The 127,145-nt window shown below is 36.3% G+C and overlaps 4 protein-coding genes across 9 annotated transcripts; 3 read left to right on the top strand and 1 right to left on the bottom strand.

Annotated features, from left to right (window-relative positions):
• The first annotated feature begins 5,473 nt into the window (after positions 1–5,473).
• atp6v1ba (ATPase, H+ transporting, lysosomal, V1 subunit B, member a) lies at positions 5,474–33,978 on the top strand. Its single transcript, XM_026285726.1, has 14 exons — positions 5,474–5,711; positions 17,077–17,132; positions 17,600–17,698; positions 17,961–18,054; positions 18,161–18,238; positions 21,894–22,033; positions 25,895–25,996; positions 26,735–26,832; positions 26,929–27,052; positions 29,418–29,568; positions 30,830–30,912; positions 31,115–31,219; positions 31,308–31,437; positions 32,954–33,978. Exons 1-14 carry the CDS (start codon positions 5,603–5,605, stop codon positions 33,094–33,096), a joined length of 1,512 nt encoding a protein of 503 aa, XP_026141511.1. The 5' UTR covers positions 5,474–5,602; the 3' UTR covers positions 33,097–33,978.
• Positions 33,979–34,800: 822 nt separating this feature from the next.
• On the top strand, positions 34,801–63,196 carry shtn1 (shootin 1). 2 transcript variants are annotated; one of them, XM_026285725.1, is made up of 17 exons: positions 34,801–34,963; positions 36,524–36,576; positions 37,160–37,220; positions 45,647–45,741; positions 49,952–50,117; positions 50,701–50,798; positions 51,143–51,224; positions 52,512–52,606; positions 52,760–52,906; positions 53,809–53,962; positions 54,393–54,519; positions 54,639–54,724; positions 55,870–55,976; positions 56,507–56,551; positions 56,689–56,815; positions 56,905–57,031; positions 63,003–63,196. In XM_026285725.1, exons 1-16 carry the CDS (start codon positions 34,906–34,908, stop codon positions 57,024–57,026), a joined length of 1,623 nt encoding a protein of 540 aa, XP_026141510.1. In that variant the 5' UTR covers positions 34,801–34,905; the 3' UTR covers positions 57,027–57,031; positions 63,003–63,196. The 2 variants fall into 2 exon arrangements, with proteins under 2 accessions (XP_026141510.1, XP_026141509.1); XM_026285724.1 differs by having other exon boundaries at positions 34,808–34,963; positions 56,905–57,038.
• Positions 63,197–63,209: 13 nt separating this feature from the next.
• Positions 63,210–87,756, bottom strand: eno4 (enolase 4). 5 transcript variants are annotated; one of them, XM_026285722.1, is made up of 15 exons: positions 87,616–87,756; positions 87,410–87,468; positions 72,463–72,738; positions 72,089–72,217; positions 70,473–70,672; positions 70,219–70,367; positions 69,214–69,383; positions 67,135–67,263; positions 66,898–66,969; positions 64,993–65,151; positions 64,734–64,859; positions 64,449–64,641; positions 64,212–64,264; positions 63,579–63,696; positions 63,210–63,499 (listed from the first exon to the last, which is right to left on the bottom strand). In XM_026285722.1, exons 2-15 carry the CDS (start codon positions 87,425–87,427, stop codon positions 63,411–63,413), a joined length of 1,881 nt encoding a protein of 626 aa, XP_026141507.1. In that variant the 5' UTR covers positions 87,428–87,468; positions 87,616–87,756; the 3' UTR covers positions 63,210–63,410. The 5 variants fall into 5 exon arrangements, with proteins under 5 accessions (XP_026141507.1, XP_026141508.1, XP_026141504.1 ...); XM_026285723.1 differs by having other exon boundaries at positions 63,211–63,499; positions 64,212–64,258; positions 87,616–87,748; XM_026285719.1 differs by having other exon boundaries at positions 63,327–63,499; positions 66,898–66,978; positions 87,616–87,752.
• A 5,130-nt stretch (positions 87,757–92,886) lies between these two features.
• Positions 92,887–124,962, top strand: hspa12a (heat shock protein 12A). The gene is made up of 13 exons (XM_026285718.1): positions 92,887–93,256; positions 104,138–104,214; positions 104,428–104,555; positions 106,404–106,590; positions 107,028–107,132; positions 107,753–107,869; positions 109,940–110,111; positions 114,646–114,732; positions 116,222–116,326; positions 116,473–116,731; positions 119,124–119,227; positions 120,415–121,146; positions 121,312–124,962. The coding sequence occupies exons 1-12, from the start codon at positions 93,214–93,216 to the stop codon at positions 121,044–121,046; spliced, it is 2,016 nt and encodes a 671-aa protein (XP_026141503.1). The 5' UTR covers positions 92,887–93,213; the 3' UTR covers positions 121,047–121,146; positions 121,312–124,962.
• Positions 124,963–127,145: the final 2,183 nt, after the last annotated feature.

The raw sequence follows: 127,145 nt of genomic DNA, 5'->3' as shown, positions 1-127,145 counted from the left end.
AAACTGTTTGGTTTATGTAGTATGTATTATTCCCTTTTAATTTGGAAACAAGTTTCCTGTGGCTTTACAATTCAGTTTTAAATGAATATATGGCTGATCAGTGAGATACAATGAGTGATGTAAGATGAGGTAAATTAAACATTTTATTGAGGTGTGTTATGAAAGATAGACAACTGTTTTTTTTATTTTGTTTTTTTTTCAGAAAAGGATAAAAAAAATCTGTCCTTGTAATTGGATTACGATTTTATTGCACTGCACAGTTGCGTTTTTAAAAGAAAGAGACTATTGAAAATAAATTGGGAAAATCAGGGCACAGAGAGTAAAAAGATTTTTCTTTTTTATTTCATTAAATGTTTTTGAAAATTTATGTTTGAATGTTAGAGCAAAGTCTGAAGGTTGTGGAATGGCAATGAGAAGCCAAATTAAAGCAGAACTTTTTAGTGGAGTTTTGCAACGCTGAGTTCCTTCCTGAGCACCACATCCCAGCATTAATTTATATATTTTTTTAATAATCCGCAGTTTAGTTTTCCCTTCTTATAATTATTATTAATTATTATTATTATTTTTTTTATGGTTGTTAAATGTATAATTTAATTTTGTTATTTTAAGTATTACAACTTTCAATATGTGGTTCAAATGTCTGGAGTTCACGTTAAAAAACCTAAATTTAAAATATAAATTTGGTTAATATTATTTAATAGACTTTAAATACAGTTTTTCCAATTTTTATAAATCCTGCAGTTATTGTTTGTTTTTCTCAATTACTTTTAAATTCTGGTAATAAAGTTTGCAAAAAAATAAAATAAAATAATAATACATTTTTTTTTTTTTAAATGCATAAAAATCTTAGTGGTCTGGAAAAATGGGGTTCAAACCCTTGTCACAACCATTTAGAAATGTGGCCTACATTTTGTATTTGATTATATGCCGGTTTTGGCTTTAGGTTTGAACCATCACATGTTTGTGTGCCTGTTTATATGTATGCACTGATTGGAGGCTTCTTACTAAAGGCCTTTGTCACTTTTGGTACTCAAAGTATTTGAGCAGTCCCTGCCCTTGTGAGTCTTGGGAATCTTCCTTAAAAAAACAACGGTCTTGGCCTCCTCTCTCCCTCCCCCCTCGCTCTATCTCTCCTCCCTCACAGCCCAATTAGGCTGAAGGTCGAGCTGCATTGTGGTTGGGGGTGAGGGAACGGGTGGAGACGATGGGGGAGAGTGTGAAAGAGGGAAGGCGGGGGTTATTGAGTGAGACCACCAACACGTTCCCCGCGTCACATGACTAGCCCTTAAATCCCGGCCTACGGCGGGAGGAAATGCAGCATCCTGTGGGTGTTTTGTGCTCTTTGTGCGTCCCTCACTTCCTCTTTTATTTGTGCTTACATACGGTGATCAGAGCATAAACGGACGCTGTGAAAGAAGCTTGTATGAGCGTGGAGTGGATTCGTGACCCCGATGTTCCCGGGGAGTGCTAAATCCCATCGCGGCTCTCACTGTTTTTTCCTGAAGTGTCTTACATGCTGACAGGCTTTTCTAACTATCTGATCCAACAAACCATTCAGAGGTTTTCGAAAAGTGGAGCAGCTACACATCAGTAGCTTTGGCACTTGGACTTGCCAGTGCACTTACATTTTACGACACTCTATGCCAGCAGAAAATAAGGGTTACAAAATACAAAAAAGGCAACAATAACTACCCAATGACCAGAGAATCAGTTTATATCTAGATTGAAAAACTTTGATGTAAACACCTCAGTTGGTTCAATTAAGGTACAAAATTGTGCTTTTTAGTTTTTGTACCTTGCCTTCCCAGTGACAGCTTTGTATCTTTTTTCTGAGAGTGTAATTAGAGGCATTACATAAAGACTAATAAAAGTTTTGAACTGATTGGCTGCATACAGTATAACTGTTTATGACAGAAACCTGCTGACCAGGTGGCATAATACTAAGTCTATGACACATATGACACAGCAGACGTCAAGAAACAATAAATAGCGATGCCAATGGCAGCCCCTGCTGTGGTAGAATCAATACAGATGTTGTTATCAAATCACACAGGTTTCAAACAGCAATTATGCAGGTGGTATAAAGACCATTAATCGCCACATTAGAAGCAACAAGCATCTCATTGAGACACTGGAGAGCTGTATGGGTTTGGTTGGTCCGTATGAGAGGCACTACACCAAAATAGCCCATTTCATAATGTTTTCACATTGTTGTGTAATATTTTGCGCAATTAAAAATCATTTGATTTTTAACAATAGCATAATTCTCTAGTAGCAGAGGATTCATTTCCCACAGCGTCAGAGTTTCAGTCCTGCGTTTTGATTCAATTTGCGTTTACATGGAGCATGGTCGCTTCAAGCGAACAATAATAAATACATCAACACTCCAACCTCCCTCCGCCTGGACCAAACCGCGCCACACACCCCTGATGTTTTTTTTTGTTTTTTTTGTGGAAGGATTGTGAAACGGATGATGTATTTTAAGCGAGGGCATGACTCCAGTGGGTGGGTACTCTTCAGGGGCATTAATTTGCTATTTTTTGCATTCTTTCCGAAACATTTGGATTGACTCTCAAGAGACTTCACAAACGGCAGCATCACCACCGCAACACCCACCCACTCCAAACTCTAGTGCTTTTCCCGGCCAACATGTTTCACATTGGAGTGTGTGTATGTGTGTGAACTCATATGCATACAGTACGGGTGTGTTTGTGTCTCTGTGTGTGTGTGTGTGTGTGTGTGAGAGAGAGAGAGAGAGAGAGAGTTAGGTCAGAGGTTCAGATCTTCAAATCTCAAACATTAGATTTGAGTTTTGGACCTATTGTACCTGCTGCATATAAAGAGAGACGAATCTAGTGGGAGAATGAAAATCACAGATAAGTGTGTGAAGAGTGTGTTCAAACATCTGTAGCTGTCAGTTAGGTAGCGTGATAATGATAATTGAGTGGAAAGTTACACAGATGCAGATGCAAACAGATTTTACAAAAGATTAAACTTTCCTTGAATTGAATCTCATTTGGAATGACACGAGGATGAATAAATAATGATAGAAATTTGAACTCGTGAATTGGTGAACCGTCGCTTTAAGAAGATCACATATACAGCATCCCCAATGTTTTTACTCAAGGTTTAAGATTTTAGGATCAAAAAACTAACTACATTTCTCTATTACAAAATTATCCAGTGACCATAACTCTCTCTCTCATAACCTGCACCTGCAAATCTATTTTTAGTTCTTGACTGATAAAAAAAAAAAAAGAAAAGAAAAGTGAGCTCTTAAAGCCCGTATAGCTGGACAGGTTTTAGCTTTCCTGTCATATACTGCTGGAAAAAAAAGTCACCTCATTGAGGTCTTTTGTTGCTCTTAGGTGGTATTCTATCTGAAGCACTTTCAAGTAGTTTAAAACTGTGAAGCCTTAATGGAGCGACAGAGAATGATAGAAAGCGTTGGCAGCTGGATGTCTCTATGTCCCTGAAACTGACACTTAGAGAGAAACCCCATTCTTTGTGAGTTATCCTTCTGAAGATATACATGTTCTTAAAGGTAAATCTACCATTTGGAGAAACTTATAACCTTGAGCAAGTCCTCCAGGTAAGCTTTTATACAATTAGATGATTGATTTCAGTTATGAGTGAGTTTTCAGCTGTACAGAAAGAATTGTAACTGCAGACCAGATGATCAAATGTGCATAGAGTGAATGGGTGGCCGGAGAGGGATAAAGCTTTAAGGACGTTGTATATAAGGTTTTTCTAAATATACTTGTTTGCTTTGTATTTGCACATCAGGCCAAATTGATGATAGAGAATATAGTTTATATTTCCAAGTGTCTAATTTTTGTTTTAAAGGGTTTGTTTTGCACAGGCGAACATGCATTTAAAATTAGAATTTTCTGTGAAATAAATAAATAAACAAAACAATAAAAGTTTGTTGTTACATAGACCTTTTAATTGGATTTACTATTATCATGACTTGATGACCATTGGTTTTACTAGCCAGATATTGTTTTATGTGCTTCCAAAAAAAAAACTGAAAAGGTTTGTGATGAATGTGTGACAGAAGTCCTGTTTTCCACCAAGGCCACGCACCTTTGAGTCATTCTATGACAGGCAGATATTTTATGAATAATCTGTGTATTTCTGTAGTATTAGTGCCTTTTTCATAAAAAAAATATTAACTGTTTTATTAATTTTCTCGATATCAGCCAACTATGAGAAGAGTCACATTACAAATTTTGATTTAAAGAAAAATAAATATATATTTTTTTTAATTCTGACTTACAGTCATTTTATTGGTGGAGCTCTCTTAGGATGATGGGTATTGTAATAAAAAAAAAAAAATTATGCATTTAGCATACACTTACAATGCATTCAGGCTATACATTTTTACCTATCATGTGTTCCCAGTGAATCGAACCCCCACCCTTGCACTTGATGGCCCGATGCTCTACCAATTGAGCTACAGGAATACTAATAATTAATTTTTTAAATAATTTATTATAAAAATAATAATTTGTACTTATGAAGTGCTGTAGTTGCAATTTATATATTTATTGGGTGGAATAAAAAATAACCTTGTTGACTTTAAGAATTAAGAAGTTATCATGTGTTCAAAGTGTGTGTGTGTGTTCACTGTATACAATTTAAAGATGTATTTTTTATCTATGCAAGGAATCAAGAGATATGTTCAATAGTATACAAGCTTTAGTCTGTCATATAAACAACATGTAAATGAATGGTAATGCAAATTTCAAATTAGTTTAATATAAAAGTAAGAACCTTTTCAGTATTGTATGTCTTCTTTTCAATTTTGAAGCCTTAATTAACACTGTGTTGCTATTTCATAAGCAAGGCCCTCACCTCAGTAAAATAAGGTGATTCATTCAGTTACTATAAAAAATATTCACCTCATATAAATTGTATTGTTTTACCACACTGAAGAGGATTTAATTGGACTTTTTTGACACTGAACAACAGAATAGTATTCATTCATGTTAAAGTGATTTTTTTTTTCACAATAGTTTTTTTATTTATTATTTTTATTTTTTATTTTTTTTACAAATTTAATCTAAAACCATGACTGTACCAGTGAATCCCTATTAAATTAATTATTTTCATTTTATATTTGTAATTATATTAGATAATTATGAAAATGTATTTTCATAAAACGTTTTCATTATTTTTCATTAAAACGTCTTTTTACGGCAATGTTAAAAAGTCCACTGTGTTAAAAAATTATATTCTTATTAACTGGGACAGGCAAACCCCTAGAAATCTTACATTCTTACAACTAGCTACTTTTGGTGTTAAGTGATTTCATGTTAGATAATATTTTATCAGAGGGATTATCTAGTATTTCTCAGTTAGCACTTCTCGCAAGTCATGGAACACAAAAGTGTTAATTCGTGAAAACTGTAAATTCGTGAACACTTGCAGATTCATGCACGCGCTTGTTAGCGCTTACGCGCACGTTTTTGACGTGAGCATGCACGAGTGGTACTTCCTGACCACGGTTGTCATATGACTCCGTCTGTTCATCTGCTCTCAACGCAGATCTGTTTACACGTAGACAATTTAATTTAATAAAAAAATAATAATAGTAACAATGTCTACATTAGTGGCGAATCGGCCCGTGGATCTGAACGGCCCTGAAGCAGCGGCACGGCAGCACGCGCAAGCCGTGGTCAGAAACTACATCTCCCAGCCCAGACTGAGTGAGTGTCGCTAGACTTCATTCATACAGCTAACAGCAGCAACACATCTGGCTTTTCTCTCTAGTTTTAATCTCTTTACTGCTCCTTAATCTGCATTGTGCCTTTGCATCAGAGGCTGAACACCGCCAGGACAGAGCTGATCTATTATCGCTAGTGTTTATAAATGTCATGTTGGAGTCATAGTACAGCTGTCGTGCTAACACTAGATAGATAAGGCTCTTTGTAGTTCATCGATCAGCACTATTTGCCCCTTTTTTATTTTTTAATAATTTCTTGAACGATCATTGTGTAAATAAACCAAATAAGTGTGTCATTTAAACACATTTTAATAAGAAAGCAAAAAACCTTTGGTTTCTAAGCAAGTGTAAACATGCTAAATTAACTAGCTGAGCTGGTCTAAATTTCATTATTTATAACCAGATCGCATGCTCTGATGTGAAATAGTAATTCAAAACTACAGTAACAATATATTTTTGTTAAGATTTTCTTAAGGTTGGTCTTTATATATAACTTAGTATATGATTGTTTGAAGGCTTTGTTTGACTGGATCATTGACGTCCATCAGTTTAGTAGTGGTAATATGATAGTAATTATATTATATGTGCTGTTTAGGTCTGTATTTGGAGAACGGAATGGATGTTTTATGATTTTATTTAAATGTCCTCGTAATAACTAACATAGACACAGAGAGTGATGATCCCTCTCATGTGATGTAATCACGTGACTCCCAGCTGAGCTGGTGCATGATGTGCAATGAGGAACCTTCAGCTCCACAAAAATCATGTGACTAATTTGTAACTGTAAAAGTTACATGTTTTTGCTTTATGCTGACTTAAAGCCCTATTTGCATAAGCGTAATCATTTAAAAAAAAAAATCATAATCTTTTAATTTAAACTGCAATGAAAGTTGCATATTTTCCTCTGGAATAATGCAAATGTATTATATATTAGTATCTGCCAGGTCACAGAATAGTGTTTTTCATAATGATTTTGTTTGGAAGTTAATTAACAGTTATAAACCAGATTTTTTTTTTTTTGCCAGGCTCTAATTTTGCAGTGGTTTGTTTGTGAAATTATCACTGGTTCAGCTTCATCTTTGAATCTGCTCATGCTGTTTTAGTCTATCAGAAATATGGGCTACTGAAGAGTGCTTTTCATCCTTGTCCATCACGTCTTTTTAAATTGACTTATTGTGTTCAGCCTAGCTCTGTCTGACTCTTGTCATTTCCATTTCTTGTCAAGGGTTTTGTTGTCAAATTGTTTGCCTTGTCAGACTCAACCTAATAGCATACTGCAAATTGTTTAAAACCCCATGAAAAGCACAGTTTCTTTCCCGTGTGGACATATTTTCCATTAAGTTTGGAGGAGAATTTTTATAAGCTTTGGTTATGTTTTGTTATGTCTCAGCCACATGGCTTGTTACTTGTTATTCAGTTGTATGCCACATTAGGGGGAGGGACATTCTTGTTTTTGAGCATTTGATTGGACAAAGTGGTGTAGTGCAGAATGAGTCATCAAAATTTTGACGTGACTCCCGTTTTGTAAATTTTAAGACTGTATATATGCTTAAAGTGTATTTTGTCATTGTTTAGTGGCATATAGATGGCTAATCTGAAATTATTTTTGAGATCTGTAGTGCAGTGGACATTTAGACATTTGTTTGATCAGTTTGAAACTTGGCGTTAACAGTAATAAGGAAAACCCACTGAGATGCGATGGTTGCCTAAATGGAGGAAGTAGTCCCTATATTGCTGAAGAACACTTTTTTGATTTCCAGTTGCAAAATTTTGTATTTTTCTCCATGCGTTTGGTTTTACACCACCATTCAAAAGTACATTTATTTACTTGTTATTTGAACAAAGAAGCTTACTAAGGTTGCAATTATTTGATCAGAACTACTGAAAAACAGTACTGGAAGTATTATTACAACTCAAAATAACTGTTTTCTGTTTTAACATATTTTAAAATGTATTTTCAACAACCATTACTCCAGTCTTCAGTGTCTTCTTGATCCTTTAGAAATTATTTTAATATGCTGATTTGGTGCTTAAGTAACATTTCTGATTATTATCAGTCACTATCACTATACATTTTGATAATTTAATATGTCCTTGCTGAATAAACATGAATTTTTTTAGAACAATTTTTTTTTCGAGGGGGGGGGGGTGTCTCATGGTTTAGTCCTGCTTGAATATACAGAGGAAGTGCATATTTTATTTATGGGAAAGTAGGCATCCTGTGAGTCAAATACTCAGCCTGTTAAAAAGTACTATTATGATCAGTGAACGCTTTCCAATTTTTTTTTTCTTTTAGTTTTATGTGTGTAGATTTTTGTTCTGTAATAACCTATATTTTGTTCTCTCCATTTCTCACAAAACCTCCCATTATCCTGCATTCAACCTGATGCAACTTCAGATGACGCCACGCCGTCATAATGTTACCGGCGACATCTCTTCGATAACATAATTTGACTCTTGCGTATGATGTTTCAGCACTTGAGTAGTTAATTTTGTTTACCCCTTTAATGGAGAACCTCGCTAAAATTACAGCTTGTCTGGCATCTTTCTCTCATTTTTCCCCTTCACGTGTATTATTGATGTTATTCACTGTAAATCTCATTAATTTAGACCTCAAAACACACTGTCCCACCGAGAAGCACAGGTAGCTTGTTTCTCTTTTTTTCCTATGAGTGTCAAAGGAAAGCTCAGGCTAAAAGCCTCTTAGCAAACCAGGAAGAAAATAAATTACTTAATGGAAGAATTGAAGCCTTCCCTTCTGAAAGCCAAAGAAGCTGCATGCGTAAAGACCCCCGATTTGAAACGCCCCCCGGAATACTGTTAAAAAAAGCCCCTCTAATGTAGGCATGCCAGATAGCAGCACCATTTTGTGCCTCATCAGTGGCAGAGTGCATGCTGATAGTGGGCTGTGATTGAAGGCAATGAAGACTGATGGGAAGGCAAACACACAGATCTGTACCCATGAGTCCTTGCAGCACCTGATATGCCATCACAGTCGAGAGGCCGTGTCCGTCAGTGCAGGTCTGATTGGTCCCGTTTTGTCATTTAAAAAGGCTGGAAAAACACCCGAAAGGACCTTCAAGTTTAAAACTTTTTTCTTTCATCTTAAAATGAAAAGGGCACAGCGGAAGGAAAACATTTTTGCGTTTTGTTACGAAACGTTTGGTATGTAGTGAATTCAGATTTAAAGTATATCAAATATTTGCATTTCAGTCGCGCTATTTTTTTTCCACATATTTTTGTTTCACAACTTTGTCGTCGGCTGGTGTGTTTAAGCAATTTGTTAGCATGCTTGTGCCCAGTCAAATTTCCAAGATGCCTGAAGAAACAAACAAACAAAGTAAACGTACAGTGCATTCATCTTTTCTGTGGAAGCAGAGGCCTTTTTTGTCTTAATCACGTCATTGGCAACAAAAGCAATTAACCCAGACTGTCTGTTCGCTTTGTTTTAATGCTGAATAGACGTTTAAATGTGCTGAAAAGACATTCAGCACGGTAATGGTATTTCTGTGAAGAAACAATTACCCGTAATGACATGGTTATAAACAAATCTTTCAGATGTCACAGCCCTCCTTTATTTTATCCACTGTTTCCTGTTGCTAATCCTTTTGTCCGCCTGTAATTAATCAATTGTCGTGACAGTGAAAAAGAAAGCCCGCGGTGGGCGTTCGACTTCATCTTGCCATCAAAGAAAAGTAAATGAAAGACGAGTATAGAATAGTCGACTTTCAAAAATAGTATCCAAGTATATAAAATTATGGACTACTTAGATTGAAAAGAAGAAAAAAAAAGTTCTTATCCCATTATGCACGTCACATATGACACGCTGTTTTTAATGCTTTTTGATCTAGATGTTTTTGTCTTAAAAGAATATTGTATGTTTAAAAAAAAAAAAATCGTATGTGTTTCAATTTATTAGAAATCATAGGCGATAAAGCCAAAGGAAAAAAAAATCTGAAGATAGGTGAAGTTGGAGGAAAAAACCTGACAAAGGACATTACAGAATGTTCAAAATATTACTTATTTACTTATTATGTGTAATTCTTTACATATTATTATTATTATTATTATTTACATATTATCTAATTATTTTGTCATAATTATATTTTAAATTATGCTTAGAATTTAATTAGTTATTCAAAATATAAGATAAAGTTTACGTTAAGGATAGCAATTTATAATCTTATCCATCATAAAACGCCTGATAGAGAGTGTATGAATTGCCCCTCATTGTCTTGAGCATTAAAAACATAAATTAAACATAAAACAAAAAATACTTTTGTATTATTTTGCACTTTATTGCACAGTATACATAATAGGTGTTGAATGCACTTTTAATTCATTAACTGCTTTAAAGTTTTGTGTAGCAATTTTGTATATTATCAAACTTGATTTGAAATATTTTGTTGTTTCTGACATCAAAGTAACTTGAGCATGCCATCCGCATGTCCTCGAACATGATATATGACAAACAGTGTAAACTTCGCTTGTCATGGGGGCCCGCTTTGGACTTTTGTTAAGATCTGTTGCTAGGCAGCATACGGATGAAAACCCGCCTGTCCCTGTAAATCACTCTCAAACTGTTGCAGTAACATTACGGCTGTTTCGATCTATTGTAACTGCACCACTTTGCCACCTCTCCTCGAGAGGCAGCGGGGTTAACCAGCTGTCTCAGTTTAGCTGTCACCCCTTCAGTCTGCATCCCGCCAGGAAACACACACAGATTACAGCTCTTCCCACCGTTCCCCCCCGCATACACACACACACACATATGCAGTCGTCTGATTACACACGACCCAATCAGTGCATGCGTGTGGGGAGTCCTCCGTCACAGCCTTTGCCTCTACCTGTGGGGTTAAAAGCATTCCTGTTTGATGGGGGTGTCATCACTGTGGAGGTCTTTGTTAGGACAGATGAACAGCCACAATTGCGTGTGTGTGTGTGTGCATGTCTTTATAAGACTGTCTGTGTGTTGCTTGCAGGCCTTGCTTTTGTTTATTTTTTTAACTACTTTTTTTAGTAGTGTTGATAGCATGTCAAGTTATTTTTTTTCTCTCTCCTGCCATTTAATCTTGATGTCATGTTATTCTAAATGTCAGACGGACTCGATGCATCGTTGAAACATCTCTCGAAAAGCGCATTGCATTGTTTTCATTAACAGAGCATTGCCTGACCTGAATGATAAACATACATGGCAAATTATGATTAATCTTGCATTTTTGTAAATATAATTAAGTTGTTTGTTATTTTAGAAGTCAACAGTGAATTATTTGATACTTTGTATTTTACAATTTTTACGTAATTATCAAATTTCTTGCATTTTCTTTGTCAGTGCCTTCTCAGTTCATAATCGTACATTAAAACGTTCTGCTGGGGGATTGTTCGAATTGAATTAGCTAGCACTTTTTAGCTATACAAAGAGGCTATAGTCATCAGTTTGCATGTGAAATCATGAAGGCCTTTTAAACAGTATCTCCGGTTTGTCATTTTTATGCATTCAAAATGATCATCTTTCAACATAGATTTTGCTCAATTTATTTTGATACGTAGTCCACTAAATCCAAAACCTGCCCTTTTTGAGTGTGTAGCACATTGTGCTGTCCGTGCCATAATTGGATTCCCTCTGTTAGCATTGAAGTCCCAGAGAATACCATCAAGGTCCCCTGTGAGCTCTGATTCACTGTCTTTAATACGTCTATCTATTGGTCATCCAACGTTTCTCTTTTTTTCCAAAAAGCATTTTATTGTGTCCCCAAATTTGTACTTTTGTTCAGTGTTCAGCATGTTTCTGAATAGGTGTAACATTGAATTTAGAATCCAGCCGCTATTAAACTTATTTAAAGGACCGCAGCCCTAATTATTGCCACAAAAATATGTTTTATTTTCACAGAAATGTGCTAATGTGTGTTTAATAAAAAGCACAGTACTACGTTTTGTGCCATTTACGTTTGCGACAAAAGGTCGTTATTGAATATTGACCGTACTTGAAGAATAGCTGTGTAATTTCGTAGTGTTTTGGCAGGTGGTTCAGTAAATTTTGCCATTGAACATTGGCTCACTTATACAGCTTAAACAGTCTGTTCATTATTCTCTCAGTCAGAAAGTAGAGGTGTCATATCAAACCATGTGATTTCAGAGTCTCCAAATTATGACTGTGAGTTATGAAGCCATTGCGGTCATTCGATTTTGCTGCGAAATCCACAAAATTGGTATTTTGAGAAATGCACAAATGGCAATCTTTTCTTACAATTCCTTTAGGAAAAACAGTGGTACAATTAAACCCCAGTCTTCACTTTAAACCATGACTTTTCAGAGTGAGATTTCATTTCCCGTCCTTTTGCTTTAGTAGATTGTCCCTGGACGGATACGGACATCTGTCCCCCTCCGACAGGATCAGTCTTTTTCAGTTACGGTATCAAAGACGCCCAATGTCTCAGAATTCATTATCAAGTCTTAATATGTGGGTCTTGTGGGGTAAGTTTAGCGGGTGTCATGGCGGAATTGTGTGAGCCTTGTTTGTCTGTTTAATGACAGTTGCATTCGTGTCGATCTGATCCCAAACATGGGGCAATTAGCGATCTCTTTTATTACGTCTTATGGGAAACCACGGTGCGGATGCTCTGCAAAAAAAAAAAAGAAGAAACACAGGAGGATGTGCGTGAATGAGACAAGCCTGGCACCTTAGCCTGTGCTTTTGTATCGTTAATTCAGTTTCAGCGCAACGCTACCGGCCGGCCCCAAAAAAACGCCTGTCCCACCGTGCTCCCCCCTCGCCGTCAGCGCTTCTCTTTCACAGCAGAGATGGAAATGTGTTGGAATGCTCCATGCCTCTTTTCAGCGGCACTTGAATGGGCCCTTTAGTATTTCACACCAAGGTGTCCTTCAGGGCGCGGGGTCAGGCTACCAAAACAGCTTCTACCGCCGGATTAGAACCAATTAACATCTCGGCACACAAAAGGGCCTGGCAGCTCCACAGGCCTCACGTTGACCCGCGCTGGTGTTGCATGCCTAGCCCTCAGACCGGCGCACTCATACTCAAGTGTCCTGGGAGGGGTGGGGAAAGTTTTTCAAGGCTAATGGGAAATGTTGCTACTTCACACCATGTGAATGTATAGCCATTTTTTAATCTTTATTTTACAAGGCCTCTTATGAGGCACTGAGTCCTCTGTGTGTGGAGTTGAAGTGGGCCGCCATCTTCATCACAGATCTGGAAGGCGATTGGCTCATGGTTTGGCAGGGTCGTTTCATCGCCCTCGTTTAGATTTTTTTTAATAAGCAACTGTTTTGCAGGTTTTCTTACACTGTGTTCATACATGTACAGCTGTTCATTTGTTCTGCATATTTAGATTAGTGTTAATTTTCGCTTCCGTTGTTTGACAAAAAAACTAGCCGTGCGTGTCCTGCATTGGACGAGCCGATTAGCACCTGTGTGCCTTCATTTAGCGTTCGTCTAATGTTGTGCACAATATCAGAGCATGTCATGAGCTTTGTTTGAGTAAAGATTTCAGCTCCTCACTGTTTTCCATTAGCAGTTTGCGTTGCGTTTGAGAGACTTTTAAGGGGTTGATGTACAATTATATGGCCGCAATTTTCCAGCCTCATAATTATGATCACCTCTCAGTAAATAGACATATGTATCTCCTTTGAAACATATGGGCAATTTGTAGGGTAAGTGTAGCTATTAAATCCATTTTATAAGCACCTCCCTGTGAAGCACATACTGCAATTTGTCTGGGTTGAAGCAAAAAGGACGGAGGGAAGGAAAAGCCATAATGTCTTGAAAAATGATGGAATTTGCAGGAAGTGTGCGTTTTAGTGTGTTCGCAAATTTGCGGAACGCATCAGTTTTTGTGTGTTTTGAGAGAGAGGGAATATTCAGTGTTAGGGCGATTTGACTACTGTTTTTCTTTCACTGTAATAACGGCAATTATGAGACTAATCATTTATTTAGGGAAGACGTGTCGTTCAGGGAATCATCATAATGGGAGACGAGGTCTTTCACCTGCGCAGCTAATATCTTTTTTTGTGAGATTTCTTGTTTTATTAGACATATTTCTTTTTTTCCTCTGAACTTTACTTTAGTATGCCAAATAGAAGACCACATGTAATGTGCCTTTTTTGTTTATTACATTGTGCAATGTATACTACTGATGGTAAAAGAGGATACTGGAAAACAATACTTAAATGAACATTTTAATATCAGTTAAGTTTTTTTTAATTATGCTTTGTTGAAGATTATCCGGTTTCCATAGGTTTTATTTATGTATTTACTTTTTTAAGGAATTTTTTTATACCTCAAACGTTTGAAGGGGTGTGTGTGTGTGTGTGCGCGCGTGCATGTGTGTAAATTTAATCCTTGCAAGGCAGTATCTGAAATTGAGGCAGTTCTTCTTTTGTAGCCAGTGGACAGTTTTAATTAATCAAGGTACTCTTAGTTAATTTTAGACACATTTATCTCCATTCATTGGCAGAACTACAGGGCAGCCGCAGAGGAGAAACACAGCAGATGCCTGTCATTTAATAACTGTGATACTTCTCAGCTCGATAATAGATTGTCACAAGACCTTTAAATCTTTTTTTTCCACACAATATTCATAGAGGAATTTGTGAAAGCAGGGGGCCTCATGGGATTTTAGCACAGTTCTTCCATTGTTCCTCTGGCTTTATTTACGCAGAAACTAACCACAAACAACAAAAATACAAAAAAATAAGCCATAGATAAAGAAAAAATATCTGAAAAGGGGAAAAAACACAAAAGGATGGAACTTCGTTTCTCTCTTTCAACCTTCCTTTTCTCCTCATGCAGCCAGTAAGGAAAGTAAGGATGTGCAGGTGTGTGTGTGTGTGTGTGTGGGAAACTGCAATAGTGCATTGACAAATGATTCTGCTGTCTGAAGCCTAATTAGTGGCATAGTGTCTGCTTCCCGTGGGGCTGCTGTGCTGGGTGTTAGAGACAGTCCATTCTCATTTGCTACTGCCTTTGATATCAGACCACAGACTGACGGTGCACAAAAAACCGGCACACTGAGGCGTGATGGACGACCCAGAGCAGACAAAGCTGACTCTTCTCCATCTAGCGTGCATCGTCTTTCTCTTTCACACACGTATACACGCACGCTGAAACAAAGTGAAGGACACACACCAAATTGGCTCCTGTGACAGGACGGCTAATGTTTTCCCATGCAAAGTAAAAGGCCAAAGTATGAGACCACTCCCTCTGCTGCTAAAAACAGCCCACCCAGAGCATGCACCTGCAGTCTGGGCCAAAAAAATTAGCTGGCTTTTTATAAAAAATACTTCAGTGTTCATGAAAAAAGTGCTTTTTATATTGAGGAAATATAAAAATGTTTTGCTTTTGCATCATTCGACTGGACAGTAAAGAAGGTACTGCGATGTTGTAAATCAGATTCAAATCTTTCTCACATACAGTAGATGAGCATCACAGCCCGGTAAGACTGCTTTAAATTACAGTAGCAAGTAACATTGGGGGTTGACTGTTTTTAAGACACTAAAAGCAACATGAATATTTTTCAAGATGCTTAAATTCATTCATGAGATCTATGTTTCCTTATGTTTTATTATGTATTATATCTTTTCATGTTTTCCATAAACTACAATTACATTTTTTGGGAGAATTTGGAATATCTGGGAAAATGTTAGAATTTTTAGAATTTGGAATATTTGTTGGGGAAAAACATTTGAAACTTGACACTGACCAAAAATACTTGGTGTATTTTTAAAAGCACTTATTATATTAAGTAATTGGGGGGGAAATGAAGTTGATCTTTTTTTCTTGAATATTTTTACTAATAGTTTGGACAGGAAAGAAGGCATTTTGATATGTTGCAGGTCAGACTTGAACCTTATGTCCCAGATGAGCACCACAGCTCCAGTAATTAGCCATTTATTTTCGTTGTTATATTTTGGGCATACTATTCTTGCTCTGATTCATAGTTTAAGGACAGACTGTCTGTAGTGATTCAGGAATCACATGAGCCCCAGTCACAATAGAGGAAAAAAAGTGACTGATAGACAGCCCAAAAAAGAAAATGCTCATCTTCTACTCAGTGTCATGTTGTTCCAAACTTATATGTGTGACGTGACATAAAGCCAAGTATGGTGACCCATACTCAGAATTCATGCACGAACCCATCCAAAGTGCACACACACAGCAGTGAACACACACACACACACACACACACACACACACACACACACACACACACACACACTGTTAACACACCCGGAGCAGTGGGCAGCCATTTATGCTGCAGTGCCCAGGGAGCAGTTGGGGGTTCGGTGCCTTGCTCAAGGGCACCTAAGTCTTGGTATTGCCAGCTCGAGACGCGAACCTACAACCTTAGGTTTAGTAGTCAAACTCTCTAACCACTAGGCCACGACTTCCCACTTTGCATTTCATGCATTTCTATCTTATGCAGAACACAAAATAAAATGTTATAGAATGTTTGATAACCACAAAGTTTCAGTTCCCTTTGACTTCCATTGAATCTGTTGTCCATATACAATGTAAGTCAGTGGGAACCAAAACTGTTTAATTGTCAACATTCTTTAAAATATCTTCTTTAATGTTCCACAGAAGAAAGAAAGTCACAAAGGTTTGGGATGGCACGAGTTGAGCAAATAAATCATGACTTCTGGGTGGACTTTGTCTTTAAAGTGACATCTGTGCCCCATTCTCCCTGGCCTGTTCAACCCAAAGATAGCTCATCCTGTCACCCAAAAATTAGTGTTTTTGTTTATATAGGCTATATGAGACTTTTTTGGCACCTGGAACCATGAAAAATTACCAAAGTCTGAGCCAAGTAATTGTCCCTCATGGAACCGAGTGAAAGATGTCATCCCCCATCGTGACATCTGCTGAAAAGCCGCCTTGAATGTGCTAACGGTGTTCTTCTAGCCCTGACATTTGGACATGGAAATTTATGAAAGCCATTTAGAATACTCCAGTAAAGGTCACTGTGTACAATTAGATGCACAGGTGTCAAGAGAAAGAGTCCTCATTTCAATGTGATTGTAGGCTTTTGTAGCAAATTTCATGCACTTTATTGGTCACAGCTAGTGCTTGCAGTCGCTGTGTGTGTTTGTGTGAGTGTGTGTAAGTGTGTCTGTACTCATGCCTGTCAAAAAGCTGTGCGGCAACCTAGAATCAATAAAAGTTTGTCTGTTTAGTAATTGCATGTTTAGTACTCAAGGGCGTCTCAAATTATCAAATAAAAATGCAAATTGAAGGTGTAAATTTTAATATTAATTTTCTGGTCTTAGCTTTCTTTTGCAAGTCACAAAAAATGTTGTGTTTGTTTTAACATTTAACATTTTGTCATCCTCAGCCTACTCTACTGTGTCTGGTGTAAATGGGCCACTGGTTATTTTGGACAATGTCAAAGTAAGTCCTTTGTCTCTGTTGATTAAAACTAAACTATTTCAAAATATGAGCATTTTAAACTGACTTAAAAATTACAAAAAGTAAAGGAGGACTTTTTTATGTATAAATTTAATTTAAATCATTTTATAATTAAACTTCTGAACATTAAATTTTGGATAAAATGGTCATTTATGTTTAATAACATACTGTTCAAAATTTTGTTGTTGAAAAGATTTATAAATGGTTTTGAAAGACGGTTCTCATGCTCATCAGGATTGCATTGACTTGATCAAAAATAGCTGTGAAATTGTATAAAATTGAAAATGTTTTTTTTATATACTTTCAAATGTAATTTATTCCTGTTAAGGTACAGTTGTACGGAGTTTAAGTTAAATTCACAAATTGACTCTAAACAATAAATTGACTTTTAAATGGTTGTTTGCATATTGATACTTATCTTCATCTCTGACTTTGTCATGTTCCTCTAGTTTCCACGTTTTGCAGAGATTGTGCACCTTACCCTACCTGATGGGACCAAGAGGAGCGGGCAGGTTCTGGAGGTCATTGGCACCAAGGCTGTTGTTCAGGCAGGTTTTCATTTAAAATAGTCTAATTTATTGAGATAGTGAATTGGTGGGTTTTTGTTAAATGTGAGCCAAAATCCTCGCACTTAAAAGAACCAAAGACTTAAACTACTTCAGGTTGCGTGCATTGAATTTATTTAATACACAAGTTTCACAATTATAATATAACTATTTTCTATATATATTTGTTAGACATCAATATTTGCAGTATCTAAGGTTAATATCAGGTCATAACTGAAAAATATTTACATTTTGTTCACATCAGGTGTTTGAAGGCACCTCAGGCGTTGACGCTAAGAAGACCGCGTGTGAATTCACTGGTGACATCTTGCGCACACCTGTGTCTGAAGACATGCTTGGTAAGCATATATAACTGACGCTTTTGCAGCCTATGTCATCACTGTCTTTATGTGTCTTCTAACCAATACAGACAGACATCTTGAAAAACTTGCCATTTTTTCTCAGGACGTGTTTTCAACGGGTCAGGTAAACCAATTGACCGGGGTCCTATTGTTCTGGCTGAGGACTATTTGGACATCAATGGTAAGAGACTTTTTTCTTGAGTTTTCTCACATAGATAACTGAACAGTACTGTGATTTTATTAACTCTAGAGGTTTAGTATATTTGAGGTAAACCTTATTTTATGTTTTAGCTGCACATCTTTGCTGATTAGTCTGCCACCAGCCATGTTAAATGTCCTTTGTCTTTGCGTTTGTGTGGCATGCACACAGCTTAGTTTAGAGGCCAGCATGCCAGAATATGTTCATCAATGCTTTAAATTCCTCCTTGTTGGTATTTGAAATTTTTGAGAGGTTGAATGGGAATTTTTGTGTGCTTTTTAAGCCATTTACTGACCTCATGACCCTGATCTCTGCTAAGCTGAAATGGCAAAGGTGATCTTTTGAGCAATCAAAGGTATACAATGGTGATTCAGGGCAATGTTTGAATGAGCCGAACAGATAAGAGGGGGCGTAATAAAAGGTTGATCAGGCCTCAAGGTCACACCACTCCAGATTTAACGAGAAAACGGTTTTCTAAAATATAAGCCTTCATCATTTGTCATGGCCAATGTGGATAGTTTTGCCTTAAGAAAATCTTTTTTTTTCTCCTTTAGCCTTCTTTTCCTTCTTTAGAAACAGAAGTTGTACTTTGTAGACTCTTAAGTACCATATTTTTTCTTGCTCAGGTGAGATCACTGTGCTCTAGGGCTGCCCCCCAATAGTCGACCAGAAAAGGCTTGGTCGACCTACATTTTATTAGCCGCTTAGTTGCAGGAAAAAAAAATCCACTGGCAAAGTCACGCAGTCCTTGACTGAGAGATCATTAATGGCTGGTTTAATACAGTACATCGGGCAGGACATCCAAATGCTCGCCTATCATTCATTGACCTCAAATATAGCTTATTATCTAAAATATGTAAGTAGCAGCAACTTTACATGGCCACTCAATCTAATGTTAACATAGAAAAATTTGCACTGTTCAAGTGTCTGTGCGGAGTGGAAGCTGAACATAGTGAGCTCACTGCAGGACAGATGGAGGTGCCGATGCACTCACTTTTTCCTAAAATACTTGTCATTTTTGGCCAAACAGATATGAGTAATACACCTTTAAATCTGTAAAGACTCTACGTTTATTTTCATGCACTCACAATAATACAAACAAAACACGCTTTTTTTTTAAATAATGAAAGCAAACAATGATGCACTTTCTGCCATCTCGGTCTTTGTGAACTTGAGCACAAAACTCGGTGTAGCTTATATCTTTGCCTTACAGACATTAAAATATATCTATATAGAGTGAAATCTTTTCAAATGAATCAATTCAAATGAAAAAAACAAATATTCTCAGATTATACTAGTGATGGGTCATTCTTGAACAAATCGTTCATTTTGAACAAATCTTTAATGTTACTCGGGAAGAACGAGTTATATTGGGGAGTCATTCATTCATGCATTCGCAATATTCTATATGTTCTGTACTGGAATAAGTCTAGTTCACCTGTTTCAGTCAATGCAGTCTGAGCTGGAAAGAGAATTGATTAGTTCATCTCATGAGTCTTTCGGGTTTTCGAGTCGTTCCTTAAAGGGTTAGTTCATCGAAAAATCATAATTATGTAATTTATAACTCACCTTCATGTCGTTCCAAACCCGTGAGACCTCCGGTCATCTTTGGAACACTGTTTAAGATATTTTAGATTTAGACTGAGAGCACTTAGTCCCTCCTTTGAAACTGTGTGTACGTTATAATGTCCAGAAAGGTAAGAAAAACATAATCAAAATAGTCCATGTGACATCAGAGGGTCAGTTAGAATTTTTTGAAGCATCGAAAATAGCATTTTGGTAGCAAAAATAGCATTGTCTTCTCTTCCGTGTCTGTTGTGAGAGAGTTCAAAACAAAGCAGTTTGTTATATCCGGTTCACGAACGAAATAAACGGTTCGCGTCTCCAATAAGCATTAATCCACAAATGACTGAAACTGTTAACTTTTTTAATGTGGCTGACACTCCCTCTGAGTAGAAACAATCCAATATCCCAGAGTAATTCATTTACTCAAACAGTACACTGACTGAACTGCTGTGAAGAGAGAACTGAAGATGAACACCCAAGGTTAGTGATGGGTCTAGAATGATACCTAAGTTTATAACAGTAGCCGATGGAAAAATAGAAATAGCGTCAAATATTAAAATGTCTGTTTTACTCAAGTTCAGACTAAGAAAATTTGAATGTAGCCAATCCTTTAACTCACTGACACATGAAAGTGAAAGTCGTGACATTTGCCAAGTATGGTTACCAATACTCGGAATTGGTGCTCTGCATTTAACCCATCCAAGTGCACACACACAGCAGTGAGAAATGAACACACCGTGAACACACACCCGGAGCAGTGGGCAGCTATAGATCCAGCACCCTCTTCATCAAAAGTCCCACATAAAACATCCAACTTTCCCTGAAACTGGTGCAAAAAACACAAACACAAATCTTCAGATTCATGTTGGCTGATACTATGATTTTGTGCCTGGATTAGTTTGCTTACCATTCTAAATATGGCTTTAGGCCTATTATTAGCTTTGTTAATGATGCTGGAGAAATGAGAAGAGCGGGCTGCATTCAAGGCAGTTTTGTAGTTCTTGATGTAATCAAGATAAACAAGATAATGGACAGTTAAACCTGTTTTCCTAAAAAGACGTTCAAGTTGTCTGCTTTTTGCTTTCATAGCACGAAGCTCTTTATTAAACCAAGGACAGGAGTGGGACATGGGAACAGACCTGGTTCTAATTGGAGCATACTCATCCAGGATATTAGAAATAAGAGAATAGATCAGAGATAGGAATAGCCAGACAACTAACGGAGAAATTATTTAAACCAGATGTACAGACCAGATCAAGTGAATGACCGTGAGTGTGAGTTGGAAAGTTAATGCTCTGAATAAGATTGAAACCAGTACAGTCCAGTACAGTCAATAATTGAGCAGTATTAGAGCAGACAGTGTCGACATGGATGTAAAAATCACCAAGTAGGATAACCTGGGACTACACAGAACAGGCTAATGTTAGTAATTGACTGAGTTCTGACAAGAATTCAGTTTGCTGCTTGGGTGGTCTGTAAATCAGTATAACTGTAAGGGGATGTTTTAAACTAACTTTCATAACCATAAACTCAAATGTCGAAGTTTTATGAAAATCCAGTCGGGTAAGTTCTATGGAGTCACGATAAATGACTTCAAGACCACCCCCTTTGCCAGTTGTACGAGGTTTAGATAGATATTGATATCCGGTCGGGGTAAGCAAATTTAGATGCAAATAGTCATGTTGTGATTGCCAGGTCTCTGTAAGAAATAACATATCCAGGTTATTGTCAAGAATTATTTTTCTAATAATTAATCGGCCCATTGTCAATTATTCCTTACTTATATAATCCGTATGAAACATGCAAGCCATCCACTACTGTGGAGATGACGAGTCAGTGTCACTGTCTTCTTAAGCTGAGCACAAAGAAATTTGCACTGTGGTAAGCGTTATGCATGTTCTTGAACGCTTATTATGCTATGTAGGCAATTAAAGTCTCATAATAATGATTTAAATGCTTTAATAATAAATGTACAATTAGTCGACTAATGCTTAAAATTAATGATTACTAGTCGACCAGAAAAATCCTAAATTGAGGACAGCCCTACTGAACTCCCTTTGACTCTTCGTAGGTCAGCCCATCAACCCTCAGTGCCGAATCTACCCTGAGGAAATGATCCAGACGGGCATCTCTGCTATTGATGGTATGAACAGTATCGCTCGTGGACAGAAGATCCCCATCTTCAGTGCTGCTGGGCTACCACATAATGAGGTGTGTTTTAACAGCACTGCCAACATTATTTGGCTGATATAGGTGGCAGGTTGTTTCTGTTTTGAGTTAAGATTAAGATACTAGAAAATTATGAAATGAAATATTGTTCTGTCATGATTTTCTTCTTATATATATATATATATATATATATATATATATATATATATATATATATATATATATATATATATATATATACATATTGTACATACATACATACATACATACATACATACATACATACATACACACACACACACACACACCTACCAAGGCTGCATTTATTTGATCAAAAATATTGTATTGTCAAATATTATTACAATCTAAAATAACTTTATATATTTATTCATATATATTTTAAAATGCAAATGCAAGTTTCCTAATGTTTTCCTAATAAAAATTCCTGTAATTATCCATTTTTATCGGTGTTCAGAAATTAATAATGGTTATGATTAATGTTAACTGTTTTTCCTGCTTTTTGTGAACATTTTTCTTTTACAGAATTCTTTGATTTAATAAAAAGAACAGCACTTATTTGTAAAAGAAATATTTTACATCATGAATGTTTTTACTGTCACTTTTGGTCAATTTAACACGTCTTTGCTGAATAAAATAATTATTCATTTATTACTTTAGACTTTTGAATGGTGATGCATTTCCACAAAAATATTAAGCATTAAAAGAAAAGATTATTGATATTGGATAGTTATTTGGCCTGACCAGTATATTTCATTATCACTAGCACACATTTCCAGTACTTTTGTTTTTAACGCATGGCCACATTATTCACCTTGTCTTTGCATTCAACTAGCTAGATTTGAACTTCCTCTGAAATGCACTGCAGGAATGTGTCTTTCTACAGAACCCAATTCAGGAATCGATGATACAATACTGACCGTGCTGCTTGCCAGTGTGTTTTAATTATTTTAATTAAACCTAGAGGGATTTATTTAAATTCTCTCATTTGAAGTGTTGTGATCAAATTTAGCACTTTATTGTGCAGCAGTGAGGCAGCCTCAGCGCTTTTTTCTGTATTATGCTCGCCAGTGAGACAATTCAGTGTGATTAACGTTAATTCGAGAGGGATCTGTAATTGATTTCACCCTGTGGTGTTTCTGTGGAAACAGTGAGGTGGGTCAGAGTTTGTTTCATCACATTCTCCACTCGTGTGAATGCGGTAGGAAGCGGTATGATTTCGAGAGCTCTAGAGTAAGCAGACAAAACCAACCACTTAGTACTGATCAATACATTCAGTACATGCTTTAGGTCAGTTGGTTTGTTTAGTTCCAAGATGAGTATGATGTCCTTGCTGAACTGAATGATAAGAATCATAAATGATTCCTCAAACTTTCAGATGACATAGCAGAGGTCATAAACTATTTCTTTGCCACCAACTAAGTATTGCATGAACTGATGAGGGAAAATACACACAGAAACCTAACTTTCAAGGCTTTTAGTGAGGGATAACTAAGTATACAACTCCACATAGTTTATTATTATGTAGAGGCTGCTTAAGTTTAAGTAATTTCTGTCTCACAAATAGGCTCTTGTAGCTATGACTGTAAACTGCCAAACTCATCTGCCGTCATGCTGGAAAATGAATGCAATAACCCACGACATGAGCTGTTAAGGATATAAGTAGGCTGAGTAGGAATAGTAGGAAGTGTGGGAAGGTCAATGATTTCTATCATTTTGTATCATAGCTAGTTAACTAGTCCCTAGAGTCTATTTGACTCTCATAACTATAATTATTTTGTGTGAAGCATGTTTTGTGAACTAGTTTTTCGTAATTCAAGGTCAAATAATCTTTAAGCCTCACAGCCTCGTTTTAGCCTCAGTTGGAGTTATAAAATGACAGCACCCAACTTCAGTCAAGGCCTCAAACCTTCAAAGAAACGTACTTTACCAGAGTTTTAGAATCTCCTCAGTTCTGAACTCAAAAGAAGAACATGAATAATTCTCAAACCATTGACTCTATATTATCTCTATTATGTACGTTTTCAGTTGATTGTATATTTTGCACCATTTCAAAGGTTTTCTTTTTCTTCTGCTACATAATCAGGATGGTTAGTTACTGTGTATGTCCTCTCAGTTATTTAGATATAATATTGTATGTACAATATACATTCAATAGAAAAAAGCATATTTTCTTTTCTTGGGTCCAGTCGCAGATATGAGAGATCTTTATTAGATATGCCACTCTATTGCATATTTTCTTGGTAATTGGCAAATTAGGCTTTCTATACATCCTTTCTCTATACACATGTTGATGTTTTGTGATAAGTACTGGCTGGTTCACTCAACCCTGAGATTTTAACACCCAAGAGCTGTTTTCTCCAAACCATCAACCAGACCATTAACAGCCTTAAAGTCTTACAAACAAGCACTAATAATAAATCACAACACTTTTGGGCTTTTCACACCGGGTTTTTGTCCTTTTAAACCCTTTGTTAAGGCCCTGTAAAGATTGTGAATATAGTCTATTAAAACCAACACCAGACCAAGGTTAATTCTGCTTTTACGCTGCTTTTTGAAAAGTATACATTGTGAAATTGTTCTGCTAGAATGTTGAAGCGAGTTAATTCCATGCCTAAAGAAACCTGTACCAGGTCTGAAAGAGTGAATCGTCAACTATACACATGCAGGAAGGAAGAGTATTGAATTCTGTCATGGCAATGAGATGAATAGGACAATAGTTAATGAATCAGGTTAAACTGGGGGGAAAATGTACTGTTTTCAGTGCATAGGCTTTGAAAAGAGAATAGAGCTCTGGTGATTGTCAGTTATGAAGATATATGATCAAAAGCCAAGGTTGAATGGTGTGAACTTCCAACAGCCCAAGTGTAAAGAGGGTTTCAGTGTCTCGCTAATGAAGGCGCTGTGCTGTGATATAAAAGTTTCTCGTTTCATTAAACAGGAGTCGTGGGGTCACAGCCGGCTTTATCCCCTCAGAGAAACAGGTGTTCTGGGTCAGAGTTCAGACAGGGGTCAGGCTGGATTAGACATCCAGGACCATTACATTAAGTGATAAGCATGAAATTCCTCATGCTTGTGGTCTTAATCTCTTTGTTGCAAATACACACATATATTTATAGTCCATTATAGAAACTCACTCAAATTTGATGTTCATTTTAGCCCCATAGTATGTTAATGTTCAACATGCTAAACAGAATATAGTATCAGATATTTCATTTTTGTTTCTATAATTGAATTGTTTTTTTTTCTTATCGATCAAAATGAGGTTTAATATCAGAGATTCAAATAATATACTGTACACTACTGTTGAAACCTTTGCCATCAGTATGACTTTAATAAAAGAATGTATTATATTAATCAAAAGTGACAGTAAATACATTTATAATGTTGCAAAACATTTCCATTTTAAATGAATGCTGTTTTACTATCATGTTTCCGCAAAAATATTAAGGAGCACAATGTGTTTCAACATTGTTAATAATAAGAAATATTTCTTGAGCAACATATTAGAATGATTTCTGACACATCATGTGACACTGAAGACTGGAGTACTGACCGATGCCACCACAAAAATAAATTACATAAGTATACATGAATATAAATATATATATATATATATACACACACACACACACACACACACACACACACACACACATTACAATATGTTAAACTATAAAACTGTTATTTTAAATTATAACTACATTTCACAATAGTGTTTTTTACTGTATCTTTATCAAATAAATGCAGCCTTAGTGAGCATAATGACCACTTCTTTCAAAAACATTGAAACTTACCTGACCCCGTTTTAAATATATATGTTTTTTTTTTTTTATCAAATTGGACAATAGTAATTCTTTTTGTTCTGTGCTTTTTGATTGGTAGATTGCTGCCCAGATTTGTCGTCAGGCTGGTTTGGTGCAGAAATCGAAAGATGTGATGGACTACAGTTCAGAAAACTTCGCTATTGTCTTTGCTGCCATGGGGGTGAGATGTTTTCTGTCTTTATTTGTGCCAGTTTTCAACTGTGTTTTTTTTTTCTTATCATGGTTCCTTGCGTGTTCATTTTCTTTACAACAGTAAATCTTGTTTTACATCTAGGTCTCTATACATGGCTCAAGTGTTTGCATGTATTTCTGAACGCTTGTGTAAAATGATCCTCTCAGTGGACGGAATGTAAAACTGTGTCCATTTTGTGTGAGTGGGTGAATGTTGGTCCTCGTAGGTGTCTTAATCCTGGTTCTCAACACCACCTTAACCTTCCGCCCTCACCTGTCTGCTTCCTTCCCAAACCTTTGTTGTTGTCACCTGAGTGGCTACGGTCTGTCCTCTCAGACAGGAATTACCTGTGTCAGGTGTCAGCTTCACTTGTGTATTCAAGTGTGGAGGGCTTCCATTAACCCATGCTTGAAATGTCACTGACCCAGCCTTGTGTCCTGTGGCTGCTGGGCTCCCAGTGCAGACTCGTGTCTAATGCATTCACTTTTGACGCACTGTAACTCTATATCTTGCTTTTATGTGCAGGGTGGTCAAAAAGCCAAACCTTTTATAAAAGGAAAAGGATTTTCCTTTGCCAGGAAATGTACTTCAAGAGGTCATTTTGAACTGAATAGTGGAGATTTTGGTCGAACAATGAACAAGAAATTACCTGACATTGTCAGTTCGCTAGAGTCTGATAAAACAGGAAGTGAAGGTCTTAGTCTGGATTTTTTTTTTTAATCCTAGGTCAACATGGAGACTGCACGTTTCTTCAAGTCAGATTTTGAGGAGAACGGTTCTATGGACAATGTGTGCTTGTTCCTGAACCTGGCCAACGATCCTACGTGAGAATTCATTTAAATGACCTCTTTCCTCTTATGTAATGCATTTTAAATAACATGGATATTGACTCTTTGAATCTTTTGAATTGTTCTATGTAGCATTGAACGCATCATCACTCCGCGTCTGGCTTTGACCACAGCGGAGTATCTAGCTTATCAGTGTGAGAAGCATGTGTTGGTCATCCTCACAGACATGAGCTCCTACGCAGAGGCTCTGAGAGAGGTAAGGACGATATCATATCGATAAAATCATTTCCTATAATGAATGTCAGAATCAAGGGCCATTAACATGCAAGAGCCTCAGATTTTTGAGAAAAGTAGATTTTAATGTACTTGCATAAACATATACTTAAAATTGCTCAAACCTCATTTGCCTTTTCCCCCAGTGGAATAAAATAGTAAACGTGCACCTTTCCATATTACAAAAATGCATGGTGATCCCTGACTGTAGTATGGTTTTACACTTTAGTTCAAAAGTTTGGGATTGGTAAGGGATTACTTCATTAAAACATTTCTACAGCAAATACATTAAATTAATCACAAATGACAATAAAACTGTAAATATATATACAGTATATCTTGAGCAGCAAATCAGCATATTAGAATGATTTTAGAAGGATCATGTGACACTGAAGACTGGAGTGATGATACTGAAATTAAGCTTTAACATCATAGGGATACATTACATTTTAAAAATATATTAAAATACATACAGTCGGTTTAAATTGTAACAATATTTCACAATACATTTGAGTCGAATAAAGGCAGCTTTAGTGAGCTTAAAAGGCTTGGAATATATTTCAGTGGGTTTGTATTGGTAAACGGACAAGCTGTAAGAACATGCATTTTCTTAAGGATGTATGTCTTTATTTATTAAATCTTGTTATAGTGAATTCAGCCATTTCAACAGACATGGTTGAAGGTCTCCTTTACAGAGTCACAATGCACTTGAATCTCATATAAACAGTTCATATTGACATTTTATAGCTATAAAAGCATTCAAGGGAAAAGTAGGTTTTTCTATTAGATGCAAGGGCAGGCAAATCTGAAACACCTTCTGTGCTTTATGGTGATATTTCCAGTGCCCTGTATCATCATATGTCATGTTGTTCTCCGTTTGAATTTCATACCTGCTTAAACATAATTGACCTTGTTAAGTCTCTATATCATATTGTATTTTCCTAGCCATTGTACTGTGCACTACTTAGGCTAGATGCACAGCAAACACATTTATATTGTGTTATCATGTATCATATTAATAATGACCTTACTTAGCATCTCTCAACTCTACTAAGCAATACGAGTAATTGACATTGCATGTACAGGGCTATTTCCTTTATATCATATTCCAGCTGTTTTGCAGTGAACAAAAAGCAATGATGGCTATGAAAGAGCAAAATCTCATGTAACAAAAGCACAGTAACCTCCTCTTGACATTCGGAACAATATTGGAGGCTGGAGCAATGGCCAGCGTTACGGTTAGTATCGCGTTTCTTCTGTGGCTTATGTTGAAGAGCCACTGTGTCCAATTGTAATGAATAGATTTCAGCACCATCTGCCAAGGTGTAGAAATCGTGTTTTAAACAAAACCTGATGTTAAACCAACACATTGGCTTTGTTGGCATATTGATAGATCAAATCAAGTGTTATTGGTCACATGCATACACTGAAGCACAACATGCAGGGAAATGCTTTGTCCAACTCTCTGTACATCTTTGAATAGAATTAACATAAGTATTTACATACATTACATATAAAAAAATATATAAATAAGAAAAAAGAAATCAAGTTTAATGTTGGCTGTGATATATAATATTATTTATTTATTTATTTATTTATATATAATTTTTTGTGCCCTGGAAGAGTGAAGTGTGTTGCATTAAATATACTGAATTCCATAAAGTGGATATATACTTCACATAATAATCACAGTCATAGCACATAGCAGTGGGACGTTCTGACAGACAAACAGATTTGTGTATACTTCATGTTCCTCAGCCTTCTGAAGATGTTTTTTTCTGGCAGCATCTTCTTTCTTCCATCCTCTTGCCAATGATTATAATTTTTGTGCCAAAAACATGTTTGGATGTCTAGATGTGTCAAACGCATAATGCTCATTCTAAATAGTTTGCGTGCATGTGATAGGACCATTGCCTCCTGTTTTTTTATTTTTTTGCCTCTGTAACCTTGGGATACATTCAGCTCTATCAAAGCTGCCTGCTTTTCAAATAGCCGCGGGAGCGTTAACATTTAACTCCCTCTCCCATTCAGCCTGGTAAAGGTGAGGCTCAGAACAACGTCTACACTCGTTTTAACCTTGGGAGAAGATCGGAGTGTATTTTCTGCTTATAAAAATGCCTAGGTGTGCAGATGCAGCAAGTAGAAAACAGATTAACGTCATTTGACCGGCTTTGATCGGTTTGTGTGGAACAGATGTTGTGGTTTAGTTTCTTGTAACTCAAGAAATTGAAGATGCTCCTGTGTAACTTCACAGGAGACAATGAAAACTGTTATATACACAGCATACACAGAATCTTAATTGTCATGATGTAAAACTGCCCTTGTGTCTGTATGTGTTGTGGTTTTAGGTGTCTGCTGCCCGTGAAGAGGTGCCAGGTCGTCGTGGTTTTCCAGGTTACATGTACACTGATCTTGCTACGATCTACGAGCGTGCTGGAAGAGTGGAGGGCAGGAATGGATCAATCACACAGATCCCCATTCTAACCATGCCTAATGATGGTACATTCACGCATACATTTATTTTTAAATAACACCTAATTGTTAATGATGTAAAGATCTAAAGCCATTTCAACAAATATTAAACCTCAGCATGGAACACATCCTATTCTTTTTGAGCAGTTTGTTGAGAAGTGTGCTATTAATTTTTTCTATAAAACTTTTCAGAATTCAGCCTGGTGAAAACAATTCAAATGCAATAATTACGTTCGTTTTTTTTAGTTTACTTATTTTAATTATTTTTATTAAATCTATTTTTTAGTTCTAATTTAGTCTAGTATCTCATTTTGTTAGGTATTTAGTTTAGTAACTTGAATTAAATCTATATTTATTTATTTCGGTTTTTATTTAGTTATTTCAGTTTAGTTTTTTTATTATATATTATTTAGTAGTTGTAACTTTTTTCAGTTATTTTATTTATTTAGATATAAATGTTTTGTTATTTATTCAGTTATTTTATTTAGTTGTTTTATTTATTCATTTAGTTAGTATAGTTTAGTTTATTTGGATATTTATGTAATTATTTAGCTGTAGTTTAGTTATTTCGGTTATTTATTTCGTTTGTTATGGTTCATTTATTATTTATATTTGTTAGTTCATTTATTCTTTTTTTTTTTTCGAATGAGGACATCCTGTAATGGTTCTTAATAAAGGTTTTGCAAGTTTTAGATCACTTCTTAGCTTTGACTCTAAACTACGGCCAAGCACATATGCACATTCTTGTACACTTGATTGCTGGATTAAATGTATATGAATTTAATGAATTTTCATTAGTTTTCGTCAGTGTTGAAAGTGTCCTTCCATCTTTACAAAACTTGCTAGAATCAGAATGACTGTGGACAGTTAGTGCTATAAAATATGCACTTCTTTATTTTTGTGTTCAGGCCGGACACAGCAACTGCACCCAGTAACTAGCACTCTTGATGGCTTTGGTTACTATAGAAACATCCTTGTGAAGGACCTGTGTGTGTGTGTGTGTGTGTTTCTGAATGGGCGTTCCCTATTATAGCAGCACCAGAAAACCTCTATCTTTCTACTTTCTCATTTGCTTTGCCCTTCTATCTTAATAACTCACTGTTCCGTTCTGTCAAAAACACCACATTATTACTACTGTACCTGTCAGTGTCTTCAGACCGGGGCTGCAAATAAAATGGTTTACAAATGCCCTTAATAACAACATCAACATTATCTATGACTAGAAAAGCAGTTTTGGTTGCATAAAATTGTGTAAATCTGCCAATTTAATTTCCTGTACTGTTTACAGATATCACCCATCCGATCCCTGATCTGACGGGATACATCACGGAGGGACAAGTGTATGTTGACCGACAACTGCATAACAGACAGGTGAGAAGTTTGAGCAGCCATAAGAAGTGTGCAGAAGCTGCGAAAGTACACTAGGACTCATTAGTATGCTTCATATACATGCATTTATCATTAATATTTAATAATTAACCTTTAAAGTGAACGTTTCCAAAGTTTGAACACAGTTTTTCCTATTACTTCATAACCTTACTCTTCGTTGTTCTTTTTTTTCCTCCACTTAAAGATCTATCCTCCCATCAACGTATTGCCATCTCTCTCTCGTTTAATGAAGTCCGCTATTGGAGAAGGCATGACCCGCAAAGATCACTCTGATGTCTCTAACCAGCTGGTAATTTAGTTGTGGAAACTTCATACCACAGAGGCTTTTTTTTGTTTTTCAGGCTGATTCTGACTCTGTTTCTCTTTTAATCCCAAAGTATGCATGTTACGCTATTGGGAAAGATGTTCAGGCCATGAAGGCTGTGGTGGGTGAGGAAGCTTTGACCTCAGATGACCTGCTATACCTGGAGTTCCTGCAGAAGTTTGAAAAGAATTTCATTACTCAAGGTACAAACCCCTAGCGTGTGGTTTTCAGTACCACATTGGCTCATTCACTTTACATGGGTCTAAATTTGGCAGAAGTGTTAGAGCTGTACTCGCAATGACCCAATTAATTCTGAAGTCTTTCTCTGGTGAATGAAACTTTTGCTTTATTTTAAGCAGTTTTCGTCACACTAGACATTTTTTTTCCTAAATTCCAAGGTTCTTCCATCTGTGTGAGTGTGCACTATTATGCTGTTTTATGTTCTATATCGGAAACCACTAGACAGTATTTCTATCAGACACTGCTCTTGCTATGCTGCAAGCACTTTCACCTCAGTGAATGTTCTTCTCAATGCTGTCGCTCTTCAGCATTGCACAAGGTGCAAGGCCTCTGTCTCCGTCAAACCCTCCACTTCACTTAACAAAAATTAAGTATGTGGATATTTCATATTTATCACAGCTCTATTTAGGTGATGAAATCTATCCACCTCCTTTCTATGTGTCACACAGCTGCTGTGTCGTTACTGTCATTGGTAGAAAAATACATTGTTCCACCAACACATGTTGGACTCCAACAATCTCAGTTATTGCTTCTGTTTACAGAGATCAAAACATGCATTCACTCATCCTCCCAGCATTATCATGGAACAATATAGTGTTTCCTTCAAATGAAGCACTTTTCTGTTTAACTGAAATATGCCATTATAGATGCTATGTGTCAGTCAGCAGAACTGACCTTATAAGCAACACAAAGCTCAATACAAGGCTGTAAATCTAATTGGAAGGCTGAAGCATTAAAGCCCTGAGAAATAAACATCTGATTACAATGCTTTTTATATTATATTTTATGTTTCTATATCTGTCTGTATACACCTATCAAAAGTTGGAGTCTATTATATTTTTGAAAGAAATGTCTTATGCTCACCAAGGCTGAAATCATATTTAAAAATGCAGTAAAAGCAGTAATATTTTGAAGTTGTATTACCAGTTAAAATAACTGTTTTCTATTCATATGTATTTTATAATGTAATATCTTTCTGTGATGGTAAAGCAGAATTTTCTGCAGCCATTACTCCAGCCTTCAGAAATCATTCTAATATGCTTCTAATATCATTCTGTGTTATTATTATCAGTGTTGAAAACAGTTGTGCTGCTTAATATTTTACTGGTTACCGTGATACACTTTTTTCAGGTTACTTTGCTAAATAGACAATTCTAAAGATAAAAGGTGAATATTTTCAAAAATAATCTGAGATCTCCCTTAAGTCTCTGACAAATGTTTTTTTTTTTTCGGTGGGGTTTTTCAGGTCTTTAAAAAACCACTTTTTGTACCTCTTTAAGAAAACCAAGTCCAATCAGTTAGATATAGCATACGCAAGTCGAAAGGATCTGGTGCAAAATTTTCCACGATGGAAATTAATATACGTTTTGTTGGTCTTGGCTCATAGATTCCAATTGTATAAGTAACCTGAGTATTTGACCGTTGGTTCAAAAGTTATGATACATATGTCATGTGACTTGTATGTGTCTATTTCTCTAGGTCCCTATGACAACAGAACTGTGTTTGAGACGCTGGACATTGGTTGGCAGTTACTCCGAATCTTCCCCAAAGAAATGCTGAAGAGAATTCCTCAGAGCACGCTGGCCGAATTCTACCCGAGAGAGTCCGCTGCCCGTCACTGAGCCTCCTAAGACCACTACACCTTCTGGAGACTAAAGGTCACATGACCTGTCTCCCTCAGAAAACCTCACCCCTTGTGTCCACCTCTACTCTGACAAGTGTTGGTTAGAATTACAGGGCATATCTCTGGGTTAATACATATTTAATATGCATAAAATGGTTATATACTGTAAACATGCCTGTCATTATCCCATGTTTTATGACCACCAGAGATTATTCCATTTCTCCTTGTTGTTGTGTTATACATGTTTGTGTTTACTTTGTGGGGATAGAATATGTAATCATGATTTGCTTTTGTTTCACTGATTTATTTTGGAGATGCATAATGTCCTGTAGTTCATGTCTTTTTTTTCTTTCTTTTTTTGTGAGTTATTTCACGGTCCAAAGCCTAAAGAGAATATTAAAAACATTTCAGCTCAAAGGGAAAAATTCAGGGCTTACTTGCAAATTTATGCACTCTCTCACATACTAATAATGCCACACAAATAATGCCATATTTCCAATGCAAGTCATGAGAATATTTGATTTTCAAATTCATTTCCAGCCCTTCCTTTGAAAATATTTGCTTTTATTTATTTTAATGTCCAAAAAAACTAATTCGAATGAATGTTTGTGCACCAAACATAGTTTGTGTTATGCTGACAGTAAGGTAATTATAGGTGTTGAATGATCATGTACACTTTATGCTTGTCACTCACAGCTGTTATTTCCCTTTTAGAGGAAGGATAAAGATGGTTACAGCATCTGTGCTCTGAATTATGTGATGAGATGTAAGACTGATTAAGCATTCCCCTCTTGTATGTGTAAATGTGTTTTACCTGTGTTGATTGCTGTTAAACCTGTCAAACCTCTCAGATGAATTAAATTATATTGTTATTTCGTGATTGGCTGACTACTTCATTTATTTGTCCTAATATCAGTCATGTTAACTGAAGCGAATGAAAATGCCAGTGGGTTGTTTTCTGTGCCAAGGGATTATCCTTAAAAAACCTATCAATGTAATAGTTTCTGCAACAATATCAAAGTTCCTGTAGTTAGTGGGTGTTTCTTTAAATTCTGGCAATTTTATTGAAAGTAACTAGTTTCATTTTGTTCAATTATTTGTGCTATTTTTGTGTTAGAATTTATTGTTTTTCCTGTCTCAGACCTATACTGTTAAAAAAAAAAGTGTTGAGGTTTTTTTTTTTTTTTTAAGTTTGTTTGTTTTAGTGTATTTGTTTAGGAAGGAGAGGAAAAATAAGATGAGTGAGTAAAGAAAACAGGAACAATCTTGTAAACAGGCTATCAATTTGAACCTTTTTTATTTTTGAGTGTCATTTCCCATCTAGCAATAATTTTGTGTGATCAAGCAGAAAGTAACTTATAATTATTGTGTGTATTAGCATATATAAAATGCTGCTATTTAAAATGCTATTTTAATCTCAAAATGTTTAGACATCATTTCCGACCCTCTCGTTTCCTCTCTGTTAAACATTACAAAATGTAAGAAATTTAAATGACACTGGTTGAAATTTCCATGATTTAAACAAAAAAAAAAAAAGAAAGAAAAGAGGACTATGAGAATTTACTGAGAGTGTGAAATGAGATGTTTTAAAATAATTTATTTTCTAAACCTTTACGAAAATTAACCACACATTTACTACATGTAAAACACACACACAAACGGTAACCACAAATTAACCATGGTTTGCATGGTAGATTTTTACTTTATCAGAGCACGCGGGTGACCGTAGGTGTGACCAGGTGTCATTTCCTGTATCGCTCGCGCTGAGCTTAACCGGAGTGTTCATCGGTATTCACAGGACCTCTCAATGGCGTCAACGGGAGAGCAAAAAGAAGTGAAAATGATTTCAGACCTGTCCAACCAAGGTAAGAGTGACGGTGTCGAATGCATTTGGAGTGCTGGTGTGCCCTAACCAGTGTGCTTAGTAGTGTAAAGTGTACAGGCTGCTGAAACTGTGTAACAGTCAACACAGGTACTATAATAACAGGCCTACATGAAGTAACGTTAGTGGTTTTTTTTCTTTTCTTTTTCCCCCCGTAAGTTAAAACTCAACTAAACATTCTCAATGTCGACTTTGTTTACCTTTTCCCCTGAAAGAATAAGCCCATAATAGTTCGAGGAAACAATTTATCTATTTACAAACCAACAAATTCTGAAGTGGAACAAAGATTGTATTATTACATTCGCTGTACTTTCTAATCTCTTCTGCATCATGCAGCGGAAAATACTCCTTTAGAAATACTCCATAAATCCTTTGCTTTGAGAGGCTTGTTTGGACATGCACACACGTTTGGTTAACATCCTGGCATTTCTTTTGTTTTTATGTACAGATGAAACGTATATTGCAGCCTGTCTTGTCATAACTTTACCTATTTAATTATGTTTTTCCCCAGCTAAGTAACATGTATTTTATTCTTTGTATAACCAAATAGAACAAACTGTTTCTTTTTATAATTGTTATTGGGAACCAATTTCTCAGCTGATCTGTAAAACTTGATAGAATTTGTGGGGAAATTTGTGGTCGATTAACCAAGAACTAATGCATATTTACTCTGATATAATGTGCATTAGAACTATACATTTCAGTGTGTATAAAACAGTTTCAGAATTGGGTTCTGAGTTTTCTAATGGGCACAAATGTGACCACTGACATGTTGTGATAATTATTTATATGACTTAGACCTTTTGAATATTAATATGATAGCTGTGCCTGTATTACAAGTGTTTTTTAGAGCTTTGATGCAGATACCGTCTCTGAAAGATGTAGTTATATAACTTACAGTACCCATGTAAAACTGTTGAAATCAATACTGTCGAGACTGAAATCAAGTCACATGAACTCAAGACGGTCGTTACTTTCTTCAACTCTTGATTAAACGCATCAACTTTTTTTTTTTTACTTACAGATATTATTGTTGGAATGAAATGAGTAAATGTTCCTGACTGCTGTTTAATTTTCCTCTAGAATTAGGTTAGTAAATGGCACTCTGAAAGATGTCTTAAGGCAAGATTTGTTTTGCTCAAAGTGCCCTACTGAACTCATAAATAGAGAGAGATAACATTAAGATTATTCCCATTATTCTACCGAAGATTGGAACTTGGGAAAATTAAACTGAAGTTGCTGTCTGGTGTTTTCCATGGTAGTCTGTATCACTGTGACATGAATAAACCAGACACAGTGTGGTTTGTAAACCCTTTACAGATCATGTCTTCTGTTCTAAAATTGATGCATATTCAGAAAAACTGATGCTGATTCATACAACAGGCAGAATTAGCACTTGTTTCCATGAGCAGTCCTCACGCTGGAAATGAGTTTGCAGTAGAAGTTTCCCTCTGAGTTGATCTCCCACACAGTGTGTTGCAATACTGTGTAGTTCATGCAAAGTTGTGAAAGATGTTTAACTGGCGTCCTTGTATTTCTGCAGTACTTCTCCAGTATGAAATCCTCCAAAGAGAAAATGAAAAAATCAAAAAGGAGGTAAGATGGTTACTGTCATGCTTTGCTTTCTTTCACCCCTTATTTCTTTTTTCTTTGAACTTCTATACCATATCGGTGTGTGATCAAAATGGGGTGGAGGGGTAGATTAGAAAGATTTCTGAAGGAACATGTGATGTTAAAGACTGTAAGAATGGCTGCTCACAATTCAGCTTTTAAAATAGAAATGAGTTATGTTAAATTGGAATAATATGTGACAGTATAACTGCTAACGCTGTAAATAAATGTAGCCTTAGTGAATGTGACTTCTTTCAAAAACATTTTAAAAAATCTTCAAAATTTGTACATTCTGTACATTCTTGAAGGTGAGTTGGTGATGATAGAATTTTTCCTATCACTTTGACATTATATTTTTTGAGATGGTAAATAAATCATTTTAAATAAATGCAGATGTTCTGTTTCAAATAAAAAAAAAATATTTTTATGATAGAATCTGTGAATTGTATTAGTGCATACTATATTCAGGACACTGAACCAAACATACTGTATACATTATATAATATATTTGATGAAAACCATATATATGATATGATATAAATTTGATACCAGATTTATTTATTTTCAGAGTAAACAAATGCAAAAGGAGAGGGATGAGGCCTTACGGAAGCTGAAAGAATTTGAACAAGGTTGGTTTTTAAGATCTTAGATTCACTTCAAAGATCTTCAAATTTACATCAAACATCCTTCTGTGAAGTACATTAAAAGAAGTGTATTTTAAAACACATTGGTTTACAAAGACTACTTTCACTTCAGTTTCTGTAAGAAATCCAGGCTGTATGTGCTTTGCTCTTTTGGACTTTGATCCCAGAATATTGCAAGAACTATGACACCATTCTATATAGACATGCCCAGTTATTCCGTAATCATCATTTCCTTGTTTTACCTGTTTTCCAATCCTGTTTTAATATTATTCAAACTGCAAAATTACATGTGTGAACAAATTATGTATTTGAGTTTACATTCACTTTGCCCAGGTGGTTATGTAATTCTGGGTAGGATGTTTTGATGAATACATTAGGTACCAAATTGACATCCGAGATGTTCTTTTTGCAGACATTAGTGGAGCTATCGGATGCTTTCGCTCTCATAATCTGAAGTTTGGTATTGATATCAATCACACACCTAGGTGAAGGGGGAAAGCGACAGGTTTCAGTCTCAGTCAGTTTTTTCTGGGGTCCCTCCCAAACCAAATCGCCACACTTCACCTCTCTCGTGCTTCTATACAAATGTCACCTTCTTTTACTTCGCCAGGGGAACATGGAATTCAAATGTGAATTAAAAGGCGAAATTTTAAAAAGCACAACAAATGGCCGGTGGTGTTGGGGGGGAGGGAAAAAAATCCATTACATTCTCATTTTAATGCACGAAATAGGTCATTATTTGATAGAGAAGAGTGTGTGTTTTTGTGAATAATCTTGGCCTTTGCTCATGTTTCCTCCGCCATAAACACGTATTGTGTATGACTTCCACTTAAATAGTGGCTGCAGCTTCTAGCAGAGCAGCTGCATATTAGGAGCTATTACGTGATTTCATAGCTCTCTGAAAATTGCTTCTATTCAGCGCAAAGCGACTGAGGGGGAGGCTGGCTGGCTGGGGGGAGCTGGGGAGTGAGCGAGCGAGGAAAAAGCCCCCAACACACAATCATGTCTTTTCAATTGGAGATGGCAAGGTTGATGACAACATGACCATTGTGTTCTAATGATAAGACCACAAAGGCATCTGCCCCCTCATCAAGCTCGGCGCTGTAGAAACAGCATCAGAGGCTCTAATTCACTTCTCCAACACACAGGCCCGATAGCATTATACTCGGCGTTCTTGTGCACGTAATCACTGTCTGTCTCTGAGAAGACGCGTGTGTGAAGAGCCAGGGGGAAAACAGAGGAATGGTGCAAGAAGAAAGAGATTTGAAGATGTAACGTTGATGGCGAAGCCAAAACTTACAATTAAAGCTGCCAAGTCTGACGTGTGAAGTCTCCCCCTTGTCCCCCTCCTGCTCTGCAACTACCTCACACTTAGCCCGGTTTATGTGTAGCAGCTATTACAATTAACCTGTCACTTAGTGCTAGTACTACCAGTGAGAGAGAGAGATGAAAGATGGGGTGGAGGGGGACCAACTGGCAGCTAAGTACTGTTTAATGAGTGACAGCGAAAGGCTTACAGCGAGAACTTGGATATCGCAGACACAGGCGTTCATCAAGTTTTAATTAGGTGTTATTGGGAGGCAGCCGCTGGCCGTGATGGTGCTAATTCCTGTTTTTGCCTCTCAACCACAATGTGTAATTAGTTAAGAGGCTGTGAGCTGGTCCGTGGCCAGTCTCTGGTGATTACGGACACAAATAAGGTAAGAGCTCCAGGCATTAAGAGCATCTGCCTCTTCCATCTCGCCATCTTATGCTGGATACACACCACAAGATAATCGGGCTGATTTTGGCCGACTTCTCCCCTTCCTACAATCCTAGGTAATGTCCTGATTATCTTGGTGGTTCTAAATATTATCTTATCAGATTTTCCTGTGGTGTGAGGTGTTAAGAGTGACTGAATCTGCTTGGAAGAACGTCAGAGTTGCGATAACAAATCCTGATGCATGGGGGGAACCCCAAGGACACCACACACTATAAGGAGCAAAACGGTTAAATTTAGGATTTTTTGTCCCCATCTTATAAGATTTTTTATATCTTTTGTGTTTACCCAGCTTTACACCTCTTTGGAAGTTGATAGATTGCGGCTGCTCCTCAGGCTGTGACTGCATTTTGAATTTGAATGTTGTAAGTTTCGTCTTTTTTGAAGGAGGGAATTGTTGATCTAAAATCAGTCTTGTCCCCTTAAAATTCAATCACAGGGCCGAATACCAGTTGCCTTGTCAAAAATCTTTATTGACATATGTATCAGGCATAGGAGAGAAACTTGTTGTCTTTGCCAGCTGTATGTTCATTTCTCCATTTCTCCGTTTCTCAGTCTCTCAGTTTCTCAGTTTCTCTAAGGCTTTAACAGTGACCATAGCTTATATACCACTAACCAAGTTCCTTACAAGGTACAGAAACATGTGGTTTGTTTAAAATAGAATGTATACTTCATGCTAACATCAGTTGGTATATTTATACATACATACATTGGTGGAAAGAAGAAGCCACCCTATGCATCAGTGGAACATGTTACATACACATTTCTGGTATGGTCAAAATTAGCTCCTCTCCCTGTGTCTGGTCATATGATCCTACATGTTCATGCAGACTTTAACTCATGCAGTAAACTTCATCAGGCACTAAAACATATCTTCAGAATAGATATGTCATGGTCGGTAATGACCGACTTTGGAATCTCACTTGGAGAGACCAATCCACTTAGAGTGTCAACTAAACAACCCAATGCACATTGGCATGCGACGATTGCATCCAGCTGCCTCTGATCGCAGCATGAGTAACTAATAACTATTAGTTATTATAAAAACTAATAACGAATAACTAGGCAGCAGTTGCAGCACATACTCAGGTTTTCGCTAAGGAGCTGAGCATGTGACCTGGCCACTCAGTGGTGGTATAGCAGCTGTGGCGACAAGATGTGAAGTGTCCATTCCCTCCTTCAGGGAACGAGGGTTACATACATAACCGAGACGTTCCCTTTCAGTTGGTCACTCTCAACATCATGTGAGAAGAACACCACGCGATGAACAGGTTCCTTCAAGGCATAAGTGCTTGTAGACAGTGCTCTTGCCGAAGTGATGGTGTCTACTAGCTCTTGGGGTAGGTCACCTAGAACCTCTTGTCCCATCCAGGGACCAGATGTGAAGTTTACAGAGGTCTGAACGTGGGTGCGAAAGGGTGCCCCGCCCCGTCTCTAAGTCAGTAGACCTCAAAGGAATCTGCCAGAGATGGGGGGTCTGACACAAGGAACATTAGTTCCGGGAACCAGGTCCGAGTGGGCCAGTAGGGCGCCATAAGCAGGACCTGATCCTCCCCCTCTCTGATCTTGCACAGTGTCTGTGTGAGAAGGCTCACTGGGGGAAAGCATATAGGTGCCTCCAAAATGAAGTAATAGCCGTAAAACCCTGTCTACATATCGGCTGGAGGAACCGGCAGCAGATTTGCGATCTCCGGATGCAAGACTGGAACATCGGCCGCCTTCACTGATGTGAAGCAGATGGCACAGAACTTTGGGGAAACCAGGCGAACTGAATTACATAGCTGAGTCTGATGGTCTGCAGGAGCCAGCGAGACAATTTGGGTAGCCAGGCACCCATACACCATATAAGCTGGACCAGTGGGACCACCGACATACCTCCGGTGGGGCAGCGAGGTTGAGTGTGCAGTGCAACGCTTATCTGGTTCCACGGTTTGGTAGAGGGTGTGTTACTAGGGCTTTTGATGATGCTCCTGCTGCTGTCAGTGTTGGTCTGTCTGCCACTCTTCCTACCCTCTTGGGACCCAGAGACAGAGAAAACTGCTCTCTTATTGAGATTTTTGGAAACCAGATTCTCCACCCGGACCTGCTCCGGGGGAGGGAGAAGTGCATTCACCATCCCCCAAAGAGCAGTCCCTCTCTGGGTCACCCATACAGGGCCCTCTTGCTCTTCCGCTCATTGCCAGGTTTGATGGGGGCCTGGACAGGCGGGGTGGCACTCTGGATGGGTAGAGGCAACAGCTGCCCACTAGGGCAGGACATATTGGATTGCCTCAGTCTGCTCCTGTGCAGCCTAGAACTGCTGGGCCGTGTTCTCGATGTGTCACTGAAGAGGTCGGTCTGGATCACATGGACCTTGAGGAACTGAACTTGAGCATCCCTCATGTTGACCAGACACAGCCAAAGGTGATGCTCCTGGACCAAAAGTGTGGACATTGCATGACCCAGAGAACCCGCAGTGAACTTTTTTGCTCATAGCGTGAGGTCAGTTGGGGATCTGAGCTCTTTCAGAACTTTCGGATCGTGACCACCTTTGTGCAGGTCCCTCAGTGCTTTAGCCTGAATATACGAGGTCCCCCATATACTCCCTAGCTGCACCACCATCGAGAGTGGTGAGGGAGGAGGAATTAGCAAGTCAGTTTCCGGCCAAAAAAAGGTGCCTTTCATGACCTGGTAAGCTCCCTCATGCACCACTGGGATGAATGGCATCAAACTGGGTGCTGAAAACTAGTGCAGGCCACTCTGAAGAACCAGTCGTCAAGCCTTGAGGGCTCAGGACATGGTGGAGGACTCAACTGAAGCCCTACCCTACGGTGGCCCCGGAAAGCATAGCCGTCATTTCTGGATCAGATTCAGGCATTGCTACAGTCCTGGAGGGCAGCAGTGCAGCCAAATCTTCCTCTCTAGAAAGCTGCTGGTACGCTTCTTGTAAAGAGCCAAACACGTTCTTTTGGCAGCTCGACTAGTTGAAGAGTGCAAGAGGAGCATTGTTCCCCTGAGGGTTGGTTTCCTAAAGGGTTTGCCAACACTGTTACCCTCAGACTGACCGTTCTACTGCCTGAAGTAGCCCCCACCTAACAGCTGCCATGATGAGAACTAGATCGAGGCAATGGAGCTCCACCCCTTTTTTTGGATTCGAAGCAAAAAGCATATTTGTGTGCGCACACCCGAAGCAAGGAAACACATGCAAATATTAAGCTCTCGCTGAAGTATTGTGTTTAAGTGGTCAAATTTGCACAAACTTTTTCAAAATGCCCATCTTGGTAAGTATCCTGTAGCAAACATAGCTGACTGAACTGTATAAGTGCACTGGATCAGTGCATTCTTTTAAAGTAACAGCACTTTCTTAATTTTAATCGAACAGTAACAACACTGCTCTGTGTAATTGTGATTGATTGACTTGTGTAAGGTCCGCGCACTCGGTCCAAGGAAGGTATCCGATGCTGGCTGAAGGTTTCTTGTGCATTCTGTCTTTTCAGCACGCAAAGCTATTAAATTTAAGTTTAATTCTAATCTGACTCTATTTTAGTATCTAATCTGACTCCATTTTAATTTTACCTCGAATTTAGATTGTCATATGAATTGGTTGCTTGACCATTTCTAATTATTCTTATTCTGACAACTGATTATTCTATTTATTCTTTAATATTATTGTACTCGTTCTTTTGGGTGCTCATGTTCTTTATTTGCTTTTGCTTGTAGTTTTATTATTATTATTATTTTCTTAATTTTTATTTGACAGTATAGTTTTTCCCTAAACATACCACATACTGAACCATACCAAAACTGTTCTATCCCTATTCATTACTGACGTGACGTCGAGAGTGACTGACTGAAAGGCAACTCAATTAACCTAAACAATGAGCCTTGGCTAGACATGCCTGCACTGATCTCAGTCTCCCGTCCCTATAGGATCAATATGAGGGGCAGCACTGAACTAATACAAATAGATCTATAGAATAGACAACAGTTCTGTGAAGGTTGAGATAGAGAAGTTATTGTGTAGAAAAGAAAATCTGAAAGAAAGACAAATAAGAAGGACATTTTTACAGCATCAAGATGTTTGTGTTTATATTTAGTTTGGGGCCAGTTTTTAATCTTTTTGAAAGAAGTCTCATATACTCTTCGATGTTGCATTTATTTGAGCAGAAATGCAGTAAAAATATCTGTATTCTGTTTAGATTTATATTAAAATGTAATTTATTTCTGTGATTGGAAAACTGAATTTTCAGCAGCCATTACTCAGTGTCATATGATAAGCCTTCATAAATTTGTTTAATATGCTGATTGGTACTCAGGAAACGTATTATTATTATTATTATTATTATTATTATTATTATTATTATCAATGTTGAAAACAGTTATCCGGCTTAATCAATCAATCAATCACCTTTATTTATATAGTGCTTTAAACAAAATACATTGCGCCAAAGCACTGAACAACATTCATTTGGAAAACAGTGTCTCAATAATGCAAAATGATAGTTAAAGGCAGTTCATCATTGAATTCAGTTATGTCATCTCTGTTCAGTTGAAATAGTGTCTGTTTTAATTTGCAATCAAGTCAATGGTATATCACTGTGGATGAAGTGACCCCAACTAAGCAACCCAGAGGCGACAGCGGCAGGGAACCGAAACTCCATCGGTGACAGAATGGAGAAAAAAACCTTGGGAGAAACCAGGCTCAGTTGGGGGGCCAGTTCTCCTCTGACCAGACGAAACCAGTAGCTCAATTCCAGGCTGCAGCAAAGTCAGATTGTGCAGAAGAATCATCTGTTTCCTGTGGTCTTGTCCTGGTGCTCCTCTGAGACAAGGTCTTTACAGGGCATCTGTATCTGGGGCTCTAGTTGTCCTGGTCTCCGCTGTCTTTCAGGGCAGTAGAGGTCCTTTCTAGGTGCTGATCCACCATCATGTCTGGATACGTACTGGATCCGGGTGACTGCAGTGACCCTCTGATCTGGACACAGACTGGATCTGGTGGCCACGGTGACCTCGGAACAAGAGAGAAACAGACAAATATTAGCGTAGATGCCATTCTTCTAATGATGTAGAAAGTACGCTGTTATGTGAAGTGTTTCCGGTTCCGGTTTACCTAATTAATGCAGCCTAAAAATCCTTTAACGGATTTGGATATTAAAAGCATATTAGTATGTTATGTGTATGCCAGGTTAAAGAGATGGGTCTTTAATCTAGATTTAAACTGCAAGAGTGTGTCTGCCTCCCGAACAATGTTAGGTAGGTTATTCCAGAGTTTAGGCGCCAAATAGGAAAAGGATCTGCCGCCCGCAGTTGATTTTGATATTCTAGGTATTATCAAATTGCCTGAGTTTTGAGAACGTAGCGGACGTAGAGGAGTATAATGTAAAAGCTCATTCAAATACTGAGGTGCTAAACCATTCAGGGCTTTATAAGTAATAAGCAATATTTTAAAATCTATACGATGTTTGATAGGGAGCCAGTGCAGTGTGGACAGGACCGGGCTAATATGGTCATACTTCCTGGTTCTAGTAAGAACTCTTGCTGCTGCATTTTGGACTAGCTGTAGTTTGTTTACCAAGCGTGCAGAACAACCACCCAATAAAGCATTACAATAGTCTAACCTTGAAGTCATAAATGTATGGATTAACATTTCTGCATTTGACATTGAGAGCATAGGCCGTAATTTAGATATATTTTTGAGATGGAAAAATGCAGTTTTACAAATGCTAGAAACGTGGCTTTCCAAGGAAAGATTGCGATCAAGTAGCACACCTAGGTTCCTAACTGATGACGAAGAATTGACAGAGCAACCATCAAGTCTTAGACAGTGTTCTAGGTTATTACAAGTAGAGTTTTTAGGCCCTATGATTAACACCTCTGTTTTTTCTGAATTTAGCAGTAAGAAATTACTCGTCATCGACTATGCATTCCATTAGTTTTTGAAATTGGTGTGTTTCACCGGGCTGCGAGGAAATATAGAGCTATAGGGTTATACATTTATGAAGGGTTATAAATCATATATAAAGTGTTTTGAAAATCTAAAAATGCTAAACGTTTTCTGTGAGGAGTAGGTTTAGGTGTAGGGTTTTTGGGTAAGTGATAAAAAAATACAGATTGTACAGTATAAAAACTGTTCTGACCTGGAAAGTCCCAACGGGTTCAAATATGCATATAATGCTAGAAAACATATGAATCTTTAAATCACAACTCAGTAATAAAACATATATATAATATAGTATAATAATTATGCAAGAATTACAAAGATGTGGAGTAATTTTTGATGAAGAACAGCATGTCACACTACAGATTACTGCTAGGACTACTACAGCAACTATTCAAACACTGTTCAAATCCTTGCTTACATTGTGTTGCCATGTGTTATGTCCACCATATGGACTGTAGTTCCAGCTGTTTCACATCAAATGTCCCCAGCTTACTTGCTCGAAAGGAATCTGGAGAGCATGAGAGCTGATAAAGAGCTGTTCTCATTTTCAGTGCTCTGGACAGAGTAATTGTATGATGTTGTGACCTTGTCTGTGAACGTCATGATGTACTGTGCCGGCTGGTCTAGTGTGTGCATGACAGACAATTAGTTGTGTGCTTGCCTGTAGTGACAACTGTAGTGTGTTTGTTTTGAAGAAAACATAAAAATATTTGACGTATTACTTGTCTTCAGTGTCACACAGGGTGATCGAGGAGGTGAACAACATTCAGGAGAATCTAGAGATTGAGAAGACATGCAGAGAGAGTGTAGAAGCTTTGGCCTCAAAGGTGGGGTTTTACAATAAAGTTAAAAATCATCTTGTCTGTATTATTCTGTTTCATTTGATTCCCCTTGTGTCTGTTCTGTTTCAGTTGATTCTGTTGTGTTTTGGTTCAGTAGATTCTTGATTATTTTTTTATTTTTTTTTAAATCTCTTCCTTTCTATTTCATTTGATTCTCATCTGTTCTGTTTTTTTTGTTTATGTTCTGTGTCATTTTATTTTGTTATTTTTGATTAATTTTATTCTATTCTATTCGAACAGATTATGATGATTCTTTTGTTTTTCTGGTTCATTTGATTCTGTTTGGCTCGTTTTAATTCTGCTCTGTGTCAGTTGATTGTGTTGTTTTGTTTCATTAATTTCCGTTCTGATTCATTTGATTCTGTTTTGTTCTTATTTTTTTTATTCTGTTCTTTTTTAATTTTTTTATTGGTTTTGATTTAATCCTCATGTTCTCTGTTTCATATGATTCATCGGTTTTGATTTGATTAATTTGATTTAGTTATTTTCTGTTTCATTCAATTGTTCTTTGTTCTGTTTCATTTGATTCTCCTTTGTTCTGCTCTGACCAGTTTGATTCTTTATGTTCTTATTTCTTTGATTTTTTTTTTCTCTTCTGCTCTCCTTCATTTGATTCTCCTTTGTTGTAGTCTGATTCATTTGATTCTGTTCTTCATTTGATACTGTTTCTTTTGACTCTGTTCTTATCGGTTTAATTTGTTGTTTTTTTACTGTGTTCTGTTCTATTCTGATTCAGCTCCAGTGGGCGTTCAGTTCTGCTCTACTCTTCTCAGAAACAATACTTCCTGAATCATACACCTGTGTTTTTGCTTATGCTTTCACTGTAAATTGATTGGGATCCATCATGCCTCTACCATTCCAACCAACCTTCCATCCATTTATTTCCTCCTCCTTCCTGAGCAAAGTACACACAATTGTTCTTCATATGGGCAGTCAGTCCATTAAGTTCATGTTGGAGTTGGTAGACTATCTCCCTGCCGTATACCTGCTTCTTGGTGTTGACTGCCAGCTCACGTCACTGGACCCACTCTTTACAGAAGTATTCAATTTGCCATCAGTCCCAGCTTAGCACATTGTTTAGTTGGGTTTCAGTTCCACCGTTCAGACTCAGTCGGGTCTGAAAAGTGAAGTGGCATCTACACTGAGCGCTCAGCAGGTAAATGGATCTCTAAAAGCCCAGGTGTGAGGCAAATTAGCAGGAATGATTACCAGCTCATTGCCGTCTCTCTGATGGATGAATCAACTTTCTTCTGCTGTCTGTCGGTGATGAGCGCTGATCACCACACACAGAGAGAGAAATGAGAGAACAGTACCAATTATATGAAAGGAATAAAGACACAGATAAAAGAGATAAAGACCAGGAGAAAATAGTCTTTAGATTGAAAAAGGACACCTGTTGTCCTGCATTTTAGAAGCAGGGTAGCTGCCATTTAAAGTCTTTTTGCATCCAAAAAAAGAAGGCATTTCACTGTGCAAATGAAAACTGACATTTATTTTTTTATACTTGACAAAATAGACTAAGGTGAAAAAACCCTACTGGCTTTCTGTTATTTAGCTTGGATGACAGGATTTCATTCCTTCCTTTTCTTGAGAATCGCTTGTGAGATTTCTCTTGAGGTATAGCTAAAAAATTTTCCTTGAAGTATGTGAAGCCATCACAGATGTTTCTGAGAGCTGCAGTTGAGGAAGACCACAGAGCATGTCATTTGTATGGAGGAAATAGACCTGCAGCTGGGCCGTTTTGTGCCTCGGCATTATGTGTTGGATAAAAGCTCGATTTAACCAATCAATGGTTCCCTGACATCCTTAAATGCACAGCCCAGCTTGTTCTGTGTTCGCCGGTGGCCACGGTGCATGAAAACCAGTGCAGATTCCCTTTGTCCTGGCTGCTCTGTGAACACCTCCACACCGAGCCCCTCACTTGCGACTAACAGCAGGAGAGTCCTGTAGGATTCAGCCTCCACAGGTTTACTCATCTTCCATCTTTCAAGACACATGACTGTTTGAGGATGCAGTTTTGTTTGTCACTAATTGCTCTTTCAGCACATAGCAGATTCCTCTCAAATATCTAATCTGTTTTTATGCAGAAAACACTTTGCATTGCATTGATCTCTGAATTCCAAATTTCTTAAAAAATCATATCATTCAAAAGTTTTTTTTTTATGTTTTTGAGAAGTCTTATATGCTTACCAAAACTGCATTTATTTGATAAAAAATACAGAAGTATTATTTTTACAATTCAAAATAACTATTTTATGTCAAATATTTTGTGATGGCCTTTGAGGCCAAAGCTGAATTTTCAGCCGTTTGTACCTCAGTCTCACATGATCCTTCAGAAATCATTCTACTATGCTGATTTAACGTTAATCTTTTAAAACATTCATTAGCAATCATTAGCATATATCAGACTGAATGTTCATTTTGATACTGTACATTATAATTGGCCTGAATTGGCTAACTTGTAAAAAAAAAAAAAAAAAAAAAAAGATTTTAGTTTGTAGTGTTTTTATTTTTATTTAAAACTGTATTCAAATTTAATCCTGGCTATTTTTATGCCATAACATGAAAATAATTATCACATTATTGGTATTGACCAGATCTGTAATATTGGTGCATTGCTACGTTTATTTTATTTTTCTGGCTACTTACCCATTAAATAAGTAAATAACCAGACATGAAATTTTTATATTGCCTTGTTGCTATATTTATTTGAAATGTTTTTGCTAATATTTATAAAAAAAAGTATGAAAGACTTTGACTTGATTTGCATCTCAGCCCGCAGGATACAAATCTTACCTCTTTTATTGAAAGTGTGAAAGATATGTTGTGAAAATTACAGCATTGGCTCATCCCAAATTTACATTTAAATTAGTCCAAAAATGTTGGTAGGTGTGATTGGAGGATGGCGAGTGGAATTGTCTCAAATAGTCTCTACATTTCAGCGGTATGATTTATTGTGTATGACGGCTGTAATTTTGTCTGCCAAAAGACCCCGAGGCAGACAGGAAACGAAGAGGGAAAAATCATAATCAATTTCTTAGACTCTGGAACAATTTGAATTAAAAAACAGTAATGGATGAGGGTTTACGGGTGGTGGCAGTCAAATCAAAGTGCAATCCAAACACATGACATTTTGTTTTGATGTGTGATCAGAGGAGATGAGGGGCCTGGCCACCTCGGGACGCACGTCTGATTTCTGCCAGTGTGTAATTTCACTGCTGCGCTCTCATCAATGCCGGATGATTATCGCAGAGCGAGCGTGTATGCGTGTGTGTCTGCGTGTTTATCCCCATATTATGTGTTGTTGATTGCGTTTTTAAAAGATGCATTCAGCAGGAAGGACGGCATCAGGAAATGGATTCACGTGCTGTGTGTCCTCACTTGGATGTCATTAATAAAGGCTCGTTAAAGAGGGGCATTTTATCCCTGCCTCTCGCTCTTTTTCTCTCTCGGACTGGAATGTCATCCGGTACTAATTTACATACCTCCACCCCCATTGGCTCTCTGAGTTTCCATTAAGTGGCCTCCCTAATTGAAGTGTGAATGACCAGACTTAAATTACTTTAATTGGGTGTTCAAAAAGGTAAAATTTCTCGGATGCAGGTATGTGCATGTGGCAAGGGAGGGGGTCCGTGGCGGCGCCTGATAGAATGCTGTAATTATTTATGAAAACAGAAGTGTCTGCTGCTGCTGCTCCTGCATACGTGTAATGAAATGTCTATTATTTTGCCCTTGATTATTGCTCTTTTCAAGAGTGTTCGTGCTGTGTGTGTTTGGCTGTGTGATTGAGGGGAATTGCATGGGCACCCGCTGGGGTTCCAGTGGGCCGGTCTGTCTACATGCTGCTGATTTGATTTCTCATATCTTTTTGCTCTGTGGCAAACACTGAAAATCACCGGCTTGGGTTTTATATCATTTGTGGTGTTACCGGTGTCATTTTGATTTCTGATTATTCCTATAAATGTGACGACATTGGCCTCACTAGTTTAACGTTTTTTTTTTTGCACTGTAAGTAAACACTGGATTTTCGTTCTCGTCACGAGCTAAGAGAATTCATGTTTTGATAGTGTAGCTCAATTGGTACTGTGTGATGCCAGCAGCACTCAGATCCCGAGTTGAAATGTATACATCAAATGCTCTATGCTGCTTTGGATAAAATATCTTTCAAATACACATATGTATATCTTTCTTTCAGTTGAACAGACAGAACCGTTCTCTGAAGAGGAAGAGTATGCTCTTTATGTCCCGCCTTGGTGCTGATGTCGTCGCTGAGATCAGTCTGGATGATGAGGATGATGAAGATCCACAGGAGGAGGGGTCAGGTGTCTGTAGCTCCTCCCACTGTCAGATTGTCATTACAGGTGGGTCAGTGCACTGTCCCACAATGTATTGCTTAATAAAATATTTGTATTACTTTATACTTTTGGCATCTACATAGGTGGCAAAAAAGGTGAAGTGTATAATTACTATGACACAGACAGCAAAAGAATTGCATGTTTTTTGTTTAAGCAGATTGACTGGTCCTTTTATTATAACATAGGCTTTGGCATTAAATTGAGTCTTGACTACCTGTTTAGTCAAACAATGTTTAACAAACTTGTGAAAGCAGTCATTATTTATTAGTACAGAAATTAGACACCTTGGCCATTAAGTGGCATTAAGTTATATATATAGAAACAGCAGTTATAAGTTTAAAGTGACCACAGGCTTTTTTCAAGGCTTTCAAGCTTTGAAAAACCATTGTAAAAGTAGTCCATGCAACACATGCTTTATTTCAAAGTCTTGTGATACAATGAGTAATTTTGCCCTCCACGGCAGTTCTCAATTCATGATGTTTGGTTACAATACACTTGAGTAAATGAGAACTGGTTCTCAACTGACTTACCTGGTTAAATTTAAATCAAATGTTTTATTATTAATGCTTTTCTTGTTTGTTTATGGTAGAGCTGAGGGATAAATTAGAGGTGATCCTGGCTGAGAAGAAGCAGATTGCAATCGATCTGGAGATGACAAGAGAGCAGCTCTGCCAAACTAGACAGGAAGTATGTGAGAAAAGCATTTAATCTTGGGTTTTACTGCATTAACTTACTACTCAGCTTTAAGAGAGATCGACCATGCATCATTTTAAAAAAGGTCTACAATATACATTCAAAATGTAATTTTTTCCTAATGGAAAAGTAAAAATCATGATAACGAATTTGTTGTGATCCACCTCCTTAATGTCTTTAATGTTAACCTTTGCCATGTTTCACAGTGGCTTTGACTCAGAATTATGACGGCCAAATAGAAAAGAAGGGTCTGTCTTTGTGTTGTCATGTTCGATGTTTCAACTGAACCCGTTAGATAACTAAATAAATGAAGCTCTCACTCTCCCTTTCTTCCTAAGCTACTGAAAGAGAAGCATGATAATACTGTTTTAATAGCTGAAACCTTCCAACAAAAGAAGCTCTTGGGAAAATACAACAGAGGTCAGTTTTGCTTATATTGTATCCCATTACCTCAGCCTCTCTCACTCTCTCTCTCTACTGATTTCCAGTCCGATCATTCAATGATCCTAACACACTCTGGTACATCTTCATTATTACAATAACAATAAGTCATACAGTATTTTTATGTAAATCTGAGTGATTCCTGACAACTGCTTGATTCTAGACTTATAATGCAAATATCACAAAAATCATAATGCATGATTTTCTTTTTACAAATATTTTATCTGTTTGTGCGTGTTTTGAGTTGTTAAGTCATTTGATGCATGAATTAAATTAAATAAATAAAAAATAATCTTATCACTTTAAATAAAGAATTATATTTTTGGTCTTCTTTTGTTAATAATGATCTGAGAGAGTTGCACACTGTTGCATACAAAAGAAGATTATAGAATCTTATAGAAGATTATAGTCATTCACTGTCATTCAATATGTATATATATACATATATACATATTTTTTAAGAAGTTACTACTTTTATTCAGCAAGAAAGAATTAAATTGATCAAAAGTAAAAGTAAAGACATTTATAAGCTTACAAAAGATTTCTATTTGAAATAAATGTTGTTCTTTTGAACTTTCTATTTAAATTATATTTGTGTATCATTTCCACAAAAGTGTTAAGCAGCACAATATTGATAATAATAATGAATTTCAACCAGACATTGAAAACAACCAAATCAGCATATTTAAATGAATTCCGAAGGACCATGTGACACTGGGGTTAATGGATGCTGAAAATTCTGCTTTCCTGTAAAAGGAATAATATATGTTTTAGAATTAATTAAAATTTTAAGTTTTTAGAATTGTAATAATATTTTAAAATATTGCTGGTTTTACAATCAAATAAATACAGCCTGTTTGGGTATAAGAGTTTTCTTTCAAAAAAAATAACAACCCCAAACTTTTGAGCAATGATTTCAATAAAAGACATAGAGAGGTCAGTACAAAAGTAGATTTATGGATGAGGACCAAAGGTCATCTTCAGACACTATTGTCTTCTGCTTAATAGCCTCCATAGAGGAGTTTCCATAACTGATTCTGCTATTTTCCCGTTTATCACTATGAAGGTGCTTTGATACAAATCTGTATTGTATAAAGCACTTTAGAAATAAAAGTAACTTAACTTGACCATGCTGATTTAAATGGCACATTGCACCCTAAAATGCCTTTTAAATGTCTATTCCCTGTAGTTGATGTCATCAGAAGAATATAAATTATACCTTAGACAAGATATATATAGAAAACTTACATGTATGTGTGTTTGTAGTTTCTCAGTATGCTCTAGATGAGTTTGAGGCCTTGCAGGATGATCTAAAGCTTGAGAGGGACCTGCGATCTGAAGCAGAGAAGTTTGCACATGAGGTGAAAGCTCAGTCTGATTTGATTTCATGATTACTTTATTGAAATGTATACGACATGCTAGGAGCTCTGAATATTTTTAAATTCCTGGAATATGTTAATTAAGCAATGTGTGCTTATCTCTCTATCTCTCTGTCTCTCTGTGGGTGAATGAAGATGCTAGTAGAGCAGAAGAAGCTGAAAAGACAAAGCCAGATGTTGATCCAAAGTGTGTCTTCAACAGAAGCTCTGCAGAAAGCTCTGTCAGAGATCAACACACTGACACACACTTTAGAGACACAGAGACTGGAGCATCAGCAGCAGGTAATAAACACACGCACATACACACATTAAGGTGGGTAGACCCAATGTCATTTAAAATAATAACAAACAAACCAAACAAAAAAATCAACCATACAAACTCCTCCTAGTGTCACACCAAAACTCACACATGCTGTTCATTATGTGCCTTTCTAAAAGGACAAGGAATGAGCGGTATTCTGCATTTAAACAATCATTAAAGGATCAAGGAAAATGTTGGAGGCGACGTGACTCACTTACTTCATGGTAGTATTTGTCTGCCATCACTATAGAATTTAGTCAGAGTATATGACATATTTAATATGATAAGAACAATAATGAGGCTGTGAGTAATGGAAGTACAGTCACTAATCACCTTAAAGAGATGGTTCACCCAAAAAAGTCATAATTTTGTCACACTCATGTTGTTCCATTTGAAAGGCAAGACATTTCTCTTGCATAGAACTCATAAAGAGATGTAACATTTTTATGTAGAGGGCAGGATTTTCTTTAGTTAACTAAAACAACAACTAAAACAATCCGTTGCTTGAAATTAAACAAACCTTAACTGAAATCATTTGAAATTGTGTGTGTGTGTGTGTGTTTATATATATAACTTATTTTATTTCACCAAGTTAAATAATAATAAAAACTTAAAGAACACAACAGAATTATCAAAACTTTATCTAAAGTTGAAATAAAAACTGAAAATATATTAAGAAAGACTATAATAGACTAGAATATATAATAAAAAGCTGATTGAGTGTCCTCGCTGCTATTTTCTATTTAGTGAAAGTTGAAGGAGACTTGGTCACCATTTCATTTGTTGGCATGATGGCAGAGTATTTATTATATAAGTGAACTATACCTTAAGTTCAAAGATCACATTCTGTTTTTTCAACCCATGTTTTGTTGGTGGATTCCAGGTGAAGGCTCTTGAAGAGCAGATACGTGGCAGTGAATTAAAGAAGCAGCTGTCAGCGTTACAGAGACAGACCGAACTGCTGGATGAGGAGAGGAAAGAGTGGCAGCACAAACACACTAAAGCTGAAACTGAGGCTAAAGACCTCAGATTCACAGGTACCACATTAGGGGGCAGTTTTTAGATAAAAAAAAAGTACTCTGTTATGCTCACCATTCGATAAATTATAAAAAAATCAGTAATACTGTGAAATGTTTTTAATGTTTAAAATACTGTTTTCTATTTTAATATATTTAAAAATGTAATTTATTTGTGTGATGCGAAGCTGAATTTTCTTTAGTGTCACATGATCCTTCAGAAATCATTCTAATGTGCTGATTTGATATACATGTTTTTTTTTCAGGATTTCTTCATATTTCAAAAGAAAAGTATTTTATTTGAAATAGAAAAGTTTTGTCACCTTAATAGATGTATTTGTCACTTTTTATCAATGTAATGCATCTTTGCTAAATAAAAGTATTTAATTTCTCTCCAAACTTTTGAACAACACTCTAAATAACCCAGTGTTTATATCTCTGTCCTTTGCAGTGGAGGAACTGAAAAAGAAGCTCCAGCAGGTCTCCAATCCACCACCAGGTGCCCCAGGACCCCCTCCTCCACCCCCGCCCCCACCTCCTCCACCTCCACCCCCTGCCCCCTCAAGCAACCCACTCAGGTGAGTGTCTGTTTGAGATGAAAACTGCAGTCAGTTGGCTGTTTCAATGACACATTTCTTGTTGAAATGGGACATTTTGCTTTAGTTTAATTTTTTTCTTTTGTCTTTATCTCTTTTAGCTCATTACTCTCTATGCTTCGTAAGAAAAAAGACGTGAGCACTGAAATTGTATTAGTGGAGAAGGACACCTCTGAGAAAGACCCAGGTACAGAGCAAAGAGCCATCAGAGTTCACATCTATAAACCTGCGCGGCTTAAAAGTTTTGCTTTATAATAATTAACAAATGCAAAGATTACATAGATTGATCATTTAAAAGCACAGTAATCAGCGATGGCTGATGGTTCAAGGTTTTTTTTTTAATTCGTGTCATTAGCAGGGCTGCCCTGTAGTTTTGTTCGCCGCCGAGCCACATGAAAGATTTCAGACGTTTATGTTGACCTTTTTGAGCAGTGTTGAATTTCAATTAGAAATCTGCAGTGCATTCCGTCAGATGGAATGTAATTAATGTACACCGTTTTACATAAAGTAAACTCCTGTTCATCAAAGCAAAATGTGAAATGAAAGACTTGGGTCAAGTTCAAGTTTCTTCTTAGCCGTTTCTTTCAGCCTTACACTAAAAAACAAGATGGGATTCTTCAGTTATATGCATGATGTTCAGGTTTATAGAAACTGACTGGTGAACTTTAGCCTTCCTTTTATAACTAGGGCTTGATTTTCTTTTTCACTGGGTTTGAATATTTTCAAGTAATGGTGATCTTTCCAATGTATTGACTAAAATTCTTTCACATCCTATAATAAGTATAAGTGCAGGCCAAAGCTTAGATACTTTTGTTGAATAATTGCAGAGTTTCTTTCAGGTGTTCTTTTTAATACTGAACAGCATTTTTATGATCTCATATGAATAGAAGGTTGTTATTGGACAATACTCTAGCTCTGAAACGTAATGCCAATTTAGTGCCTTTGAAAAAGAGAATGTTTTTAGATAGATTTTTATCATGTCAGAAAAACATCAGACTGGTAAGCAGATAATATTCACATTTTTTGTTACAGTTAATGACAGAATGACTAAAAGTGTTTGCCAAGGCCGCTAAACAAAGACAAACATCACATATCAACTTTCTTTTGATTTTTTTTAATGATATTTGTGCATGCCAGCTCAAATAGAAACCCTCACAGTTCTGTTTAGTGGTGTCAGTATGTCTGATATTATTCAGTGTCTGAAATGACTGCTAATGAAAAGCAGCAGATGTTTATCTACATCTGTGTTGATCTGTTTAAATGTCCTTTGATAGAAATCCCATTTGATGGTCTGTGTGTGTGTGTGTGTGTGTGTGTGTGTGTGTCTGACAGAGAAGGACACCAGACAGCAAGCTGTGGATGAGATGATGCAGCGCATCAAAAAAGGAGTTCAATTACGACGTGTTTCCCAGAGAACCAACAAAGCAAGACCGGGACCGGTACACATTTCATACAAACACACACACACACAAAACACTAACTTTCTTTTATTCCATTAATCAGTGTCATTAAATGAAATTACTTACAATATGCCGATAAAGTATTTAGCAAGGATGCATTAAAGAGATCAAGTGACAGTAAAGTCTTTCTATTTTAAATAAATGCAGTTTTTTTTTAACTTTTGAAATCATGTTAAAAAGTAGTAAGATTTCCACATAAATACTAGCAGCACAACTGATTTTTAACATTGAAATGAACATTAACAAGAAATGTTGATGCGTTTTGACCTATATTACAGCAGCGTCAATCTGTTAGGTGTCATTCAAACTGATGAGGCGGGTCAAAAACAGGACAGAAAATAGCATATTGCTTCTAAATTCTGTTTTTTTATATGTAAAATCTTGATCATCAGAGAACAGTGAAAAATTATAAGAGAGGCAGTTCATAACCCCTTAATATATACATTCACTTAAAAATAATAACACTCACTTACATAGTCTGCTTAATTGTTTCTCTGGTCTTCCTGCAGAAAGAAGAGACAAATTCTGCCATACAGGAACTTCATGGAATCCTGGTTAGGATTCATTTGTTTATTTTAATTGTATTTATAATATATATATATATAACAATTATATATAACATATTGCAGTAGAACTCAAATTAGTTTGAAACTAGTTTTTGGTTGGTATAGTAACAAAATCTTTATGTTAGAACTCCGTCAAGCGTCCCGGTCCCTCCTCCTCGCCTGGGACACACCCTCCATCACCATCACAGAAGTCTGAACTGGAGAAGGCCTTGGAGAGACGAAGGGGAGCGCTGAAGGCTGCAAAGAATAACAGTCAGTCAAACACACACACACACACACTTCAGCGCATTTTCTCTGTCTCTTGAGCCTGGTCATTTAACTTTTCAACCCTTCCCCTCCAGCGAATTCCAGTACTGCCCTGGATCTGCCTCAGAATAAGCAAACCCAGTCAGAACCAGGCCAGAACACAAGGGATCAGGTTCAACACCCACTGCAAGACAACAATCACCTTAAGCCTTCATAGGAGCTGTAGGTTGTGAGTATCTGCTCTTTTATGTAGAGCCATGTATTTACACACCAAAAGAACATTTCTTCCTGCACCAGTATAGTTCATCTAAACTAACCAAACACATGTGACTAAATTAGGGACAGTTTTTTTTTTGTATTTTACATTTAATACTTGAAGAAGTTCAGCCATAATGTGACTTAACAGCGTCAAGCATATGTTATTTTTTTATATGCTCACTTTGAGCTATTTTTTTTGGCTGGGTCAAAGAGTTTTTTCCAATTGTTAGTTATTTTTCTCTTTTGTTTGGTTCAAAGAGTGTCTATATAAAATGTCTGTATCCATAACAAAATATTTTTCTATTATCTATAAATCACTGTTTTAGCCTAAACTATATCTTTTAATTAAATATAGTTAAAAAAAATGTTGACTTACAATGTTAAGAAGCACAACCATTTTCTAATTTATAATAATAATTTAAAAAAAATTCTTTAGCATCTCCTTTTTTTTTTTCTTTTTTTTTTGAATGAAAAAGAATGTTTATTTTTTACGGTAGTGTAAATGCCACTTATACAAGAAACTGTCAGTATGAAAGAAGTAATTGCAAGAAATCTCAGATATTATGGTGACAACTATTATATTTTAGCCAATTTGAGCATACTTTGGGATAAAGTCTGAGATTGTAGGATAACTCCAATATTCCTCGCAAACCAAATTATCTAAACTGTCAGTCCACAAACATTTTATAGCTTTAGACTATTATAGCATGTCAACAAGACAAGTCTGTTTTGATTCCTTTTTGGAAATTTGAGAAAAACAAAAAGTAGATACTTGAAGTGCTCAAAGTCTCCAGAGCTGTAAGCAACCACTAAAAAAATAACTTCTGTTTGGAACAAACATATTAGTCACACGGTATTAACTTGAGAACATTTAAACATCTATAAGTGGGAAAATGTTTTAGATTTTCTTGGCTTTGAGGGACTTTGAATATCTGTGAGTGTTTAATAGTAGTGAAACTACATCCCCTCCGTCCTGCTGTCTGCTTTGTCTGGACCGTCCTCACTGAACAAAGTCATTGACACATGCTTTGTCTGTGTGAGAAGCCTTTCTAGAGGGGCGTTGGTGACTAGCCTTGAACATGTGCCAACTTAGTGTGTTCTCAAATGGCTTTGGCTAAACTAGTATTAACCTTCTAACATCCTGCTCGGTAATTACAAGGCACTGATGTGAACTTATCCCCCTTTTAACAATCTTTTTACTGTTTCATGAACCTGGATATTCTTTTCAGGTTCAGCACTGGTCTTTCAAAGAATTGGCATTTTGACCAACATTACAGAAGAGAAGCAATTTTGGTTCATCAATCACACACGACTATTATTCCTGAGACAAATTTGTAAAATAACAGACAATTAATTGATGCTATTTGTACATTTATTGACTGAGCTGTAATGAAATGTGTTATTCTTTTTCAAATTGTTGACATGCCGACATGACAATAACATGCTACTGAATAGAATATATAAAGCAGTTTCGTTTAAGTGAAGCATTTTGAAAGCATGTATAGGCATGGACCTGAGGTGGTTTCATTTATGGCAGCCCTGAAGGCACAATTGTGAGAGGCGGCTGATCTTTGTGACTCTCTAAATGCTTCATTAAAGGAGGTCAGACTTTCGTGTAGTGTTGTTATACAGTGGAATACTTTTCTTAACCCTTTTTCTGGAGCTGAGCACATACTTGCTATTGTCATACTAACTTCCAGCAAAGACAAGATAATGTTTTTTTTTTTTTGAAGTGTCAAAGGAAGGAGCACATTTTGAAAGGTTCCTGACATTTATTTTCAGTTTGAAATGTGAAATTTAAAATGTTCATATAGTCAAATCATGATAACTATATATTTTTTCAAATAATATAAAATCTACTATTAAAGAAACCTGATAATGACATTTTAATGCACCTCAGAACTTTGACTGTAGAATAATATAAGGTAAGAATATTGTTTTTTGAAAGACATCTTTAATGCTCACCAATATAATTTTTTTCCTGATGAAAAATACATTTAAAAAAGTAATATTGTGTACTATTATAACAGTTTACTGTTTAAATAACTGTTTTCTATTTGAATATATTGTAATGTAAATGTATTAATGTATTAATGAATAAATGTAATTTATTCCTGTTGGCAAAGCTTAATCTGCATCCAGTCTTCAGTGTCACATGATCCTACAGAAAGTTTTGTAGAAAACCGTGATTAATGTTTTTCAGGATTCTCTGTTCAAAAGAGCAGTATTTATTTGAAATAAAAATTACTGTCATATTTTGATCAATTTAATGAAGCCTATCTGATAAAATAATAATTTCAAAATAAATAAAATAATATTGTACTGCCTTCAAATTTTGGACAGTAGTATGCATAAAAATAAGGTTTTTCAAAAATGATTTAGGATGGGTTTAAAGTATTGGCTTTTGACTTGGTCTCAGTGATGAAGTGTTTTTTTTTTGTCTGCTCATTGGAATTTTGGCTAAACATCTTCTACGTTTCTTACCGTCTAATGTAAATTTGATGTCTGAAATTTTGTATCTTTCCCCATCCAGTCCACAGAGAAGCATTTAATTCTGTCTGAAATGCATACTAGATCAGATTTATACAATGGTATGACGTTTGTCATGCCTCGTTACACAACAGGATTTCATTTCCTCCGGTGAGCTGCAGCTGCTGTGTTGTTGTTGTGCTGTGAAACAGGAGATGTGTGTGTCTGTGTTGAGGCTCAGTGACGCCTTTCCACTGCTTTCACACACTTAGGCACAATTTCCAGAGCGGCTTAGAGCTCTTCATGGGGTTAAATCTTCCCGGACACAAGATGAAACTTTATTCCCTCTCACCCTCTCTCCTATCTTCTCTTGTTTTTTTGTTTTTTTTTAAACACTGTTCCTCACCTGACCCTGGCCTGCAGCAGAGAATAGCACACACTGTACACTCCAATTCAAGGCTGTGTTTGAGAAGCGTTTTATAAATGTGATTGTATGGACTGTCATTGTGTTTTGTGAATGAAAGAGCTTTGTGGAATGTTGTTGTGCTGTTTGAGATGTAGCTTTGAATCTTTGGGGTCCTTTAAAAGCCGCAAGGATGTTTGTAATGTGTATCTGGTAAACAACGATATTAAAGTGGGTTCAACTTCTCTTGTGATCATATTTTGACACTGTTTTGTAGTAGACTAGATATATACTAAAGCCCATATAGCATGAGTCGATATCAGAGATAAAGAAAAGTATTTTGTGTCACCGCCAATAGCCTCGTGAGCAGCGCACTGACCTATTGCTCCGTTGTACTATGGGCTTATGAGGACCTTTCCTGATCCTGCCCCTCTTTCTCTCCCACTTCCCACTAGAGCCAAAAATTAAAAAACAGAAAGTCTTTTGTTTAGGCTATGTGTTTTCTATACATATTTTTTATAGGCCAAGTATTTTTTTCTTTCAGACAATTCCACTGGTACACTTTTTTTTTTTTGTTTTAATTATATTTATTTAAATCTAATGTTAATGTGCTATTAAATAAAAACTTTCTGAAATTGTACATTAAATTGTAAAATATATTTGTTTTTTGTCTTATCAGGGTCCTATGAAAATATCATTGGACATTTTGGAAAATAATCCATTCAATGACTGACTAATAACCTTTTATTTGCCATCAAAGTGAAATTAGCTGTAAGCATCGGAGCCTGATAAAAATTCTAATTTAAAAGAAAAAGTCTCAGAAACATTTTTGCATCTGAAGTCTCTATATAATGTATTTGTTTTTAAGCGGTTCCATTTGTTAACATAGGTTGACACGAATATACATAAAAAAATCATTTTTATTAATATCAACATTTACTAAGACATTATTAAATTCAAAAGTTATATCTGGTAATATTGCTATTATTTGTATTATATTACCATAACGGACATTAACTAACAATGAACAGTTGTATTTATATAAATTAATGTTAACAAAGATCAATACACAAATTTACAAATGTAATGCTTGTTGTTGTTAAGCTAAACTTAGGGTTCAGACGTTCAGGACTATAAGAGTTAGTGTTATCATGATGGACTACTGATTTCACAGTTGCCAATGCCTGTTTTTTTTTTTTTTTTAAAGATTTTCTAAATGAAAATAATTCACTAGATATTAATATAGATAATATTGTTAATATTAGTGGTTTGTTAATGTATAAACTAACGTTAACTATTGGGACCTTATTGTAGAGTGTTACTTTTATTGTCATTATGATCATTTTTATTTTAGTACTTGTGTATGACCCTAAAACTAGATGTGGAAGAGATCACAAACTAGGATCATAAAGATTCTAGCATCTAGATCCCTTTAGAGTGAGGTTTCATCTCCACTCCCCAACAGCACTCAAAGCACAATCAATAATCGACACACATTTTTACGCGCTCTTCTGTCCGACATGTAGCATATTTTGTTTGTTGACATTTCCGGTTCGGCATCTGTTGAAGATGCGAGGTGTAAATGAGTAAATATCTTGCTCAATTGCAGTCTCTCTCGTCTTCTGGTCTGCACGTTTTTCTTAATCGACGTACTATAAACATTCTGTCAATCTTGTAATCATACAACGCCATGCTGGGCTGTTGCTCTGTCTTACTTGTGTTTTTTTTTTGGCTTTGTTTGACAAAACCATATTCAAGCAACACAAAACAACCTCTATTGACAGAACCACAATTTAGAGCCCTGCTTGTGTATATATGTGAGTGTAAAACGCTTAATTTAGCCTGTTTTGTTAGTCATTTTGTTTATTTTCCAAACAGAATGATTGCCTGGTGGGGAGCCACAGTAACTTGCAATGCTGGTCTCAAATTTGTCTTTCTCTCAGCGGATGCCCCCAGCACCCCCTCCGCTCCCGCCGTGTGCAAATAGCTATTTTTTTTTTTTTTTTACAGATGTAACCCATTGTACGTTTACAAAATGCTGTCAGCTGAGGGCTGTGTTGTGCTCCCTAAAAAATGCAATGCTAGTAAATTCATGATTTCTATAATTCAATTAAGAGGTAAACAAGATAACGAACATGTTGTGAGTTGATTAGGAGCTGAATATGTCAAATTCTTGTGGTCTGTAGTTTCGCAGCACAGCTGTGGGTTTGTGTTTTCTCTCACTTGTTAACACAAAACAGTCCATTCACACACTTTCACACAAACACATAAACAGACACAAACACTTATATGAAGCGGACACTGCTGCCCTTTTGAACAGGCTGGATAATTGGCCCTATTCAGTCACTGTGTGTGTGTGTGTGTGTGTGTGTGTGTGTGTGTGTGTGTGTGTGTGTTTGTGTGTGTGTCAGTATCTGTTGTCTGTATATAGTGAGGAAAGGATGTGGAGAAGGAAGTGATGGGTTGTTTTATGCCTCTTCATCATTGAAGAATAGCTGTGATTTCTCTAAAACCTGTCTGTGGGGTGGGGAGACAAAAGAAGGACGGAGTTCACTGAGTTTTTGGAAATTCCAGAGGCATTTTAGAATTTACAACAATAATAGTAAATATATAGTTTATATAGTAAATGTTATTAAAATCATAAATTATGTATTTAAATCTTAAAGTTTAATATTTCACAGGGTATATATAATGTTTTTTTTTTTTAAGAGAGATATATATATATATAAAAATAGAAATCATATATGTGACCCTGAACCACAAAACTCATCATAAGTAGCATGGGTATATTTGTAGCAATAGCCAACAATACATTGTATGGGTCAAAATGATAGATTTTTCTTTTATGCTAAAAATAATTATGATATTAAGTAAAGATCATGTTAGTAATTTTGTAAATTACCTGCTGTGAATATCAAAACTTAATTGTTATGCATTGCTAAGAGCGTCATTTGGACAATTTAAAAGATGATTTTCTCAATATTTAGATTTTTTTGCACTCTCAATATATATAGTATAGTAAATGTATTTATATTCTAAATAATGTAAATTTTTCTCTTACAGGTAAATTTGGAGCACATGGAAAGAAAAGTCTTCAGGAAGGAAGTCTTCACACACACACACACAATGAACTTAATTTTGGGGACAATCATACAAAATAATTATATAGTGGGCAAAACTATTTGGAAATGTTCACTGTGACTTATGTGGAAAATATTAAAATGCATTAAAAATTGTGGGTGAGGATTATATAAAAACAAGTTTATTTTTATTTAATGTTTTTAATGTGTATTACCCTCTATAAGCACCAAAGCATATCACATAGAAATATGGTGCATGAGTCAGTTAACATGTTTACAGTCTTGCACTAAAAATATATTTTGATGTAAACTGTAATTAATATGCATTTGAGTCAGGTCAGACATCCCTACTGTGATAATGTCAGGCAGACAGACAGGAGATGAAGTCACATCAAGTAGAGATGGTCACAGAGTCACAGCCGCTTCCGGAGTTAAGTGTTTCAGAAAGATCTGACAGAGGCTGTTTTTTTTCTCTAGCACCTGAAAAACACAAAAGTACTATACATTGTTTTCTTATTATGCTACTAAAAGTACTAGTCATTATGTGAGAGAACCATACCCAGGATCCCCTCCTGCTCCAGTTCCTCTTCTATCGCCAACAGACGATTGTATTTGTCCATTCCCTCTCCTCCTCTCAACCCACCCAGTTTGAGAAAGGACACGCCTGACCCTACAGCCTTTAAAACACATACGGTGAGGTCCACAAGAAATAAACTGCCACTCAAAATAGAATTAAACCTGAAAGGTGTTTGGATTTTAAAAAATGTCAAACAAATTAAAAGAAGAAATATTTAAGATTCTCCATTATAGGTCACTTAACGTGACTTATGACGTGTTATTTTTTTTTTTTTGCACCTTTTCAAATTTTCCTATTAATAATATAATTTGTAAAGAAAAAGTTTCTACAAAAATAGAAAAATTATTGCTCAGTTCTTTGGACTCAATCATATATTTGGATTGTGTTCAGCAACCCATATAATTCACAGTATGATAAAATGTAATTTCATGGGCTGCATCAGTTGTTTGATATTTTCACTGGCACATATTCAACTAAATAATCTGATTTCACTATTTATTTTTGTATTTCTATTAAAAGACTTGATCGGAGACTACATGCCACTGATAAAATAACCCCCCCCCCCCCCTCCCCCCCCAAAAAAAGAAGAAAAAGAATGAATTGTGGTCAACTCACCAGGTCAACAATTGATGCATCACCACTGCCTGCAGCCAGCATTGTCTCTGCATCTCAGTTTACAAAGGGAAGAGTTACATTCTTGCATACATACATTATACATACATACATTATATTTAGACTTGGAAGTTATGCTTCTGCAAATTACTGTCAAAAAGACTATGCCAGAACACACATTGAGCTCCTAGATTTGAGTAAAGTACTCTTTCATCCTGTTTGCTCATGTTAGGAGCCTACCTTTCTGCTCTGCTATGCTTCGTATAAGGTCAGAGATGGTCATATCACTGTGGTGCCTAATAATGACTCTGGTGACTCCAGGTGGGAGGGGTTTCACTTCACTCCAGCGAGGACAGAAATTGGAAGCAGCATCTGCAATCAGGCAGCATGACTGACCAATCACTGAAGCCAGTCTGTCCCACTGATCTACATCCTAAACTCAGAGACACGCTGTCAGTTCAACCAGATGAGCTGCATGACACTTTATAACAATAAATAGGGATTAAATACATGCTTTAATTTCACCTCTTTCCTGAAAGGATCAATGAGGAATGTGATGGCAGGATATTTATTAATCAGACCCTCGTACATGTCCACCAATTCATCATGGGATTTGTGACAGCCAGACATCACCTCATATTTCCCCCTTGACTAGAAGACCGCAAGAGAAACATTTAAAATGGTCACAGTAGATTATTTAAACTTTAATTTTAAACATTTGCAGTACTTGTTTTGGGTGAATGTGAGAATAATAATGTCCCTGTTTTGTCTTCCCATCACTCACATAGTCCATCAGGCTGTGTGCTGCACAGTTTATAGCCAAGCGCAGGTCTGAACCCAGAGGCAATGCCAGGTTAGCACATGCCTCTGTGATCAAATCAAGAGCCTGTTCGGGACGTTCAAACCCCACCTGTAATGCCCCATCTTCTGTTAAGCATATAGGCTGAGAAGCAGAAAGAACAGGTGAGTGATAGTGGAATATCATATATTATACACTAATATACTGGCAACATATGGCAAAACGTAAATGGTTCTGAAAAGATTTACACCGTATACTAGCTTGCTACCATTACCTACATTTTTATTTTAATATTAATTGTTTATGTATTTCTTTACCATTCAAAAAATTGGAGCTTGTACGATTGGGGGCTATTTTTTAAAATAGCTTCTTTTTTTGAAAGTAGTCTCTTATGCTTATTTAAAAATACAGTAAAAACGCAATATTACTATAATTTGAAATTACTGTTTTTAATTTATTTAAATATGCAATTTATTCCTGTGATGGAAGAGCAGAATTTTTAGCAATCTTTAGCCATTATTCCAGTCTTCAGTGTCAAATGATATTTTAGAGAGTCTAATAAGCTGATTTGGTGCTAAAGAAACGTGCACCATTGTGGCGAATGTTATAATTTGTTATATATGCTGTTTCCTTTTATAATTTTCAGTCATTGATTTACACACATTTATCATTATTCACTAATGTACTTTGTGAAAAACATAAACCATGTATAGGCACTAAAGCATATTTCACAGGATTGTGATGGATGAGACAGTTTACATGTTTAGAGCCTTAAACTCAAAATATATATTTTGATGTGAATTATAATTACTATCAATTTTAATGTAATGAAAATAGGTCAGAGCTATACCTGTATTGAGGCCTGTTTATTTTATTTAGAAGTGAATTCTTTCGAAAAGATTATTTCTTATTAATTTTAATTGTAATTAATATGAACAATGTTCGGAACAGTTTAATATTTTTGTGAAAACTGATACATTATCTTCAGGATTATTTGATGTATAGAGAGTTCAAAAGAACAGTATTCATTTGAAATATAAATATTTTTTAACATAATTTTGATATTTTGATTAATGCATCTGTACTGAAAAAATATGCAAACTTTTATTTTAATATAAAGTATTCAAATTTTACAAACAGCAGATTCCTGAATGGAAATGTAGCTTTTACTCTTTTAAATATAGGCAAAATTAATTTGCATGTCACTGTGTAACAGCAGAAACCATACATATACTTTTTTTTAATGTCAGACATTTAAAAAAACCAAAGAGGGGCAGTAAACATGGCCATAACCCCTATCTCTGAAAAGTTCAGGATGTCCTCTTCTACAGGGTATATCCAATGTATTTATGGTTTTAGAGAAGTTGATGAAAAGCAAATGACATCAATTGCTGGATCCCAAGAGGTTATACCAGACAATTGTATGTTTGTGTCTTCACTGGGAGATGATATCCTATTGATAAGGCAGAATTCAGTTCCACCTGTAAATCAAACTCATCTAAACAAGCTCAGATGAAAACCAGAGTAGGTTAGAACTAAACCAAATTGGGCACCCCTACCCTATGTTATAAAGGTCTTTACCGATGCTATAACATTAGTGCTCTGAGGTGCCCACAATGCACAGTGCACCAGTAATAGCCTCCCATCTAAACATAAATATATATTTATTGTGTGACATGCTGTTAAGTGGTTCAATCGCCATTCATAAGCCCTGCACGGGATTGAGGCCTGTTTATTTCATTCAGATGGTGATGTGCGGATAATTACCCCATCAAAGCATCACAAAAATCCACATGTAATTTGTGTGCTGCTTTATGCTTTTGTGTGAGCTGGAGCATAGAACGTTATGTCTCTTTGTCAAAGAGTCAAACCCTAGGAGAGCATCCTTACCCCAGCTTTATACGCAGATCCATTCAAAACTCTCTTCATTTCACACTGCAGCTCAAAGCCCATGCCAATGACCTGCAAGGCCAACACACACACACACACACACACACACACACACACACTAAAGATAAGCGGCATGGACACTGGAGTGAGAGCAGTCAGCAAAGCATTAACACTTCTGTGCTGAACACAGCCTACTTTACTAAAAGAGTGTTTGTTTGTGTTTAAGTGTGTTTATACTTCTCTGACTCTTTGTGATGAGCTGGGCATGAGGATGACCTCCTCCAGCAGGTTGAGTTTACCCACAGAGTTCTTTCCACAGCTCAGAATTGTAATCATGGGCACAGGCAGGTGCATCTCACTCTGAGCCTAAAGCGGTTCACAGCAAATGAGATAGAGGATACAATATTTTTTCATCGGTATAGTGTTCAGAGCATAAGTCCTCTCCTGTAATGCAGTTCTTCAAGTATGTAAGTTAATTTGATGATTAGCAGGCATGATGTATATCTGTGTATTTACATACACTTTAAAAGTTTGTTTCTTCATTGGAACAGATCTTTGAGAAGTTTAGCATTGCATCACGTGTTCACTTATGGATCCTCTGCAGTCAATGGGTGCCATCAGAATGAGATAAAAAACATCCCAGTAATCCACATGTAGTTCACTCTTTTAGTACAAAGATGTGTGTTCATTAATTTATGGACTGGAGACTTCTGGATTATTGTGATGTTTTTATCAGCTGTTTGGACTCTCATTCTGATGGCACCCATTCACTGTAGAGGATACGTTGGTGAGCAAATAATGTAATGATAAATTTTTTCAAATCCCTTCCAATGAAAAAACAAAATAACCTTCATCTTGGATGGTTAATTTTCTTTAATAACTTTTTTAACAAGGGCACATTCAATTTATCAAAAGTGACAGTAGACATTTAGACATTTAGAATGTTACAACAAAATATATTTCAAATAAGTATTGTTCATTTGAATTTTTCTGTAAATCAAAGAATCCTGGAAAAACTGCAGAACTAATGAATGCATGTTTAAGCAGCACAAATTTCAACATTGATGATGATAATAACAATAAACGTTTCATAAGCACTAAATAAGCATATCAGAATGAAACTGAACAATCAAGACTAGAATAATTTGGCTTTGCTGTCACATGAACAAATTACATTTTAAAATAGAAAACAGTTATTTTAAATTGTAATAATATGTCACAACAGTACTGGTTTTACTCTATATTTGATTAAATATAGGTGCATCTCAACAAATTAGAATATGGGTGACGTGCTAATCAACTCAAAACACCTGCAAAGGTTTCCTGAGCCTTCAAAATGGGCTCTCAGTTTAGTTCACTAGGCTACACAATCATGGGGAAGACTGCTGATCTGACAGTTGTCCAGAAGACAATCATTGACACCCTTCAAAAGGAGAGTAAGTCACAAACATTCATTGCCAAAGAAGCTGGCTGTTCACAGAAGATCATAGCCCAAGCTGCTTGAAGTCCTTTGTGAAGTTTCCACAGTCTGTGATGATTTGGGTTGCCATGTCATCTGCTGGTGTTGGTCCATTGTGTTTTTTGAAAACCAAAGTCACTGCACCCTTTTACCAAGAAATTTTGGAGCACTTCATGCTTCCTTCTGCTGACCAGCTTTTTGAAGATGCTGATTTAATTTTCCAGCAGGATTTGGCTGGATTTCCAATGCTGGCAAAAGCACCAAAAGTTGGTTAAATGACCATGGTGTTGGTGTGCCTGACTGGCCAGCAAACTCACCAGAATAGAGAATCTATGGGCTATTGTCAAGAGGAAAATGAGAAACAAGAGACCAAAAAATGCAGATGAGCTGAAGGCCACTGTCAAAGAAACCGGGGCTTCCATACCACCTCAGCAGTGCCACAAACTGATCGCCTCCATGCCACGCTGAATTGAGGCAGTAATTAAAGTAAAAAGAGCCCCTACCAAGTATTTAGTACATGTACAGTAAATGAACATACTTTCCAGAAGGCCAACAATTCACTAAAAATGTTTTTTTTTTTAATTGGTCTTATGAAGTATTCTAATTTGTTGAGATTTGTTGAGTTAAATGTGAACCAAAATCATCAAAATGAAAAAAATCAAAGACTTAAACTACTTTAGTCTGTGTGCATTGAATTTATTTAATACACAAGTTTCACAATTTGAGTTGAATTACTGAAATAAATGAATTTTCCATGACATTCTAATTTATTAAGATGCACCTGTAAATGCAGCCTTTGTGAGCATAAAAGTGAGCATAAAATCTTACCATACACTAATTTATGAACAGTAGTGTACCTGCGGGACTCTGACTGATGTGATATGTCGATATAAGGGTTCTCCTAAAAGTATGGCAGCAGTTTTTGCCACAGCCAAAGAAACCACACCCACCGCCGTAGCCCCTGGCAGCTGTGGCAAAGGGGTTTCTGCAGGAGGGAGGAGCTTCTCTGTGCTGTTTCCTTTTTTACCTGAATGCAAAAACAGTGATGGTAGAAAGAAGTGCAGGGCATGGAGAGGTCATTGAAGGATCTGCAGTTTAAAGTGTACTGTATTATCTTATATCACCTGAATCTTAAAGGAAAGCTAAAGAATCAAAGTTTTTCGTTCCTGATTATTTCTCTAGCAAAAATGTCCAATAATGGTGGGGTTACAGAGATTAAGTGAGAAGTATTTATCTGAGCGTGCAATGTCGACATTGCAGGCCACCACAAGAGAAGACCCACTCCATGTAATATAAAACAGCTTTTTCTAGGCCACTGATATGACTGAAGGTCATCATTTGAAACTGATTTTTCCAAAGTACTATTCAATTCTGTAGGGGTAAAAGGTTTTTAAAAGTAGAAAAGGTTACCTAGGGCACCTTTAAATCTGTACACCTTTGATTTCTCTAAGATTTCAAGAAAGGCTGCATTCAATGAAAAGGTGAAAACAGAGTCACCGTCACAAAGAATCATACACATGTGTTTCAGTACAAGCTGCTAATGTATCTGAGAGCAGCTCCCAGTAGGCTTTCTATGAAACAGAGAAGCATGGAGTCCTTCAGACTGCTTTTACAACAGCTCTCAGATCAGTGAGATGACAGGAGATTGGCTGGAATCCTGTTTTTGAATCCCACAGGTTTTTTTTTTTTTACTTGCTGCACTAAGATGGGTTTTTGTCCTCCTGTGGCATCCTCACTTAACCGGACGCTGATCCCTCTACTATTCTGATGTATTTGTTGTGTGACCTCAAATAATATGTAACATCAGATGATGTAGCAGCTAAATACCCTTTAAAAAAAATTGAAATTTTAAGCTCCTTTACCTTTATCACTTCCTTTCTTGTCTTTGGTAGGTGCAGGTATGGGAGTGGCCTGGGGCGGAGCTTCAGATACTGATTCAATCCTCAGCTCATCCTCCTTATCTATGTTAAGACTGTCCTTGTGCTCCAGGTAACATGCCATGAAGAAATCACTTCAGGGAAAAGACACAACCTCAGTCATGCCTGTGTGTTTCAAAGCATGGTTATCATAGCAACCTTCATGTTCTTTGAGTGAGGCTTGTGTTTTTTGTGATCACCTGAGTAGTTTGTCTACACTGGTTTGATCAGTGGGGTTGAAGCCTTGCAGCATTGGACTGAGATGCTCTCTGATCCACTTTAGAGCCGCTGTGATAGACAGACGTTGCTGGTTGCTGTTAGTAAATTCCTCCCCTGACTCTGCCACACCATCCTCCTCCAGACCATCACTAGGGCCACTCATCATTGCACTGCACACCACCTGTGATTTACACAAAAAGCCATTAAAAATCTGCCATCATAATGAATTCTTCTGTATTGTATTTGGAAAATCTGATATATTTATTCAATTATTTTTGTAGGCTTGTTCAATTATTGTTCAGATTTAATTCAATTAAATCCGCTGACTAAACTATTTGAAATAAAATATGCACTTATTATTTTAATATTTTTATACTGTTATAGAATTCATTAATATTTTGAATTAGCTTTTTTATGTTATATAATTTTTATTCAGTTTTAGATAATTTAGTAATTTTAGTCATTTAACTTAAACCTTAAAATTTCAGGTAGTTACCAAGGCAAAATATATAATTTTCATTTTTAAACTTTTTTTATTGTTAGAAAAATAAAAAAGAAGTAAAATAATTTCCAGGGGCCAAATATTGCAATGGAATATAATAAAAACACATATTTGCACACACACACACTGCATGAAATTTAATCTTAAGCTTTTTAAAAAGTATATACAGTTGTTTCATCTAAAATGAATGAATCAAGAGGCTCATGGTCGGGAATATAAGCCATTTCAAAATTCAAGACTGAAAAGACCAAGGTCTGAATATAACAATCTGTACATGAACTGTTGGCCCTGGTGAGGCTGTGTGCTGGAGTTCAACACTTGATCTTTGTGTTTCAATGTCAAAATGTGTGGATATCACATTGAAAAAAAATGCATTTATTGCACCATAAGGAGAGCAGCAAATATTATCTGCAAAGATGAATGTGTTTATGTTGGACTAACAAGGATCTAATATCAGAAGGTTCCTCTGAAAAGTGTGACATTAGGTTCCATCACTGCCCATACACTAATATGAAATCTCAGCTCCCCCATCTCACGCCTACAGTCGGTCTGTTCCCTGTCCCAATGTATTACTGTCATAATCTCTAAATGTGCCAAACTAAAACAGCAGCACTCAACTGCAATATGGCCACCATCCCAGCAGGCATTATGCTTACTTAGCAAACATAAACAGAGTGATAGAGAGAAGGCAAAACAGATGGAGAATGAGAGTCAGAGAGTGATCTGATGCTCATGAATCACGTGCGTCACACTACAAACACACACACGATCCTACTCTAATTGTTCTGTGTTGTCTGTGTTTGAATGTGTATGTGTATGTGGACATCCTGTGACCTAAATTCACCATGTCACTACAAATTTCTCCTGCAAACTGTCCAGCATGGTGCAAATGGCACAAGGTGAAAGGTAACAGGGCGACCAGCTTCCAGTTGCTCATAACCATCAAAACAGAGACACTTAAATCTGATATTCACCTTGCTGCCTACAAAAATCAACGTTAATTTCATTATTTTAGGCCTACTTACAGTACACCTAAATGGGAAAAATTAATAGCTGTTCTGAAATGTAGGAAACGTGGATGATTTCAGAATATACCTTTTCCTCATTTCTGATGATGCAGTAGACTTGGGTCTGAATTGCTGTCAGTCCTCTTCCGTCAAACACCTCTCTTCCAATGATTTTGCTAATCACAGGAGTATCGGAGAGCCTGGAAAAATAGTTTGCCTGAAAAAGAGCAGGAGGAAGTTATTGATTTCAATTCATTACGTTTGTCTGTAATTATGGGGATCTGACCTAACGTATATCAATAGGCTACTGGCTTCATTCTGGTGAAATAACATGTAACGTTAACGTTAAACCGAGCAAGAAGCGATGGAAGAATTATTATTTATAATGTTACAGCAGGTGTAATTATAATTATAATATAAAGTGTTTATAGCTTTAATATATAAAAAGGGTATGTTTGTTACCAGATAACCATAGATATCATCCGGCTTCTGCCAAAACATCTCGTTCAGGACGTTTTCTATCTTCTGCGGGACCCCGTTGGACCTGTAATACTCTGCGGCTTTGTTCTTCAAGTCGTAAAACTCCTGGTCCTCTTTTGATACTTTGCTATGGCTCAAGAATGCTTTATATGACATGTTTGTTTGGTTTATGGTAGAGCTTCCACATTTGTTTACAGTCCTCCGCTGTCTTGTGAGCGTCCTCGCAGGCTTTGTTGATGATCTGCGGTTGCTCGGCAACTTCAGACGAAACACCGCGAGAATTGAGTCTGCGTTTCTCTTTCGCAGCGCATTTAATTGGAACAAGTTCAAACGAGGCTGACTCCAGCTCCTTATTCGCCAGCTCCTTATTCGCCGAACTATCCATTCCACCTTAAAAATGTCTAGTGGTTGTTAATCCTTCCCTGTCAGTGCTATTGGTTGTATTTTTTAAAGGGACAGTTGCTCAAAACTGGCTTGCTTCAGACAGCAGTTAACAATGAACGGTAAAAATATAAAGTTATGTAAAAATGTATTGTATGTTTCAATACATAATGCACGTGACTTGCGAATGCAAGTTCTTTTTTTTATTTAAACGCCATGCCTTACTCAATGTCTTTTTCAACATACCCTGTATGAATAAAACAAGATAATATTGTTTGCAGCTCTTATGTAATCTTTATTAAAATGTATCCATTACTGTAAAAGATTAAATAAACATACATTATTTAACTGTCACACAAAATCTTGTATTACTGCAATCTCTGATGTGCTGTTGAAGAAACGTGCCCTACTCAACTGTATTCTGACAAAGCATATTGGGCATGTCATTTTTTTATTTCAAAGGTTCTCAAAAAAAGGATTACCTACAGGGCAAGAGTAATTCACTCTCTAACGAAATCCTTTATTAGACCATCTTCTGATTTTTTATTATGGAAATATAACCCAGACAAAAAATGCCCTCCAAAGCATCTGTATTTGACGAAAAAGCATATTGGGCATGTCATAATTTTTTTTTTGAAAGGTTCTCAAACAAATGAGCATGTAGAGGGCAAGAGTAATTCACTCTCTAACGAAATCCTGCATTAGAACATTTTCTGATGTTTTATTATGGAAATATGACCCAGAGAAAATGCTCTCAATATCGAATTTATGGGCCGAAAAAGCATATTAGGCATGGCATCATTTTCTTGTTTCAAAGGTTCTCAAAAAAAGGAGCACGTAGAGGGCAAGAGTAATTCACTCTCTAACGAGATCCTGCATTAGAACATTTTCTGATGTTTTATTATAGAAATATGACCCAGAGAAAATGCCCTCAAAAGCAACTTTATAGGCCGAAAAAGCATATTTGGCATGTCATCATTTTTGTGTTTCAAAGGTTCTCAAAAAAGGAGCATGTAGAGGGCAAGAGTAATTCACTCTCTAACGAGATCCTGCATTAGAACATTTTCTGATGTTTTATTATGGAAATATGACCCAGAGAAAAGGCCCTCAAAAGCAACTTCATGGGCGAAAAAGCATATTTGGCATGTCATAATTTTTTTGTTTCAAAGGTTCTCAAAAAAAAGGAGCACGTAGAGGGCAAGAGTAATTCACTCTCTAATGAGATCCTGCATTAGAACAATTTCTGATGTTTTATTACGGAAATATGAAAGCATATTGGGCATGTCATAATTTTCTTGTTTCAAAGGTTCTCAAAAAAAGGAGCACGTAGAGGGCAAGAGTAATTCACTCTCTAATGAAATCCTGCATTAGACCATCTTCAGATGTTTTATTATGGAAATATAACCCAGAGAATATGACCTCCAAGGCATCTGTATATGCCAAAAAAACATAATTGGCATGTCATCATTTTTGTGTTTTAAAGGTTCTCAAAAAAGGGACCATGTAAAGGGAAAGAGTAATTCACTCTCTAATGAAATCCTACATTAGACGATTTTCTGATGTTTTATTACGAAAATATGACACAGAGAAAATGCTCTCAATAGCAACTTTATGGCCGAAAAAGCATATTGGGCATGACAACATTTTCTTGTTTCAAAGGTTCTCAAAAAAGGAGCATGTAGAGGGCAAGAGTAATTCACTCTCTAACGAGATCCTGCATTAGAACATTTTCTGATGTTTTATTATGGAAATATGACCCAGAGAATATGCTCTCAATAGAAACTTTATGAGACGAAAAAGCATATTTGGCATGTCATAATTTTCTTGTTTCAAAGGTTCTCAAAAAAAGGAGTACGTAGAGGGCAAGAGTAATTCTGTCTGTAACGAGATCCTGCATTAGAACATTTTCTGATGTTTTATTATGGAAATACGATCCAGAGAAAATGCCTTCCAAAGCAACAGTATATGCGACAAAGCATATTTGGCATGGCATAATTTTCTTGTTTCAAAGGTTCTCAAAAAACGGAGCATGTAAAGAGCAAGAGTAATTCATTCTCTAACAAAGTCCTGCATTAGAACATTTTCTGATGTTTTATTATGGAATTATAACCCAGAGAATATTACCTCCAAAGCAACTGTATATGCGAAAAAGCATATTAGGCATGGCATCATTTTCTGGTTTCAAAGGTTCTCAAAAAAAAGAGCATGTAGAGGGCAAGAGTAATTAACTCTCTAACAAAATCCTGCATAAGAACATTTTCTGATGTTTTATCATGGAAATATAACCCAGAGAATATGCCCTCCAAAGTATCTGCATATGTCAAAAAAGCATATTGGGCATGACAACATTTTCTTATTTCAAAGGTTCTCAAAAAAAGGAGCATGTAGAGGGCAAGAGTAATTCACTCTCTAACAAAATCCTGCATAAGAACATTTTCTGATGTTTTATCATGGAAATATAACCCAGAGAATATGCCCTCCAAAGCATCTGCATATGTCAAAAAAGCATATTGGGCATGACAACATTTTCTTATTTCAAAGGTTCTCAAAAAAAGGAGCATGTAGAGGGCAAGAGTAATTCACTTTCTAACGAGATCCTGCATTAGAACATTTTCTGATGTTTTATTACGGAATTATGACACAGAGAAAATGCTCTCAATAGCAACTTTATGACCAAAAAAGCATATTGGGCATGTCATAATTTTCTTGTTTCAAAGGTTCTCAAAAAAAGGAGCACATAGAGGGCAAGAGTAATTCACTCTCTAATGTAATCCTGCATTACACCATCTTCTGATATTTTATAATGGAAATATAACCCAGAGAAAATGCCCTCGAAAGCAAATGTATATGCCGAAAAAGCATATTTGGCATGTCATAATTTTTGTGTTTCAAAGGTTCTCAAAAAAAGGAGCACGTAGAGGGCAAGAGTAATTCACTCTCTAACAAAATCCTTCCCCTTAGAACATTTTCTAATGTTTTATTATGGGAATATGACCCAGAGAAAATGCTCTCAATAGCAACTTTATGGGCCGAAAAAGCATATTTGGCATGTTATAATTTTCTTGTTTCAAAGGTTCTCAAAAAAGGAGCACGTAGAGGGCAAAAGTAATTCACTCTCTAATGAAATCCTGCATTAGAACATTTTCTGATGTTTTATTATGGAATTATAACCCAGAGAATATTACCTCCAAAGCAACTGTATATGCGAAAAAGCATATTAGGCATGGCATCATTTTCTTGTTTCAAAGGTTCTCAAAAAAAGGAGCATGTAGAGGGCAAGAGTAATTCACTCTCTAACAAAATCCTGCATAAGAACATTTTCTGATGTTTTATCATGGAAATATAACCCAGAGAATATGCCCTCCAAAGCATCTGCATATGTCAAAAAAGCATATTGGGCATGACAACATTTTCTTATTTCAAAGGTTCTCAAAAAAAGGAGCATGTAGAGGGCAAGAGTAATTCACTTTCTAACGAGATCCTGCATTAGAACATTTTCTGATGTTTTATTACGGAATTATGACACAGAGAAAATGCTCTCAATAGCAACTTTATGACCAAAAAAGCATATTGGGCATGTCATAATTTTCTTGTTTCAAAGGTTCTCAAAAAAAGGAGCACGTAGAGGGCAAGAGTAATTCACTCTCTAATGTAATCCTGCATTACACCATGTTCTGATATTTTATAATGGAAATATAACCCAGAGAAAATGCCCTCGAAAGCAAATGTATATGCCGAAAAAGCATATGTGGCATGTCATAATTTTTGTGTTTCAAAGGTTCTCAAAAAAAGGAGCACGTAGAGGGCAAGAGTAATTCACTCTCTAACAAAATCCTTCCCCTTAGAACATTTTCTAATGTTTTATTATGGGAATATGACCCAGAGAAAATGCTCTCAATAGCAACTTTATGGGCCGAAAAAGCATATTTGGCATGTTTTAATTTTCTTGTTTCAAAGGTTCTCAAAAAAGGAGCACGTAGAGGGCAAAAGTAATTCACTCTCTAATGAAATCCTGCATTAGAACATTTTCTGATGTTTTATTATGGAATTATAACCCAGAGAATATTACCTCCAAAGCAACTGTATATGCAAAAAGCATATTAGGCATGGCATCATTTTCTTGTTTCAAATGTTCTCAAAAAAGGAGCATGTAGAGGCCAAGAGTAATTCACTTTCTAACGAGATCCTGCATTACAACATTTTCTGATGTTTTATTACGAAAATATGACACAGAGAAAATGCTCTCAATAGCAAAAAAGGAGCACGTAAAGGGCAAGAGTAATTCACTCTCTAATGTAATCCTGCATATTTAAGTTGTGATTCCCACTACACTATCATATACAAATGCTTTGGAGGGCATTTTCTCTTTCTTGGGTCATATTTCCATATTAAAACATCAAAAAAAGTTCAAATGCAGGATTTCATTAGAGAGTGAATTTCTCTTGCCCTCTACGTGCTCCTTTTTTTGAGAACTTTTGAAACAAGAAAATTATGACATGCCCAATATGCTTTTTCGCATATACAGTTGCTTTGGAGGTAATATTCTCTGGGTTATAATTCCATAATAAAACATCAGAAAAAGTTCTAATGCAGGATTTCGTTGGAGAGTGAATTACTTCTGCCCTCTACGTGCTCCTTTTTTTGAGAACCTTTGAAACAAGAAAATTATGACATGCCCAATATGCTTTTTTGGTCATAAAGTTGCTATTGAGAGCGTTTTCTCTGTGTCATAATTCCGTAATAAAACATCAGAAAATGTTCTAATGCAGGATCTCGTTAGAAAGTGAATTACTCTTGCCCTCTACATGCTCCTTTTTTTGAGAACCTTTGAAATAAGAAAATGTTGTCATGCCCAATATGCTTTTTTGACATATGCAGATGCTTTGGAGGGCATTTTCTCTGGGTTATATTTCCATAATAAAACATCCGAAAATGTTCTAATGCAGGATTTTGTTAGAGAGTGAATTACTCTTGCCCTCTACAAGCTCCTTTTTTTTAAAACCTTTGAAACAAGAAAATTATGCCATGCCTAATATGCTTTTTCGCATATACAGTTGCTTTGGAGGTAATAATCTCTGGGTTATAATTCCATAATAAAACATCAGAAAATTTTCTAATGCAGGATTTCGTTGGAGAGTGAATTACTCTTGCCCTCTACATTCTCCTTTTTTGAGAACCTTTGAAACAAGAAAATTATAACATGCCAAATATGCTTTTTCGTCCTATGAAGTTGCTATTGAGAGCATTTTCTATGGGTCATATTTCCGTAATAAAACATCAGAAAATGTTCTAAGGCAGGATTTTGTTATAGAGTGAATTACTCTTGCCCTCTAAATGCTCCTTTTTTTGGGAACCTTTGAAACAAGAAAATTATGACATGCAAAATATGCTTTTTCGGCCCATAAATTCGCTATTGAGAGCATTTTCTCTGGGTTATATTTCCGTAATAAAACATCAAAAAATGATCTAATGCAGGATTTTGTTAGAGAGTGAATTACTCTTGCTCTCTACATGCTCCGTTTTTTGAGAACCTTTGAAACAAGAAAATTATGACATGCCAAATATGCTTTTTTGGCTCATAAAGTTGCTATTGAGAGCATTTTCTCTGGGTCATATTTCCATAATAAAACATCAGAAAATGTTCTAATGCAGGATCCTGTTAGAGACAGAATTACTCTTGCCCTCTACGTACTCCTTTTTTTGAGAACCTTTGAAACAAGAAAATTATGACATGCCAAATATGCTTTTTCGGCTCATAAAGTTGCTATTGAGAGCATTTTCTCTGGGTTATATTTCCAAAATAAAACATCAGAAAATGTTCTAATGCAGGATCTCGTTAGAGAGTGAATTACTCTTGCCCTCTACATGCTCCTTCTCTTAAAAACCTTTGAAACAAGAAAATGTTGTCATGCCCAATATGCTTTTTCGGCATACAGATGCCTTTGATGTCATTTTCTCTGGGTTATATTTCCATGATAAAACATCAGAAAATGTTCTTATGCAGGATTTTGTTAGAGAGTGAATTACTCTTGCCCTCTACATGCTCCTTTTTTTGAGAACCTTTGAAACAAGAAAATGATGCCATGCCTAATATGCTTTTTCGCATATACAGTTGCTTTGGAGGTAATATTCTCTTGGTTATAATTCCATAATAAAACATCAGAAAAAGTTCTAATGCAGGATTTCGTTGGAGAGTGAATTACTCTTGCCCTCTACGTGCTCCTTTTTTTGAGAACCTTTGAAACAAGAAAATTATGACATGCCCAATATGCTTTTTTGGTCATAAAGTTGCTATTGAGAGCATTTTCTCTGTGTCATAATTCCGTAATAAAACATCAGAAAATGTTCTAATGCAGGATCTCGTTAGAAAGTGAATTACTCTTGCCCTCTACATGCTCCTTTTTTTGAGAACCTTTGAAATAAGAAAATGTTGTCATGCCCAATATGCTTTTTTGACATATGCAGATGCTTTGGAGGGCATATTCTCTGGGTTATATTTCCATGATAAAACATCAGAAAATGTTCTTATGCAGGATTTTGTTAGAGAGTGAATAACTCTTGCCCTCTACATGCTCCTTTTTTTGAGAACCTTTGAAACAAGAAAATGATGCCATTACTAATATGCTTTTTCGCATATACAGTTGCTTTGGAGGTAATATTCTCTGGGTTATAATTCCATAATAAAACATCAGAAAAAGTTCTAATGCAGGATTTCGTTGGAGAGTGAATTACTTCTGCCCTCTACGTGCTCCTTTTTTTGAGAACCTTTGAAACAAGAAAATTATGACATGCCCAATATGCTTTTTTGGTCATAAAGTTGCTATTGAGAGCGTTTTCTCTGTGTCATAATTCCGTAATAAAACATCAGAAAATGTTCTAATGCAGGATCTCGTTAGAAAGTGAATTACTCTTGCCCTCTACATGCTCCTTTTTTTGAGAACCTTTGAAATAAGAAAATGTTGTCATGCCCAATATGCTTTTTTGACATATGCAGATGCTTTGGAGGGCATTTTCTCTGGGTTATATTTCCATAATAAAACATCCGAAAATGTTCTAATGCAGGATTTTGTTAGAGAGTGAATTACTCTTGCCCTCTACAAGCTCCTTTTTTTTAAAACCTTTGAAACAAGAAAATTATGCCATGCCTAATATGCTTTTTCGCATATACAGTTGCTTTGGAGGTAATAATCTCTGGGTTATAATTCCATAATAAAACATCAGAAAATTTTCTAATGCAGGATTTCGTTGGAGAGTGAATTACTCTTGCCCTCTACATTCTCCTTTTTTGAGAACCTTTGAAACAAGAAAATTATAACATGCCAAATATGCTTTTTCGTCCTATGAAGTTGCTATTGAGAGCATTTTCTATGGGTCATATTTCCGTAATAAAACATCAGAAAATGTTCTAAGGCAGGATTTTGTTATAGAGTGAATTACTCTTGCCCTCTAAATGCTCCTTTTTTTGGGAACCTTTGAAACAAGAAAATTATGACATGCAAAATATGCTTTTTCGGCCCATAAATTCGCTATTGAGAGCATTTTCTCTGGGTTATATTTCCGTAATAAAACATCAAAAAATGATCTAATGCAGGATTTTGTTAGAGAGTGAATTACTCTCGCTCTCTACATGCTCCGTTTTTTGAGAACCTTTGAAACAAGAAAATTATGACATACCAAATATGCTTTTTTGGCTCATAAAGTTGCTATTGAGAGCATTTTCTCTGGGTCATATTTCCATAATAAAACATCAGAAAATGTTCTAATGCAGGATCCTGTTAGAGACAGAATTACTCTTGCCCTCTACGTACTCCTTTTTTTGAGAACCTTTGAAACAAGAAAATTATGACATGCCAAATATGCTTTTTCGGCTCATAAAGTTGCTATTGAGAGCATTTTCTCTGGGTTATATTTCCAAAATAAAACATCAGAAAATGTTCTAATGCAGGATCTCGTTAGAAAGTGAATTACTCTTGCCCTCTACATGCTCCTTCTTTTAAAAACCTTTGAAACAAGAAAATGTTGTCATGCCCAATATGCTTTTTCGGCATACAGATGCCTTTGATGTCATTTTCTCTGGGTTATATTTCCATAATAAAACATCAGAAAATGTTCTAATGCAGGATCTCGTTAGAGAGTGAATTACTCTTGCCCTCTACATGCTCCTTTTTTTGAGAACCTTTGAAACAAGAAAATGATGCCATGCCTAATATGCTTTTTCGCATATACAGTTGCTTTGGAGGTAATATTCTCTTGGTTATAATTCCATAATAAAACATCAAAAAAAGTTCTAATGCAGGATTTCGTTGGAGAGTGAATTACTCTTGCCCTCTACGTGCTCCTTTTTTTGAGAACCTTTGAAACAAGAAAATTATGACATGCCCAATATGCTTTTTTGGTCATAAAGTTGCTATTGAGAGCATTTTCTCTGTGTCATAATTCCGTAATAAAACATCAGAAAATGTTCTAATGCAGGATCTCGTTAGAAAGTGAATTACTCTTGCCCTCTACATGCTCCTTTTTTTGAGAACCTTTGAAATAAGAAAATGTTGTCATGCCCAATATGCTTTTTTGACATATGCAGATGCTTTGGAGGGCATATTCTCTGGGTTATATTTCCATGATAAAACATCAGAAAATGTTCTTATGCAGGATTTTGTTAGAGAGTGAATTACTCTTGCCCTCTACATGCTCCTTTTTTTGAGAACCTTTGAAACAAGAAAATGATGCCATGCCTAATATGCTTTTTCGCATATACAGTTGCTTTGGAGGTAATATTCTCTTGGTTATAATTCCATAATAAAACATCAGAAAAAGTTCTAATGCAGGATTTCGTTGGAGAGTGAATTACTCTTGCCCTCTACGTGCTCCTTTTTTTGAGAACCTTTGAAACAAGAAAATTATGACATGCCCAATATGCTTTTTTGGTCATAAAGTTGCTATTGAGAGCATTTTCTCTGTGTCATAATTCCGTAATAAAACATCAGAAAATGTTCTAATGCAGGATCTCGTTAGAAAGTGAATTACTCTTGCCCTCTACATGCTCCTTTTTTTGAGAACCTTTGAAATAAGAAAATGTTGTCATGCCCAATATGCTTTTTTGACATATGCAGATGCTTTGGAGGGCATATTCTCTGGGTTATATTTCCATGATAAAACATCAGAAAATGTTCTAATGCAGGATCTCGTTAGAGAGTGAATTACTCTTGCCCTCTACATGCTCCTTTTTTGAGAACCTTTGAAACAAGAAAATGTTGTCATGCCCAATATGCTTTTTCGGCCATAAAGTTGCTATTGAGAGCATTTTCTCTGTGTCATATTTTCGTAATAAAACATCAGAAAATCGTCTAATGTAGGATTTCATTAGAGAGTGAATTACTCTTTCCCTTTACATGGTCCCTTTTTTGAGAACCTTTAAAACACAAAAATGATGACATGCCAATTATGCTTTTTTGGCATATACAGATGCCTTGGAGGTCATATTCTCTGGGTTATATTTCCATAATAAAACATCTGAAGATGGTCTAATGCAGGATTTCATTAGAGAGTGAATTACTCTTGCCCTCTACGTGCTCCTTTTTTTGAGAACCTTTGAAACAAGAAAATTATGACATGCCCAATATGCTTTTTCGGCCATAAAGTTGCTATTGAGAGCATTTTCTCTGTGTCATATTTTCGTAATAAAACATCAGAAAATGTTCTAATGCAGGATCTCATTAGAGAGTGAATTACTCTTGCCCTCTACGTGCTCCTTTTCTTGAGAACCTTTGAAACAAGAAAATTATGACATGCCCAATATGCTTTCATATTTCCGTAATAAAACATCAGAAAATGTTCTAATGCAGGATCTCATTAGAGAGTGAATTACTCTTGCCCTCTACGTGCTCCTTTTTTTTGAGAACCTTTGAAACAAAAAAATTATGACATGCCAAATATGCTTTTTCGCCCATGAAGTTGCTTTTGAGGGCCTTTTCTCTGGGTCATATTTCCATAATAAAACATCAGAAAATGTTCTAATGCAGGATCTCGTTAGAGAGTGAATTACTCTTGCCCTCTACATGCTCCTTTTTTGAGAACCTTTGAAACACAAAAATGATGACATGCCAAATATGCTTTTTCGGCCTATAAAGTTGTTTTTGAGGGCATTTTCTCTGGGTCATATTTCTATAATAAAACATCAGAAAATGTTCTAATGCAGGATCTCGTTAGAGAGTGAATTACTCTTGCCCTCTACATGCTCCTTTTTTTGAGAACCTTTGAAACAAGAAAATGATGCCATGCCTAATATGCTTTTTCGGCCCATAAATTCGCTATTGAGAGCATTTTCTCTGGGTCATATTTCCATAATAAAACATCAGAAAATGTTCTAATGCAGGATTTCGTTAGAGAGTGAATTACTCTTGCCCTCTACATGCTCATTTGTTTGAGAACCTTTCAAAAAAAAAATTATGACATGCCCAATATGCTTTTTCGTCAAATACAGATGCTTTGGAGGGCATTTTTTGTCTGGGTTATATTTCCATAATAAAAAATCAGAAGATGGTCTAATAAAGGATTTCGTTAGAGAGTGAATTACTCTTGCCCTGTAGGTAATCCTTTTTTTGAGAACCTTTGAAATAAAAAAATGACATGCCCAATATGCTTTGTCGGAATACAGTTGAGTAGGGCACGTTTCTTCAACAGCACATCAGAAATTGCAGTAATACAAGATTTTGTGTGACAGTTAAATAATGTATGTTTATTTAATCTTTTACAGTAATGGATACATTTTAATAAAGATTACATAAGAGCTGCAAACAATATTATCTTGTTTTATTCATACAGGGTATGTTGAAAAAGACATTGAGTAAGGCATGGCGTTTAAATAAAAAAAAGAACTTGCATTCGCAAGTCACGTGCATTATGTATTGAAACATACAATACATTTTTACATAACTTTATATTTTTACCGTTCATTGTTAACTGCTGTCTGAAGCAAGCCAGTTTTGAGCAACTGTCCCTTTAAAAAATACAACCAATAGCACTGACAGGGAAGGATTAACAACCACTAGACATTTTTAAGGTGGAATGGATAGTTCGGCGAATAAGGAGCTGGCGAATAAAGAGCTGGAGTCAGCCTCGTCAAGTACAATATCTGTTTTAACGCTGTTGTGGCCTTCATAAATCTAACAGGACTCTTCATTCATCTTGACGTAAAACGCGGAATATTTCGGGACCTCTTGTTCCTTTGACAAGCCTTAAATAATTTAATAATAATTCTGATTACGTATTGTCAGATTTAGCCTATTTAAGAAGAAAAAAATAACTTTACACACACTCGCAAATGTACCGAAAATTGAGTAAAGAAATAGCACAATAACATTTACAATTAATAGTATAGACTGAAATAGTTTTAGCTATAAAAGCATGTGTAGTGAATTTACATATATATTTCATAAAAAAAACATGATCCAACATATTTTAACATGTTGATCAAAATATTTGGCTACCTTATGATTTGGTTCTCGGTTTCAGGTTGTTAGTTAAGAGCTTTATGGACCAGTGGATTTAATACTTTCTGACGTTAATCTTACACTCGCTGCCCATGTGATATCTGATAATGGCAATGCAAGGATTTTCAGTGTTCGAGAAAACCTCCTTTTTTTAAGTTAAAAATGTTGTCAGAAGTGCAGCTAGGCCTAGCTATACAACAGGTATGTTACGTCTCTGTAAAGTAGACGGAAGTTCACGAAACACCTGAATGGTTGTATCATACATGTTAAATAAATAAATAAAAATTAAACGAAGAATGCAATAGGCTAAATAATCCGAGAAATATCGCTGCGGTCATATCATTTTCGTTCTGAGTAAACAAAATTATATTCATCCACTTAATGAAGAAAATAAATTTGGTCAATCAGCCTAGTTTAAAAATAGAAAAAAACTAATAATAATAACTTAATTTTAATATGAATATTATTTGTCGATAATAATAATAGGCCTAATAATGTAGTCTGTTATTTAGGCTATTATTATTTGTAGAAATGCTATAAAGTGTGGATCTCCGCGGTTGCTGCTGCGTAACCCACCAAGACTGCTATAATAATGCATTAGGCCTAAATATAAAATTATTTAACATATCTAATCTATTGCATGATTCCACATTAATTATCATGCTAAGTGCCCAAGTGCAAGAGTTGTTGGCATTCAAGGGTATTATTTGTTTGCCTGTCTGGATAGAAAGAATAGGCCGGAAGGGCGCCAATGACCACTGTAATATTAACCGAGGCTTTCATTTTATATAAAAGTCAATATGTGTCAACAATCTGCCTTATAGTCTGTTAAAATTAGTATTAATTGCAAGTTAATGTGTTTGTTGATTTTCAATCCCTTAAATCAAAAAAAAAAACTGATGAAACTGAAGTTAAGGTATTTTTAAAATAGTTCAGATTATTTAAATGTTTTGGAACATTTTTGTAAATTACAGATTTTGTTCACAGTATAAGAGTAAGCCAAAATGGAAATAAACATTTGTTTTAGCTCATTTTCAAAGATTACTCTGTGATGTTCATGGAACTAAAGCGTTTAGCTAATTCTCTCTATAGTTGCGCAGTTTAGCAAACTCCAATAGCCTTTTAGTATTAAAAATAGGCCTACTATTTTATTTTTTAAATGTATAATTTAATTCTAATTTCATACACTTTTTTCCAAATTTATATATTTATAGTTTCTAACGTGACATTTAGCTGTGGGTGCTTGGGCTCTTTAAAATGATTTAAACATTTTCCGTGCATTGCTAATTACTCTAAATAGGCTAAGCGCATATAGAATGTTTGGAATATATTTGGAATGTTTTGATTTAAGAGTTCAAAGAGTGTTTTATTTAAAAATTAATTTCCCAGCACACACAGGCTATCAGATCTTTTTTGTCCCCGTTGTTTACTGTTTTAGTTAGCAGTTAATTTTTTTCTGTGCTCATTGCCGTATTAATAAACCGTGTTCTGCCATATACTTTCTCTATACCATTTTAAATATACAGTAATTCAATCCAGGGTGAGTCGAATAACTGATTAAACAAGAGTGGCAGTGGCAGCAGTGACAGTGGCATTTTTTTTAGCATATGATAGCTTAGCCTATATGTTACGAGCAAACGTGAGAATTAATTTACATTATTTGTAGCTATTTATTTAGTTATTCATTCATTCATTCATTCATTTGTTCATTTTACGTTAGGGAATTTTCTCCCAAGTTTATAAACTAGTATTCGTTTCCAAATACATTATTTTATGTTCTGCAAATTACCTTTTGTTGCTGTTAGCTTAGTAAGCCAGAGGAAACGACTAGTTTATGGTTTTGATTTTTTCCCTGTAGCCTAAATGCATTAGGCTCTAGTATTCTTATGTTTGGTTATTAAAAGAGATTGTGGGCGGAAAATAACTACATCTTAACATAATCTTACTGTTAAACTACACTTAGAGTAGGATATTATTTGCATTGAACAATCTGGAGTATAAACATTCCGTTTCTTCCTTTTCAAAACGCCTGTGTGACTGTATGGCACGCGCTTCTGCTCGCGACTAAATTTAGGTTCACGCGGAGGTCAGTCGCTCCAGGACAGGAAGTCATCGAGAGGGCACCAGCGTCACTGACGTCACGGACTAGAGCACGTTTCATTGGCTTTTTGCTGCGCTTGGTTGGGTCGTGCAGATGGGGCAGAGACACAAACATTATCTGACACAACGAAATATGCTTGCTTAAACATGAACCGAGCCACCATCGCATTTCCGCATGGAACAAAAGCAGTATGATTTTAGAAGAACAGGATATTGCATTTAGATTTTCAGCGTATCGCTAGGCTACAGAGGATTGCAAAGGGAAAAACAGTAAACATTCACACAGAAATCAGTTAGGATTCAGTCCAGTGACGTGGTTAAGTTGCGTTCTCTAATGCAGTGCACACGGGAATGCGTCTCACATCTGATGATGAACAAGGGGGGAAACAATTGCTCTGTATTACGTGACATAGGCCTAGGTAAACTTCACTCATCATTAAGTTTAACAAAAAAAATGATGTGGTCCTTGGAACATCGTGTTCAAATACATTTCTTGATCTAAAATCCATTTAATCAGATATCTGAGCATATAGCCTATGTATCCATTGGACTTTGCGGTCACCTCTCGAGTTCAAGTGAACATGCCTGTATGTTACTGTCGCCACCAGCCGGCCGCGTCTGCGCACTCTCAAATTCAATCTACACAGTCTTTCTGTTTACAAAATATGTATATTCTTTTCATATACAATCCCGTCTAAGAGAACAAACATAGGCTGTTGACTACGAGTCACAAATTTTTGGTTAATTACCAAACACTACAGAAAAAGAAAACATTTATTTAATTGACGTTGCAGTAATTTATTAGATTTACAGCGTACTATGAAGCGTTATGTTTTATATAGGCTAAAATTTCTAATTAACAATTTGACTATAAGGCAAAACATAAGACTATACATAGGCTATGTAAATCAATATTTATTCAACTACTTTTATTTTATTAAGAATGTTTATTGACTTACATTTCGGAGAGGATACATCCATAGACACTTCCTTTAGGACAACCCGAACGTACAGTAACCTGTGTGATAGACAAACCAACCCCATATTTCCAGCTCTACTTACTGCATAAGAGTGTCATTAAAAGCACAAAGAGGCATTAGTAACCAACTGAAGAGAGTCGTTATACCCTGCTTAACTGTGTCTAAAACACCCTGTTTAAACAGACCTGTGCCTGTCTTGGGGCGACCGTTGGGCCCTGTGAAGGAGTCCAGGTTTTCAAGAGTGTTAAGGCTGGATACATCCACATTGTCAAGACATGTGACTGCCAGTATGACAGACACTCCCAGATAGATTTGTTGTCTGTTTTGTTCTTCCTCGCAGAACTTCTTGGAGCCTCAAGCAATGTTATCACATCCGTTATATGTTCTAGCAAGAAAATTGAATGTTTTATGAATATTTATTCATGTCAGATACAGGCCAACCATCTCGAGCTTAGACACTTGTTGCTTTGTTATTCCCTAGGCTAAGGCTAATTGCGTTTTTGTCGTGCCGTCATAATACATTGTGACCTCATGCAAGGCATGCATCATGTGGATCATAACAAACACAGAAAATAATGCACTTTATGCCACGACCAGAGCTTTCGTCAAAAGCTAGATTTGCATTCAAACGTTTTAATTGCTTAACTAATGTTAAACAGCTTGCCAAGGGTCCCGCTGGGTCACGGGGTAAAAGGGCCATTTCTACCTAATTAGCGCGTCTTGTCCCATCCTTAAGCCAGATGCATCGCCTGATGCCCTGATTAATGCTTTCAGAGCCGCGCACTTGCCCGGTCATGTTTTCAAACTTTGCCAGGTGTCATCTGAATGAACATCAATAGCTTTTTTCCCCCAGTTTGTTTCATCCTGAATTTATACGACCAGGAGGACTCAATGCGCAATTCCTTGCCATTCACTAAAGATTTTGTTTATAACTTCAGAATTGCGCTTGTTTGAATTGGTAATGCAGACCTATGCAAACCTATGTTTTACGGATAACTTTTTTGATTTTACGCGCTTAGCATGCGATTCTAAACGTCAAAAAAAATCTATTTGTCTATAGTTCAGTGTTATATTCAAACGTAAAAAAGTTCCTGAGTAAAAATAAAAGAGTTGGCTATATTTATTACAGCTCGTACTAAAATATTTTTTTTTTGAAGAACATTGTGATTTTTATTTTATTTTATTTGTATGCACGCAATAGATAAGTTATAAATATTTTACAAGTAGACTATAGTATGAATTAATATGCAAATCTTAATAACATATTATCTGTTCCGAAACATCACATGTGACTATATAAATTGTTTAAAACTCCCATATTACTAACTACTTTTAAAAATGTATAGTATTTTAGGTTGGTTAAATATTGTGTAGCCTAGAATGCCGTTCATGCAGTGATCAAACATTGGGTGATAAATGAATACGGTTTCAAACAGACGAAAAATAACTTATTTTGTTGGTATGTATAAAAAGTGATTACAGACTTTATTTTAAATAACTTACTCTTCAGGTTAATACTGAGTTCTTGCCTTAATGAAACGATCTCGTTTAAGTCACTCTCGTAAGCCCACTAAAGAGGGTTCACGGACAGGTCGCGCGCATTGCTCTGATACCTGGGCCAAGAGAGAGAGAGACAGTTTTGTTGAATTATTCGATTCTGTCTTTGCCTGCTGCCATCTGCCAAATTCATAAGTAAGATCATACCCTTGACCTTCGCATGTACCCGTATGTGTATGCATTTTCTTCCTGGGAAAATAAGACAAGTGTTATTTAACCCTGCCGTGTGCACAATGAAGGCTGAGGACAAAAAGAAGCGCTGAAAGATGTAGGCTAGGCTATACGCAGAAATACAGAATCCTTCAAAGCATCTCTATTGCGTTGTGTTTTTATTAACTAAGAGTTAACTGGGAAGTGTATAGTTTAGCCTAATAAAGATGTAGGCTATATAAACCGTCTTCACGACAACAAAGTAAGTATGAACTGGCCTACAAATTCAACAATTTGTCGTCTTTTGTTTCTTTCTTAAAATCACTAAAAAATGTAGGCTATTCTGCAAATTAAGCTTAGAACTCTACAGGGTCTCCCACATCAAGCAGGTGTCAAGCAAGTAACAGTAAGCTGTTAATGGCTGACAATTTAAGGTTCGGCCTAATAGTGAAATCTTTATGAAATTAATAAACGAGGAATGATTACTCCATTAGTACTATATTATTGCACTTAAACTTCTCAGTCTATTACTTTAGCCATTCGCGTTGTATTTTAACTCTTATGCACAGATTCTAATCCACAGAGCCAACGTCTCCTATTGTTACCAGTAATGTAAAGTAAAAATGTATTTTTCACACCATCCACAAGTAAATAACCGGACTTCAAACTGCAAATTGAGCGTGGCGCTAGTTAGGCTACTGGCCACGCATTTTGCGTAACGCTGCGGAAATCATTGATTGGACCAAAGAAGCTCCGACATATTGTGTGTGTTCAAGGGTTTATGTGGTGTGATGCCAATGGCATTGGTCGAAGCAAACTTAAACAGTGAATAACAGTTGTGTTTGCAGTAAGAATATTGATTAAACATCTCTTTGCGCACGACAGGGGCGCAGCAATGCCAGCCAATCGATTGCGAGAACTCTGTTGAGAGAGCGATGTTCAGCCAGTCCATGAAGATTACAACTGTTCTTAAAGCGCAATAATTCAAGTATAGTTCGTTACCTTTAAATATTATTAATAAACTTACCTGCACATACATAACAGTGCTATTTAGCCTATGGTAACACTCCATTGCTGTTAATCAATAGGCTTAAATATCCTTAATATCCACACTCTTAACGGTTCTTTAATTTACCTTAATTATAGTTGTTGTGCATTTGAAATTGTGAAAAGTGTAAATCAGAGTGAAAGTGATGAACGGAAAATGTCCAAAGTTTTGTTCGACGGTTTTGACATCCCGTATGAACACTTCCCCCTTGTGGACTTGAGGGCATGTTGTCCCAAACGTCAAGTTGTGAGTTGTTATTTTACATTTATATCATTTGCCACTATCTTTGGTTTTGCCCATTTGTCAGTAAGATTTTTTTACTAATTTAAAATACAATGAAATTTAGTATGCTCCATTATTCTTTTAGATATTTTAATATGTACACGTCAGAATAAGGAAGTTGTTTGAATCTTTGCATAAATATTGTGTTACACTGAATGACAATGTAACATTATTTCAACCAAATTTTGACATTCTATTCTCCGAAAACTTATTTGAATCCTTAAAAGTAGACATTTTACCTACATTTAATGTGCTTTCTATGGACAAAAAAAAATCTCTTTTGATGCGGACATCTTAACGTTTTTGACCCATATATCAGGTACAAGACTTATCCAGGCCAAGTAATCTAAGTCACTGGTCAGTCTTTACTTACTGTATGATTTTAAATCATAAATGAGTGTCTGTTCACTTTTGTAGTAACATTAGTTTATCAATGCACAATCACATAGAATGGCACACAGGGAGGGACCTGCATCACATTAATGTGGACCAATCAGATCCCACTTATTACAAGCTATCATCAAGTTATATAGATTCAGCATAAATATGCTGGTGGGTGACTTTTCATAGTCCCTGTTAAAGACAGTCTATTCAAAATCATACAGTTAGTAAAGACAGATGAGTAACTCTACTTGGCCTGAATTAGTCTTGTACCTGATGTCAAAAAAAAAAAAAAAACAGATTGCAAGTTATACATCACTCTTTACTCATGATGTTTTGCAAACATGAAAACCTATAACTGCCTTCATAATAGGGAGTAAATCACAAACATGATTTGACAGCTGTTCAAAGTTATAATAGCCTACATGTGCAAAATATGTTTCCTGCACAAAACTAGACGCAATTTTTTACCAAACATATTGAAAATGGTGTTGTTAAATTAATTTAAAATAATTTTGATATTTTTTTTTTTAATGAATGCTTCCAATCCAGTTTGACATGACTCATTCAGTTACTTTTTGTGTTCCGGCTAATATTTGGCTTAAAAGGGGCAGCAATTTCATTTTTAAAATCGAAATCTATTATTGATGCAAAATCACTCCAATTGTTTTCATTATTAAAGCAGTGTACAGGAAGCTTGGTAAAGTTTCAAAACAAGCTCACTGGAATCTAACAAGAAGAAATATGCCCTGCATTTTTGTGCAATCCAGAAAAATATTAAATAAAAATATCTTCTTTTTCACATAGCCATGAAAAAACATATTGTTTTTTAGTTTCTCTACATTTTCCATTACAAGTTTTTTATGCACATGAATATGAACAAAGATATATAGGACACTTTGAACAATTTTAAATATTTGAGATTAGTATTATGTTAATTTGTTTTGGGTTGGATTGGCAGGTTAGGGGTCCTGTGGGTCAAACTCAGACTGACCACTAGATGGGGCATAGAGTCTTTTTATAACCTGTAATACCAGAGGACATGACCAACACTGGCTATTGGCTTCCTCCTTTTAAATGCCATAGTCTGCTGAAGTTTAGTTTACTAATTAATTTAGAAAAACAGCCATCATTGATTGTATGCATAAATGCTTATGCCTAATGTAAACTAATATTTAAATTGATATCTAAATTTACTTTTTCTCTCTGTCAGTAACAAAAAGTAAACTCTTCATATGTATTAAGTGAGATATTGTCCATGTTTCACTAAAAGATTCTTCTGTGAACGTGTCTGCAGCAGAGATGCATATGTTCTGTGGTATTCTGTATGATATCATGTATATTCCAGTGCCTTTGTCATGTAAACCCCACCCTGGCTGAGATCACACCCATATGTTAATTAAAAATAATACAATTCCTTCTCATGCAGATCACACAAGCACCATTCCAGTGACTCTAAAACTTATATGTGACCCTTTTAATCTATAAATGACTACATAAGACAATGCATGCACAATATCATTTTTCATGCAATACTGTGAAGTGGCATGCAGTATGTGCAATTACCATGGAATATGATCTGATATTAGAACAGTTTTCCACCTACAAGCCTAATTCTAGATAGATAGATAGACAGACAGACAGACAGACAGACAGACCGACAGACAGACAGATAGATAGATAGATCTGTCTAAAACAGTTATAACTGGGGCAGTACCCTATATGTCAAAAGGTACCTCTCTACCTTATTTACCCCTACCTAAAGACAGTATAGGCCTACATATTAGTATGTTTTGAAAGGTCATTGCCCCAGTGACAGTTTTGTAGCATACTTGTTTTTTTTCTTCTTCTAAGAATAGGCTATGTGAACAAATATTATACTATTTTTAACACAAGTCATGTATTATATTGTATTTTATCCTCAGTGTATACATATAGATAAGAATGGCTATACCGAATTAAACACGTGTCACATTAGTTCTCAGAGGCCTTTGTTTACTCTTTTGCTGTATTCATTAGTCTTGCACATGGAGTCGAGCTGAAGGGCGGGGCTGGATGGCGAGCTAACAGACCTAAAGTCTGGATCGGTACACTTCCTTTCTCTGGGTGTTAGACAGCCTGAGAAAACTTAGCTTTAGGTCAAACTCGAGATAGTTTCTTTTAAATGCGCTCCGAAGAGTTAGTCTTAAAGAGTTTTGGGCTGGAAGGCTGGTGGGAGTAATAAGACCGTATTGAAGAAACAGGACCGGGGGTTAGCTACACTGAAGAAGTAGACAGCTTTTCTGTAAAGAATCTAATGAGCCGCGCAAAAAGTTAGACATTAAGTTGGATCTTAAAACAGGAATAAGGAAACTTGAAGATTTCAATGATGACGGAGAAAGAGTTGGTGATTGACGACATGATAACAGGTAAGTGAAATCCCATTTAAGATTGTTTGAGCAGTTTATTAACCCGTTATCAACGCCCACAGAGTCAGAGCCCACGATATCATTACTGTAAGTGTAGCCTAATTATTCACAAACCCCTCTGAAACAGATCCACACACAGCCTTTAATCATACGTTTGTGTCTCTCTGCGATGGGTTATTTTTATTTTGTGGCATAGACTAGATACACTCAATTTTAATTAACAATTTTAATGGGGAAATAATCTAAAAGTAGGCCTACTGCAACTGTCCTACGTTAACATATATTTTAAAAGACAATATTTAAATTAACAGTATGTTTTTTTTTGTAGCGAATGATCGTTAAAATAGGACGTTACATGATTTAATGACATATTGGCGTCATAGTATTTTACGACAAAGTTCTGGGAAGCACAACTAGCAGTTTTACAGTAATTTAACATGTATTCCTGGAAAGCAAATTTATTTTAGTCTGTACTGGATGTGAATATTATATTTCATATCAATAATATTATAAATCTTATCCTGTAAGAGATTTTATCCCTGTAAGGCTCTTTATGGCAGAGTGGGGGAAAATCTGCATCTGACTTTAAAAGCGCAGCGTAGACTTGTAACGGTGCAGTTTGGTCACGTGGTCTCGCTCCTGGGAGCTTTGAGTCAATGCAGCAAAAGTCTGCACGCTCCATCATCTTCATCATCCCAGGTGAAGCTGGAACGAGGTAGGGTTTCTCAACCACCGATCCAAACACACCACAGAGCTTAAATGTATTTTCATACCACATGTTTAAAAGGTTTAGTGCTCGTTTTGATACGGAATAACCGCATTGCAGAGAAATGTAGTAGCCTAATACGACTGTTAACAGCGTGGCTTTGGGATCCAAACAGCATTTCCTACTCTAGCGTGGATGTGTGTTTTGCTTGTTTTAACGTTGAGCGAGTTTCTGACAGTTCTGCGCATTGGAAGGTGAATAAGCACATGCTGCTGTCTGTCCTTTAGGAAGGACACCAGTGTGACTGCTGATGTGATGTAATGTGATTCAGAAGGGGCGCATCTCTGACACAGCAAGAACATCTGTGTTATAGGCATCATAAGCATGTTTTCCTAGAGGTTGTTTGTGCAGTAGACATCATTAGACAGCATCAAGGTGAAATTCAGAGAGAAATGCGTAACGTCTTTACGACATTTCGAACCGTTTTTTCGAACCAATCTGAATCCTTCTTTTGAATCGGATCTTTAAAAATTGGTTGAACCGATTCACAAACCCTGATTCATTTACAAATCGCAGTGTAGGTCAGAGCTCATCCCGAGTCAATTTGCTGACTCATTGAACTGAGAACCGATTCTCTATGAATCAAGAGCAGATCGAGCTGATGGGTCAAAAAGTTACTTCAGTAGCCGAATAGCCGCAAAGTTATAAATAAGAGGCGTATACTAGACATGTTGACTTGATTGTGTGACAGTTTTATTGATAGGCTACACATTCGAAAGTTCTAGCATCTTATTAAAACGTGCTACAAAACTGATCAGAAAAGAGATTTAATTGGGGGGGGGGGGGGGGTGTTAAATGGATTATTTTTCAAATAAACAGCAATGTCCCTTTATAAAATATTTTAAATTTAGAACATATAATATTCCACGCAGAGATACGAGATTCCATGTGATGTCGCAGTTACGTCGTAGCACTGAATCATTTTTGAATCGAAATTTTTGAAAAGAACTCTCCGAAAGAATCGATTCGCTGAAATGAGTGGGACTGTATACGTTAAATAGATCAGGATGTTGCAGATCTGACATAGACGTGCTAATTGGACCATGGCTAGAAATTTGTATAGGAGCATTGAACTTGCTGCCAAATGTTTTTTTGGACCATTTGGCTGTTGAAACTCTATAATGTCCTTAAACTGACAATTTGTCCACACCTACTGACTTGAGTAGCCTATTTGTGTGTAGCAGTTTGAACCTTTGCGTCGCCCAGCCTCTGGTCAGGGTGCCAATAGCAGAATAAAAACGTACTCCCCCTCAGCACATTCCCACGGTGGCACTTCGGGCCTCGAGTATAAAGCCATCATTGTTTGAGTAAAGGGGAAAAGGCCTCATAGGTAGCGTGTGGAGGCGGGTACAGAAAAGAAGACTAGACCCAGAAATGTTTTATTTAAATGGGTAGTCGTGCGTGTTGCATGTGGAGCCCTTATATAAACAAATATGGCTTTCAGACTTGAGGTATTTTGACATTTTATGCATTTTCACTCTACTGAGATTGTGAGGTTAATTTGCTTCTTTGGTTGAATGCAGTTTTATGAATATAAACTTTTCTAATACACATTGTATATTGAATATAAAGTTAATGTTCACATAAAGCTCTATTTGATGCAAACGCAATTCGATGGAAATTTGAAATAGAAAAACTGAAATATTTTCTTGTAAGATGTGTGCCAATAATTAGGGTTATTTAACTAAAACTGAAACTTAAATTCAAAATTAATATTTTGTTACTTGAAATAAAACCATTTAAAAATGTTTTTCAGCTGGTTGCCAAAGCAGTATATACAAAAAAAAATGACAAAAACGCAACAAAATTGCTAAAATGTTTCTAGTATCTGTATTTGAACCTTTGTAACAAATCCACTAGTGTTTGGGGCCGTGTGCCACACAATCACATCTCTTTTTCTTGGCATGCATGCACTTGGAGGCTGACAGCAGTGGTGAAGATGGTTGCAGTGTACTGACTGGTCCAGTTAAATAGTCTGATGCACGTGGCTGGGGCAGAATTGCTTAGTCAGCATGGATGGATATATGGGGTATTCAATTCTGTCTGCAGCATTCATGCATGCACACATACAAACTGTGACCAGCTATCGCCAAATACACAGATGTTTAACAAACATGCACACCCAGAAACCCGTAACTCTGGACTCAGCAGTATGACGTGACCAAGAGAGCGGAGACAATGTCCCCTCTCAGGGTGTGGCCGCAAGATGTGGATCCACATCTGTTGAAATAGTTGAGACACATGGCTGAGGAGAGAATATGTAGTGATGGTATTTGTCTTTAGTAATCAATGAGTAAAGAAAGCATTCACTCGCAATCACATGCACAAAAAAAAAAATATATATCTAAAAATGCATGTTGACTATTAACAAGTGCAATGTTTACCTCATTCCATCATGTGTTCTGTGAGTAAATTGCAAGGCTTGTGCTTGCAGTCTAGGAGATGTTTAGCCATAGGGGGTGTCTTGGTCCCTGGGTGTGAGTTTGGAGAGGTAGGACGACGGGATGATGTAAGTTAAAGTGGAGCCATTAGCGTCTCTGTTTGAGGTCAGCTCAATGGCTTTTAGCTTCACACACACGTTCGCTTAGAACGGCTTAATTTGATGAGTCTGTGGTCAGCATCTGTGTAGGTCAGGCTCACTCTCATTCTCTCTTGTTTGCTGTTTCCTTTCTTTAGAGTTCTTCTGTAATAAATAAAAAAAGTGCAAGGTTTTGATCTCCAAATTTTGTGTGCTTTAGACTTGGACTTTGTTTAGAAGTTTTTTAGGCCTTAATCACAGCTTGAAAGTCCTTTTCATGTGAGATTAAATCTCTGGCTTTGAATATAAATCATTTGAAGATAAAATGCATATCTTAATGACAGCAGAGTTTTGAGGCAGGGAAACTTGCAGATGGGACGGAAAGCTGTCTTTTTTTTTTTCATTTAATTGAAAAACGTGCTGTGAATGATGTAGACATTTGGAAGCCTGCTACGAAACTCACAAAAGCCCAAAAATTCCAATCTGGCATTACGTCATGGTATAGGTATTAGCTGCGGTTGCCTCGGTTCCCAAAGGGAAGGAGAGGGAAGTTATAGAAGGGGGAGCAGGGGCGGCTTTAATGTCAACAGACCATCCACGTGATAATGAGAATGTTATGCCTTTGGTGTGTAACATTAAAAACCCATAAGAAGCCTCACAACTGAAAATAAATCACTTTTTAGCACCTCTATACACTCTACTTTACACTTATATGTGTCTGCCAAGAGACAGTCAGTCCGGCCAAGCAGACTCCACCCAGCACATATGTTCTCATCTGATATTCTGCTCAGTAAATCATGTGTATTTTGGCAGTTTCACGATTAGGCTGTAGCTCAATTGGTAGAGCACTGCGTTATTAAGCGCAATGTTGGGGGTTCGATTCCCCGGGAACACATGATATCACCACGAACACATAACTATTTTGTATTGCTGTATCCTAGGCCTAGATAGCAATATGAAATATAGAAATTTTCCCTCACAACAGTGGAGTTTGTGCTTTTTGATATCTTTGTTTCATACCAGTAAAAAGGCAAATGTTTTTTTGTGTTGTGCAACCTGCATGAGCAAATTTGTCTTTTATGACCTTATTTAGTTCTGATCCAAATCTTGACTAGTGCTGCTCTCAGAGTATCTAGGTCTGTCATACGCTGTGCTGGTGGTTCACTTTGCTTTGGAGAGGGTTTGAATAATTTCACATATGTTTGAATTATTCATACCCGTTTCGGTAGGATCTGGAATGATGGTGTGGCCAGCCACACAGATGTTACTCATTGTCTGGAGATGAATGTATCTTCAGGTTGGATAGAAAAAGTTGTTGATGTGTTTTGCCAGATCATAGACCATTACTGGCACATTTGTGCTGCCTCAGACCAGATGGCATTTATGTGAAAATGTGGTCTTATTTTTTTTAGTGTCCAGAAAAAGGGTGGACATGAAAGAAGCATTTATATGCAGCCAAGAAGCCTTGATTTGTTGTAGTGAATTCCCCCTGGGCTTGACTGCACTCTGTGAGGAAACTGAGCCCACCAGCATGGAGAGAAATGCCAATAATCCAGTCAAGCTGTGTCTGGCCTTCAGTCTCGGGCAGTGGGGGAGATGTATGCACATCCTCTGTAGCTTATATAATAGCATTACAAGGAAGCATGTACTTCAAGTGTATGATGCTTAGTTTAGTCTGACCTTCAGAGCATGACTACAGGAATCTAAACTATTTACTGTATATGGATTTTAGATGAATAGAGGTGGAAATAGGTCTAATGTAAGATCTGTTTATAGTCTATGCTATGCACAAACAGAAGTGATAGTTCACAAAAAATAAAATTGTAGTTGTTTAACGTTTACTCTCCCTCATGTTCTTCAAAACTTGACTTTTTCCTGTGGAACAAAGAAGATATTTTGATGAATGTTGTGAACTAGACAGTTTTGATTACCATCGACTTCCATTGTATGGAAAAAAATGTATACATTTATTGTGTTAACATGTATAATGTCACTTTATATATACTATATACTTTTTTTTCATGGTGATTGACATAATGTGTCAGAAATTAGAGCTTGACTTGTTTTGAGTGCGGAACATCCATTGAATTAAATGTTTTTCAAGCAAACCCATGGTCTGTTGAAAGTTGCTGATTGACCATTTACTGTGGATTGTGTCATTTGTGATTGTTTGAGTCTGAGAGGTTTTCCTTACGCTTTGTGCGGCAGCTGTAATCAGGCTGTCCAAAACCAGATGCACAGGAAGGAAGACTATTGTAACTCCAAGAGGCCGTTTTTAGAATTTCCTCACCGAGACACAACAAGCCAATGTGCAAACATACAAACACAAAGACTTTCAACTTTGGGTTGTCTTCCTCTCTTTCAAAAGACTATCTTTCTTTATTGTTCATCAGGAGTCAGTGCACATTTTACAATTTAAACTGTCTGTGTTCTCCCGGGGTACACTGGCCAGTACATTCACCTTCATTCAGAAAGGTTAATTACCTCAGTTTTCATCATGCTACATCTTTATTAATAAGTGCTCTTTTTTATTAACAAAATGTAATCCGGTATTCAGGTAATAGCTTTGGTGTTGTAACTATCCCTGCTGAAAAAAAAGCTTCCTAAACCAGCCTAAGCTGGTTCTCTGGTCTTAGCTTGTCATTAAACATGCATTGCATAGATCTCTCTATGCCTGTAATGTTCATTCTTTACATTATATTTTTTTCTTTTTATGTATTTTATGTGTACCTACAATATTGTTCAAAAGTTTAGGGTTGATAAGATTTGTAATGTTTTTGAAATAAGTCTCTTATACCCACCAAGGCTACATTTATTTGATCAGAAAAACAGTGAAAGCAGTCGTTTAATGCCTGTTGTGACTGGAAGCTGAATTTCAAGAAATATTGTATCTTATTATCAGTGTTGATAATGAAAGGTATAAACTCCAGTCTGTGAATCAATATCAGACAGACAGGATTTGGAACCCAGAACAACTTTAAATTAGTTTCATTAGTTTGCACCTGATTACAGTGAGAAAGGATCCTGATGTCTTCGTGAACTGATGGCAGTTTTGCCAGTTTATCATCCCGCAGAGCTTACTCAGATCCATTAGACTGACACAGCTGCTGGATCTTGCTGAGTTCACAGGTGACTCGGATCTCTCGACTTCACTGGTATAATGTTACAGTGAAAGCTGCTCTGTTGTGTAGATGACTGCTGGATACAGCATATCCAGCACTGCACAAATCTGCTCTCTCTCTGTCTTTCTGCTCTTGCTCTCAGTATGTTTCATGTATCTCTGAGGTAGTGGGACACTGGCATCGACTTGGGAGGAGACTGTTGGGATGAGATGATGCACGTTATATGCCCCTCTAAACAACTTAAAAGCATTTGTGATGCTCTCTATGATTTATGGCTTGCGGTTTAGGGGTGTGATGGACTTGTAAATGCAGATGTCGAAACACTAGTCTGCTCTGTGTCTTTGGTAATGTAATGGGAGTTTTCTGCACTCTCCGAAGGCTTTAATTTTTCTCCAAACATCACATTCCAGCATTATGAGATGAGAGGAAATCCTACAGACACATTTTTTCATTTTATTTATCCAGTCTGAGTCTGAAACTCTCGGGTTTATATTCATTTAGGCCTGTACCAAGCTAACAGAATTGTATTCTATAAAAAAATCCATATGGAATGTAGTTTGTTTGTCTTGGATTTTAGCATCTAAGCTAATAGCCAAACAGTGTTATATACACACATACGTTTGAGTGCTTAATGAAACAGCCTTATTAACAAAAAACCATTGTTTAGGATTTTGACCAATTGTCACCTGGTTTGTCTGAAATGGTGTCCCTTATTTTCCAAGGAAGAAAGGGAGAGTGTCCCTTTTTTTCCTCTGCTAACGTTAACAACCTTAGCTAAGAGAGAAACTAATACGATTGAAGCAGTCGCAGCTGTTGCGCTGCTCCTCTCACCCAGTGTGTGTGGGATGTGTGTTTGTGTATGAATGTGAGTGTTTGTTAGTGTGTTTGTGAGTGAATAGAGCCAGCTGGAGACTGTGAGTGTGAGGTTTTTGGCATTTGCAGTGCTGCTTCTCTGAATGGACCTTCACATACACGTGAACTGAAGCAGCCCTGCCCTGTCAATGGCCCCTCTTTGAGACGGCTTGCCTTGGTAGCTGTTTGTGGTCTGTTAAGCTTGAGTATATAGTTCAGTGTGTTTTGCTTAGGCTTGAAAAATTAGCCGTACACTGTAATGTTCACACAGAATTCATTGGAAAGTTCTAGTGATGAATATAGTCTAATAAAATTGATCAAAAACACTTGTTTTACTGCTTGAGATGCGCATACACTTTATGTTTTCCCTTTTTCTGCTCTGGTTTCACTTACTAGGGAATTCTCAACTTGACATTATGATGGATTCACTTTTCTTTATCTCTGCATTTGGTTATTATTTTTGGAAAAGATTCAAACCAAAAGTTGCAGAGCATGCAGCCATTTGTCTCGGGCATGGTGAGATTTGATTTAAACTGTGAAAAAATCAAATAATTCACAATTGAACAAGACTGGTGCGTTTTCCAGAGTTGTAATATTTTACAGATGGGTTTGTCTTGTCCTTTCTCTCTGTGTATGCCATAATGTTTTTTAACCACTTATTGAAGGCAATGTTTGAAATTCTAAACAGAGAAATAGTGATCTGTTGAAGTATATGATCATAAACTCAACACTGAAGAAATGAAGAAATGTTTTCTTAAGGTGACATGGAGTTTATTAAGATTAAGATTAGGAATGAATGAGTTTTGACTTCATAATATTTCAATTTATTGTGCAACTAAATCAGTTAATTTTTTTTCTTCTTCAGTCTTGCCAAATTCCCTTTGGCCTACTTCAGTCCTGACTTTTGCTTTGAGGAAAAAAATAATGGTGCAATGAACACTGTCCAAACAATTGTATTTATTTGTCCTGCATTGTCACACAGCAGTGTTGGAAAATCATTTTACAGTATCTTTTTTTTTATTTATTTTTTTATTCTCTTTTGTCTGGGGAATTGAGTTATGTGACCTCAAAGGAAAGAAAAGTTCCTCAGTGAGGAGTGGTGGAAAAAGAAATAGAGTGATGCTTTTTGAGAATGCATATGCATGACATTTCCTTTTCTGGATATGTAATGATCAATATTAAAATAAAAAAATAGGAAAGTAACATTTATGATTGATATTGTTTGTATTCAGATATATATTTCAGATCTCAGATTTTTTTTTTCTCTTTACTTTGATTCAAATATATCAGTGTTGCATATTTTATAGATAACAGATTCCAAACCTAAATCCACTTTGTCTGTGCATCAGTGGTCCATATGTCTCTCAGCTCTATTATTTCTGTATACTGAGCTGCTTGGAATTCCTCTGAATTTGTAATTCCACAGAGGAGGTATGACCTCTGACGACTCCTGCTTCCTGTCAGAATTTTGTATAACATTCCAGAACGGAGCTTGAACACCCGTTCGTTCGCTCCCTTTTTTTAGAGGAGGGGTGAAAACAGGATACCCTTTTTTTTTTTTTGCTTCATCTCTCCATCTCTCTAATTTGTTTATTTTTTCGCTGTTGGAATCGATGGATATGTAGTGGTACTAGCATGTGTGATCACCTTATTGAAAGAGTCTTTTTGTGTTCAGTGTTTTCAGAAACTTTAGATGTGATCTGGATTTGAACTTTAGAAAAAAGCTGCTGAGCAAATTATTCAAATTTTTTCCCAGTAATAATAATCTATCTAAATGGCCAACAACTTGAATTGAAAACTTTTTTCCTATATTTATTGTGTAGATATTGTGTTAAAACAACTCATTATGTCTGCCAATTCTGAGTAAAATAATTGATTTATATATGTTTTTTCTTCTTCTTCTTCTTCTTGTTGACAATAATTTGAGGCACATTCATTCAGGTCAGACTGCAGATAAATTCGTTGTCAAGCTTATGTGTAAATAAGGCTTTAAAACAGCAGGAAAATCAAAGGAATTGGTCCGTTTAGCACTCTGGCAATAATGCAAGTAATTTTCCACCATTTATGCCCATTTTCTGCTTTCCAATTCCCACACGTTTGGATTTTCTTTTGTGACTTAAAGAATCTCATTTGAAAAGCTGTGTAATACACACACACACATGCATACAAAACACAATCATGGCCCTAATCAAGTAGCTCTCAATCAGCCACCAGGGAGACAGTCGCCATTGACGTCGAGTAATTACACTCGCGCAACTTTAATGTGTTACAATGAAGTCCCCGTACAGTGAGCCATGTTGCCATGTAAACAAACTTAAGTTCCTTTAACCTGCAAATCTATTCGCCAAAAAAAGGATAAAAAGATGGTCAAGTGTGTGTTTCTGAATAACACTTCACTTATAGGCATTTATCATTATAGACAATCATTTTACTTCTTCAGTATTGATTTTGACGTTCCATTGTCCCATTTTAAAACCAATCTCGGTAGCTGGAGCGCGTGTATGTGGTGAGTGGTTGAAATGAAGTGCGAGCCGCAGGTAGCCAGTCACTCAACCCGTAATTACTCGCTGAAGAGAGCCACACTCATTGTGTTCACTCTGGCGCTCAGTATGGGGTAAAGGCGGGAAAAAAGGATGAACGCTCTGAAAAACGTGGCGTCCCGTGGAGCGAAGAACCGGGGCGCTCGTTTAGCATTCAGGGTGCTTAGAATCTGAGTGTTTTAGCGAAGCTATTAGGCCCGGCTAATGAGGACGAAGGGAATGGACAAATACAACATCTAATTCAATTCAAATGTCAGTGTGGAGGGGAGCAGCTGTTGCTGTAGTGGTCTAAAGCTCTTAAAGGATTTGATGATTTTATGACCAAATAATGTAAAATGTTAGACATAAGTGATGTTCTAAAAAAAAAAAAAAGTATGGACAAATGAATGGTTTTTTAGATAAATTCGTTGAACATTAATAGAGGCTTTTAAGTCTTGTTCCCACTGAAAATAATTTCTAGTGAAGAATCAGCATTGATGGTGCCATTTAGTCCTGTTCTCTATCTGTGACCATGAAACTGAGCCTTTTAGGGCTTCTGAACGCCATTTAAATGGATTTTGAGAGTGTTTTAGAAGTTCAGTAGGCATTGGTGAGGTGTTCATTTACAGAAGAGTACCTGTATTTTCTTTATGACAAACAAGTTTAAAAATGGTTTTATGTGTTGATGCAAATTATCCAACATAAAACCAAGAAACACATCGAGAACCTTTTATAATTCTGTGAAACATCAGACTAAATGCCGATAGACTAAACGTGCGGCCACATTTACAGTGGTTCTTCTTTGTGAGCTATTGAGAATAAACTTTGAGTATTTTTTTGCCTCAATTTTGCCAATGGCACCTTAATACTGCCACAATATAATCCAGCATTTGTCAACAGACAACCCAACAGAAAATTGCTTGAATAAAAGGCAAACAAAAATGCCCTTAAACCATTTAAATTTAGTGGTATTATCATAAGCTCTAAAAGAAAGATTATTGACATGACTGTAGGCTTGTCTTTGTAGTTTGAATGTAATTTTAGAGTGTATTGCAAATGTCATTGGTTTCTCAATGTTCTTTCTTTCTTTCTTTCACTTTGCAGATGCAATGGCCACTCCATCTCCAGCCAAGAGTATGGGCGACCCAGGCATCACGCCACTTTCCCCCACACACGTACTGGTGAGCTCTGCTTTTTACTGCCAGCATGACGTCACCCATTACAAGAGAGAAATGTCCAGTGTGCAAATGTGGCTTTAATGGAATATCTTATTTACACTGAGCTGCAATTACACGCAACAATTTAATGCTTGACATATACTTGAGAGCATCTCTCTCCCTTTTTCCATATCCCTCATTACCCCTCTGCTTCTTTTCTCTCTTTTCTTTCTACAGAACGACTCAGAAGAGAATGAGCCTACGAGACACCCCTATGTGGTGGTGGTGGCCATTGACTTTGGCACCACCTCCAGTGGCTACGCATACGCCTTCACTAAAGAGCCAGAGTGCATTCACACTATGAGGTGAGACAAAAGGTACAGGGAGAGGGAGTGGGTGGGTGTTTGAATGTGAAAGAATAGAAGGAATTTGATTTTTTTTTTTGGGTAAAAGTAAAATAAAAATCTAATATAAATTAAATATAGCAAAATTAAAAAAGAAAAATACGAATAAAAAATATAGTAAAAAAAAAAAAGTAATTATTAATCATAATAATTTTTATATGTTTATTAAAATTAATAAAATGTTTATATTTATATATATATATATATATATAATTTTCAATATATTTTCATAAGTAATTTTTTTTTTTTTTTTTTTGCTGGGGTAATGGATTATTAGTTACCCTGCGTAGTTCATCCCTTCTGCAGACATTTAATATGATTATCCATCCATTAGACGGTCATGTCTCTATTTCAGTCCAACTCTGGCGTCTTTCTTTCTGGGCACTTATGCCCCATTAAAAATGATCCGATAATACAGTCCCAGTGTGTATATAATGGTCAGAACTGTGTAACATCAATGTGTATCTGTGTGTGTTGTATATGAGGAAGAACCCACAGCTGCTCTGTTACCCTGACCTGACCTACTTGGTCATGTGACCTTTGACTCTAAGGTCAACTCTCCAGAGTACCTGCTGGGGAGAGTCAGCCACGTGTTTCCCGCCCAAACGGGCATGTGGGCTTCATTTTAGGCATCCGACTCATTATGAAAGTTAGAAATAGAATGCTTCTACATTAGTTAGAAATAGGATTCTGTTAAACAGAACAAGTATAACTATAGAGGGTGTCCTCGCTGTATATTTGAAGAAATTATTATTTCCATTAAAACATGAAGGCCATTATATGGATATATTTAGCATTATCTGACAAGCACTCTTGGCATTTAGTTGTCCATGGCTATATTATTCATATAGGATCATGACTTTATGAAAATAAATGAGAGATGAGATTTGCTGTTCTTTTAAAATAAAAGTTCCTGGTTAATTTGAACTGTGGTTAGTCTGCTGCTAGAGATTTACACACACAACACAAAAAGCCCAAGGGTTCTGAGGTTATTTGGGTTGAATTAATAGTCTTGTTCCTTAATCTTTGCATAAACACAGCTTCCCTTTTAAAAACTCACAAAACTCTTTTACTAAATCTGTTTTGAGTCAAGAACACAGCTGCTTTGAGTTGGTTAACAGGAGATGAAAAGATCGACTCCCAGTCTGTCCTGACTCCACAGAATCCCCGAGTAGTTTTTAGTTTGTTTACAGAGACTGAAATGGTTAACTCTGATGAACTGAAACCTTATGGACTATTACAACTGTGACGATAATTGCCAATTGAATTGTGCCCCCAATTAAATATCGGTGCCACCAAAATATATCTAGACATCTAATTATTTATGCATTTTAGTGCATAACATAACAAAATATCAAAACAAGTGGTAAACATATGATATCCGTTTCTTAGAATTAACTTTTTTCTGTTTTGGAAGCGCTAAATTGAGATCTTTCCAATAATTCTTAGCATAAATAGTATAAATTTAGTGGGTCTCGGGTGTATGAAGTCAGTTCTCTAATATGATCATTTTGGCTTCTCTCTACGCTCAGATAGTCTGTAGTCAGGCTGCTTGTTCTGATATGCACTGAGGTGCTTCGTCCTGGAAGTAAAAGCCCATTAATATTTTAAATGCCTCTGTCTCTGTACAATGCTTGTGCTGGTTTTATGATGGCCTCAATATGAATGATGATGATGATGTTCGGTTGGGTTGAGTAATATTTTAGGTCATCTTAGGTCCGTTTTTTTTAACCTTATTAGGAGAAGAGGTGAAAAGCTACAGCAGCTCCAAACTCACCCTCCTGTTGGTTGATTTCTCTTTGTTGCTAGACGCTGGGAGGGTGGTGACCCAGGGGTGTCAAATCAGAAGACGCCCACCACCATTCTACTGAGTCCAGACAGGAAGTTCCACAGTTTTGGTTATGCAGCCCGAGATTTTTACCACGACCTGGATCCCACCGAGTCTAAGCAATGGCTCTACCTGGAGAAGTTTAAAATGAAACTACACACCACTGCAGTAAGGACACACTCATACAGCATTGATTTTTTGGTTAGTGTTGGACCTGAGGGGACTAAAAGTTCAAGCATTTATGCGCATCGAGGAAATTATTGATCACAAACCTCCTTTTGTATGTTTCATGCCTAATAATGCCAGAATATATTTAAATATTAGTGGTTGCTGCATAACTTATAGAACAAGTAATGCAAACAAACTTTTATCTCATTATTAATAAGTTAACCAGTCTAAGCTTAAATAACTAGAATAATGCTTTTAATGAGTTTTCTAATTTATGATATTTAACATAAGTCTATAAAATAGATTTCCCTTGCAGAGTATATTTTATTCATTGTGAATGTGGTCGTATGTCTATCAAGTGTACAAATACATTTTAATTGATATGTCATGCTCCTTCTTGTATCTGAGAGGCATTGTTGTCATTTTATCTTCTTTAGAATCTGTCCATCGATACAGATTTACATGCTGCCAATGGGAAAAAGGTGAAAGCTCTGGATATTTTTGCTTATGCTCTGGCCTTTTTTAAGGAGCAGGCTCTTAAGGTATGTTTTATCATTCTCATCACCATCATCATCATCATCATCATTATCAATATCCTGTTTAAACCAGTCTGTATGTACTCTACCATTCAGAAGTTTTGGGTCACTTATGCTCATCAAAGATACATTTTTATATAGTAAAAACACAGGAAATTGTAATATGTTGAATATCATATAGTAAATATTAAACGTTAAAGTAACTTTTTCTGTTAATATATTTTAACATGTAATTTATTCCTTTAATGCGAAGTTGAAATTTTCAGCAGCCATTAGTCCAGTGTTTAGTGTCACATGATCCTTAAGAATCAGTCTAACATGCTGATTTGATGCTGAAAGCATTTCTTCTTATTATCAGTGTTGAAAACATTTGTGCTGTTTAATTTTTACTTTTTTTAATTTATAGAGCAAAATTTTATTCCAGGGTTCTGTGAAGTATAGGAAGTTCAAAAGAACAGCATTCATTAGAAATACAATCTTTCCTAATATTATAAATGTTTTTATTGCCACTTGATCAATTTAATACCTCCTTGCTGAATAAAAGTATTAATGTCTTTTAAAAAACTGTCAAACCGACCTCAAACTTCATCAGTGTGTTAAAAATGGATTTTTATCATTTGATACAGGAGCTGAGTGACCAAGCAGGGGCAGATTTTGATAATGCTGACGTCAGATGGGTCATCACAGTACCGGCCATCTGGAAAATGCCGGCTAAGCAGTTTATGAGAGAGGCATCGTATAAGGTATAATATTTCTTTCTCACAGCCACATATGCAATAAAATGCATGTCTCACTTTGATTAATGATCAGGTTTGTGATTTGTAATTGGAGAGAATTCTGTGTATATTGTGCTTATGTGCTTTCAATTAATGTAATGATTCAAGAAATTTTACAGGAGTTTGAAGGATGTGTTGTACAAATCTAGTGGACGTTTGTAGGTACTGCAGCACTGGGTTGTGCTGTGAACTTCCCCTAGCGTTAGTGAGATAATGAAGGAGGCAAAAGAGCACAGTTTTGCTGCCAATTCCATCTAAAATAGAACAGGAATGAGATATACAGAAATTCAGGATGTAAATGGGTAGAGAGGAAAAGCAGAGGGGTTAAAGGAAAAGGAAAAGGAAAGACCGTGATCTCACCTCTTAGATACAGCCACTGTTTGTCTGTTTTCACCGTCTCTCATTGGACCCCTTAGAGACCCCGCATACATTACATGTGGATCTGTATCTCTTACTCTCTGCTCGACTCTGTCACGTTATTGTGATTTGAAAATGTGTGAATCTGTGGACAGTTTAGCAGTGTGTGTGTGTGTGTGTAGGGTATGTATTTGAGCTGTATTAATAACAGATGTAAGTATCTCATTAACATCAGTCACGGGTGACCTGATTACAAGTGGCTTGGCCGATAGCTATTTATACCAGATATTAATATATCACGTCACTGGATATTATTAACTAGCAAAGTCTTAGCGCAGTGCTTGGTTAACAATTAAGAAATGCTTTAATGTTATCTAAGATGCATTAGGACACCGCTTATTTGCACATGTACTTAGTATTGAACTCTTGTGATTGGATGGAGAGGTGTGTGCAGGTGTAAATGAAGGCAGTAGGCAAGTCAAAAAGAAAGAGAAATGAGACAAAACCTTGATTAAAAAAAGAATGTACCAAAATACTATTAAGCTATTATTGCTGCTTATTCCATGTATACAATATATAAAACATACTTAGGTTAAACTTAATTATGTAATTAATTATTTAAACACACTGAAAAGACATTAGTTACCTTTAATAATGTGCATTCAGATTATAATAATCATAGCACAGTAGTAGGCAGAAGGATGAATGCTCTCACGCTGAAGAAAGGGAGGAAGAGCAGGGTGTGGCCTCAGCTTCTTTCATCTCAATCCAAAGCAAAGACAAAATGAACCGATACCCAGCGAGAAATCAGAGAGAACAGCAGGAGAAAGAGCGGAAAAGAAAGGGAGTCTGCAACACCTGACAACTGCACTGGGAATTCCTGCAAAGCTTGTCTTAGGAGTGTGTGTGTGTGTGTGTGTGTGTGCATGCAGTGACTCAGCTCTCCATCTGCAGGATCAGGAGAACAGAAAGAAAGGACACTGCATTCCCTCTCCTCTGTCTCTCGCTCTCTGCGTTTTGCTCACACTGTCGCTCCTTAACTCCCTTATCCTGCAGCGCACTCAGAACAAACCGTGTCACTCAGCACAGCATGTGTGTGGTGTTTCTTTTATATTTTTACACTTCCTTATATTTGAAGTGAGGTAAAATGATCTTGCTATATATGACCAGCCATTTGTATCATTTAAATATAGTTTTACCCAGCAAGTGAGTTATTATTCAGGTTGGGATGTTTAGGGTTGTGCTGCAATAGCTGTTATAGGTTTATATGTTGTTCACTTCAAGCAATGTCCTACATTGTAACATGCTAATATGCTAATTTGTTTATTTATTCATTTACATGCTTTTTGTTTACATATTAATATCTATATGAATTAAAAGATGAAATGTTAGACAAATACTGGAAAAAATATAGAGGTCAGTCTTTATTATATTTAGCCAAAATGGTCTAAAATAATTTTATTAGAAAATATGTCTACAATGTTAGTTTAATTAATTACCAACTTTCCATTCACGTTTAGATTTTTTCATATTTTAAGTTGAATTTTAACGTTTACTAGGAATAAATGTTCATATTAGCTTTCTTTTTTTTAATCATTTGTATGCTTTATGTTCAGAATAAGTCAAGATGGGTTTCAAACTTTGTTTAATGTCTTGCCTCTGTGCTCTGTGCTCATCTAGGCTGGTCTGGCTTCTCGTGACAACCCTGATCAGCTGATCATTGCTCTGGAACCAGAGGCTGCGTCCATTTACTGCAGAAAGCTTCGTCTCCACCAAATGGTGGATTTGGGCAACAAAACATCCCTGAATGGTTACAGCCCAACTGAGAATGTTGGGGCAGGAATGACCCAGGGTAAGCCACCCATACTGTCTTTTACAATGATACAGTTGCACCACAAGCATACTGCTGTGAGGATAAACCAAATCACACTCATATTGTTGCACTTGTTGTACTTAAATGTTTGTTGAGTGTCATTTTGTCTGTGTTTTTTGATGCCATCAACCTTGGGCCAGTGATTTGTTCTTCTTCAGAAGGCCAGATAAGATGTAGTAAGTTGTTGGGCTGGTCATGATGTAGGTTTTTTTTTTTTGAGAGTGAGTGTGAGAAAGATGATAAGACCAGTCTAGCACAAATATTTTACCATGTATAGCAAAGTAGTGAACTGTAAAGATGTTTTTCTCATTCTTCAGTATAAAAACTACTAATGTATTATGAGGATTTTTTTTTTATATCCACTCCATCTTAAAGGAGAGGTTATATCAGAATAACAAAACTGTAAACTGAAATGGAAATCAATCCTAACAGATTAAACTAGCACTGAAATGAGGATTACTCCTAAACCAGAGCTGCAGGACTCCTGCAGTCCAACATGTCTATTAAACACTCACCGCAGTGAGGGAGAGAAGGTGATGATGCATGCAGAAAACAGTGGGAGAGAGGGAGGGAGGGAGGGAGGGAGGGAGGAAGAGATAAATAGCTTTTAATTTAAGATCATTTTAGATGTCTAATATATCTGCCCTTTCCTTACTTTTCTTTTAGAAATGATTAAACTTTTACTCAGTAAGGACAAGTAAAGACACATATTTTACCTTTCCTAATCAAGTTTTTGCTTGTATATATGAAAATATATTGCATATATATTACTGTTTAAAAGTTTCAATCATTTTTTTTAAAAAGATATTAATACTTTTATTCAGCAACAATGCATGAAACTGATTAAAAGTTATAGTTAGATGTATAATGTTGCAAAAGATTTCTATTTCAAATAAATGTGTGTATCAAAGGTTTTTTGTGAATAAAAATGAATTCAGCCTTGGTGAGCATAAGAAATTTCTTACAAAATGTAATCTTAAAGGCCCCAAACTTCTGAACCATAGTATATTTGCATGATCACAGTGGTATTTCAACTATGGGCACCTTTACTTTCACTGAGGTTGATGTTTGCATTCTTACTCTATTATTTATTTATTTTTGTATTGTTTTATTCATCTCATTTACATGCCTATATATATATATATATATATATATATATATATATATATATATATATATATATATATATATTCTTTGATTCTAAATAAAAATGTTAGCTACAAAATTAGCCATACGACAAATGGACAAATTAAACTAGTGTGATGTAAAGGAGTGCAAAGGCTCAGAAGTGCCCATAATTGAAGAAAGCCTATTACTGTACATTCCACAGTAAATACACTGTGAACACATCCATGACATGGAATGCCTTGCCAGTTTTTGTCACACACCGAAGCAAAAATGTAATTGCATCGAATTCAGTCATAAATGTGTTTGTATAGAGGCAGAGCATTTTCTGCTGTATTTCTGCCACTCTCACGGGAACACAGAACCACTCTCTCTGTCTTCCAGTCCATTCCAGTTCACCTCCATTGTCCTGCTCGTGTCCTTATTACCAACTGACAGCGCATGCACTTGCACAGTGAGCTTTATATATATATATATATATATATATATATATATATATATATATATATATATATATATATATATATATATAAAAAATTCACCTACTGTAAGAATATATAGTATGCTACTTAGTATAAGTATATATATTTTAGAGATAACACTGAAAAGTCATTTTTCATGTGTGTTCAGAAGGTAACAGTCATTTGGAGCATTGCTGAATGGTGATGCCAGCATGAGAAACAGCTTTGGCAAATTCACAATCCCCCTGCCTCATAAATTTCTCCCACCCTCTCTCTTACTACGTTTGCATGCATATTTATTCATAATCATGTAATTGTTTGAGGTCATGCCTTGCATTCCCTTGAAAAGAAAACGATTTCAATTATACCCAAAAATGTTGACAATGTTTCTTAACCACATTTGTTCGAATGTTAATTATTATTGGCTGATGTCATCATTTAAGAATCCCAGATTATCTTTTGTCCAGATCTAAGTATGATAAGAATGTAATTTGGCCCATTATGTGTCTGAGACAGCTAAAGCACAACTATCATTCCTGTAACAAACTACATTAGTGTAAATGCAATGACCTTTGTGTGACATCAGTGACCTCAGTCTGATGACATCAGCAGCTCTATAGTCATCAGCAAGCACATCTGTAACTAAACCGCTGCATGTGCAGAAAAGGAGTGACAGAGAATATGAATTTGATCAGATGATTTTTTGTTCTTTTAATTTGAAAATAACAGCAACATTTAAAGTAATGATGCAGTGACATATAAAAACGGTGAAATATGAAGGATCATGATGCACTGAAAGGAAGTCTGAGATCCCATTTGACCTCTCTGCATATGCTGTTCTATAGATAGAGAGAGGGAGAAAAAGAATGGATGAAGGACAAAAGGAGTAGTGTATTGATTATTTTAGAAGCAGTAGTATTTGTGCTCTGATAGCCTGTATATTTGATATTCAATGGTGAGCATTGAAAATGTGGTTCCGTTTACTCAGTGGTAAGCGCCTGAGACAAGAAGCAATAGTGTGTGGCGACCCATTGTGAGCAGCACAGAAGGGCCATCTGTCTGACAGCCATAGATCTACTCTCTCTGTACAGGGCATCAGAGACCGACAGGAGATACAGTAACAACGTCTCCTCTGAGGGATGCCTCTCAGAAATGATTGAGCATCTGCATGTGTTCTTTCATTTATTAACGATGTTCAAAACAATTCTGTAATATTGCTAAATGTTTTTGAAGGTAGTCTCTTATGTTCACCATGGCTGCATTTAAATGAATCATGAATGGAATTTACCTTTATTCATTTAGCAGATGCTTTTATCCAAAGCGACTGACCGTCTAGGAAAACAATGATCTATTTGATTGTATTTTAAATTTCTTCAAATAAATGTAAAAATGTATTCCTGTGATGCAAAGCTGAATTTCCAGCATCAATGTCTCCAGTCTTTCAATGTCACGTGATTCTTCAGAAATCTGATATGCTGATTTGGTGCTCAAGAAACATATCGATGATGGAAACAGTTATGTTTTAATGTTTTTGTGGTAATCGTAATTATTTATAGGATTTAGTCTGCTTTTTTTTTTTTATCAAATTGGTGTATTCTTTCTCAATAAAAGAATAAATTTCTTTTTCACCAAAAAAATTTGCTGAACCCAGACTTTTGAACAGTAGTGTATATTTTTAGGAATCAATGACGAATCAATATTCATCTGAACTAAATGACGTTCCCCCAAACTATCTCTTATTGAATCCACAAATGTAGTTTTCACTGCTTTGATATTTAGATAATCTAAAATAGCCTGTGTTTCCTTGTGAATGCAGCTAATAAGTTGAGAATGTGCTATCAGGGTGGTTCAAGAATGTCAGATGAGGGTCTGTTGTTTGGTTAAAACACTGTTAGATTGAGATTAGGTCTCCCACGCCCCATCAGAAGCTGTCATGTACTGAAAACATGCCCGCTGGTCCATTTCATTGTTTTCTGTATGTTAGAGGAAATCTCAGTCTCCATGTGGTCACTCGTCCTTAGAGGTTACACTTCCTGTTTGGGAATGTTTACAACTGCCAGGATGGCCATTATCCTCTGATGTCATCAGACCAGGACAATCTCCCCTCCACAGTGAATGAACAGAGACTTTTACATTCCACTTGCAGTCAGGAAGATCAAGAAAGTGAAAAAGAGAGGAAGTAATTGTGGAAAGATGTACTGAATATCTAATTTATTTCAGATAATCTACTGCAGGTTATTTCATTTCATTTGTTTAACAGTGTCTGTATTACAGGGAACATTTGCAAAAATATTTTTCCCCATATAGAGGATAGTTGCATGTTTGAACATTTCTAGGTATGCACAATGTATATTACTACCATACCAGTTATTTCCAATATTAGACATTTTCTTGTTTATTGATATTAGTTAATATTGTTGCTTTACTATCATCTAACACCCTTTTAAAGTTACTCTTTAACATACAAAAGTTAAGAATTTTTTTAATTTAGCAAATATAACAATACATATACATGCTCATACTGTACATTATAAGGTTGATGCCTATATTTATTTTTAGTGTTTAAAGTTACTTTTTAGTGTTAGGTTTTTTTTTTTCAGCATAACGTGAAAATAATTATTAGCTCACCAGTTTTAACCAGAAATTTAATATCATGTATCCCTAAAAATATTACAGCATTTTACTGGTTTCCCTTTACATTTGATGAATTTTCCTGAACTTAAAAAAAGTCTTGCATTCCTTCAGAAGTTTTTTTTTTTTTTTTTTTTGGCAGCATCCTCCTGCTTAAAGAAAGCACATTCAGCCCAAATTCCTTTCTTATTCTGTCGCCTTGCCAATAGAACTGTCACATACACACACACACAAAAACAGCTTCACGCTGCCTTCCCTCTCACACACACTTCCTGTCTCTCTCTGTCAATAACCAGCCAAGGAGCATGTGCGCCGTAACCGACAGAGCCGCACCTTTGTGGTGGAGAATGTCATAGGAGAGCTCTGGTCTGAACTCACTGAAGGTAGAGTCTGTCTTCTCACACATTTTATTTTCTTCTTGTAGTATTTTGCTCCTGCTGTTTCTAATGCTGCTGTCATAAGTTAAGAAACCCTCAAATCTGAAGCTCTTAGGATGGATGCACACTAGTCTCATCTCAGTTGTACAAAGAAAGCAGTGTGGGAGTGTGTTACAGACACCATGTTTAGAATATTAGCCTGTCTTTAGATACACTGAAAGATGTTTTTTTTTTTTTTTGTATTTCATGAACTGAAATAATACATCAGTTTTTTTTGTTTATAACAAACTGACAACCACCTTAAAAACATAGGTGGTAAAGAGAAAATGTAATGTTTAATCAAAGTTCATTACAAGTATCTTTTCCACAAGCTGAGGTAAATACATATATAAAAGGTGCATAGTGACACACACACAAATACAAAACACCATCATGGTGACAATAAATATAATTTAACATTTTGCATTACTGATAAGAAAAAACTCGGAAGAAATATTTATTTCAGTGAAAACCCATCAGATATCATGTATCACACAAATCTATGAATTTCCTGTTGTTTTGTTTGTTTGTTTTTTCACTGTAAATGATAAGATAGATGACAGTAATATTTTAAAATGACTTTAAATGTCCCATTAGATCGAATACAGTTGTTCACCATTAGGAGAACTTGAGCATTAAGGGAACTTACAGTTAATAAGTTAACTGGTTTTTATCATTGTATTTTTATAGTTTATTACCTAATTATGATCAAAGGACTGATTATTTCACAGTCAGTCAGATTAGAACTTGAGATTTTTGTGACCGTTAAGCATTGGACAGTCAGCAAACACACTTTGGCTGGTCCTTGAATGCTCCCACTGAGACTAGATGCACCCTTGCTGAGAAGATAAGAAGACGCTTAGTGCCCTAACTCTGACGTCTGAATTAGCAGCTGCTCAACCATTAGTATTGCCTCAGCACACGTTGCCTATTCACCACTGCTGGAATAACCCTCACGCAAAAGAATGTTCAAAAATCATTCAAATTGCATTCAGTGTTCAGTGTTTTCAATGTTAAAGGAGCAGTTCACAAAAAAACTAACAAATATTGTTCAAAGCCTGTATGATTTTTTTTTCTGTCGAATACAAATGAAGATAATTTTAATTCAAATTCATTACGTTTTTTTTTTTTTTTTTTTTTTTATAAAAACCATCATGAAAGAGTAATTTTTCCCCCCTATTTTCGGGTGAACTGTCTCTTTAAATAATCTTATACAGTTTATGAATATTTTACAGAACCTACATAAAACTTTCATTCCAAAGGCTTCTACTTGAGTTACCAAACAGTGAACCCCGAATGTAGGTCACCGTTCCCCTGACACCTTGCAAAAGCACTCAGTCACATCTGCAGAGAGTTCCTGAAAGAGAATAAAACGTCACCAGATGAGATTTAGATCCATCCTGATGAAATAGTTTTTTGCTGGTGACCCTCTAATGCTGTATCTGCTGCTGTCTAGGTGACCGTTATGTGGTGGTGGATTGTGGAGGAGGGACGGTGGATCTTACTGTGCATCAGATTCGGATGCCGGAAGGGCACTTGAAGGAGCTTTACAAAGCCTCAGGTACAAGACATAACCCTTATGACCTGTAACTCCCGATTAACATTTTGCTCAAAGCTTTTATTTCCTGTAAATAATGGTCTGTTATTCTGAAATGTCATTATTTCTAAGAATCTGAGATCATCTTTTTCTTTGCATCCTCTCTGCAGGAGGCCCGTATGGCTCTATCGGTATAGATTATGAATTTGAGAAGCTCCTGTGTAAGATATTCGGACAGGATTTCATTGACCAGTTTAAGATCAAGCGTCCGGCTGCCTGGGTGGATCTGATGATTGCATTTGAATCTCGTAAGAGAGCGGCAGCTCCTGACCGAAGCAATCCATTGAATATTAACCTGCCCTTCTCTTTCATCGACTACTACAAGAAATTCAGAGGACACAGCGTAGAGCATGCGCTGAGGAAGAGCAAGTGAGTGTCTATATCACCCGTTAATACAGTCCAGTTGAGTTGCACCTTCCCAGATTATTTGCTTCAAACTGGAGGATTCGTCATTATCTGCCCTCCTTTGTGTTGCTTGAAAAATGTAATTCTATTATATATAAATATATATTAAATGTATTTCTTAAAAAAAATTTAATTCAGAGCAAGTGAGCAACAGACTTTCAAAATAATAATATTAATAATTTGAGAAAAACTGTTAATGTGCGATAAAATAATATATATATATACCGTATTTTCCGGACTATAAGTCGCACTTTTTTTCATAGTTTGGCTGGTCCTGCGACTTATTGTCAGGTGCGACTTATTTATCAAATTAAATTGACATGAACCGAGAGAAACGAACTAAGACAAATGAACTGTAGTCTACACTGAAGACATAGAGCGCCCTCTCGTGGCCGGAGACGGTAATGTTTTCTCTTGGTTCTTGGTTCTAAATAAATGCGACTTATAGTCCAGTGTGACTTATAGTCCGAAAAATACGGTATATATATATATATATATATATATATATATATATATATATATATATATATATATATATATATTAGGACTGGCCAAGTTAACACATTAATAAACAGCGTAAATTATTTTATCGCACATTAACAGTTTTTTTCTAATTATTAATATTGTTATTTTGAAAGTCTGTTGCTCACTTGCTCTGAATTCACATACAGACAAACAATGGGTCACTGGAGGGGTAGGATGTTGATCAGTAATGGCTTGGGATAGGCATCATCCAATGAGAGCATTAGGGGTGGGCTGAAGACTGCAGCAGCGCTCACATAAACGTTCCCAATAAAATTATTTAGGCTAAGCACCAACATTAACAAACCACTGATCCCTGTTGTTTTAACAGAAAAGATTGCAATGTGCTTATAGTCACGACTTCATGTGCTATCGGAAGCTTCCTGTTTTCCACTTATGAAGACAGCAGAGAAGCGCTCGTGCTCTGCACAGTAGAGTGTAGTGCATTGTTTTGATATCTTTGTGGTTTATTATTTTGAGTGGTTTAGGTTCTTACATCTTTTCTAAATTCATATTCAAGCACTTTCAAGGTGCATTTTCAAGCTTTTCCAACACTTTAAACTGTGGTAAATTACATGTTTTCACACACGCATTTGAGTTTTTTTCTTTAAATCAGATGTTATTGTGTAAAATGTGTACAGGTAGTATTTATAAAGTTTTAGCTTTTAGTTTTGGATCTGTTTTTAATAATTTTACTACAATTGATTGCTTCTGTTGTCCTCATTTGTAAGTATGTCTGATTAATGACTAAATTAAATGTGTATATATATATATATATATATTATATTTTTATTTATATACAATTTTGTTACGTTTTAATAATCAGATGTATAGTATTATGCATACTGTAGATCAGGATTTGATTCTTTTCTCTATAGTAATAAACTGGTGACTGTTGTGAGTCCTGCTGACTCTCCACCTCTGCGGTAATTGTTGTCTGCCTCTTTTGAGGTCAGGCATGTGTGACCTACAGCCCCTGGAGTTAATCTGTCTATTCATGACTGCTGTCAATACCATACACACAGCCATTCAATAAGCCTTCAGGCCCTGTATAAAGATGGCCAAGTCAGCTAAATGAATACCATGTTTGTTTGTGTGTGTGATTGCTGACTATGTGCTAAACACACTCATAATCAAGGGGCATAGGTACAATCTAAAAAGAGGAGTGATGGGGCACATTATGAGCTATTATCAGCTTGTCATGAATATTAATTTGCCATTTTCACCCAGTAGCACTGACAGATTACAATTTTCTTAGCATTGCAGCAAAACGAGACCTTTCTCAAAAAACTATTTAAAGTACCAGTCATCCAAAACTAGTTATAATGGCTGCTTCTAGAGTAAAAGTAGCAGATATGACAAAAGTGAGGCAAAATTATCTAGTTTTAGATTTTTATTATTTCAAAAAATGCAAGCCTGTTATATTATTTGCATTGTTTAATGGTTCAATTTTGTATTCTTTCCTAACACAGTAATGAGATAATCATTTGCGAGTCACGAGTAAGACTACTCTAACTTGCATTTTATGGATTTTGAGCTCTTATGTCTCACAGGGGACAGTTTTTCCAACAAGCCTGCAAGTCAGGCATCTCTGAGCACTCAGTCAGCCCTGCATCACGCATCTGTTTACTGGAAACCACAGCTATTAGCACACATGGGCTGACTTTTATTGCAGTGTAAAACCTAATCATGTCAACTCAATAATGTCAAGCTTCTCAGTATTCTTCCATATGTGAAGAAACCTTTTAACCTGCACTGAGGCCAAGTGAGGATAACCTGTTATTCATTTCTGTCTCTATCTCTCATTCTCTCTGTCTTCATTTGTCTTCTGCAGTGCTGAATTTGTGAAGTGGTCTTCACAAGGCATGCTGAGGATGAGCCCAGATGCAATGAATGCACTGTTCAAACCAACTATAGACCACATTATACAGCACCTGAGTGAGTAATGCACCGTTTTACTGGAACAATAATATTCTATTGATTTCTGGAGTTTTTAGTGAGATGTGAGTGTCCTTTGTCTGGATTTGGGTGTTAATGGAAAGTAATGTGTTCTTGATACAAGGGCCATTTATCCCATTGAGACATGTATGTATTTAATAAAAGGTTTCAATTATTTAGAATCAGACATGGTTTATTAAGTTTCTTTGTATATCAGATAAAATGGCAACAATACTTAATTGGAAGATTAGTTAAAAGGATTAAAACCATAGTAAGGGTGCAGAAAAATATATATTCCTAATGTAAATTCCCATATTTCTCTTACAGACTGCACACTAAAAGTATGGTTAGGCTAAATTGTGACTCATATTCTTATGAATAGTTTTTTTTATTTTGTTCATAAGCTGTATAACAGTAGTTAAGTTACATAATCTTTCAACATACCAATCTCATAAACATAACAGCAACATGACATAGTTAAACAACATTTTAACAATATTTTGAATTGGCATTTATTTTGTTTATTTCAGTTTTTTGCCAAGGCAACAGTTTCCCATGTGTCCCCATCTAATATTTATATTTCATTTTATTGGTATAGTATGGTATCCCAGAATATCAAACATGGAATCTTAGTCTCGAGATTAAAAATTGCCTAAAATCACGTGTGCCCATCATACAGTATACTATGTGATTTTCTGTGAAATCTGTCCGCTGACTACCCTTTATCTGCCCAATATTCAGACTACTAGTGCCAACTCCTACAGACTGCGAATTGGGCAAAAATCTAGGCAAAAATGTATTCCAGGCTTTAGTAGAATGTGTAAAGCTGTATAAACTAATGAGCCATTGGGAGACACAATTAGGGCGAGTGTTGTCCCAGTCAGAGGACTCTCGACCATCTGCCCAAAATACTCGCACAGAACTGGGTCAGAACTCAGTCTCTCGGCTCTTATGTTGGTCGAGCCCAGCTGTGATCTGTATCCATTCAAACAAAAACTACAAGCAGGGACACCAATGCTAGTAAACCGCATTTTTTGTCATTTTCATGCGAATTGGAGGAATGCGTAATGTTCTTTGGTTAAATTCCGTTGTGTTCAATTGTTCTATGAAAGACTAATGCCATATTCGTTTCAAAATCTCATTTGTCTTTCTCTCCCTGCTTTCATTCTTCTTCATATGTTCTCCAGCTGAGTTATTTGATAGGCCAGAGGTGACAGACATCAAGTTCCTTTTCCTGGTGGGAGGATTCGCAGAGTCTCCGCTGCTGCAGCAGGCCGTTCAGAATATGCTTCAGGGCCGCAGCCGAATTATTATACCGCATGATGTGGGCTTAACCATCCTCAAAGGGGCAGTGTTATTCGGTCTGGATCCCAGCATCATAAAGGTGCGCCGCTCTCCGCTCACCTATGGTGTGGGCGTCCTGAACCGTTTCATAGAGGGGAAGCACCCGCCGGAGAAGATGCTTGTAAAGGAAGGTACACGCTGGTGCACCGATGTCTTCGATACGTTCATCTCCACCGATCAGTCAGTGGCGCTGGGAGAAACGGTAAAGCGTAGCTACACACCGGCGAAACCGTCACAGCAGGTGATCGTCATTCACGTATACTGCTCAGAAAAAGAGTCGGTCAGCTTCATCACGGACCCAGGCGTGAGGAAGTGTGGTACACTGAAGCTGGATGTGAGCGGTACTGAGAGTCCGGCAGCACGAAGAGAGATCCAGACGCTCATGCAGTTCGGAGACACTGAGATAAGAGCCATGGCTGTCGATGTGGCAACCTCTCGCAGTGTCAAAGCTAGCATCGATTTCCTTAGCCAATAGAGGAAGATGAGGGATGAGTAAACCACACACTGCAGAAACTCAGCATTTTAGTTATGTTTTCCAGTGAAAATATCCAGACATTCTTAAAGGAAGACAGAACTTGTTTTTAGAATTTTCTTTTTTTTTCTGAAAAAGTAATACATGTAATTAGCCAGAACACTTTCAAATGATTAAAAGTAGTCCGAAAAGATTCATATTTCAAGCAAATGCAAACAAACTTTCATCAGCTGCACAACTGTTTTCAAAATGGATAAAAATAATAAATGTGTCTTAAGCAGCAAAATAGCATATTCAAAAGATTTCTGAAGAATCATGCGACATGATGAAAGGCTGGTGTAGTGGCTGCTGAATTCAGCTTATTCACAGGAATAAATGACATGATAAAATATTAAAAAAAAGTAAATATTAATATTTAATAATATTGCTATTTGATGGTGTTTTTCACATAAATGCAGTCTTCGTGAGCATAAGAGATGTCTTCTGAAAACATACAAATCTACCAACCCTAAACTTGTCAACAGTACTATATTGAATTACATTTATTTACCAATGTAAATGTAAATTTACCAAGTTTTTTTTCTCGTTATAAACATCAACCGCTAAATTCTATATTTATGCATGCAACAATAAAGAAAAAAAGAACTGTATGGTGTAAAAACCTCATTCCAGATATATTCTTTAGAAGCAAAATATTAAGACTATTTTAAAGTCGTTATTTCTCATTTAAAGGCTGTTTAGATGTTTTACCTGGAAAGCAAGACAAAATGCTGATTAAAATAGTTTGGCAGTGTAGAAGGATAGAGAAAAGAAAGAGAAAACTAAAAATAGAGAATGAACGAGAGATGAAGGATTGGAGTCTCAACTAATATTCCATGTTTGACATTTGCTTGAATGGTTGTGCCATTCATGTTATTTTATTTGGTCGCTTCATTTTCCAGGTCTACGACTGGACTTATCTCCAGATGAAACTTCTTCTATTTGGCCAAAGTCGAGTTCATTTTGTCTCATCGACACTCATCTAGGCTCAGTCTGTTATTCTCTGTATGCATCTATTATAGTCTATTTGTAGTCTTAGTGGCTATTTTCTGCACAGAGATGCAAACTCTGCATGGATAGAGCCAAAATACAGCTGCGTATTGCTAGTAGTGCAGTTTGGAATAGCACCCTGTAATAACTTAGCAAGACAAGTTCAGGTTAAGGCAGCTATGTTAGTCTGGCAGAAATATAATATCGTTCGCTCACAAAAACATACTGCTTTGCTCTTAAATTCTGGTCTGTTACCTCCAAGTCCCAGTCTAGAACCAGTTCATTCATTGAGGATATGATGAGGAGGTAAAGCAGATGGTTTTGTCTCCTGGACTGGTGACCGTTTTGAAACTCAGTATGTTCTTCATCTCAAACATTTAGGATGGTACCGAAACCTACCGAAGCTACACATCACAAAGGTGCTGACTCCCGTGACAAAATTACCATCAGTGCTACTGGACTACGTGGAAAACCGTTTTTATTTTTTGTGGGGTTTTTTTACATCTCATTATGTTGACATTTCTTTTTTTGTATTTCAAGGAATTCTAGACAGCAGAGAGATTGAGGGCGCCGTTTTGTTTGTTGCATAATTCAGCATATCTTCATATTGTTGGTCAGTATGTTGCTCTAAGCAGAATGAGAACACATAAATCCTAGAATGTGAATCTTAATCATCGTTTGAAGTGGCAGTGACAGAAAAACCGCTAGCCATACCTGAAACATGATTTGAAATGATAGCCATTGCTATATGCTAGTTGCCTTTAATCCTGCTCCTTAGAAAGAGAAGCCAATTATTATTTTTTTCCTTTTTTTTCTTCATTTTTTTTTTATTTAGGATATTATTTTGGAGAATATGTCACAAATGAAAAAGTTTATTTCTGTATATACAGTATTTAAAGATATTGTACAGATTTTTAGCGTTGTTTTAGCATTAGCGGCTTTATGAGCAGTGTGTGTATGCAGGCCTTAAGAGCACACATTCTTTCTTCCACTCTCACCAGCCTTCATATGAACACTAAATTCAGACATTACCCTAATCCAAACCCAAACATAATCTCCAAGACAAAACTATAATCCCATTCCCAAAACCATAACCTTACCTTAACCCCGAACCACACCCCTATGTAGACCAAAATTACCCCAACTTTCCAGTTCCCAAATGCAGTTGTGTGAAATGCCTTTTGTTTTGCTTCATTTTTAGAAATTACAGCAAAGATCCCAAGACTTGAAAACCTTTTACCTTAACAACTTTACTCGCAATTATTTGAAATTTGAAGTTTGTGGTATATTTTGGTTTGGGAAATGAGGTGACTGTTGTGTATGTGGTCTGTAGAGGAGAACAATAGTTGTGAGTTTGGTTTGGGAGATATTGAGACAAATGCGATACTAACAACAAAAAAAAAAAAAAAAAAAAAAATGAAAGCAATAAGGTATTGCAATGTGACGTTCCACATTTTATTCCCACTTCTTCCATCATGCTATTCTGCCAATGTGAAGTCTGTGTGTCAGAGCTTCAGCTGCAAAATTATAAGGCTGCTATGGAAATGTATTAATCAAGGTGATGATAACTGAACATTTGTATTATTTGAAAGTCGGCATGTAACTCAACTATGGCGTTCTTTGAAAAATCTGTCATGTGGTTGCTTTTCCATAAATTTGCATAGCAATACAGTGCGCCAAATAGTTATTGCAAAGGACAATTACATTTTGTGATAATAGCACAGATCATGGATCAAAAACATGATGGATCAAACGTCTCCCTCTAAAAATCCTACCAAGCGTCTGCCAGGGTGACCACAGATTGTGAATAAAATATCATCAAACAATATAATATCATTAAAATGAAATAAATAGCAAGATGCACACAGGATAAAACGCTAAAGCTTCTCAATGTAATCTGAAGTTGCTGCTCATGTGATTGTTAATTGCAAATAACCGCATATGCTTTGCACGATTCGCATGAGAGACCAACAAATAAATTTTTTTTTTGTAATGTTCATTTATTCTATTTTAAATAATCGCTGTATAATAAAACCCAAGCTACTACAGATCACTCTCTCATTGGCTTGTGCAAGGCAGTAGAAGCAGGAAATGATGTCATCACATGTGATATGTGTGCATGCACCTGTAGGGCAGAGCACACACACATAAACATACACCTTTACAAACGTGCAGATTTGTGACTAAACACACCTTTTTTGCTTTGAGAGTGTTGGTAGGGTTAATGTTAGAGATAAAATCTCCTTGTTTTGCTGATTTACACTTTAGCTTTTGTTCTTCACTTGATTTGCACCATACCAGGTCATTGGCAGCTTTGCTATTTTTTTTTTTTTTATGATAACAATGTATAGCCTCTTTATAAAATGTAGTTATTGCTATGATGTGCTTGTATAAGCACATAAAGAGCACTATCTATTTGTTTTTCAGTTTGATTTTGATCACGCCGTCTGAGGTATTAAGACACTCATCCCTGAAGAGGGACATTTGCTAATAATTCACTGTGAATTTGATTTTGAATGGCTTTTCAGCATTATTTTATTTGACTGGTTGTAGCTAGGAGAAAATGCACCAGTTCATAGGATTTGGGGGGGGGGGGGGGGGGGGTGAAGAATTTCACTGTTTGCTAGATTCTGTGCTTAAAATGCTTGAAAGTCACCTAGTCATTCACTTCGATCCAAGATAGCTGCTCAGTCATAGAGCTGACGTGGACTTTCACTCACTGTGTAAACTCACAGACTATACCTACTTGTTTTTTTTTTAGTCAGTGTATACATTGTCTCTGCTCTTGCCATATGCACATCCAAAAAGATTTGCAACTGTATTTCAATCGATGCCAAGTACTAACAGCCAAACAGTCACCCAATAAAAAGTATGTTTATTTCAAAAAAAATGTCTGTGTTGTGTTCCTTGCGGATGAAATGTTACTGGAGCGACCTTGTGCTGAAGCATTCTTCTCTTTTAAATCAGAGGGAGGCTAATTCATCATTGAAATGCTTACTTAGGAGATTAAAATGTCAAATATTATGTGATGAAAATTGCATTTACATTTTTTTTTTACAGTTAACAATAAAACCATACACCTTATAAAGGCAGAGATTGGCACATTTATAAATGGAGGAAATTACTCTATAGTGCTTGCAGGAATGGGAGTCATGTTTGCAAAATGCCTGTTTAACAGTGTTTCCACCTTGTTAAAAAACAGAAAAAAAGGCATTAATGCACAATTTTGTATAATGTGATTCGTACAGAAACTAGGGCTGTCAAATCGATTAAATGCATCCCAAATAAAAGTAAAATAAATGTGTGTGTGCGTGTACTGTGTATATTTAAATATATGTATTAATACACACACATGTATATACAGTATTTAAGAAATATGTGTAATATATTTCTATATAATAATTTAAATATGTACACACACACACACACATATATATATATATATATTTACATGTAAATATTTCCTAAATATATACATGTAGGTGTGTTTGTGTGTTTATATGTACATATAAATATACACAGTACACAAATATATTATGTAAACACAAAATTTTGTAGTGGATGTGATTAATCGCGATTAATTGATTTTTTTAACCCTGACAGAAACACATGATTTCTAGAAAAAAGGTAAGCATAAAGGTCCACAACTGAATCTAACCATCAGTGGGTGGTGAGGTGATTGAACAAAAGCATACGAATGAGACAAATTCATACGAATGAGCCGCCAAGTCACCAAAGTGTAAAATACAGTAGTGCCATGGGAGTGTGTCGGTAATCAAGCTTACACCGCACAATTCATACATTTGTTTAAATTTTTTTTTTTTTAACAAAAAAGCTCACTTTGACAAATAGTTTTGTAGATTTCTCCATATAGGCTGTTCTGTACTTCGACAGGGTGCTTTATTATAATGGCTGCAATAAACGTAATTTGAGTGAACCTTCATTTTAAATAAAAAATGGTTTAGAGAGTAATTAGAGTGCTGCTTGTTTGAATTCTGTGATGCACTCTATAATCAAAAGTTCACTTCTTTCTGGACACTATCCCTCATAAATGTGGTGTTATTACACTTTCTCTACAGCCTCTGTTCAAGCACTTCCTTTAAGGTAAAAAGAAAAATGTGCAAATAAATACAGATTTAAACTGACCCCTGCACGTCAACAGGTGGTTTTTGTCAGAGACCTTGACTTCACAATAGATTTCTTTCAGACAGATTCATGGCAGTGTTACTTCAGTTATGTATATCCATCTAAAATAGTCTTTTAATTGCAATGCCATATTTGCTATCTGTAAATTCTACCATTCTACGCACAAATAAAAGCAATATTCTCACAGACTTTGGTTTAGTTCATTGACACATCAACTTAAAGTACATAATGGCACCAGATTTTAAGAGTTTATAAGCCGTTTTTCAGTTTCTATGGAGCTGTCAAGAGTATATGCTTTTGTTTAGAAGGAAAAGGGTCCTTCATTTTTTTTTTAGTTTGTTTTCACAGACTACATTTTAGGTCCTTCAGCAATGAGCTATAATGTATGAGACATTGAACTGTAACCTGTTTTATTCAATGAGGTTTTTATACTCAGAAGTGGCCACTTAACTCCTGTGTCCTTCGAAGAATGACTGATTCCGTTCAAAAAAAAGAAATGCCACTGTTTTCTTGTCCTGGCAAGAACATATAATTGCTGGATTATTTGAAATCAAGGACATTTTGGTCCTCTGTAGATTGGCTTGACTGAAATTTGAGCGCACAGTTTATGAACAATTAAAACTCTTAAAGATCTCAGGGCCTTAAAACATAGAGCCTGATGGTATTCGATATCTCCGGCTTTGTGACTATATAAGATGTCTATGCAAGAATCCAAAAAGATTGTAATTAACAGATACATTTAAGAAAAAACACCAGAGTTCTCTTCAGAATGATCATGATCTTTATAAATGAGAAGATGGAAAGAAAAGCTTCTTTTCATAGATCTTATGTCACACTTATTGTACAGTGGTTAAGCAAAATATTAAATGACGGCAAAATCAATATATCAGACATCATAATCTTGCCTACTTAAAAAGCCTCCTGTGG

Source organism: Carassius auratus, chromosome 17 (assembly GCF_003368295.1).
Source record: "Carassius auratus strain Wakin chromosome 17, ASM336829v1, whole genome shotgun sequence".
NCBI classification, from domain to species: domain Eukaryota; kingdom Metazoa; phylum Chordata; class Actinopteri; order Cypriniformes; family Cyprinidae; genus Carassius; species Carassius auratus.
The sequence above is the reverse complement of the archived record's forward strand: the minus strand, read 5'-3'. Positions and strand labels throughout refer to the sequence as shown.

Coding starts and splice junctions, on each gene's coding strand:
- atp6v1ba (XM_026285726.1), top strand. CDS start 5,603: ATGTCTACATTAGTGGCGAATCGGCCCGTGGATCTGAACGGCCCTGAA. Junction 18,055..18,160: donor TGTGTCTGAAGACATGCTTG/GTAAGCATATAT, acceptor ATTTTTTCTCAG/GACGTGTTTTCAACGGGTCA. Junction 22,034..25,894: donor CTGGGCTACCACATAATGAG/GTGTGTTTTAAC, acceptor TTTGATTGGTAG/ATTGCTGCCCAGATTTGTCG.
- shtn1 (XM_026285725.1), top strand. CDS start 34,906: ATGGCGTCAACGGGAGAGCAAAAAGAAGTGAAAATGATTTCAGACCTG. Junction 37,221..45,646: donor GCTGAAAGAATTTGAACAAG/GTTGGTTTTTAA, acceptor ACTTGTCTTCAG/TGTCACACAGGGTGATCGAG. Junction 52,907..53,808: donor GACTGGAGCATCAGCAGCAG/GTAATAAACACA, acceptor GGTGGATTCCAG/GTGAAGGCTCTTGAAGAGCA.
- eno4 (XM_026285719.1), bottom strand. Junction 70,673..72,088: donor TCATCAGAAATGAGGAAAAG/GTATATTCTGAA, acceptor TGTAAATCACAG/GTGGTGTGCAGTGCAATGAT. Junction 64,860..64,992: donor CACACAGCCTGATGGACTAT/GTGAGTGATGGG, acceptor GCGGTCTTCTAG/TCAAGGGGGAAATATGAGGT.
- hspa12a (XM_026285718.1), top strand. CDS start 93,214: ATGATGACGGAGAAAGAGTTGGTGATTGACGACATGATAACAG. Junction 114,733..116,221: donor CTGGTCTGAACTCACTGAAG/GTAGAGTCTGTC, acceptor GCTGCTGTCTAG/GTGACCGTTATGTGGTGGTG. Junction 116,327..116,472: donor GGAGCTTTACAAAGCCTCAG/GTACAAGACATA, acceptor TCCTCTCTGCAG/GAGGCCCGTATGGCTCTATC.